This window comes from Octopus sinensis, linkage group LG4, assembly GCF_006345805.1.
Source record: "Octopus sinensis linkage group LG4, ASM634580v1, whole genome shotgun sequence".
NCBI classification, from domain to species: domain Eukaryota; kingdom Metazoa; phylum Mollusca; class Cephalopoda; order Octopoda; family Octopodidae; genus Octopus; species Octopus sinensis.
The window spans coordinates 10861617-11005795 of record NC_043000.1 but is presented as its reverse complement, the minus strand read 5'-3'; the positions used below and the strand labels follow the sequence as shown (position 1 = coordinate 11005795).

The window sequence follows — 144179 nt, the reverse complement described above, 5'->3', positions numbered from 1 at the left end:
ATGTCTTCTTTCTTTTTATTTTAAGGATGCTTATTTTCTTTTTTCTTTTTTTTTTTTTTTTTTTTTTTGCAGGCCAATTGATCACATACAGTTTCTGCTGATATTTAGTGACCAACTGACAATAGTGCACCTACTGAAACTATGGTAGTCTGTATAAGGGATGGGGGGGGGGCAGAATAGAAGTTAATGTATGGTACAGTTGTTTCTTTTATCTATGTATGATAGGTTATGTTGATGACTACAGCAGGGACAGGATAAGATGGATTGACTCAAGGGGTTCACTGAAGAGGCATAACAACTAATACAGTTTTGGTGTGTGTGTGTGTGTGTGTGTGTGTGCGCGTGTGCGTGCGTGCATGCCCTTAATATAAATAAATATATTTAAAGGGAATTATAATTTTTCCCTTATGAGTTTTTTTCACGCTGACTACTTGATAAATTCTTATAAGGATTTTATCCTATTTTAAATTTTATATATATATATATATATATATATATATACATATATATATATATATACATATATATATATATACATATATATATACATATATATAGGCGCATGGCTGAAGGCGAAGGTGAAGGTGAAGGTGAAGGCGCATGGCTCAGTGGTTAGAGTGTCGAGCTTACGATCGTGAGGTTGTGAGCTCGAATCCCGGACCGGGCTGCGTGTTGTGTTCTTGAGCAAGACACTTTATTTCACGTTGCTCCAGTTCACTCAGCTGTAGAAATGAGTTGCGACGTCACAGGTGCCAAGCTGTATCGGCCCTTGCCTTTCCCTTGGATGACATCGGCAGCGTGGAGAGAGGAGGCCGGTATGCATGGGCGACTACTGGTCTTCCATAAAACAACCTTGCCCAGACTTGTGCCTCAGAGGGTAACTCTCTAGGTGCAAACCCATGGTCACTCATGACCGAAGGGGGTCTTTACCCTTACATATATATATGTGTGGGGAGTTCAAAATTCACAACAGCTGTTTCAGCAGCATTTAGATTATGTATTCTTAGATTACATCATTGCAAAAATTTGCCATCATCAGGTAAATTTTTAAACAAATGAAAAAATAAGGTAGAAAAAGAAGTTGACTTACCAATTACATAGTGGAAAGAGTGAAGTTTTTATAAGATTTTTAGATCTTTAGATTGAAAAATACTAACAGAATTAGATACACTTATATATATTATGTACATACTACACACCCACAGCCACCACCACCACCATCACAAGCTCCTTAGTTACCTGAGTGAGTTTATGCAGCAAGGCCAAACTCAGACTACCAGAACCACAACCAATTTCCAAAAATCTGCCTTTCGTTTCTTTTTTTTCTGCATCCAAGAAGCTCAAAATATGGCCAACAAGTTGCTGAAAGATGAAAGATGAGAAATAACTCAATTGTATGAATTAACCATTTTGATATAAATATAAAACTTAGATAAGTTTCGACGAAAGATTGGTCCAGGCCATGTCTAACTTAATACTCATTTTACTTGTTTCAGTCATTTGACTGCGGCCATGCTGGAGCACCGTCTTTAGTCGAGAAAATCGACCCCAGCACTTATTCTTTCTAAGCCTAGTATTTATTCTATCGGATCTCTTTTGCCGAACCGCTAAGTGACGGTGACATAAACACACCAGCATCGGTCGTCAAGCGATGTTGGGGGGACAAACACAGATACGTACACACACACATACTTATATATATATATACATATATATGACAGGCTTCTTTCAGTTTCTGTCTACCAAATCCACTCACAAGGCTTTGGTCGGCCCGAGGCTATAGTAGAAGACACTTGCCCAAGGTGCCACGCAGTGGGACTGAACCCGGAACCATGTGGTTCGTAAGCAAGCTACTTAGTACACAGCCACTCCTATGCCTACAGCACCACCTGATAGGATTATCTAAATCCTTTTTATGTCAAGTTTTGTGTTATTATGGTCCATTCAAGTTGTGAGTTCTTGTTGAGTGAGTTGTATCCGGGTATGGGTGGCTTACCTGGTATTCCTAGAAGAAATTTGTCCAGACTCTATTTAAAGGTGATGGGATCCTTTTCCTCTTTGATCAGTTTTGGGACAATGTTAAACAGGGCAGGGCCTGTTGAGGAAAAGAAATTGTATCACAGTGTACCTATATGTTGTGATCCTGAATTGGGCAGGGGACGTATGGCCCGTGGTCCCAGCCTTAGATGAGCCTTGAAGCTAATGTTCAGGTCGTTTGGGCAATGCTGGCAGTATATTCTGCACAACATGCAAATTAAAACCTTCCATAAACCTTTCATATTAATTTATGTTCCAAATAACAGCTTAATATTGACAAAGCTATTTTACTAATTTCTTCATTATTTTCAAAAATTATTGAAACAAAGCCAGAGTATCTTAACAAAAATATGGTAACGAGTTAACCTGCAGCATAAATGATAGGTGACACTGAGACCAACAACCAAACTGTTGGTAATATTGATTTCAAATTTTGGCACAAGGCCTGCAATTTCAGTGGGGGGGGGGTGCAGTAAGCTGATTATACCAACTCCAGTGCTCAACTGATACTTATTTTATCAACCCCAAAAGACTGAAAGGCAAAATCAACTTTAGCAGAATTTGAACTCAGAACACAAAGGTAGACAGAATGCCGCTAAGCATTTTGCCCAAGGTGCTAATGATTCTTCCAGCTCACTGCCTTAACTGTTGATAATACTGATTTCAAATTTTGGCACAAGGCCAGCAATGTTAGGGTAGGGGATAAGTTGATTACATCGACTCCAGTGCTCAAGTGGTACTCATTTTATCAACTCTAAAAGGATGAAAGGCAAAGTTGACCTCAACAGAATTTGAACTCATCATATAAATATATGAAATGTTGCTAAGCATTTTGCCTGGTGTGCTCACAATTCTTTTCTACTCTAGGCACAGGGCCTGAAATTTTGGGGGGAGGGGGCTAGTCGATTAGATTGACCCCAATATGCAACTGGTACTTAATTTATCAACCCCGAAAGGATGACAAGCAAAGTCAACCTCAGCGAAATTTGAACTCAGACAAAATACCTATTTCTATTTCTTTACGACCCACAAGGGGCAACACAGAGAAGACAAACAAGGACAAACGGATTAAGTCGATTATATCAACCCCAGTGCGTAACTGGTACTTATATAATCGACTCCGAAAGGATGAAAGGCAAAGTCAACCTCAGCGGAATTTGAACCCAGAACGTAGCGACAGACAAAATACCTATTTCTTTATTACCCACAAGGGGCTAAACACAGAGGGGACAAACAAGGACAGACATAGGTATTAAGTCGATTACATCGACTCCAGTGCGTAACTGGTACTTAATTTATCGACCCCGAAAGGATGAAAGGCAAAGTCAACCTCAGTGGAATTTGAACTCACAACGTAGCGACAGACAAAATACCACTAAGCATTTCACCCAGCATACTCACAATTCTGCCAGCTTGCCACCTTGAATTGATTGCTGATATTAAGATCTATAACAAAAGCTGATGGAGATAGTATAATCTATAGTGTAATCACATCATGCACAGCATTATTCTGCTGGTCACATGTTTTCAAGTTTCACATATTTATTTAACAACTATTAGATACAACTATTAGATAACAACTATTAGATAGCAAAAATTAGATACACAATGGAACAAAATCGAAGATATAATCAAAATTCTTAACATGTTGAAACAAGTTCATGTGATATGAATTAAACAAGTTGAACTGCTATTCAATATTTTCAGGACACTAAGATAGCAAGCTGGTAGAGTCATTAGCATGCCAGGCAAAATACTTAAAAGCATTTTATCCATCTTTACGTTCTGAGTTCAAATTCTGCTTAGGTTAACTTTGCTTTTCATCCTTTTGGAGTCAATAAAATGAGTACCAGTTGTGCACGGGGATCAATATAGTCAGCTTACTCTCCTCTCTTGAAATTTCTGGCCTTGTCTCAAAATTTGAAATTAATATTAATGGGGACGCCAAAACATCTAAAATTTTAGCCTTTTCTACATTTGCTTTTTGAGGCCTCTTAATCCTAGACTTTGGTTTCATGTTTGGAAGTTTTCTCTAATTCTTTGTAACATTCAGCTATGAGAACCAAGTCACAAGCATTCAAAAGTTTCTATGGACAGCCAGTCTTAAACTCTTGTTATGGACTGAGAATCAAATGTATAGCATAACTAAAGTGTGTGCCATGCAGGGCAGCCCTTTCATTTGTCTCCCACTCCTTTTATGCTTATACTTCTTTTTTTTTTTTCTTTGTGCCTTTAGCCCTCCAATGCAGAGTATAGGCCACTTATAGTTGAATTCTATGTCATATAATTTTTGGCTTCTGCACTTATACTCTACCATGAACATCCCTCTTTCTCTAGTTCCTTTTGTGTTGATCTCCGCCACAAGTTCTTAGGCCTACCTCTCCATCTATATCCATCCGGTTTCCACTGTAAAGCACTTTTCGCTACATTCAGTGTTTCTTTTCTAATTGTGCTACCAATCCACTTCCACTTTTTCTTAAATATCTGCTCCCTAATCGAAACTTGATTTGTTCTTTGCCATAGCTCCATATTGCTTATGTGTTTGGGCCATCTAATTTTAAGTATACTACGCAAGCATCTGTTGATGAATGATTGTATTTGCTTATTTGACTAAACTGTTGTTCTCCATGTCTCATCCCCATACAATAACACTGCTTTTACGCTATATATATGCTTATACAGCAGACCCAAAATTGCCACCCCCATAAAAACATTATCAGAGGCAGACTGCCTCCATTGCTTCATCCCAGACCCAATTATGCTACTTAATCAAATTTTAGTGACCATCTTTCCCTCACTGAACTCATTTTGCTGATAGTATCTTTGTACATGGCATGCACAAGCTTCCAAATCTACACCTAGTTTTCTCAACCACCACCAAACTATTGAATGGGACAACCTGTGAGAGACCACCTTTAGATCAGCAAATGCTAACTACAGTAGCTTGTTTTAGCTAAGAACTCCCATAGTTAGCTGCATCACTAGAAGAGCACTGGTGATACTCACTCCAGGCAGAAACCCAAACTGCATTTCATCTAAATTAATACTCTTTCTAATCAGTTATTTTCACAACTTAACCCCTACAAGTTCGATGCTTCTTTAGTTGATTCTTTCCACAAATGTTTGTATGTATGTTTCTCATGCCTTACTAACTACTTCAAAATGGTGCATCATTGTGTGTGTGTGGGGAGGTGAACTATTTTCATTTTCAGACTCCCCATATCTCAAAGCATATAATACTACACTTTTCATGGAAAACTGGGGAGGCTGGAACACTCAGAAATTCACCGACCTCAGTGTGGGGGAGGGGGTGCATGGCCTAGTTTCCTAGTCACCTTTCGCCACTGTATGACACCTCCTTATCCTACCTGTCTGACTGTAAGTAATAAGCACTAAGCACATGTCCTACATCAGCAAATATTTTCAGCGTTTGGTGTCTATCTCTGATAGTCCAGCTACTTTGTTTGTCTTCTTCATATCCTTTATCATATTTTCAACCATAGCATTAAACCTAATTCTTACTTCTGGAAACCAAACAGTATTCTCAGTGTGAGCACTGGTTTATGAGGAAACTCACTGGGAGATAGAAAGAGTAGATATTTATAGAGTTCTATAGAAGAAATTTTACAAACTAAGAAAAAAAAAGTGGAAATTGTTAAGCTAGAAAATACAATAGAGTCATACATACATTCACTTCATTAGTTATATAACTAAATAAAGCAGGAGTGGCTGTGTGGTAAGTAGCTTGCTTTCCAACCACATGGTTCCGGGTTCAGTCCCACTGTGTGGTACCTTGGGCAAGCGTCTTCTATTATAGCCTCGGGCTGACCAAAGCCTTGTGAGTGGATTTGATAGACGGAAACTGAAAGAAGCCCGCCGCATATATGTATGTATGTATATATATATTTATGTGTGTGTATATGTTTGTGTGTCTGTGTTTGTTCCCCCAACATCGCTTGACAACCGATGCTGCTGTGTTTACGTCACTGTAACTTAGCGGTTCGGCAAAAGAGACCGATAGAATAAGTACTAGGCTTACAAAGAATAAGTCCTGGGGTTGATTTGCTCGACTAAAAGGTTGTGCTCCAGCATGGCCACAGTCAAATGACTGAAACAAGAAAGAGAGTTAAAAAACAAAAAGAGTACTGTAAACATTGTATAGTAAAAACAAAATGCAAAAGAGCTATAAAGGTCAAGCTTTAAGCAGTAACCTACATTAGAATATTTAAATATTTATAATGGTTAGTTGAATATCGTTTCTATTATAGAGGCTATAAATAAAACTTGTTAAATAGGCTAAAAGGTTAAAGACAAAAAAAAAGGAGTAGAACCTCAGTTTCTGGTCTTGGGATAAAAACTGGGGGCTGCATCTTTAAAGTTAGGTCGCAGAAATCCCATTCTCCAATAATGTATTGCAATGGAATTCTGAAATAGAGAGGAAAAAGGCAAGTTATAGATTTATTTTTACAGTCACAAAACCATTTCTGAGAATGAAAGAACATTAGCAAACATATTCTTTAAAGTAATTAAAATATAGTTAGTCATTAAGGTAATATCTTATTCCACTACATAATCATTTCTAGTTCGAGGTAATCCATACTGGAGAAGTGTTGTTATACCAAGGCTCCTGTAACTCAAACGACTTTTAGGCTTGTATTGAAGTCAGAAAAGGTTGGTAGTGGGGAGTAGCAGAGGTTGTTGAGGTTGTAGACTCACAGCTAAGTCATAGAGTAATTAAGTGCTGGTGTGTGTTGTACCTTGAGGAAGAGCTGGCTTGAGTAGTAACTCTGATGTGAAAGGAAAGGACAGGAGGTTGAGAGCTGGAATATGGTGTAAGTATTGAATGAGGAGGAGTAAGCAAGCAAGTATGTTGAGAAACAACATCAGAGAGCCTGGTTAAGATAGGAGCAAATGGTGGCATGCAAAGTTTCATAGCCTGGTCTATGGAAAGTGCTGTGCCACTGGAAAACAATTCCTCATTCAAGCAGTTTACAATGTCCTACTGAGTCCATCCAGCTTGCTCTGCTAATGAAATGGTGGCACCACTAGCTTTCTTTCCCCAAGTGCTGAGACCCTAAAGTACATCTTCATTAGTTGTCTAAAATCTAAAAACCTTGGATAAGGTTCACTACTAGTGGATACAACACCAGGTCCTGATGTCATAGCAGACACCAACATCAGCAGAATTAGCCATTTAGGCACTTCTGCCCAACAAAAGAAGACTATCACTATTGTCAAAGCAAGTGCGAAGATGATGCCAGCTGCCAAGTCCATTGTGCCAGGTATACAAGCAATAGCACAAGACTGGGAGCTGAAAGCCAGCCTAGGAAAGCAGCTGAAGTTCACAGAAACTATTGCCTTAACATAATTTAGGTAAGATATGGTGCTGATCTTGAAAGCATCCAAGCAAGTAATCATGTTGGATCATTCCAGTCTGTTGGAGGACCAAACTAAGGAAGCAAATAGAGAGAATGAAATGTGCAAAGCTGGTGGGGTTATGTTGAGATAAATGGATGGTAAGCAAGGTGTGATTCCATTGTGGTTGGGTTCAGCAGGTTTAAAGGACAGTCACTTTGCCCAGAATGCTAGGCATCACAGGGGTCACTAGGGAGAAGGCCACAAAATAGTTATGCAGGCAGGAGAGGTTGCTTTAAGGTAACCATAGATCAGGAGGAGTGGGTCCTGGAAAGGGTGGTGCTAACCAGATAGCAGCTAGAGCTTGATCAGCCCTGGCTGGTTCACCTGGGTGAGGGTGTCTGATTACTGAAAGATTCAAAGCAACCAATGACCCCCAGGAAACATTACTGACAATGTGTCCAGATGCATTACAGGATAATGATGATTATCATCAGCATTTAACATCCATTTTCCATGCTGGCATGGGTTGGATGGTTTGACAGGAGCTGGTTAGCTGGAGAGCTGCCCTGGCTCCATGTCTGTTTTGGCATGGTTTCTATGGCTGGATGTCCTTCCTAATACCAACCACCTTACAGAGTGTAGTGGATGCTTTTACACAGCACTGACATGAAAGTTTTCACATGGCACTGACATGGGTACTTTTTACATGGCACCAGTACCCATGGACCTACAAGATGAAATTACTTAGCTAAAGAGGGATGCCTGGGACATGCTTGTATGCAAGGACAACCACAATTTCCCTTAGTTTGACATGTCTTCTCAAGCAGAGAAAACCACCAGAAGTCTGAGTCCCTTGTCTTCTCCTTGAGGCCCAACATCTGAAGATCCTTTCTCACTACTTTATCCCACACATTCCCTCCACAATGAGAGATTGGCACTTTTTAATGCAACTGTCTTCATTCATATGCATTACATGACCATACCAGTGCAGTCTTCTCTCTTGCACACTACATCTGATGCCTCATATTCCAAGTTTTTCTCTCAAGACACATTCTGCTGCATATGCACACTGACATTACCCACCCAACGACACATACTGGCTTCATTTCTTTCAAGCCTTCAGATATCCTCAATGGTCACAGCCCATGTCTCACTGCCATGTAGCATAGTTGTTCACATACATGCATCATACAATCTACCTTTCACTTTGAGAGAGAAGCCTTTCGTTACTAAAAGAGGTAGCAGCTCTCTGCACTTTGCTCAGTCCATTCTTATTCTAGCAGCAATTCTTTCCAAACAACATCCACCACTGCTAACTTGGTCACCTAAATGATGAAAACTGTCTACTACTCCTAAGGATGCCCATTGACATTAGAGTGAGTCTAATTTTTGGACATTCCTGGTGTTTAATGTGCCTGCACATCTGCCACATATAAAGACTGCTTTCTATGGAAAAAAATTATGCTGAATAAGATTGAAAGTTTTTTGTCTTTCAGAATGATTCAGCTCTGGTGTTGAAAACATGTAATGGGCAAAAATTACTTGATTCCTGGGCAGTCACTAATCTTCCACAAAATAGTTCCCTGTTCTTACTTATGCTACGTACTTTTAGAATACTCCACTCTACAGCTGAATAAGTGACCTACATAACAGAAAAAGTTAACTACTAAAGAACCTTCCAAGTCCATCTTTCCTCCAGTTTCATCACCCCCTATTCCCTATACCTAGAAATGTTGTGGAGATAGAGTCCTCATGCACCTCCTCCATGGGGTCCTATCAGAAGCAATCATCATTAACTTTCCTGCAGGATTCCCAAACACGGCCAACTGAAATTATGGATATCATCCAAACATCTTGTTCTTGGCCTACTCCTAGGGCTCCTGTTGGTTGGCTTGGATCGAAGAATCCATCTTGTAATTATTTCCTGAGACATTTTAACCACATATCATTATTAACCACAATCATCATTTTGATGATTATCATTTAAAAATTTTGATGATCATCAATCATCATTAAATTATCATTAATCACAATCATCATTAAAATTACCATTTTAATGATCAGCATTGTTAAAATCATCATTAACTTTTCTGGTGGATTCTCAAACGTGACTAACTGAAATTATGGATATTATCCAAGCATCTTGTTCTTGGTCTACTCCTGGGGCTCCTGTTGGTTGGCTTGGATCAAAAAATCCATCTTGTGATTCTTTCCTGTGACATTTTAACCACATATCCATAGTACTGGAGCTGTGATCTCCCAATACAGATGAAAACTTTACCAACAACAACTCCCATACATTGTTCCATTCAAAGTCCTTCTATCAGCTTTCCTGAAATTGCACTGTATTGTTTCAGTACCTACAGTTCACATTGAATACACTGCATGCAATGCCTACTTACATTTTTTATAGGTATCAAGCATAGCATAGCCATATGGCAGTTAAGACCTTTCTTTCCTACTTGAAAGATAAAACAATATTTTTCTTTGCTATGTTCAGCAAATGAAAACTAAGTCATCAGCATACAGAAGTTTCTATGAACAATCAGTTTTAACTCTTTAGTATTTAAACCAGCCCTATCCGGCCAAAATATTTCATCTGTTTTATATTCAAACTGACCAGATCCAGGCTCCCACACCTACCCTACAATGTTATTCTACATTAGGTAATTACACCATCAAGATCTTGAAGATATGAGATAATGCATGATTAATTCAAATCAATGGGAATCAATAGGCATTATGTTTGATAGAATAATCTGAACACTAAAGGGTTAAACACTTTGACAAGTTTTAAATACTTGGGAGTAATAGAATACTAGAAATAAAATTACATGAGAACACTGCTCATATAACAAGAGTGGAGCAGATGATAACCAAACACGTATACAGTCAATATCTTATCTAATACATGCAAACAAAGGCCAAGTGACTGATTTTTAAGCCTTGATGCACAGACACATTAAAACACAATAATGTACCAAGTTATTTCTTCTCTCTCTCTCTCTCTCTCTCTCTCTCTCTCTGCAATACCCAAACCACAACTCTGATAGGACACAAATACAAAATACTAAAGATGAGAGACAAATACATCACTGAAAATCTTCAGGCAGAACATATGCACTCTGCACACCACATCACTGAAGACAGCTAGACAGTCCACTCTGTCTCTGTAAAACCTTGTTCAAAATATGTTGAAAAGAACTAGTTTACCTGTGCATTCTCTTTTCACAGTTCAATTTAACTTGGGTAACTTGATCTGGGGTAAGGGTAACAGAACTGAGCACATTGTGTAACTGTTGAGAGAATAAAGGAATTAGGATGAAGGCAAACGCAACAAGGCACACTAAGCAACACAGCTGGATATAAACAACAACACAACTGTACATACAAGTATACATAACAGGACATAAAGAAACTAACAAAGCTGGACAATACAACTGGACAAAGAAATGAAGCAGAATGGGCAACGTGATGTAGCTGGACGAAATGATGTAGCTAGATAGAGTAATAAAGCTGGACAAAGTAATGGAACTGGACAGAGTAATGTAGATCATCATCATCATCATCATCGTTTAAAGTCCGTTTTCCATGCTAGCATGGGTTGGACGGTTCAACTGGGGTCTGGGAAGCCAGAAGGCTGCGCCAGGCCCAGTCTGATCTGGCAATGTTTCTACAGCTGGATGCCCTTCCTAACACCAACCACTCCGTGAGTGTAGTGGGTGCTTTTTACGTACCACCTGCACAGGTGCCAGACGAGGCTGGCAAACGGCCACGATCGGATGGTGCTTTTTACGTGCCACCTGCACAGGTGCCAGACGAGGCTGGCAAACGGCCACGATCGGATGGTGCTTTTTACATGCCACCTGCATAGGTGCCAGACGAGGCTGGCAAACGGCCACGATCGGATGGTGCTTTTTACGTGCCACCTGCATAGGTGCCAGACGAGGCTGGCAAACGGCCACGATCGGATGGTGCTTTTTACGTGCCACCAGCACAGGGCCAGATGAGGCTGGCAAACGGCCACGATCGGATGGTGCATTTTATGTGCCACCGGCACGGAGGAATGTAGGTGGAGAGACAAAATAATCTAGCTGGACAAACAAAGCAACATATCTGAACATACAAAGTAGGGCAGTTGAACAGATAAAGCAATAGAATAAAGCAATAGAATAATAGAATAATGTAATAATTAGTGAGAAGAATCAGAAAAAAATTATTAAAACTTGTTGCATTTAAAATACAAATATTGCTTATTATCTTGATAAGAAAAATAATTTTCAAGGTAACCGTGGTACCAGTGATGCTTTTATTTTTGTTGTTGTTTTTGGTGTTTATTGATGTGAAAAACCAGCCTGAGCTCTCAATTTAAGTGTTATCATTTGTTATCAGAATAAATATAAATCAAGACCTATGAAAATTGATATCAATGAAAACTGATATCTCATGAAAATTTTGACCCAAATTCCTGATTAAACAATAAAGGCTCTTGTTACTTTATTTTAGCTTTTGGAATGCAGGTATATAAATCACTTCTTTAACCCTGAAATACACTGCCTTTGTTTCATTTAATTTTGAAGAATTTAGTAAAAAAAAATCTTTGCTGTCAACAGCTGTTGTGCGAAACAGAAATTAACATAAAATTTTGAAGGAAGGTTTTAATGTAAATCCCTTTAAAACAGGAAGTTTGAATCACAGGACCAAGGGTGGTCTCAGATAGGTTGGTATTAAGAGGGTTAAAAGAATGTGATTTACCTGAAATTCATGCTGCATCACATAAAGGCTCTTCATTGGATTGCGTTGGATAGCTTTAATTGGAAAGTGTTCCTGAGTAGGCTTGCAGTAGCATAACTCTGTTTAGTTAGGATCACAAATGGTTATGTGAGATTAACCTTTAGCAAATGACATTTTCTCAAGAATTGCCCTGTTACTACAAGGGAGAAAATTCATAGTGACATGATGCACCTACAGCATGCTAAAGGTTAAATGTTGCTAGGTCACTAAAGTATCAATACTTGACTGTAGAATATTCTGGAGATGCTCATCAATGTAAACTGTGTCACTTGGTATAGGACAGATATGTATACAGTCATATCATGTATTTTTTTTTCTTGAGCCCCAAGATTCATAAGGTCAGTTTACCTAGTTTCCATGATGTATAAGTGACCAAAATCAAAGCATTCCCTTGAGGAATATATGCTTGTCTGTTGCAGGATTCAAGACCAGCAATTTTTGAGGGGAAGGAACAAGTCTATTACATTAACCACGTCTCCCCAGCACTTGACTGCTTTATTTTATCAACTCCAAAGCATGGTCGTCGCTAAGGGAGTGCACTGGACAATGCTGCCCCATCACTATTCAATGGTGCATCTTCAGATTTAAAGTGATACTCTTATTTCAAAACTCTACTTTAGCATTATTACAAATTAGTGCCCACCCAGAATATTCTGAAGCAACCCCAAGCACCAAAGTCTGGTGACAGGCCTGTCCTGAGGGGATGAAAGGCAAAGTTGACCCCAGCAGGATTTGAACCGAAAGCATAAAGAGCCTGAAGAAAAGCTACTACAGTAATCCCTCGACTATCACGGGTGTTATGTTTCAAATTCCCCACAATAGGTGAAAAATCCGCAAAGTAGAAACAGTAGGTGTGGGAGTGGCTGTGTGGTAAGTAGCTTGCTTACCAACCACATGGTTCTAGGTTCAGTCCCACTACTTGGCACCTTGGGCAAGTGTCTTCTACTATAGCCTCAGGCCGACCAAAGCCTTGTGAGTGGATTTGGTAGATGGAAACTGAAAGAAGCCCGTCGTATATATGTATATATATATGTATGTATGTATGTATGTATGTATGTATGTATGTATGTATGTATGTATGTATGTATGTATGTATGTATGTATGTATGTATGTGTGTATGTGTGTGTGTGTGTGGTTGTGTGTGTGTGTGTGTGTGTGTGTTGTGTGTGTGTGTTGTGTGTGTAAGTTTGCATGTCTGTGTTTGTCTCCCCAACATTGCTTGACAACTGATTCTGGTGTGTTTACGTCCCCGTAAATTAGCAATTAGGTGAAACAGACCAATAGCATAAGTACTAGGCTTACAAAGAATAAGTCCTGGGGTCGATTTGCTCGACTAAAGGCAGTGCTCCAGCATGGCCACAGTCAAATGACTGAAACAACTAAAAGAGTAAAGAGAGAGTACTGTACTGTATATTTTTTAATTATTTTTATAATTTCATCATCATCATCATCGTCGTTTAACGTCCGTTCTCCATGCTAGCATGGGTTGGACGGTTCGACCGGGGATCTGGGAAGCCAGAAGGCTGCACCAGGCTCCAGTCTAATTTGGCAATGTTTCTACAGCTGGATGCCCTTCCTAACGCCAACCACTCCGTGAGTGTAATATATATATATAATATACATATATATATATACATATATATATATATATACATATACGTATATATCATCGTCGTTTACGTCCGTTCTCCATGCTAGCATGGGTTGGACGGTTCGACCGGGGATCTGGGAAGCCAGAAGGCTGCACCAGGCTCCAGTCTAATCTGGCAATGTTTCTACAGCTGGATGCCCTTCCTAACGCCAACCACTCCGTGAGTGTAGTGGGTGCTTTTTACGTGCCATGCAAAACATCACCATGGAGGAACTGATGTAAGCCTAAATAATGAACTGTGACAGGTGAACCGCGATATGGTGAGGGATTACTGTAACCATTTTTTTCAACATGTTAATGCTTCTGTCAGTTCATGTCTTTAGTAAGATTATCCTTTAGGTGTGGAGGCACATGGCTTAGTGGTTAGGGTGCTGGACTCATGATCACAAGATTGTGGTTTCAATCCTTGGACCAGGTGATGCATTGTGTTCTTGAGCAAAACATTTAATTTCCCATTGCCACTCAACTGGCAAAAATGAGTAATCCTGCGGCAGACTGGCATCCCATCCAGGTGGGGAATATATACGCTGTGGAAACCAGCCCTCTGTGTCTATATCACTCAAGAAGGAACTTTATTTATTTATTTTTTTAGTTGCATAAAGTTAGGGCCTTGTGGTTAAACCATGATGCATTTGGCAGTTTGGGGTGAAGGATGAACTGACAAGCTTTGTTATAGTTATGACACATCAGGATCTGCTTATTACTCTTTTGCAAGTTGCTAAAAGACAATATATTTTTTTACTACCCACAAGGGGCTAAACACGGAGGGGACAAACAAGAACAGACAAATGGATTAAGTCGTTTACATCGACCCCAGTGCGTAACTGGTACTTAATTTATCGACCCCGAAAGGATGAAAGCAAAGTCGACCTCGGCAGAATTTGAACTCGGAACGTAACGACAGACAAAATACGGCTACGCATTTCGCCCGGCATGCTAACGTTTCTGCCAGCTCACAGCCTTTTGCTAAAAGCAGAAGACCTCCTATTAAGATGTAATGAAGATTATGAATAGCACAATTCATTAGCATAATAGAAGATGGTTGATGGTCTGTCGTCAATTATTAAAGTACAAATAGAACACACACACAGATATCTTAAACTTCAACCAGAGAAAGGTCATTTGATTGATTAGTATAAAATCCCTCCCATTTCTGATCCTCCGTCTCCTCTCCTTATTTTTTCTCCCTCTATTGTATTGGCCTCTGTTCCTCAGAGTGAACTTTTCATTTGCCTCCTCCATTCCTGGTTATTCCTCTCCTCTGCTCTCCATCCTTGTTGTAAGAATGTGTATAGGTGCAGGAGTGGCTGTGTGGTAAGTAGCTTGCTTACCAATCACATGGTTCCGGGTTCAGTCCCAAAGCATGGCACTTTGGGCAAGTGTCTTCTACTATAGCCTCGGGCCAATCAAAGCCCTGTGAGTGGATTTGGTAAACGGAAACTGAAAGAAGCCCGTCGTATATTTGTATATGTGTGTGTGTGTGTGTGTGTGTGTGTGTGTGTGTGTGGTGTGTGTGTGTGTGTGTGTGTGTGTGTCCGCTGTGTTTGTCCCCTCCAACATCGCTTGACAACCAATGCTGGTGTGTTTACATCCCCGTAACTTAGCAGTTCGGCAAAAGAGACTGATAGAATAAGTACTAGGCTTACAAAGAATAAGTCCTGGGGTCGATTTCCTCGACTAAAGGCGGTGCTCCAGCATGGCTGCAGTCAAATGACTGAAACAAGTAAAAGAGTAAAAGAGTGAAGGTTTTTGCTGCATGGTAAGAAGCTTGCTTCCAGGTTCAGTTCCACTGTGTGGCACCTTGGGCAAGTGCCTGCTACTATTATCCAGGTCCAATCAAAGCCTTGCCAGTGGATTTGGTAGATGGAGATTGAAGGAAGCCCATCTTGTGTGTGTGTGTGAACTATTGCCATGACATTGTGTAATGATGGTAATTAAATTAATCATCATTTTTTTTCATTCTTCCACAAAAAATACATCATGCGATAGTTGTGACTGTCGCTGTCATACAAGCAGTGTTACTGCAAATCCTCAAGTATAGTCCACCCTTGAGTATAATATGCAGGGGATATTTAGGGAGCAGTACCTCTGAAAAACCTAAACCTTGTGTATAATATGCACCCCTTCTCTAACTTGAGTCAAGGAGGTCTATATAACGTCCTTGGTTTGTAAAACTGTATACGTTAATGTCCTTTATTATTATTGTATATACAGCATAATACAAACATGTAGCTTTTTTGTGCATTTTTTTTGCAGAAAATAAAGAAATAACAGTAATAACGTTTAATAAATGTTGCTTATTGCAAGTTATGGATGATTCTTTTATGACTTCATTGCTTTCAGGCTTAGCTTAAGGTATTTTCGCGTCCGACATCACAAAATGCATCTGAATAAACATTGCCGGACAGAAAATAGAGACTCGGACATTGCTTAGAAAATAATTTTCATTTTTAACCTCATGTATAGTACGCACTAGGGATTTTGACCTTTAAATTTTGGAGAAAATATGCAGATTATACTCGAGGATTTACGGTATACATTTCCAATATTCTGCAAAAACATGTCTGACCATGAGCATTCAAGGAAACCAGCTGGATCTGCCACAAACATTGTCAGATTTTCCCAGAATGTGATCAACCTGGTGTGCTTTTGATCAGGTATCTGAAGACATGGCAGTCACCAAGCAGAAACCTTAGTCATGCCAAGTTCATTGTGCAGAATATTCTCAACTCTCTCACAGGATATGCCAATAGCTTTGTCTATTTGATTTATAGTCAATCACCTGTCAGCCATCACCATATGATGAACACAATCACTGTTTTTCTTGATGGTGGTAGACCCTGGATCATCTTGAAGACTCTCCCCTCCTCTCCTAAATTCAGTGCCCACTTTTGTATTGTTGATAAATCTGGAGTATCATCCCTTAATGTAGCAACCATGGGGAATAAATCCCTTTTTTTTTTTTTTGTAGGTATTTGATAATACCAAGATGCCAAATTTTTGTCCATTTTCAAGAGAAGTAGCTACAAGTTACTTTTGAAGTCTTCCTTGAACAGTCATATGTCAGTTTACCTGAAAAGAAACAATGCAGATATTAATAAGAAGGGTTAAAATTAATGCATGCAAGATTTCACAGCTCTAGTATCACCTTTTCATAGTCAACTTATGAACTTTTCAGTCAACCCTTCTACTCTAGCCTCAAGCTGACCAAAGCCTTGTGAGTAGATTTGGTAGACAGAAACTGAAAGAAGCCCATTGTGTGTGTGTATGTGAGTGCATGTATTTGTGAGTCTGCATTTGTCCCCACCCCCACCCCACCCCACCATCAGTTGCCAACCAATGTTGGTGTGTTTACATCTCTATAACTCAGCGGTTCAGCAAGAGACCAACAGAATAAGTACTAGGCTTACAAAGAATAAGTCCTCTGGTCGATTTCTTTTGACTAAAGGCAGTGCTCCAGCATGGCCAGTCAAATGACTGAAACAAGTAAAAAAGAATAGAGAGAATATATATATACATATAACCCATGCTAGCATGGAAAATGGACGCTAAACGATGATGATGATATATATATATATATATATATATACACACGCACACACACTCGCATATATGTGTGTATTAATTGAATAAATATTACACTTTGATCTTAGCCAAAAGGCCAAGAAGCAATTTTTAATAGAATAAATACCAGGTGTGTGTGTGTATATATATATATATATATGCACACATACATACACATATTATACTCTTGGTCTTCAGCTTTATTAGTGTTATTTTAATGTCTTTATCGAAGCTGTTTTGTTGCATCCTGTGACCTTTACAGTGACTCTCTATCCCATCTCACCTTCTGTTCAACAAGAGGAGAAACATGGAATAGAGACCTGCTGATAAAATCACAGGATGTGTGATGAAAGTACTTTGACTAAGAAGATAAAATAATAATAATAATAATAATAATAATAATAATAATAATAATGATAATAATAATAATAATGATAATAATAATAATAAAGCTGCAATGAAGTCAATATAGTGTATGTGTTCAATTGGTAAAATATAACCAACCCCAAGTATAGCAATAGTAAAATGGGTAAAGATCCCTTTTGGTCATGAATGACCATGGGATTGCACCTAGAAAGCTTCCCTCCATACATATATACTCTTTTACTTGTTTCAGTCATTTCAAACAAATGGATGAAGTCAATTACATCGACCCCAGTGCGTAACTGGTACTTATTTAATCGACCCCGAAAGAATAAGTCCCCTTCACCGCCTTTAGTTGAGCAAATCGACCCCAGGACTTATTCTTTGTAAGTCTAGTACTTATTCTATCAGTCTCTTTTGCCGAACCACTAAGTTATGGTGACGTAAACACACCAGCATGTTGGGTGGGGGCAGCCTCCCCTGGCACCTGTGCCGGTGGCACGTAAAAAGCACCCACTACACTCACGGAGTGGTTGGCGTTAGGAAGGGCATCCAGCTGTACAAACACTGCCAGATCAGACTGGAGCCGGGTACAGTCACCTGGCTTCCCAGACCCCGGTCGAACTGTCCAACCCGTGCTAGCACAGAAAACGGACGTTAAACAATGATGATGATATATATATATATACAACAGGTTTCTTTCCAGTTTCTGTCTACCAAATCCACTCACAAGGCTTTGGTTGGCCCGAGGCTATAGTAAAAGACACTTGTCCAAGGTGCCACGCAGTGGGACTGAACCTGGAACCATGTGGTTTATATGCAAGCTACTTACTACACACCTATCCCTACACCTTAATATATATATATATATATATATATATATATATATATAATTCTTTCTGTTTTGTGTAACATTTCTGTGTTTTTTTGTATACATTTGCTGCTTTCTTCCAAGGAATCTAATGCTCTTAGTTAGTTTTTCCTTGGAGTTGGCCAGATTGGAGCAATCTTGAGTATAACCAGCCGAAATTGGAAAGATAATCTGAGGATAGAAAACTCTAAATGACCCGTCCTTGTTTTCCTTGTATCGGCTATCTAGATGTTTTGCATTCTTGTCCCATTTTTGTATTACCTAACTGTCTGGAAGTTTTGCATTCTTGCCCCATTTTTGTATACACTGGACTCCTCTGTTGATGAAAAATCGCTCCAATACTCCACGACGTCTGAAGCTTTTGAACCTTTTGAACTTTTCATAACTTTTTTATACTTTCTAAACTTTTTTTGTACTTTCTGCTTTTTTCTATTATCGTTTTTTCCTACACCTTCTTTATTATCTCGCCTTGTTTCTTTCTGTGGAAGAGCGTATGCTCGAAACGTTAAAGACTTTTTCACTTCCCGAGTGAGCTTTATACTAATACATCTGTTTGTTGTCTACACCACCTGTCTTCGTCTTTTGTTTTTTGTGAATTGTCCCCATATATATATATATATATATATATAGCAGTGTCCGTGTCGGTGACATGTAAAGGTACCAACCGATCATGGTCGTTTGCCAGCCTGCTCTGGCCCCTGTAAAAATCACCCACTACACTCACGGAGTGGTTGGCGCTAGGAAGGGCATCCAGCTGTAGAAACCTTGCCAGGTCAGACTGGGGCCTGGTGCAGCCTCCATGGCTTACCAGACCCCGGTCAAACCGTCCAACCCATGCTAGCATGGAAAATGGACGTTAAATGATGATGATGGTATAAAGAACACAAAAGTATGTGTGATGAAGAAGAACAACAGCAAGAGGAAAGATGAAGGTAAAGAAGAAGAGGAAAAAAGTAAATGAAAACAAGAAATTATTAAAAAAACATAAAATAAGAAATATGATTAATAGTAATTGAGAACAGTGGGGGAAAATTTAAGTCAATCAAACATAACTAAATCGAATATTTATGAATGGTTAGTATTGTTATGTTCTTGTCAAAAGATGACCTTTGTGGTGAGGTCACCTCTTTAGTTGTCACAGGTGGTATGGTGTACATATATATATATACATACACACACACACACACAAACATATATGCATATATACACATATACACATGCTAATATACTTATTTGCCTCTAACCTTTATATCTTTGCATGTACACACACATATATGCATACATACATACTTATACATACACACATACATGTTTAGATGTAAAGACACACATAGACTCCCATACACACACACACACACACGCATGCACACACACACAAACATACATACATACACACATACATAGAGTGGCATGTAAAAAGCACCATTTGAGTGTGATCGTTGCCAGTGATGCCTGACTGGCTCAGTGCCAGTGGCACATAAAAAACACCGTTTGAGCTTGGTCAATACCAATACCACTTGACAGGCCCTCATGCCAGTGGCACGTAAAAAGCACCCACTACACTCTAGGAGTGGTTGGAAGGGCATCCAGCAGTAGAAACTTTGATTGGAGCCTGGTGCAGCCTTCTGGCTTGCTAGCCCTCGGTCAAACCACAGGAGAATGAGAGAAAGATTGGGAGACAACAAGATAGAGATGGTAGCAAAGTGCTGAGTGTGCTCACAAGGGACAGGGATCAGAATATAAATGGGATGGTCTAGTAAAGAAAGATAGATATAGATGGTGGCAAGTGCAGGGCATACCCTTGAGCTTCAAAGGTCATAATATATATTTCTTTATTGCCCACAAGGGGCTAAACTTAGAGGGGACAAACAAGGACAGACAAAGAGCTTAAGTCGGTTACATCGAACTCAGTGTGTAACTGGTACTTAATTTATCGACCCTAAAAGGATGAAAGGCAAAGTTGACCTCGGCAGAATTTGAACTCAGAACGTAATGACAGCCAAAATACCGCTAAGTATTTCGCCTGGCATGGTAACGTTTCTGCCAGCTCGTGGCCTTCAAAGGTCATAATATGAGTGGCAGGACATTGCCAAAGAAGCATGATTAGAGAGTGAGGAGGAGATTGCAGTGAGTGGTGAAAACCTGAGTATATAGAGTGTGGAGGGGGGCTACTGAATAGGAATGATACAGAGAAAGAGGGCCATGAGGACAGGATTTAGGTCAGAGTATGAAGGAGGAAATGTGAGGAAGCCGGGGTAGGGTGTGTGAAAAGCTTTCTTGTTAGATGTGGGAGAAACACACAGGTGGGGGGGGGGGCTATTGGATAGCAATGATACAGTGAGACAGGGCTAAGAGGACAGGACTGGGGAGTGGGAGGTGTGGGGAAAGAGACATAGAAATGTAGTTAGGTTTTCTTGCAAACATACGATTCATTGTGCAAACACACACACATATATACTCGTTTACTAGTTTACTTGTTTCAGTCATTTGACTGCGGCAATGCTGGAGCACCGCCTTTAGTCGAACAAATCGACCCCAGGACTTATTCTTTGTAAGCCTAGTACTTATTCTATCAGCCTCTTTTGCCGAACTGCTAAGTTATAGGGACGTAAACACACCAGCATTGGTTGTCAAGCGATGTTGAGGGGACAAACACAAACACACAAACATACACACACACATACACACGCACACACACACTTACACACACACACATATATATATATACATATATACGACAGACTTCTTTCAGTTTCCATCTCCCAAATCCACTCACAAGGCTTTGGTCGGCCCGAGGCTATAGTAGAAGACACTTGGCCAAAGTGCCACGCAGTGGGACTGAACCCGGAACCATGTGGTTTATAAGCAAGCTACTTACCACACAGCCACCTCTGCACCTATACGATATATTATTCAAACACATACACATATAGAGGTAAGTGTATACATGCAAGCGTGTGTGTGTGTCTGTGTGTGTGTGTGCACAATTATAACCCAGCTAAAGACTGATTACCTGTCTGGTGCAAACCTCTCAGCCAAAGCAAAGCAGCTGTGTTAAAACTTGAATTCATTCCCTCTGACAATTCATCAGATATTAGTGTATCACTATATTTTATAAAAACCCTATGTATGCTTACACACACACACACACACACACACACACACACACACACACACACACACCACACACACACACACATGTATGCACACAAAAACAAAAAAACACACACATACATAAGCCTTCATCATGGAATACTCACAGTTGGCAAGTGAAGAACGTTAGCTATGATCAATTCTGCTGACTGTTTTGCTTCAGGAATACCCGACAATGACATCTTTATTGTCCAGTTGTTGCATAATTCTCCTACAGTGACAGCTGGTACATTTGCTGCTGATGATGATGATGATGAAGGTCTGTTGGCAGAATGCTTTAGATACCAGCATGGTGCTACACTTGAATGTCGTACAGGAGACTCTGATAAAAAGACAGAAAAAAGTTATTACAAGAGACAGAACATACCATCAAATTGTTATAGACAATCCATTTTTGATACTGTCAAATTGTTATAGACAATCCATTTTTCATGCTGTCAAATTGTTATAGACAATCCATTTTTCATACTGTCAAATTGTTATAGACAATCCATTTTTCATGCTGTCAAATTGTTATAGACAATCCATTTTTCATGCTGTCAAATTGTTATAGACAATCCATTTTTCATACTGTCAAATTGTTATAGACAATCCATTTTTCATACTGTCAAATTGTTATAGACAATCCATTTTTCATACTGTCAAATTGTTATAGACAATCCATTTTCATACTGTCAAATTGTTATAGACAATCCATTTTTCATACTGTCAAATTGTTATAGACAATCCATTTTTCATACTGTCAAATTGTTATAGACAATCCATTTTTCATACTGTCAAATTGTTATAGACAATCCATTTTTCATACTGTCAAATTGTTATAGACAATCCATTTTTCATACTGTCAAATTGTTATAGACAATCCATTTTTCATACTGTCAAATTGTTATAGACAATCCATTTTTCATACTGTCAAATTGTTATAGACAATCCATTTTTCATACTGTCAAATTGTTATAGACAATCCATTTTTCATACTGTCAAATTGTTATAGACAATCCATTTTTCATACTGTCAAATTGTTATAGACAATCCATTTTTCATACTGTCAAATTGTTATAGACAATCCATTTTCATACTGTCAAATTATTATAGACAATCCATTTTTCATACTGTCAAATTGTTATAGACAATCCATTTTTCATACTGTCAAATTGTTATAGACAATCCATTTTTCATACTGTCAAATTGTTATAGACAATCCATTTTTCATACTGTCAAATTGTTATAGACAATCCATTTTTCATACTGTCAATTATAGACAATCCATTTTTCATACTGTCAAATTATTATAGACAATCCATTTTTCATACTGTCAAATTATTATAGACAATCCATTTTTCATACTGTCAAATTATTATAGAAAATCCATTTTTCATACTGTCAAATTATTATAGACAATCCATTTTTCATACTGTCAAATTATTATAGACAATCCATTTTTCATACTGTCAAATTATTATAGACTATCCATTTTTCATACTGTCAAATTATTATAGACAATCCATTTTTCATACTGTCAAATTGTTATAGACAATCCATTTTTCATACTGTCAAATTATTATAGACAATCCATTTTTCATACTGTCAAATTATTATAGACAATCCATTTTTCATACTGTCAAATTATTATAGGCAATCCATTTTTCATACTGTCAAATTGTTATAGACAATCCATTTTTCATACTGTCAAATTGTTATAGACAATCCATTTTTCATACTGTCAAATTGTTATAGACAATCCATTTTTCATACTGTCAAATTGTTATAGACAATCCATTTTTCATACTGTCAAATTGTTATAGACAATCCATTTTTCATACTGTCAAATTATTATAGACAATCCATTTTTCATACTGTCAAATTATTATAGACAATCCATTTTTCATACTGTCAAATTATTATAGACAATCCATTTTTCATACTGTCAAATTATTATAGACAATCCATTTTTCATACTGTCAAATTATTATAGACAATCCATATTTCATACTGTCAAATTATTATAGACAATCCATTTTTCATACTGTCAAATTATTATAGACAATCCATTTTTCATACTGTCAAATTGTTATAGACAATCCATTTTTCATACTGTCAAATTGTTATAGACAATCCATTTTTCATACTGTCAAATTATTATAGACAATCCATTTTTCATACTGTCAAATTGTTATAGACAATCCATTTTTCATACTGTCAAATTATTATAGACAATCCATTTTTCATACTGTCAAATTATTATAGACAATCCATTTTTCATACTGTCAAATTGTTATAGACAATCCATTTTTCATACTGTCAAATTATTATAGACAATCCATTTTTCATACTGTCAAATTTTTATAGACAATCCATTTTTCAAACTGTCAAATTGTTATAGACAATCCATCTTCCATATTGTCAAATTGTTGTAGACAATCCAATTTTTATACCGACAATCCAATAATCCACCAATATCTGGGATCAAACTGATTGATGTGACTGGAGTACATTTTCAAGTGAGTATAATTGATTACTTTTCGCTTTTTTAAACATAAAAATACCAATAACATTTTATGCATTTCTAATTATTTATATATATATATATATATATATATATGGAAGTTTGCTGTGCGTGAGGAGACCCGGCAGGACAAGTGAGACCATAACCCGTGGCCTTCTACATGGGATGTAGCCAGCCCACTTATGCATACCTTCCCTTCTTGGGACACAAAACTCTACTTGTGAAGACCTGTTGAGGCAAGTGAGAATCAGAATCGAAATTAATCAATGGAAATTGCAGCTGAGTTACCAGTGCCGGTGGCACGTAAAAAGCACCATCTGACCATGGCCGTTTGCCAGACTCGTCTGGCACCACCATCCATTCATGGCCGTTGCCAGCGCCGCCCCAACTGGCCTCGTGCTGGTGGCACATAAAAAGCACCATCCAATCGTGGCCGTTTGCCAGCCTCGCCTGGCCTCCGTGCCGGTGTCACATAAAAAGCACCATCCGACCGTGGCCGTTTGCCAGACTTGTCTGGCACCTGTGCAGGTGGCACGTAAAAAGCACCCACTACACTCATGGAGTGGTTGGCGTTAGGAAGGGCATCCAGCCGTAGAAACATTGCCAGATCAGACTGGGCTTCCCAGACCCCAGTTGCACCGTCCAACCCATGCTAGCATGGAAAGCGGACGCTAAACGATGATGATGATGATGATGATGATGATACACTCAGGCAATGATTATTTTTCTCTAATGTGGTTCGTAAGCAAGCTACTTACCACACAGCCACTCCTACACCTACTTGCAAAACAAGACTCCTCAACTGAATGGGGGTGTAGTATTAAGGGGAGTGGCTTTATGCCAGATATTGATTAAAAATTTTGGCACAAGGTCAACAATTTCAAGCGAGGTGGTAAGTCATTTACCCCAGTGCTCAATTGGTATTTATTTTATCAATCCCAAAAAGATGAAAGATAAGGTCGACCGCAGCGGAATTTGAGCTCAAAATGCAGCGGAATTTGAGCTCAAAAAGACAAAATGCTGCTAAGCATTTTGTTTGGCATGCTGACAATTTTGCCAGTTCACCACCTTGGATTTATGCCAGATATTAAGAGGTAAAAAATAGAGGGACAAGAACAGGTGTTTTGCTGTGGAAGAGCTACATGGCTACACCAGCTGGAAAGTGAGAAAAGAGATAGTGGCTATGAGGTGTCAGGATATATCCACAAGGTACAATAAAGGTGAATATAAGCGAAAATAAGAACAGAGGATCAGAAACATGGGCAGAAAGGTAATCATCATCATTTAATGTTCATCTTTCTCGCTGGCATAAGAAATTGAAAGAAGAAAGAAATTCATAAGAAATTGAAATTGAAATTTCTGGCTGGCCAAATATTGACTCTGTTTTGTCTAAGGAAAGTTTATGCTGGATTATCTTTTTATCATTTTGTTTGGATGTTTTTTTTTAATTCATTGTTCCGATCGTGGCCGATGCCGGACCCCCTTGGCACCTGTGCAGGTGGCACGTAAAAAGCACCCACTACACTCGCAGAGTGGTTGGCGTTAGGAAGGGCATCCAGCTGTAGAAACTCTGCCAGATCAGACTGGAGCCTGGTGCAACCCCTGGCTCCCAGACCCCGGTCGAACCGTCCAACTCGTGCTAGTGCGGAAAACGGACGTTAAACGATGATGATAATGATGATGATGATGATACTCTTCAAATGAAGATTGTTTTCTTCATTTCTGCAACAAATAACAAATGAAAAACCATTGAATGAGGTTAGCCTCATTCAATTGATGTGAGATTGAAACAGCAAGCCTGCTGACACAACTAAGTTCAGGCTGGATGATTTTCAACACTTGATTCAGATATTTGAAGAATACCTGCAATCATCCTGGTTGTATAACTGGGGTTGGTACCAACTAACTTCTTCATTTTCTCACTCTTAATCTCAGTTGGCTGGCCAGAATGAGGACCGAAAATTTTTCCAACAGAAATCTGCAACCAGAAACATAATATTTGCACATTTGGTCCACCTCCCCATGAAATTCTATCATCATAACAGTGCTAAACCTGCCTGTCAGTATATATGCTCTTCTTTTCACATTGTAAAGAAACAGTGTGTGGGGGTTTGTGTATGTGTGTGTGTGTGCATGCACATGCCTGTGTGTGTAGATGCAGACATAGCTGTGTAATTAAGAAACTCACTTCGGAACCATATGATTGGGGTTTCAATCCTACTCGTGAATGTCGTTGGCAAGTGTTTTATACTATAGGCATGGGTTGACCAATACCTGGTGGTAAACAGAAGCTAAAAAATGCCACATAAGTGTGCGTGTGTGTGTGTGTGTGTATGTGTGTGTGTGTGTGTGTGTGTGTGTGTGTGTGTGTGGGTGTGTGGATATGTGTGTGGATATGTGTGGGTGTGTGGATATATGTGTGTGTGTGTGTGGATATGTGTGGGTGTGTGTGTGTGGATATGTGTGGGTGTGTGTGTGTGTGGATATGTGTGGGTGTGTGTGTGTGTGGATATGTGTGGGTGTGTGTGCTGTCTCCTTGTTTTGACATTGTGTGATAGTTGTAAGCAAGTGTCAATGTTGTGCTAGTGATGTCACCATCATGTTTCCAACATTCTGCAATAAGCATATCTGGCCTTAAGGCGGCGAGCTAGCAGAATCGTTAGCACATCAGGCGAAATGCTTAGCGGTATTTCATCTGCCACTACGTTCTGAGTCCAAATTCTGCCGAGGTCGACTTTGCCTTTCATCATTTCGGGGTCGATTAAAATAAGTACCAGTTATGCACTGGGGTCAATATGATCGACTTAATCCCTTTGTCTGTTCTTGTTTGTCCTCTCTGTGTATAGCCCCTTGTGGGCAGTAAAGAAATGAATAAGCATATTTGGCCATGGGGCAAATATGACCTTACTTGGAAACAGGTGAGATTTTGTGGCAGGAAGAGCATTAAGCCATAAAAAAAAAAATCTACCTAAACAAATTGTTCAACCCATGCAAGCATGGAAAAGTGGATATTAAAACAATAATGATAATGAGGTACTTTTTTTTGTCTGTGCTTCATTAGATTTTTCTAATGTTTCACTGTCATTGTCATCATCATCGTCACCATTTTAACATCCACTTTTCCATGCCTGCATGGGTCAGATGAAATTCACGGTAGCAAATTTCCAATGGTTGGCTGCTCTTCTTGTTGCCAGCTGTCACTTGTTTCCATGCAAAGTAATAATCTCTCAGTCTGTTGAACAACAAAAAAACCTGGACATTGTGTGGCAAATTGGAAACATGATCTTGTCTGAATGAGTCTTTTCTTTACCTATGATTGCAAAGCATGGCAAGACATGTCAAAAAGCATCTACTGACAGCAAGACTTGTTTACCGTCAGTGAACATGTGACAATGAGGGAAGTAGGAACTTGCTCACTCACTCACTCACACACACGTTCATGATGATGATGATGATGTGTATATGTATGGGTGTGAATGTGTGTGAGTGAGTGAGCAAGTTCCTACTTCCCTCATTGTCACATGTTCACTGACGGTAAACAAGTCTTGCTGTCAGTAGATGCTTTTTGACATGTCTTGCCATGCTTTGCAATCATAGGTAAAGAAAAGACTCATTCAGACAAGATCATGTTTCCAATTTGCCACACAATGTCCAGGTTTTTTTGTTGTTCAACAGACTGAGAGATTATTACTTTGCATGGAAACAAGTGACAGCTGGTAACAAGAAAATTTGCTACAGTGAATTTCATCCGATCCATGCAGGCATGGAAAAGTGGATGTTAAAATGGTGATGGTGAAAGATTAGAAAATTCAATGAAGCACAGACAAAAAACAGCTCAAATACACAGGTCTGAATACAAAGGAAATTACCATACTCCTTCATCAGCTGTTGACTGAGGATCAATGCAGTTTCAGTGCATCATATGATTTTATAGTCCCAGCAGACAATATGGAAATGGTATTGCCCTGGGGGAAGGTGAGGAAGATGAGCTGGTGCAGCTACTCTGATTCACAGGGTTGCTTGCACTTGCAGACACCCATCTCCACCCCGATAGTGGTGAGCAGAGTCATGGTCGAGGGGGTGCTGAGAATGCCAGAGGTCACCACTGCCACAGGCTTGACCATGAACCTGTCAGAGAGCAAGCAATATTTTGAATTTGCTTTTCTCAGCCTGACGAGCAGCAAAGCCCAGGCTGGTAGTCGGACACAACAAACTGCCACTGGAGGTGTCACAGCATGTGACATCTGAATGAAATAGGAATCAAAGGGAGCCATACATTAGTGTAGATGGTGGAGGGGCAAAGGGGGGCACTTTTAAAGCGGTACCACTTTTGGGTCTGCTGTAGGTAATATGTGTTTTTTGCGGGGTCTGGGGATGGCAAACAGAAGGGCCGCCCGAGGCAGCACACACTCTAGTTACGCTAGTGGGTCCATAGGCAAAAAATCGTTGAGAACCACTGCTTTAGGTTAAAGCATCAGGAGACCACAGAGCATAATATCAATTAATGAATGACAAGAGAACAGGAGTTATATAATCACCTTCATTAATTTACAGCTGTTTCTTCAATAAGATGCTCAGCTCTGGGTGCACAGCTGTAGGCTAATGAAGGTGATTGTGCAGTTCTTGTTCTCTTGTCATTCATTAATTAAAATGTGTGTGTGTGTGTGTGTGTGACAAAGAGAGAGAGAGATACAAAGTGAAAAAGAGAGAGACAAAGTGAGAGAGACAAAGAGAGGGAGAAACAAAGAGAGAGAGAGAAAGACAAAGAGAGAGACAAAGAGAGAGAGAGAGACAAAGAGAGAGAGAGAGAGAGACAAAGGGAGAGAGAGAGAGAGAGACAAAGAGAGAGAGAGAGAGACAAAGAGAGAGAGAGAGAGAAACAAAGAGAGAGAGACAAAGAGAGAGAGAGAGAGAGACAAAGAGAGAGATATACAAAGTGAAAGAGAAAGAGAGACAAAGAGAGGGAGAAACAAAGAGAGAGAGAGAGAGACAAAGAGAGAGACAAAGAGAGAGAGAGAGAGACAAAGATAGAGACAAAGAGAGAGAGACAAAGAGAGAGAGAGACAAAGAGAGAGAGAGAGACAAAGAGAGAGAGAGACAAAGAGAGAGAGAGAGACAAAGAGAGAGAGAGACAAAGAGAGAGAGAGAGACAAAGAGAGGGAGAAACAAAGAGAGAGAGAGACAAAGAGAGGGAGAGACAGAGAGAGAGAGACAAAGAGATAGAGACAAAGAAAGAGAGAAATTCATTAATAAACCTGCACATACAATGTATGGAAAATAGACATTAAACGATGATGATGATGATGTACGATACTATTCATCAGTAATTTGTAACATTCACCCTTTGTGAGTTATCTTTATCATGCATCTTTTTTAAGTATTATTTTCCTACAGTGGAAAAGCCCAAGCCATATCAGAGATAGATCTTATCATGATCAATTACAGCTTACCACAGCTAACCTGATCTATTTCTAGTTGAGAACCTGAATAAAATCATCTGAATTGAAGTCATGGACTTTTGTTTATTTTGTTGAAATTTTTAATATCCATCATCATCATCATTAACCCTTTCGTTACCAACCCAGCTGAAATTGGCCCTCGCTCTGTGTACAAATGTCTTGTTTTCATAAGTTTTGAATTAAAATCTTCCACCAAACCTTAGTCATAATTTATGTTCCTAACACTAGCTGAATGATAACTAAATTATCTGACTAAATTGTTTGTTATATTTAAAGTAACTGAAAGAAACAGAGAGCATTTCAAAATAAATACAGTAATGAAAGGGTTAATGTCTCTTTACTATGCTGGCATGAGCTGCAATGTTTTGAGACAGGATCCAATGAGCTGCAAGACTATGTCAAACTCCAGGGTCAACTTTGGGATGATTTCTATGGCCGTCCTGATGCCAACCACTTTATAACATGTACTGACTGATATTCTTTCATCCAATGGGCACTCATGAGCATGAGGTCACCAAGTGACTTTGAAGAGAAAAGCAGCTACTTCAGTTGTGCATTTGAGATAGCTTTATTGCCAGGTGTTGTGATAAGTATGATAAAAGGACAAGCAGGGCTGTCTTGCTATAGAGAAATACATGGCTCCTCCCCACCATTGTACAAGAATATGAATTTTATTATCTAGATGCAGGTATAGCTATGTAGTTAAAAATTTTACTTTGTAACCACACAGTTTTGGGTTCGATCCTATGGAGTTGCACCTTGCGCAAATTTCTTATTTAGCCTTGTTTCGTCCTCTACTCTGAGTGGAATTTAGTAACTGGAAAGTGTACAGAAGCCCATAGCATGTGTGTGTGTGTGTGTGTGTGTGTGTGTGTGTGTGTGTGTGTGTGTGTGTGTGTGTGTGTGTGTGTGTGTGTGTGTGTGTGTGTGTGTGTGTGTGTGTGTGTGTGTGTGTGTGTGTGTGTGTGTGTGTGTGTGTGTGTGTGTGTTATTTTTTTAATGTTTATGTTTACACAGCTCTAAAAATTGGTGTATATACAGTATGCCTTCATGTCCCATGATTTATTTTATTAATCACTTTTTGTTGAACCACTATGTACCAAAGTGAAATAAGTACTGTTGCTGAAATGAACATCTCTTGAAGGCAGTGCCCCAGTATGGCCACAAAATGTTGACAAAAATATATGTTAACAGTAGAAAATCTTCAGTATCACTTTTCAAGCTGCTTTTTCTTTTACTTTCATTTTTTACTAGCTGAATAACCTGTCGTTGCCAGGCAATTTTTGCAATAGAATGTCTTATATAAATTTTTATTTATTCCATGTCAGAGCATACCTTCTTGGATAGATAGGCCACTTGATCAGGACAGGTTTGGGCGATTTTTTGCCAAAAAACGTCGTTGAGGAGTTTTTTGTTTTTTTTCCCTTTTTAAATTATTTATATGTCAAAAGGAAAGTCTGAGTTTCCCAGCAGCAGAGTTTTGTTTCATGGGGTTTTTTCTCCTGTCTTGGTTATTTTCCATGCTTTCAATGAATGTGACATCAAAATCATGCATAAATGGCTACCTTCCCCAGAAAAGGAAAGATTGACTGTTATTTTACTAAATTCTTTGTTATATTTAAAGTAATTGAGAGAAACACAGAGCATCTCAAAATAAATACAGTAACGAAAGGGTTAAGTAAATAGAATCAAATTAAATTTCTATAAAATTAATTAAAATTATCTTTTATTGATTTAATTAGATTTTTAGGGTTCATTGTTTTGTTGAGTACAAAGAAAAAAAAAGAAACCTTAAACTGAAAATGTGATCTGCAATTAAAACTGCATTTATGTATCTGTATACTAATAGATGTTAAATATAATTATCTACACTTCATAGTGGTTTTATAGGGAAGAGGATTAAATCATATTCCCTTTTATATTTCCACAGATTCAACAAGTAAAAGTTATTAGATGTTGTGTGTTAACTGACAATACACAATGACAACATAATCAATACTAATGTATATTATACAACAATATGTATACATGTGACAGAAAGTCTTGCCCTTCAATAATCCTCTCCAGGTAAGTCAATCAGTAGACTATATTGTAAAAGCGACCATTTCATTGATTTTTACAAAAGAAACTAACCTGTTAGTTTAGCAGCCTACTTTGAACACATGAACGTAAAAAATGTAAGACAGAGTGGTAGGAAAAAGAACTGTTCATTGACAATATTATTCGATAATGACCTCATACAAGGTTGCCCAGTCCACTGAAGAAAAACAAAAATTCTCATAAATTACATCCTGCCATCTTAAATGCCAACTTCACTAAAAGATGATATTGTATAGTTTCTGATATACTTATTTCTTTATTACCCACAAGGGGGCTAAACACAGAGGGGACAAACAAGGACAGACAAACAGATTAAGTCGATTACATCGACCCCAGTGCGTAACTGGTACTTATTTAATCGACCCTGAAAGGATGAAAAGCAAACTCGACCTTGGCGGAATTTGAACTCAGAACATAACGGCAGACGAAATACTGCTAAGCATTTTGCCCGGCGTGTTAACATTTCTGCCAGTTCGCCACCTTAAGCTTCTGATATACTAACTATGAGATTATCATCCTTGCACAGTATAGTAGTCAAATTTCACTAAGCTCACACTCTCCAACTTTAAATTAGGAAAGGATACATGGGAAATTGAAATCTTATGTAAAGTAACACTTTCAATGCTAGTATAGGTTGGATGGTTTAACAGGAAGTAGCAAGGACAGGAGTCACACCAGGAATCCATAGTCTGTTTTGACTTGGTTTCTATGGTTGGATGCCCTTCCTAATGCCAACCACTTTACAGAATATACTAAGTGCTTTTTACACGGCACTCACACCAATGCTTTTTACAAGGAACCTTGGTTTTAGGATCTCGATTATGTTGTGATGAGCAGGTTTTCTCGAGTACAGCAATGCACCACATAACTCATCATCATCGTCGTTGTCGTTTAACATCTTCTTTCCATGTTGGCATGGGTTGGACGGTTTGACTGAGAATGAGCAAGCCAGAAGGTTGCACCAGGCTCCAATCTGATATGGCAAGGTTTCTACAGCTGAATGCCCTTCCTAATGCCAACCACTCCAAGAGTGTGGTAGGTGCTTTTACATACCACCAGCATGAGAGCCAGTCAGGCAGCACTGGCATCAGCCACACTCAAATGGTGCTTTTTACATGCCATCAGCACAGGTGCCAGTCAGGCAGCACTGGCATTGACCACACTCGAATGGTGCTTTTATATGCCACCAGCCAGGCCACACTGGCATCAGCCACAACTATGATTTCATTCAGTTCAACAGGTTTTCACAAGCACAGCATATTGCCCAATGATTGAAGAGTGCTTTTAAACAGGCCGGTGTTATGCAACACTGGCACCAACCACGACCACGATCTCACTTGGTTTGATGGGCCTTCTCAAGCATGGCATATCACCAAACGTCTCAGTCGCCTGTCATTGCCTTTGTGAGGCCCAACTTTTGATGGTCATGCTTCACCACCTCATCCCATGTCTTCCTGGGTCTACCTCTTCTACAGGCTAGAGTGTAATACTTCTTCACACAGCTGTCCTCGTCCATATGCATCACATGACCATACCAACGCAGTTGTCTCTCTTGTACACCACATCTGATGCTTCTTCTGTCCAACTTTTCCCTCAGTGCGCTTACACTCTGTCATGTATGCACACTGACATTACACATCCAGCAGAGCATACTAGCTTCATTTCTTTCAAGCCTAAGAATATCCTCAGCAGTCACAGCCCATGTTTCACTGCCATGTAGTATTCTGAGATCAACCTTCAGTACTTTGTCCCATGTCTTCCTGGGTCTCCTTCTTCCACAACTTCCCTCCACTTTAAGTTATGATATATATCATCATCATCCTCATCATTTTAACATCTATTTTTCAATGTTTTCATGGGTCAGACAAGAATACATACCCCAAGAGTTTTCTGTACACTGATGCCCTTCCTGCTACTAATCACTACCTGTTTCCAAACAAGGTAATATTCTTCTAGTCTATCTATCACACAGCAAACAGCTCAAAAATGCTTACACAGACAACTAGAAAGCAATGACATTGTATGAATGAGTTTTTTGTTTACTAAGATCGCACGTCATGTCGAGAAGCACCAACATACCAACATAATCTCATGATGGAGTGCAATCAAGCAAATGGCATTATTTACATGGAAAGTTAAGTCATTGCTTACACCCAGTGAATATACAAGAAAATTAGAAACTACAAGCTCACACACAACTACACACACATTATTATTATCGTGCATGGCTCAGCTTACAATCGTGAGGTTGTGAGCTCGAATCCCAGACTGGGCTGCGTGTTGTGTTCTTGAGCAAGACACTTTATTTCACGTTGCTCCAGTTCACTCAGTTGTAGAAATGAGTTGCGATGTCACAGGTGCCAAGCTGTATCTGCTGTTGCCTTTCCCTTGGATAACACTGATGGCGTGGAGAGGGAAGACCAGTATGCATGGGCAACTGCTGTTCTTCCATAAACAACCTTGCTCAGACTTGTGCCTGGGAGGGTAACTTTCTAGGTGCAATCCCATGGTCTGTGTCGTGACCGAAGGGGGTTTCAGATTATTTATTAAGGTGGTTAGCTGGCAGAATTGTTAGCATGCTAAGCAAAATGCTTAAAGGTATTTTGTCTGTTGCTACATTCTGAGTTCAAATTTCCACCGAGGTTAACTTTGCCTTTCATCCTTTCAGTGCCAATAACACTGGGGTCAATGTAATCGACTCATCCACCCACCCAAAACTGCTGCCCCTGAGGGAAAAATTTGAAATCATTATTATTAAGGTGATGAGCTGGCAGAATCACTGGCACACCAACAAAATGCTTAGCAGTATTTTATTTGTCACAATGTTCCGAGTTCAAATTCCACTGAGGTCAGCTTTACCTTTCATCCTTTCAGTGTCATTTAAATAAGTACCAGTTACGTACTGGGGTCAACGTAATCAACTTAATCCCATCCCCTAAATTTCAGGCCTTGTGCCTACAGTAGAAAAGATTATTATTATTATTATTATTATTATTATGGCTGCCATACTGTGAAGTCACAGAAATTTGGTGTTCCATAAGTTGAAAAAGTGTTTGTAATCTTTTCGGCCCCGTCTTTTCATTACTATTCTTACCATTACATTTCTGAGATTGTCTGGATTGTGCAGATGGAATTTTTGTGTAGAAATACACCACTGTTTTGCAGGGGGTGCACTTCAATAATTTTTGAATTTTAACTGCTTTCAGCAAAAACAAATACTTTGCAATTTACTGTAATTATCGTCAGGAGAAATTGAGAATGAAGAAAGAATTGAGAATATGAATATCAAATAGCCTAAACTTAATGTCGTCACCAAGGCAAAAAATGTTTCGTCTCTAAGCAACGTCAAAACTTTCAGTGTCAACAAGAACAACAACAGCAACAACAATACAAAAGAAACGAAACATAAAAACGCAAATATCGCTTCTGCATCTTTCATCGTTGGTATTCAGGGTGATCTTGGGTGGTAGAGTTCCTTGATTATCCCTAGAGGTCCTCCTGTATCAGTGGGACCCCATCACTATCACTTTATTTCCCCCTCTTTTTCTAGTGTCATATACTGTGTATACTTCCCTTCTAATGTATACTGTGTATACTTTTCATTTTATCATTTCATCATATATAAATCCCTACACTTTATACCCCCCCCCACCTATCCTTCACCCTGGTATCAAATAAAAGAAATCAATATTATTATTAAGGCGGCGAGCTGGCAGAAACGTTAGCACGCTGGGCGAAATGCGTAGCCGTATTTCGTCTGCCGCTACGTTCTGAGTTCAAATTCCGCTGAGGTCGACTTTGCCTTTCATCCTTCCGGGGTCGATATATTAAGTACCAGTTACGCACTGGGATTGATGTAATCGACTTAATTCGTTTGTCTGTCCTTGTTTGTCTCCTCTGTGTTTAGCCCCTTGTGGGTAATAAAGAAACAAATATTATTTTTTGCATGTGAAAGGCCCCGGGTTCGATTCCCGGCATCTCCATAAGGGAAATTTTTTCTTGGCACCTGTGCAGGTGGCACGTAAAAAGCACCCACTACACTCGCGGAGTGGTTGGCGTTAAGAAGGGCATCCAGCCGTAGAAACACTGCCAGATCAGACTGGAGCCTGGTGCAGCCCCTGGCTTCCCAGACCCCGGTCGAACCGTCCAACCCGTGCTAGCGCGGAAAACGGACGTTAAACGATGATGATTATGAAAACCAAAAGTCTAGTGAAATACTATTACCCAGGGTTTCCTGGTCAAAATATTAAAAGACAAGACAAGAGCATTTTGTTCAGAATACTAGTGATTCTGCCAGTTCATTGCCTTCGTCTAGTTTCTATAATGACATTATACATAAATAAATAAAAAAAATCCCAGTTTTCTAATAGCAAATGCAACAACAAAAAATGCATTAAATTAATCAATTGTTGATGTTTTCCCATTGATTTTTACTATGGCTTGTTTTTCAGGATTTACATGTTCTAATTTAAATCAATTTCCTTTACTTCCTTTTTTTTTTTTTTGCATATGAATGAAACAAAGCAGAAAGCAAAAAAATAAATCATATGACAAATGAACAAAGAGTATATGATGGGAGGCAAGGTTCCCATTATGGCGCTGACTGCTTGTGCCGCCACAAGTATATCAGGACAGGTACAAGGGACGTTTTTGCCGTGAATTTCATCTTATTTCCATACTCTTTTACTCGTTTCAGTCATTTGACTGTGGCCATGCTGGAGCACTGCCTTTAGTCGAATCAAATCGACCCCAGGACTTATTCTTTGTAAGCCTAGTACTTATTCTATCGGTCTCTTTTGCCGAACCGCTAAGTTATGAGGACATAAGTACACCAGCTTCGGTTGTCAAGCGATGTTTGGGGGACAAACACAGACACTCAAACATATACACACATACACATATATATATATATATATACATATATATGATGGGCTTCTTTCAGTTTCTGCCTACCAAATCCACTCACAAGGCTTTGGTCGGCCCAAGGCTATAGTAGAAGACACTTTCCCAAGGTGTCATGCAGTGGGACTGAACCCGGAACCATGTGGTTCGTAAGCAAGCAACTTACCACACAGCCACTCATATGCCTATATAAAAAAATTTTAACAAAAATCTTAAACAAATTTGTGTTATGAAGTTCAGCATACTTTGACATATTTCTCTTCTTTCATAATTTTTCCTTCCTCAAATGAGCACATAAGTGTCTTCTACTATAGCCCCAGGCTGACCAATGCCTTGTAAGTGAATTTGGCTGATGGAAACTATGGTTCAGCCCCACTTTATGGCACCTTGGGCAAGTGTCTTCTTCAGCCTTGTGAGTGGATTTGGTAGGTGGAAACTGAAAGAAACCCGTCGTGTGTATGTGTGTGTGTGTGTGTGTGTGGTGTGTGTGTTTGTGTCTCTCACCATTGCTTGACGACCAGTGTTGGTGTGTTTACATCCCCATAACTCAACAGTTTTGGCAAAAGAGACAGATTAAGTATCAGGCTATAAAAAGTACTGGGGTTGATTCGTGCTACTAAAATTCTTCAAGGTGCTGCTCCAGCATAGCCGCAGTCTAATGACTGAAATAAATAAAAGATAATATATATATATATTTGCGATGGCTGAAACGAAAGAACAGCGTGCTTCCGTGAAATTTTGTTTTCTGCTGGGGAAAACGGATGGAGGTAAAAAAAAAAAAAGTACGTACAAAGTCGTTTTCGGCGTAACAAAAACCCTAACCCTAACCATCGGGTGTACGTATTCTTTATTTTCACCGGAAAACAGTGGCCGAAACAGTTGATAGGTTTCAAACAGCTTATAAGGATGCTGTCATGAGCAAAACACAAGTTTACGAGTGGTTTCTACGCTTTAGGAATGGTCACTTGTCGCTTGAACACCTACCTCGTTCAGGGCATTCGTCGACCTCCTAAACGAATGAAAACCTCATGAAATAATCTTGGAGGACCATCACCGAATAAGTTGATATAACTGGTCTGTCCTGGAGCTCGTGCCAACGAATTTTCAGCGAGGAATTGCGAATGAAAAGAGTGCCAGCAAAATTTGTGCCTCGCTTACGGAAGATCAAAAGCAATCACGACTAAATGCGTGTTGTGAACTGAAAGAACAGTCAGAAATTGATCGGGACTCTTGTTTTCGAAGGTCGTCACTGGTGACAAAAGCTTGGTGCTACGGAATTTGCAGATGTGGAAGAGGTGAAGAAAAAACGAAGGAAGACATCACTTTGCAAGCGTTCCAGCGCTTCTTCGAACAGTGGAAAACGTGTCTGGACCGACGCACAGCTTCAAACGGAGAATACTTTGAAGGCGATAGAAGCGCAAACATGTAAAAGCTAAATAAATAAGATAATATTGCAAATTCTGGTTTATTTTAGGTACCCCCTCGTGCGATGAGTCTCTCTCACCTAAAATCAGTCACAAGAATTTGGTTAGCCCAGGGCTACAGCAGCAAAAACATATGGTCGGAAATTCAACTATATCTGTGCAGTTCCAAAAGTGAAAAATAAAACTTAATCATTTTATGCTGCTAAAATATGTCAAAATATATGTTAGTGAATGGCTTGTGGGCGATTTCACCATACAGGTGGGCGATGGGCGATGGGCGAATTTCTAGAAAAAGGTGGGCGATTTGAGATTTTGGTGGGCGATATGAACATTTTATGGGTGACAATGAATTTTTAGAAATGAAGTCTGCATTTACTAATATCTATGCATGCCTAGAATAAGGATGCACTTTCATCGATTTCACAACTCGCATGAGACACCCCTTTCTATTAAAAAAGCAGACTTGTTTATCGATCGAATAATTTTATCGCAGTCATTGAGACGGTTGTCATGTGTGCTAAAAATAGCAGCCAAATAAGCCTAGGCCTCAAACCACTCCACCACAATGTTTTTTTTTTGGGGGGGGGGAATAATTGTATGAAGTCCTGCGTATAGAATTCAAATTCGCAAAAATTTTCTGAAAATTCTGAAAAATGAAAAAAAAGGTATGAGCGATTATATGTCGTGCGTAATTCTGGGGGTTCATATCAAATCACAAGTGCTATTTTCAGGTTGACAAAATGTGCAGGCACGCACAAAATGACAGCTTTGAAATCGTGTTTCATGACTGGGTGAAAATGATCAAACTTTAAACCTCTATAACTTTTTTGAAACATTTTTCTGGAAAAAGTTGAATAACACCAGCTATTTAACTTGGAAAGGTACATTAATGTGCCAAATTTTAAAATTTTCGACAAACTCTAAATTTTTTAATGCTGGTAGCCAAACGAACTAGATCAGTATTTGCTCCAGTAAAGACTTGTCATCTGACTCTGCTCTATTCTTCTTCTCTTTGGGAATACCATACTGTCTTTCTGACGCCGTCTGTAGAAATTCGTCTTCACATTTTCACTTTACTGAGGACTCCAGTCAAGAAAATTTGTTGACAGTACAGTAGTGATTATTTATCGTTCGGATTTATTCCCTCTCCTCAGAACTCTGTTACCAATGTGCCTTCTTTGCCATCAAACATTGACCAACGAAGCAATGAAACCTTCACGCTTGAAGTTTCACTTTGATGCAAAGGATTCTAACAAGAAGGACAAGCCGTTATCATACTTTTTGTAACTGAGCTCCTCTTTCAAAAAACAAATACAAGTATTCTACTCCAGGAAACTAGTAAACGGGAGAATGGCGGGTTGATTGCCTTGCTTGTTGCTAAGTCCTGTAAGTCTCACACAATTCTGGAAACATTACTTCGCCTAGTTATCGAAGAGGTTTTGTCAACCGTTATGCACGAAAAACGCAATAACATTATGAAGAAGATCCCACTTAGTAATAACACAATTTCTCGATGCATCGATGCAATGGCCAACGATGTCAACGATGTTCATTAATATTCTCCATCATTTCTAAATTTTCTATACAAGTGGATCAGTCAACTGTTGTGGACAATTAATGTTTGATAATGGTATATGTTGGGTATTTCAGCGAAGACCTTCAGCTTTGTGAGGAAACGCTAGTCACAGAGAAATTGCCACTTGATTCAAAAGGTGCGACTATTTTCCACACTCTCAAGTCTTTCCGTTTTGAACATAATATCCCACTCAGTAATATTCTTGCCTGTGCTTCTTGGAGCTTCTTCGGTGATAGGAAGATACAGAGGTTTTTCATCTCTCCTAAAGCGTGAAATTTCCCACCAGAGACTAACTGTTCATTGCTTGGCACACCAGCAACATTTAGTGGGAAAAAATATGAACGATAGATTGAATGATGTGCTTCAGTTAGTTATCAAGACTGTGAACAAATTGAAGTCCAGTCCCTTGTCTGATCGAATTTTCCATCAACTCTGTCTGAGAAATGATGAGGACCATACTAAACTCTTATACTCTACCGAAGTGCGGTCAAAAGGCAACTGTGTTTTATACTTTGTTGAACTATCCGCTTCATTAATGGCTGCAAGGTGCGATATATTTTTCTTTGTGATATATTCAGAAAATTAAATGATTTGAATAAGTTATTGCAAGGAAACAGAAAAACTCTCATTGATTGTAAATCATTTATCACCACCTTCATTTCGAAATTGGTGTTCTATAAGACTAACATTTCAAAACGTCAATTCCATCAATTTCCACAACTTGATTCTTTGAAAGATGAATTGATTGATGAGGATTTAACTACATCTCGCAACTATTAACAATCATTGCACGATAACATGGTCGAGCGATTTCAAGATGTTATTGCGCTGAACATTCCAAATTGGTATAGCAATCCGTTTGAGGTCGATGCAGTCGATTGCGAAGATGACGTTCAGAAGGAATTGATAGAATTACAAAATGGCAATGACGCCACAATGCGATATCGCCGTAATGGCAAAGAAGGTTTGTGGTACCATCAGAGACTACTGAATTCCTACCCCTGTCTGTGGAAACATCTGAAATTACTTTTGCTTGCCTTCCCCACCTCATACCTGGTTGAATCTAGTTTTAGCCATGTTGGAACTTTACTTTCCCATAAAAGAATTGGACTGGATGTGATACAACGAGGAGACTTGCGGCTAAAGTCGACAAGTTTGAAACCGAATGTCTCTGCACTAGCTGCATCGCACCAGACACATGGCTCTCATTAAAAAGTTTTATTCTTTTCCTTTATAATGCAATCATTAATTATTTTTGCATTGGTAGTTCTGATCAATGGTTCATTTGGGGAAAATGAAAATCGGTGTAAAAGAAAGCGCAAGTTTCAAAAGTTAATCTGTCTGCATAACATAGAGCTAACGTTAGAATTTTATTCACACTAATGGCAAAACTAAACCCACAATGAGGGATTTGTAAACAACCGCATATTTAGTCTAAACGGTAGTAACGAGTCTATGATATAGTGTGTGTCAAATGATACAGGGTGGGGTCCTAGGAGATTTTGTCTTGGGGAGGTTTTTTTTTACATAGATGGGAGATGGAGCATTTTAGGCCGAAAGGTGGGCGATATTGCAATTTGGTGCGAAAAGTTTGGGAAACACTGATGTATCAAAACTATTTAGTATGAGTTATCAACCCTTCACCCTGCAAGTTTTAATTCATTTAGAATAAAAATGTAATTTAATTAAAACAAAATATATTTATACATTTCAAATGCAAATATTTTTACGTACTAAAAAGTACTGGTTATATTTGTATATGCATGCGTTTAAAAAAAATGAGACATTTCTCTAAGCAACTATTAAGAAAAAAACTCATAGAGTTTTTTTTTCAGCTTCAGAAAATATACATAATATAAACATTATTCATACATATTCCACATTATTCATACATATTCCACATCATATTCCACATCATTAAATGACGGTGCCCCAGCATGGCCACAGCTCATGAGCTGAAACTAGAATCAATCAATCAATCAATCATACACTACATAATGTACACACACACACACACACGTATGTATATACATATATATGTATATGAGTATATAAGTGTATGTATGTATGTGGATAGATAGATAGATAGATTTATGGATGGATGGATATAGATAGATGTAGATAGATAGATATAGATAGATATATAGATAGATAGATATAGATAGATATATAGATAGATAGATATAAATAGATAGATATATAGATAGATAGATATAAATAGATAGATAGATAGATATAAATAGATATAAATAGATAGATAGATAGATATAAATAGATATAAATAGATAGATAGATAGATAGATATAAATAGATATAAATAGATAGATAGATAGATATAAATAGATATAAATAGATAGATAGATAGATAGATAGATTTATGGATGGATGGATATAGATAGATAGATATAGATAGATATATAGATAGATAGATATAGATAGATATATAGATAGATAGATATAGATAGATATATAGATAGATAGATATAAATAGATAGATAGATAGATAGATAGATAGATAGATAGATAGATATAAATAGATATAAATAGATAGATAGATAGATATAAATAGATATAAATAGATAGATAGATAGATAGATATAAATAGATATAAATAGATAGATAGATAGATATAAATAGATATAAATAGATAGATAGATAGATATAAATAGATATAAATAGATAGATAGATAGATAGATATAAATAGATATAAATAGATAGATAGATAGATAGATAGATAGATAGAAAGATAGATGTACACGCGCGCGCATACATGTACATCTTCATTTAACATCCACTCATCCACTACCACTTTACCTGAAATCCAACGTCAAACAATAGGAGGAAGAATCCAGGCAAAGGGCTAACTATAGGAAATGTAGCAGTTGAGCTTCTCTGTGTGTGTGTGTGTGTGTGTGTGTGCCAATCCTTCGGTACAGGTAGCCATTCTCCGACACACCTTTCCCTCATAACAAAGAGACTACGCTGAAAAGAGAGGGTGAATAACGTTGTTTCGTCATACCAACATTCTGGAGACGAATACTGAAGGATCCACACACACACACACACACACACTCTTTTTCTCTTTTTACTTGTTTCCGTCATTTGACTGCGGCCATGCTGGAGCACCGCCTTTAGTCGAGCAAATCGACCCCAGGATTTATTCTATCGGTCTCTTTTGCCGAACCGCTAAGTTACGGGGACGTAAACACACCAACATCGGTTGTCAAGCGACACACAAACATATACACACACATACATACACATCTATATATATATATATATAGGTTATAAAATGAGATAGGGGTTGAAATTCAACCCACCATGGGAAGTATGTTTCTCCATTTTCTAATTTTGTAGATATATATATATATATATATATATATATATATATATATATATATATATATATATATAGAAATTCAGGGTGAGTACTTGATAATGTAAGACCTGTATATACCGTTTGGTGGTGTAGGTGGTGGAGTACTTGATAATTGTAAGCACCGAAATTCAGGGTGAGTACTGATAAGACCATTTCCAACACCCACTTAATTTATATATATATATATATATATATATATATATATATATATATATATATAATCAGCCGAAATTGCGAGAATGATCCGGTTCTTGACTGAAGATTGAAGGCTTCGAATGTCCCGTCCGTGTTTTTTGTATCGTCTTCTAAATGTTTACGTTCTTGTCTCCCAGTTTGTATTTTTCTACATATAATATATATATATATATATATATAATATATATATTTCAGTTTCCGTCTACCAAATCCACTCAGAAGGCTTTGGTCGGCCCGAGGCTATAGCAGAAGACACTTGCCCAAGGTGCCACGCAGTGAGACTGAACCCGGAACCATGTGGTTCGTAAGCAACCAACTTACCACACAGTCACACCTACGCCTATTATAATATATATATATATATATATATATATGTGTATGTGTTGTCAGTAAAAGATAAATCCGAAAGCGAAGCAAACTCTAAGTTATTGAGTAAGACAGTTATGACCGGTCTATGGGGTTACCCAACGCTTCTGAAGAGACACTGTAAAGCTAAGCGCCTTATGGACGTGAAACGCTGGGTAACCCCATAGATCGGCCATAACTTCCTTTAATTATATATACTTTGTATGGCCGTAGCCAGCACCGCATCGACTGGCCTCTATGCTGGTGGCACGTAACAAACACCATCCGATCGTGGCCGTGCCAGCCTCGCCTGGCCTCCGTGCCGGTGGCACGTAAAAAGCACCATCCGAGCGTGGCCGTTCGCCAGCCTCGTCTGGCACCTTTGTCGATGGCACACAAAAAGCACCTACTACACTCACGGAGTGGTTGGCGTTAGGAAGGGCCTCCAGCTGTAGAAACACCGCCAGATCTGACTGGCCTGGTGCAGCCTTCGGGCTTCCCAGACCCCAGTTGAACCGTCCAACCCATGCTAGCATGGAAAGCGGACGCTAAACGATGATGATGATGATATATATATATTTATAAAATGGGACAAGAACGCAAAATATCCATGACCCGTCCATGTTTTTTGAATCGTCTATCTGGATGTTTTGCGTTCTTGTCCCATTTTGTATAAAGGTATATATATGTATATTTCGTTTTTGGATTTGGTTTGCAAGATTCTTTATATGAGTTCATGTGTTGAAGCATATTCTGTTGTGTCTGGGGAGAGTCATTCTCTTTTAGTGCCTTATTATTTGACACACTCACCGGTAAAATTTCCACTTATTTCTTATAAAAAATAAGAAATAAGTGGAAAAGAGAATGACTCTCCCAAGATACAACAGAAAATATATATATATACATATATATAGCGGCGTACGTACACTTTGTTCTCTTGTGTGTGTATGTATGTATATATATATATAGCGGCGTACGTACACTTTGTTCTCTTGTGTGTGTATGTATATATATATATATATATATATATACCGGAGTAAACACATAAATGTGAAACAAGGTGGAAAAAAGAGTACTCAAATACCAGTGGTAGAATAATATGCTTAATTTAAAGCAGCAGAAAATTCAACAAAACCTGTTACTCTGAGTTTCACGTTGCCGTTCGTCGGACAGTTTTTGCTATATATATATATATATATATATATACACACGCATACACACACATACACAGATAGATATATGTGTTTTTGAGTGAGAGTGAATGAAATCATGTCGAGAGAAATTGTATGGGACAAACCTGTCGGGTAGACTAATTTAAAACGTACAACTTTGTTGCAGCGTTCGGTTTGACGCTGATTCTGCGTGACAGTTATTATGTTATGGGGACACAAGTTCTGTGGAATGCTCGGCCGCAGACAAGTTAATTCGGGATCAGGTAATACAGGTGATCCAATGACTGATAACATAGTTGAAAGACAGAGAGCCACCATTACCACCTTCATGTGTGTGTATGTATACACACACACACACACATATATATGAGATAGATATACACACACAGATATATATATACACATTTGTACACACACGCACATATATATATATATATATATATGTTCATACACACAAATACACATACACAGATATACACACACTTCTATAAACACATACACATGTATACACACATATGTATATACACAAACGCACATAGATATATATATACATACATATGTACATACACACACACATATATACACACACGCACATAGATATATATATATATATATACATATACACACACGCATATATATATATACATACACACACATGCATATAGATATATATATACATACACATGTATACACACACATAGATATATATACATATATACATACACACACATGTATACATACACACGCACATATATACATACATACAACACACATATATATGGTACATTTTCGTGTATATGCACGCAGTGTGTGTGTGTGTAGAAACTGGTTGAATATAAGTAAATGTTTTGTGCATCTAGTTTTACTACTCTCAAAGTCGACTTTGCCTTTCATTCTTTCGGGGTCGATTAAATAAGTACCAGTTACGCACTGGAGTCGATGTAATCGACTTAATCCCTTTGTTTGTCCACCTCTATGTTTAGCCCCTTGTGGGTAGTAAAGAAATATATATACGTAGAACAATCGAAAATAGCCTATGAAGCTGAAGCGATTGCTCTGTGCAGCTGGTTTCCTCTGCGTCGGGCTTGAGTAGTCCTGTTGACATACGGTTTCAGCTTTTAGCGGGAGCGATGAGTAAGACAGCAATGCAATTAAAATCCAATTAAATTCAAAATAAAATCTTTATACGTTGATTTTAATAAAATCCAGTTCATTTGTGTGTATGTGTATTTCGGACCGCAAAGTCTGCAACCCAAAACCTCTTTTGCTTTTTTTTTTTAACCATAATTTAAATATTAAATTGCAAGCTTGGCATTCTTCCGCTCTAAATCTATGATGTTCACCCATCAATATTTCTATAATTACCCGAGTCACATAATTTTGGTTGAAAACTAAGAAAATCTCAGCCACCGGATTCTGTTATTGACTGAGATATGAATGTAAACAATCTAAGGTGACATTCATTGTTATAAATGGTACAGAAACAGGTCAGACCCAATATGGTTAAGAATCTCGCCCGATGCATCGAACGAATTGTCTAACGGAATTTAATTAAAAATCAGAATGAGTTCAAATCCTGCCGATATCACTGCGTCAGATTGTAGAAGAGTGATGTAATATTGCGATAAAGTATCCAAAATGTGAATGAAATTACAATATAAAACAAGGAATACCTCCTCTCTGTGTTGTTAAATGATGGTCGAAGTAGAAATAATTTGTTAAAGATGATTTCTAAATGCAATAAATGTTTTGAATAAGTAACAAATTGAAATTATTCATTCTTCAGTATCAAATAATGTTTTTTTATTCTTTTTACCATTTTTTTTTTTTTTACTTTTTTTTTCTGCAGAAATTTGTGAAATCAAAACAAGACTATAAGGGGGGAATGTTAAAGTTGTTTTGTTTTGTTTTTGTTATTTTATTTTCCTATACTACAAGACAAGCAAGTGTCAAAAAGAGATGTGCTTGGGTGATTAAGAAACTATATGTAAGTCAAAAAGATGTGCTGGAAGATTTTAAAAAATATATTTATATATATATATATACGAACCTGACACTGAAGATATGAAACTGAGATTCGTCCTAGAAATTCGGTACAGCGCACGAAACATGTTGTTTTGAAAACAAATGAGCGAGAGATAGTAACAACTTCTCCACTTCCGCTCTGATTATATAAGGCCGGTGGTAGCAGTGGCTGTAATAAATCTTATGATACTGAACTGGTATCGTAGGTGTCGGTGCGAGTTCAATCTCTCTCTAGCGGGTTATCGATTTTTTTTTTTTTTTACCAAGTTTATTTATAAATCTATAGATAGATAGATAGATAGATAGATATACACACGTGCAATTGTTGTGTGTGTTAAGTTACCCTGCTACTGTAATCTAGAGTATGCAGTCAGCGTGAATTTCTCCAATCAGTGTCATTGAACAAAAGGTGATATTTCTAGAATGAGCGACTGCACAACTGTTTTTTTTTATCTCTCGATGAAGCTATTTCACTCCACTTCCATAACTAATACGATTGGAAACGGTTCTTTAAAAGCCATATCTTCGTATTTCTCTTAGTAAAAAAGAAAAGAAAAGAAAATCAAGACGTTCTAGAAGTATTGTTCTCTCTCCAAAGTAGTATCGTATTACGATTATTTTAGGTTCAGCACTGATATAACAATTTATGAAATCGGCAAACGACTCGTTGAAACAACAGACGACGCTCGCGAAACTTTATTTCTTCACAGACAACTTTCAATGGCCATATTATTCTGTTCTGAGTTCAAATTCCGCCAAGGTCGATTTGCCTTTCATCCTTTCGGAGTCGATAAAATAAGTACCAGTTGAACACTGGGATCGATGTAATCGACTCATCCCCCACACCCAAAATTGCTGCCCCTGTGGCAAAGCGTGAGACTATTATTATTATTGTTGTTCTGTTGTTTAAAATTTTGGCACAAGGCCAGCAAGTTTGAAGGAGGAGGTAAGTCGATTACATTAACCCCAGTACTCAACTGGTACTTAGTTCATCGACCCCGAAAGGATGAAAGGCAAAGTCAATCTCGGCGGGATTTGAACTCAGAACGCAGCGGCGGACGAAATACCTATTTCTTTACTACCCACAAGGGGCTAAACACAGAGAGGACAAACAAGGGCAGTCAAACGGATTAAGTCGATTATATCGACCTCAGTACGTAACTGGTCCTTAATTTATCGGACCCCGAAAGGATGAAAGGCAAAGTCGACCCGGGCGGGATTTGAACTCAGAACGCAGCGGCGGACGAAATACCTATTTCTTTACTACCCACAAGGGGCTAAACACAGAGAGGACAAACAAGGACAGACAAACGGATTAAGTCGATTATATCGACCCCAGTGCGTAACTGGTCCTTAATTTATCGGACCCCGAAAGGATGAAAGGCAAAGTCGACCTCGGCGGAATTTGAACTCAGAACGTAACGGCAGACGAAATACCGCTGAGCATTTCGCCCGGCGCGCTAACGTTTCTGCCAGCTTGCCGCCTTTAATAATAATAATGATAGTAATGATGATGATGATGATGATTTCTTTATTAGCCATTAAGGGTTTCCAAACATCATGAACGGTAGTGACTGGGTCGTTTTAGCAATATTATAGGCCCCCAAGCAACTCAATGTACTGGGCCCTCTAGTTTATTTATTGACAGCAAACCACAATATACATAGATCAGAAGGTATATTAAGTTCTGAGACCCCTGAAACCTCCGGGAAACCGCCCAGTGTGACCATGCCTTAAGACGGTACTATATACAGGATGATACAATGCAATGTGATAGAATATATGATGTAAAATGATTTGCGGTTACATGAAGACATGTAAACAGTAGAATAATATAATAAAATAATGATAGTGGCTGTGTGGTATGTAGCTTGCTTATCAACCACATGGTTCCTCCGGGTTCAGTCCCACTGCGTGGCACCTTGGGCAAGTGTCTTCTACTATGGCCTCGGGCCGACCAAAGCCTTGTGAGTGGATTTGGTAGACGGAAACTGAAAAAAGCCCATCGTATATATGTGTGTGTGTGTGTAAGTTTGTGTGTCTGCGTTTGTCCCCCAAACATCGCTTGACAACAGATGCTGGTGTGTTTACGTCCCCGTAACTTAGCAGTTCGGCAAGAGAGGGCGATAGAATAAGTACTAGGCTTACAAAGAATAAGTCCTGGGGTCGATTTGCTCGACTAAAGACGGTGCTCCAGCATGGCCGCAGTCAAATGACTGAAACAAATGAAAGAAAAGAAAAGAAAAGAAAGATACAAAAAATTCAAACGAGAAAATTCCCCACAAAGAGGTGAGGAGAATTCCGAGGGTTGCTCGTGGAAACCCTACAAAACTACTGCCAGCTTCATCACTAGGGTAGGGGCTTTCTCCCTATCCACCATCCTTAATCTATAGGCGCATGCTTAGAGCAGGCCTGTTCACTTGGACTATCCTCTCATCTGCCTTTCAACAAATTCGCTGGAAGGCAGCACTTCCCTTTCCACACTCACTTTCTTTTTCAAGTGTAACTGGAAAAAGTTGTTGGAAAGATGATGAATGATCTTGTAGATTTCTACCAAGTGAGCCGCTAGACTTTGAAACTTTAGTGTGTCGATGCCCAGAGATGGAATGGGACTATTTTAATGAGCCGTGTCTCCGTCTTTATTTCCGCTCCGTGTTATATCTACATATCGCGCTATTCTTTTACAATTTCAGTAGTAAATGTTTCTCTTAATAGCAGATACAACTGGCCCTACACTCAACAACCCTACTCTAATTTGGGTGAAAGGGACGCTGTGAGTGAGCTTCCATGACCTTTTTTACAGTACAACGTATCCGATTTGACAAAAAAAAATTGACTCCGAAAGGATAAAAGGTGAAGTTGACCTTTGTGTTGACCTTTGAACTCTGCTGTGCCTATTTATATCAAGGCAGACCTGGCCATTTAAGAATTCACTCTCCTGGCTACGGATAGAAAACAGTACCTAGAATAGGATATCAACTGCCAATCTCTCGGTAGTTCATATTCTATTCTAGGTACTGTTTTCTATCACCATCCAATATGGTAGTGTAGTGACCGAGAGGATACAGTCGCAGACAACCTGCCGAGAGATCGGCAGTTCATATCCTATTCTAGGTAGAGCTGGCAGAAACGTTAGCACGCCAGGCGAAATGCTTAGCGGTATTTCGTCGGCCTTTACGTTGTGAGTTCAAATTCCGCCGAGGTCGACTTTGCCTTTCATCCTTTCGGGGTCGATAAATTAAGTACCAGTTACGCACTGGGGTCGATGTAATCGACTTAATACCTATGTCTGTCCTTGTTTGTCCCCTCTGTGTTTAGCCCCTTGTGGGTAATAAAGAAATAGGTATTTCGTCTGCCGTTACGTTGTGAGTTCAAATTCCGCCGAGGTCGACTTTGCCTGTCATCCTTTCGGGATTGATAAATTAAGTACCAGTTACGCACTGGGGTCGATGTATTCGACTTGATACCTATGTCTGTCCTTGTTTCTCCCCTCTATGTTTAGCCCCTTGTGGGTAATAAAGAAATAGATATTTCGTCTGCCGTTACGTTGTGAGTTCAAATTCCGCCGAGGTCGACTTTGCCTTTCATCCTTTCGGGATCGATAAATTAAGTACCAGTTACGCACTGGGGTCGATGTAATCGACTTAATACCTATGTCTGTCCTTGTTTGTCCCCTCTGTGTTTAACCCCTTGTGGGTAATAAAGAAATAGGTACTGTTTTCTGTTCGTAGCCAGGTGACTGAATTCCTAAATGGCCAACTCTGCCTTGCTATAAATAGGTACAGCAGAGTAAATGCAGTTCATCACTCCAAATAAAAGCTGCATTACTAATTTGGTGAGAGATTCTTATCTCTTACGTATTAAATAGATAAACAGCAGACCATGTGGACCATCGTAATTTGGTAAAAGATATATTTTATTTCATTTAAAATTGAATGTTAATCACATTAATTTCACATTTCACAAAAAGAGAATCACAGAGGGTTATGAGGTTAAAAATGAAGATTGGATAAAGTATTTAGTTCGCGGTTTTGGAGTCAGTCAGAGCACAATGTTCTCATTAAAGAGGATACTGTATCTTGGATGGTAGAACACACATTCCACTTGGTTTTGTCAGATCACAAAACATGGAACGCACAAAAACAACACTTTTAAGAACTTGCAATAACTCGATTAGAGAATCACAAGTATTCACCATCTGACAAATCTTTACCGGCACTACCGTTCCATTCATAAAACTTCTACTAACCGTCCTCCAGACACTACTGCACAAAAAAATTCTAATTTACCGTAATTCACATAGAAGTAGCACCTAGCAAATCCACTGTCTTCACTATGATACTTTTCTACTCTAGGCACAAGGCCCGAAATTTTGGATAATGGGGTCAGTCGGTTAGATCGACCCCAGTACGCAACTGGTACTTAATTTATCGACCTCGAAAGGATGAAAGGCAAAGTCGACCTTGGCGGAATTTGAACTCAGAACATAAAAACAGACGAAATACCTATTTCTTTACTACCCACTGAGAGGACGAACAAGGACAGACAAACGGATTAAGTCGATTACATCGACCCCAGTGCGTAACTGGTCGTTAATTTATCGACCCCGAAAGAATGAAAGGCAAAGTCGACCTCGGCGGAATTTGAACTCAGAACGTAACGGCAGTACGGCTACGCATTTTGCCTGGCGTGCTAACGTTTCTGCCAGCTCGCCACCTTGTCTACATTATGATACTGAACATAAACATATAACGAATAACTTCCCAGATTTTTAGCCAAAATTCGAAACCTAGTCTGAATTTTTCCACCAATTCTTTTTTATTGCTCTCGGTTTTTGCCCTAAGAAATTTTACGAGAGTCATCTGTTACTATGTAACAGATAAGTTCTATTTTTTAACTGATTAGTTCAAGTGAAGCTTAGGTGAAGGCATATAACAGACGAAAAATACTTTGTTTAGTCTGACCTAATTTTGTTAGCAAAAATGTAAGTGCGGAAACCAAGTTCGGTTCTATCGCTTCCACTTGATTCCTGGCCAAAAGGAGCACTTCACGTATGGTTTTTCTCCGAGCAACTATACAACTTTCGCTCTCTCTACTTGTACTTTTTTTTTTTGGTTTTCTTTTTAAACTTTTTCTCTCTCCTTCAATCCTTTCTTCTAGCAGTCAACAAAAGATAAGCTTAATATATATGTAGTGATCCTATACAACGGCGCGCGCTCGCGCACCGTCCATTTGTATTTCGCGCGTGCGGGGTTGGTGCTTTCACCACCGGAAGAAGAACCCTTTTGCCTACGTAGCAGTTAGCCGAGGCAAGGGGGTCGTAAGACGTTGACCACCAGCGTCCAGCAAGCAGCGACTTGAGACAGCAGCGACTGAAGGCGACGGTCACGTATATTTTTTCTCCGTCCGAACTTGATTCTAGCAGCACCATACCAAAAGGCCTTTAACCAAATTGTTGCAGACCACATCTTCTCCCTGTTCCGGACGCCATCTTTGACCAGTGTCGTTTTGCATTTGAACACTTTCTTATTTTACAGCGATAAGGTTCAGCACTGACACATTTATACCAAAGGGATACCAGATAACCACTTATTGTTACTGTTACCACATTAGAGAATAAAGTAGTATATATATCTTTTACGTCTGCGTCTTGTTGTTTCTGACTGGTAGAATTCTGGATTATTAAAGCAACGGCTAGTGATTGCCTCTTGTACCCCGAAAGTGCAAGAGGAGATATTCACACTAAGTTCGTTTCATATATTTCTTTATTGCCCACAAGGGGCTAAACATAGAGGGGGCAAACAAAGACAGACAAAGGGATTAAGTCGTTTAGATCGACCCCAGTGTGTAACTGGTACTTTATTTATCGACCCCGAAAGGATGAAAGGCAAAATCGACCTCGGCGGAATTTGAACACAGAGCGTAACGGCAGACGAAATACCTATTTATTTCTTTATTACCCACAAGGGGCTAAACACAGAGGGGACAAACAAGGACAGACATAGGTATTAAGTCGATTACATCGACCCCAGTGAGTAACTGGTACTTAATTTATCGACCCCGAAAGGATGAAAGGCAAAGTCGACCTCGGCGGAATTTGAACTCACAACGTAAAGACAGACGAAATACCGCTAGGCATTTCGCCCGGCGTGCTAACGATTCTGCCAGCTTGCCTTAACAAAAGATAAGCTTACTATAACTACAGAATGGATAACAGAACTGCAAATAACACTGTGTAACACGATTTTTGTCTTTGGGTAGCAACTATTATTTCCTATTTGCTTAGCCCTAGAAAATATGAAAAATGGTTAATATTCCCTTCGAATTTAGCTTTTGTTCATTTATTCAACCCCCAAAGAACCCCATTCAACACATGGCTATGATGCTCCCCCACTTCTCCTGCTCATGGTCAGAGATGCACATATTGTCAGCCACTAAGGAACATACTCAAGTGGCTAAAGTTAAGCAAATGACAAGCAAATCTGTGGTATTGAACAGTATATTTGCTATAACGATATTTCTGCTTTAGCTAATCAGTGCTAAATCTATTTGAAATGTAATGGAAAATAAGTCAGTCTCAGAACATTGATGTCCAGATCACAAAAGCAAAGTTTGATGGGAATAGTGTAATTTGTGTGCTCCAACAACTCGAAGTTGTTGTATCTTACATAATAAAGACCCCCTTCGGTCATGAATGACCATGGGATTGCACCTAGAAAGTTACCCTCCTAGACACAAGTCCGGGCAAGGTTGTTTATGGAAGACCAGCAGTCGCCCATGCATACCAGCCTCCCCTCTCCACGCCACCAGTGTTATCCAAGGGAACGGCAAAGGGGCCGATACAGCTTGGCACCAGTGACGTCGCAACTCATTTCTACAGCTGAGTGAACTGGAGCAACGTGAAATAAAGTGCCTTGCTCAAGAACACAACACGCAGCCCGGTCCGGGATTCGAGCTCACAACCTCACGATCGTAAGCTCGACGCTCTAACCACTGAGCCATGCGCCTTCATACATCTTACATAATAACGATATAATAAAAGCTATGTTAAATATTTTCTTCTCCTCATTCATATACTATATACAAGTATAACCACACAGTCACGTATTAGGCAAAATCATTAATTGCTACAAGCCAACAAGACACGTCGCACACATATTTCTTTTAAAAGAGCATAACTATGCTCAAATATAGACTATTTACCGGTAATATATGTTGCCAACAGAAAGAAATAACGATAGTGGACAGATAAAACATTAAATTAATGCTTCTCAGCTTTTTGTCCTTTGTCCCACTTCAAGATTACCGGAGCTTGCTGCCATAACCAAACAAATCGGTAAAATTTCCAGATAGGTAAAAGAGTAGATCACAAGCATGAATTTGTCTGTGGCTTACGATTGGCTAAAAATTACCCAAAATTTTAAAACTTTGATAGCATAGCTAATATCTCTTCATTTATTGAGTTATGGGGGAAATGATTTCCATGGCATTGGTTAGCCTATAAAAGTGTATCATTACACTGAATATGAAATCAATTCGAACAGAAATTGACCTTGGCAGCCAAACGGAAAAGATCTGACAACGGTAGACCTGCTTAGGTCCCAATCTAGTCACAACAGTAAACTATAACAAAGTACAAAGTAAGCAAAACAGCGCAGTATATATAACATTGCAAGTTCTACACAGAGCATCTACCTACACAGCAAAACTAAAATAATAAAGAAAAAATGGAAGGCCACCAAGACATGGGAGGGACTCAGTGTCTTAACGTGGCAAATATCCGTCCTCTCAGTTCATATGTATGTAAACCACCCTTAGAAACAGGACACCATGCCTACTACACTATTACTATAGCGTAGTATAAAACTATTTCTCTTACGAACAGGACGAATACATATATACAGAAATAGTTGAAACACCACCAACAAAATACTGTGCTGAAATACGTGGCAATATTGAATGCGGAGCAAGGAGTAACAGTTGTGCGCTGACAGAGTTCATTTTGCAGTCTTTTGGGGATGTACAGAAATAGATTTGACATTGAAGAGAATGCAACATGTTTAGATTGTCATTCTGTAACCTCAATGATTCAATAGCGTAAGGCAAAGGGTGCATTCTGTGTTCGGCTAGGTAGAAGCATTTGTAGTGATCCTATAACGGTGCGCGCGCGCGTGCACCGTCCATTTTCTATTTCGCGCGTGCGAGTGTTGGTGCCTTCACCAAGGCACAGAAAGGAAGGGCCCTCTCGCGCTTGCGCGAACCACCGGAAGAAGAACCCTTTTGCCTACGTAGCAGTTAGCCAAGGCAAGGGGGTCGTAGAACGTTTGACCGCTAGCAGCAGCAGCCAACGACTTGGGACAGCAGCGACCGAAGGCGACGGACGTATATTTTCTCGCTGTCCAGCTTTGATAGCAGTCGGCCGAAAGCTTTTAACCAAATTGTTGCCGACCACATTCATCTTCCCTGTTCCGGACGCCATCTTTAACCCGTTCTGTTTTAGCGGCTGAACATTGTAAATATTACAATCCATTAACTTTCAGCCTTGCGCGCCCAGAACCAAGGACATCAGATAACCACTTATTGTTACTGTTACCACATTAGAGAATAAAGTAGTATATATATCTTTTACGTCTGCGTCTTGTTGTTTCTGACTGGTAGAATTCTGGATTATTAAAGCAACGGCTAGTGATTGCCTCGTGTACCCCGAAAGTACAAGAGAAGAAGAGAAGATATATTCACATTCACTAAGTTCGTTACACATTGTTTGACTAGAAATACAGATCTGTGAGTTATATCTAGTAATTCGGTCGACCTGCTGCGTAAAATAGCAAAAAAACTTGATCTGCAACTGTCCTGGATCTACACAATAGCAACAGCACCTCGCAAACCAGCGTGAGTTTCTTTGTATTCTCTTGACCTGCTAAAAATAACTAACAAATCACATTGAAATCATTTCGTCTTAGATAATTCTGGGCCTAAGAAAAAAAAAGCAGAAATGTAACAATTGAATGCTTAACCTGAAACTGAACAACACATCCTTAGAGTTTTTAGTTAGCATTCTTTTTGTGGCAAGCATTCAGACAAGGTGCAGACGTGCTTGTGTCGTTAAGAGGCATGCTTTGTACCCACATGGATTCGGGTTCAGTCCCAATGCACGGCATCTTGGTCGGGTGTGTTCTGTAACGTCTGCAATACTTTCACGTGATTAGTTGAAGGGAAAGGCAAAGAGCGAAAGAAAAAGGAGAGAGAGAAAAAGAGGGAGCGTGCTGTGTCTATAAAATTGTGCACAAAGCATATAAAGTATATATATATATATATAACGATGAATAGCTTTGCTTAAATCATTGGTTCGTTTTGTTCTCTTACTTTATTATCATCTTATAATCATCTCATAATAATGACCTTTATGACTCGTATTACTACCTCAGTCAATCTAAATGTATATATTTGTCGTTACCTGTCATAAATAGCCTTTTTCTATTTGCAATGTGCATTTTCGTTGATTTTTCATATTTTACCCTTACATTTCCACGTGTATTTTATATTTTCTTTTCGTAACATATTTCTACTATATATATATATACTAGCAGTATCGCCCGGCGTTGCTCGGGTTTGTAAGGGAAATAACTATATAAGCATTTTTAGAGAGTTATAGCCAAAAAAATAGCAAAAAAATGCATTAAAAATGGAAAAAAAATTATGGTAATTTTTTTTTAAATCGTTGACTCATCGTAGATATTTTTAGAGAGTTACTTCCCTTATATAATAGCGAAAAATGCATTAAAATGGAAAAAAATGATGGTAAATTTTTTTTTTTAATCGTAGACTCATCGTAGACGCGCGCTAATACCCAGAAGGGTTCGATATGAATCACGACTATAAGATACCCGGTTTTGGTTAAACTGCACCGCAAAATGTGGGAGTAGTTAGGAATCTAAATCGTAGGAGACAGACACACAACCTCTCTTTTATATATAAAGTGCACTAAGTGATCATCGTGTTCCAATTTCTTTCACTTTTCAATGATTAACAGATGAGCGACTATCCTTTGATACAGACACAACACAGGCTACACTTTCAGGTTTTGGGGATAAAGTTTTCAGAAATAACCCAAAAAGTTTACCATTAATTCTGTGAAATATTCACGGGTCCCGTTAATTATTATTAATTGCCAAACAAATTCCCGGTCCTTTTCTTTCTCCTCTCTGCACTAAGAGATTAATGAGGATGAGTTGACGTTTTGATCTTTTGCCTCCACTGGAGGGGCCAGAAAGATAATTCTGGAGAAATCTGTTTAGGAAGGAAAGAGTTAACCTACTTTATTTGCCAAATTTATTAATACTCAGTGAAATGTTAAGCCTCTTTCTTTCAGTCAATTCGACCACTGGCCGAGGAGCAAACTTTTGGTCCCTACGCGAGCGAGGACAGAATTTTTATTATCTCTAGCTACCTATATCGCTTCTACTCTCTCTCTCTCTCTCCTCTCTCTCTCTCTCTCTCTCTCTCTCTCTTCTCTCTCTCTCTCTCTCTCTCTTTCTCTTTCTCTTTCTATCTATCTATGTAACAGCACAGGGATGAAGCTAGCTCCTCACAGAATGGACCACGAAACTACAGAAAATATCTTACCCAACAACGCGACGACATCGTTTATTACCTTCGCCTTCAGCGAAGGCGGAGGTATTGTTTTCAGTCGTGTTTGTTTGTTTGTTTGTCCGTAAGCAAGGCATCTCAAGAAACGCTGGATGGATTCGGTTGAAACTTTCAGGGATGTTTGTCCTCGTGACTGGCACCAACTGATTAGATTTTGGGATCGATCCGGTACCAGACAAGGATTCTGGATAATTTTTCCGGCTTTTTTTTACTTTATTTTTGAGAGCGGTCGGATTCATTTTTAGTATTCTCGTTTGTGAGAACAGTCGAGTTTATTTCAGATATTCTCCTTTTAAAAATCGTCTCCGGCTAATCGTTAAGAGGACGTTGGTGTTGCGTTGGCGGAGGTTCGTGCCGGCAGTTTGAGTTGGTTTTTTCTCTTTTGTTTTTGTTTTTTGTTTTTTTTTGTCGTGATGGATATGAGTCATGGTGTTGAGTGTTTGTTTGATTGATTGTTGCTTGCTATAGTTGTTTTGAATTGTTGTGATACCACTTGCATTGTCTGCAGAGGTTATCCAGAGGTTATCTCTCACGTGTATGAGAGAGAATGCTAACTACGCACTGCTGTAAAGATGGTTACTGAAAGCAAACCCCTTGTACGAAGCACCTGTGAACAAACGGTTATTGAATTTACTCTGCCTGAGAACTTCGTTCTTCGTATTTCCAGCTCCTTGAATCAACAGAATAATTATAATGGAAGAAGATACCCCAAAAGTATCATAAAAACCTTCCTTCTATTATAAGTCTGTCTGAGGTCCTTGTGACTTGACAAAAAGTATAAGCTCCCTCCCCCCGCCAGTAGACATAATATCTTCAATCAACAACCTCACGATATTGTATACTGTGTGACGTCTATAATAATAATAATAATGATAATAATAATAATTCTTTTATTAACCATAAGGACTTACATAAAACAACATAAAATGACATAGCACAACATAAAAGACAACACAAGACGATACAAAGGGGTTTTACAGCGCGTAAACATTAGAAAACAATACAAAATTAAACATAAATTTCCCAAAGCCACTTTATGGTTCCTCGTGGAAAACCCTACAAAAGCCACAGGTGTCTGATCAACAGGGCAAGAGTCCTTCTTTAATTTTCACAGGTGCACGCTCAGAATTGGCCCTTTCACACTGGCCATTCTTCCAACATTCACCGATCTTTCAATAAACTTGCTAGAAGGTAACACTTCCTTCTCTACCCTCATCTACCTCTTCAAGTGAAACTTGAAGAAGTTGATGAGGGCTTGGCCAAAGAGGAAAGTGTCTGACTTTAGCTCTTTCAGACGAGTCCACTAAATAATGATGATGATGATGATGATGATGATGATGATAAATGCTCTGGTGCAGTACCAGACAGTGGCTCTCATGGCTTCTGATCTTAACTGATTGGAAGTGTTATCATGTACATTGTTTTGTCTTGGTATAAAAGATGGGCTACAGCAAATATTCTGCTCAATACCACAGATTTGCTTGTCAGTTGTTTGACCTTAACCAGTTGAGCATGTCCCTTAGTGGCTGACGATATGTGCATCTCTGATCACGAGCAGAAATAGTGGGGGAGCATCATAGCCATGTGTTGAATGGGATTCTTAGAGGTTTGGATAATTCACCTTTGGAAACATGGGTGGTTCGTTCAAAATCCTTAAACAGCCCTTATTCAGGGACCTTTTAAGCGGGATGGGCTACTCGAACTGAAGAAAATTCTAACTGGGCCCCCACCTGCAAGGTGATGCGCTGTTGAGCTTGATATGAGATCACCATATCGCGCACTTTTGGTTGTGATGCATGTGCCTAGTGTACCCTTATCAGACAGGTAGTCATGACGGGTATATTGGGCTTCGTATATTTTACCCCAGTGTCACTTTGATGGCATGCACTGCTCTCTCACTCAATAATAATGATAATAATAATAATAATAATAATATAATAATAATAATAATAATAATAATAATAATAATAAAATAATAATAATAAATCTTCGCTGGTCGGCAAAATAATTTATTCCTGACATTTGTAAGTGCTTCGCGGAACACTCACAATCATATTAACAAAAAGTGTGATGCTGGATATGCAATAAAAGATAAATGTGTTGAAGAGAAACGCCCTTCATTATGCTAAGTCTTCTCGATATGTTGGCTTAGTAGTAACAGATATTTGTCATTGTCATATATGTAATTCAGTACAAATAAACAAGTATAAGAAATCAAGCGATAAATTAAAAAATCAATCATTAATGTAGTTGTGTACATATTCGATTTCCATGTCTCTAATGTAATATATCCATGCAATGCTTTTATCCATGTAATCGATCTGCAGGTGATCTCCGTATATCTCCTTTCTTGAACATTATATTATAATTCTGCTTGACACTCTGCGAATTAGCACATGCGTTGCGCTCTGTTGAGCTGTTATCACTAAAATTTGCTATGATGGTTAAGGCGGCGAATTAGCAGAATTATTAGCATACCAGACAAAATGCTTCGAACCATTTCATCTGATTTTACATTCTAAGTTCAAATTCCAGCCGCATCGGCTTTGCTTTTTTTCGTTCTTTCGGGGTCGATGAAATAATTACCTGTTGTTCACTGGCCCACAGATAGATATGTAGGTAGACATCAATAGATAGCTTTTTCGTTTTGGGATTTGGTTTGCAAGATTTTTTATATGAGTCAAGACTATTGAAAAGGTTGCAAGATGCAACGAAAATTTTAGGAAAATAAGAAATAAGTGGAAACTTTACCGGTGAGTATGTTACATTATAAGGCACAAAAAGAAAATGACTCTCCCCAGACACAACAGAATAGATAACTAGTTATTTTAAAGTTAGATTAAGGGAAAATCCTGCCAGCTAACGCAATCAGAACTGGCAGAATAAGTCCGTAGGTTGAATTTGAAGTCCTAAACTTTTACAATGAATTTAACTTTCAGAACACCATACTATTTATTGTGGTACACAGCCCATGTCACCAAAATATCTTTGATGTCACCAAATCCAATTTGCATTTCATCGTGATAAACCATGTGTATATATTCTGACCGTTCCTTCAAGATGTATCTCTTCAGCTTTGCAGTCTTAATGCTTTTTAACGGGTCGAATAAATCGTCACACTTAATCCTAGTTTCCTCGTTCTTCCTCTTTCTATACACGCAGCCTTACACAAACCAGCATTATCTATCAACTCAACCTTCAGTCATTAAAAATATAAAAACTGGAAGAATGTTTCCAAACGCAAATATGAACTGTAAATCAGTTACTTTCACAATTAGGACAGTTTGTTAAATCTGTAGCGTAGCTAGGTGATATCCTCACTGTTTGAGAGATATATTAGAAATGATCTCGTGTTAGATAGCAACCATCTTCGGCTATTTGGACCCTGTTGTGTCCACTGCTCTGATTGGTTGGCATTGGCGCAGTTTGTCTCTTGACTTATTTCGCGCCAATGTGTAAACCAACCAATCAGAACCTTCCAGTAAGAATATGTGAGACAGCTTGTTCACAATCCAATTTGATCCACTTAAACCTTTTAAAAAGGCGAGATCAACAGACTATTATTCGTCTTAGGTTCTAGTCTTTCTTAGGACTAACCTCTGACCACAGAGCGACTCGGCCACTTCCAGTTCCAGCGACAGACGACCAGACCAGTCAGCCATCCATGTCCCTGCTCCATCCAACGACGACGCTAATATACACCAGAAACGCAGGACGTCTCCACTATCGTCGCCTTCATCTTGACGACGCCTTTCTCTACCGTCGCCATCACCATCGTCGTCCTTCAACTTCACGTCGTCTCCATCTCCGTCGCCTTCATCGCCACCAACAGTAATACGTACACAGCAACTCGCTCAGGTTTAAACTCCACGCTGTTGTGAATATTCACCAAGGTGAACAGCTCCAGTCAGCCTGCGAGATTCCTGTATCAAGTAACCCGGCACGGTACGGCACAATAACCACAACGTCTGCACGTGTGGTAACCGGCACTGCCTCGTGACCTCAACAACTTTTACAGGACTACAACTATTGTCTAACCTTACTACGAACTGGTAAATTAACTCCATCTTGTCTGAAATACTCTGAGAGACTCTTTTCTATGCTCTGTATTTTGTCTTACCCGCATACACCTTGTTTGTACTTATGCTCACTCTTGTAACGCACACACGAACATACAGACACAAACACAGATGTTGCACGCACCGCTGTTACACTTACAACGGACACACAGACACACTTGTCGCACTCATAGACATACACTCTGCTAGCACCCATACTTTATCCTATTGTACACTTCTGTAAATAAAGTCTTCTTTCTCTCAAACAGTAGAACGGTTGTCGTCCTCATTATTCCTTTTGGCACTTATTCTTTTATACCATGTATTTTGATTTATTTTGTTAGGGCGACCGTGCGGCGTTAAAAAGGAGACATTTCTGTCACCAACTCCTTACGTACGGTCGTTTTCCCTACAAATCTATAAGAGTTAAATTCGACTCGACGAAAATCACGAGTTGATTATGTGTGCATACCCCAGCCCAGTTAGCACTTTTTGTTCACGTGATAGTCTAGTGGCGTAACTAGGACTGTCGGTAAACAAAGCCTACAAATACAGCTCATTTCAACGCGTAAAAGCCAGAGTGAATCGGCTTCCGAATGAATTCGATTCTTGGTGGAGTACGCTCTCACAACTAGCTGTTCTCACAACTACACTTAGAGCGGTACCATCCACTTTGGCCATCTTCACAACTTTCACATCTTTCAATAAATTCACTTGAGAACAACACCGCCTTCTCCACCCTCACTTTCCTTTTCAAACGAAACTTTAAAAACTCAATGAGGGCTCTACCATAGAGAAATGTCTCTGTCCTCATGCCTTTCAACCTCGTCCACCAGACAACCTCTTTCGCCACAGCCACCAGACAAAGGAAAACTGATTTACCTGCCCGATTAAAGGAAGGCAGTAGGGCAATCGTTATTATGGACTCGGCCGACACAATGGATTCGTCTAACATATGACAGTAGTTGTTCGATGTAACTGCACAAGTCAGCAATTCTCAGACACTAAACGAGTGCGTGCAGAACGGTTTCGTCGCCTTGCGCGCACCTCGGACAAGTCTGTCTGACAGAACAACTGTGCTTGTAGAGTTTATCTCGAACCATTAATACCCCTCGGCAGCACTGTCGAGGGCATCTATAAATTATCAATAGAAGTCCCCAACTGGAAAATCCTCCGGAACAGACAAGCCAATTCGTTTTCATCGATGCCCAGAGTTTCCCGATGACATCGTCGCACCTCCCATCCACTAATCCTGTATAAATAAAGCTGAAGTTGTCTGTGTATGGCAGGTTTGGTAGCCTTCAACTAATACTATTTCCCCCGAGACCCTCGGGCGCAAGTTGACCAAAATTGAGCGTATGATAGAAGAAGGCTTGCTCTTCCTTCCGTAGAAGATAAAATTCAAATCGGACTATGTTAACACCAAAAATTTTTTACATGAAAAAGGTGCTTTTTTTCTATGAAAATCCCTATTTTTTACGACTTTTTGACTGCTGTGTCTCCATTTTTCGGTGTATTTCAACCAGAAAAATGCTCACTTAAAGAGAATAACAAGCTACATAATGCAAAATTTTTACTTTTCAAAAATTCCAATTCTAAAGGGGCGAAACAAACCCGAGCAACGCCGGGTGATACTGCTAGTATATTGTTAAAGTGGAACATCTACCGATCTCATTGCCCAAATGGTAAAAGACTGTAAGCGTCTGATAGTATTCTGGGTGTCAGGCGCCCAGTTTTGATCATTCGTTCACCCAGAACTGCAGCTCCGTCAAGAAGACAAGCTACGGAAAGAGGTGCCCATAGACGCTCACTGCCAAGAAATCCTTGCGAGTGGTGTAACCTAAGTTCCTGTCTGCACATCACTCCAACCTGATCAGCAGTAACCGGTGCAGGCACAATGGCCAGGCGATAAAGGATGTTGGCATTCGTCACACCTGCTCGACCTTTTAGGACAGCTTCCTCTCTGCCCATTTCTGCTTAAGACTGACTACCCTGTTCATTATCTCGCCCCAGTTTTTATCCATCTGGAGATCGAGACCGAACCAGACCCCAAGCAATTTAACTGGTTTGTCAGTCCGACCTCTAACGCCGTCCAATGGCATCGACCTTTCTCTCCTGGTGCCCAGCTGCAAGCCCACCAACTTGTTGGCGTTGATTATGGCCCTGCAACCAACTCCTATTCCTTTAGAATGGTACCGACCATTTCCACTTTGGAGGCATCTGACACCATGATGGTGTCGTCGTCGAGGTACACCGGCACAACCCTCCCGTGGCGACAGCGGACGGCTCTGACCGACCGAATGTACGATGCGAAATGGTACCGACAGGTCAACTTTTACTTTGACCACCGATGCATTGCAGAGATCCAGCCTCTTAAAATAGGCCTGGAACCAGCCGCCTTCATGATGACTTCCAAGTAGTGATGGTCAACCCTTTCGAATGCTTTGGATTGATCCAAATTGATCAGAGCCCCACCAAAGCTAGCTTTAGCTCCAGCTCTCTCTCTCTCTCTCTATATATATATATATATATATCTTTCTCTCTCTCTCTTCTCTCTCTCTCTCTCCTCTCTCTCTCTCTCCTCTCTCTCTCTCTCTCTCTCTCTCTCTGGCGTATCGCATAAGGTAGAGGTTGTTGTGGATAGACCTGTTCGGGATTGTGTACGTTAGTGCTTCCTCGACCAGACTACCGACGATGAACACCAACCTTTTCGCTATCACCTTGGCCTAAATCTTAAACTCTGTATTTAACAGATTTATGGGCCACAACTTCCCTAGCATGTCAATACTGTCAACGTCCTTCTTCTGCAATATTACCACAACCCGGCTAACAGCACTAGGAATTCTCCCATTCTGCTGCTAGTTACAGAATACGTCTGCCAAGAGGCCTCAAACAAATCTGGCATAAACTCATAGAATTCATAGAGCAGCCCATGCAAACCGGGCGATTTGCGACTTGTGTGATCGCACATCGCCTTTTGTATTTCAGCGGCCGTTGTCAGCCTTTCGCAGAATCACGGTAGGAGTAATTTTCCCGACAGAGGATATGGACAGGAAGCACACCACATAAACACTGAAGAGTGACAAACTGGGCTTCAGACTAATCTACCTTGGCCGTAGGATAGTGAGAATAAAAATTATTGATGTACCCCCAGAAGCAAACATCTGCTGGTTGATAGTAGAGGTCCTCTTCGAAGTAAATAGCAAAACTAACATTCAGCTGGTCCAGGGGCTGCAGAAATAAAATTCTTCAGGGAAAGGGATATAGTTATTGATCCAAACTGATCAAGAGAGTATGGAATCTATTCCGACCTGACCAATCTGCCGGATGGTACAAAATTATATGTTACTGCTGAGGGCAAAATGTTATGGTGCCACTTGTGTGATGACAAACCATTTCAAGGTTTTCTGTCCACAACAAAGCAGAGGAAAAGAAAGAAACCCTATTTCTATAACCACAAAAGCAACAGCAGCAGCACGAACAGCGGCGTGCGAACACAGTAGCATTAGTAGCAGCCACCCTAAAACCGACAGCTGCGAATGCAGTAATAGTAGTACCAATAACAACAGCAACAGGAAGGCCTCAAATAACAACAAAACAAGAAGTCAGTGACCCCCAGAGCATGTTTCCCCCTTTCAAATCCCCCTCTCTGGAATGTTGAAGATTTCTAAATCCCTGGCTTGGCAATGCTCCCAGGAACATTACCGGTTCAAGATAAATTCTAAGGCAAGAAAATACCGTCAATCGGGCTTGCCTGAGATACGCGTAGGGCGACGAATTTTCTGCACGCCCTGAAAAATTACGTCACAAAGTTCTTCATACAAGCGCCTATGCTTATGGTTCTTACGATTAGAAAATTGTACTTGTTTAAGCCAAATCTACATACATACATACATACATACATACATACATACATACATACATACATACATACATACATACATACATACATACATACATATGTGTGTGTGTGTGTGCGTGTGTGTGTGTGTAATGGTTTCATGCAGGCATGGTGTGAATTCGATCCTCAATCGCCAACTTTCATTTAACAGTTCAACAGTACTTTTCTCGCGGTAAAACATGAGTTTTTCAATGAATGACAGCAGTTACATTTACCAGATGGCTTCGCTGAGCAGAATAATGTCTTTCCCACTTGACCCTTCTAACCTCTTCTAGGCCACCAAAAGTTAGAATTGAAATAACAGGTACCACCAACGATGTGTCTCTCTTTCTGACTGGTTTTGCATGGTTATAAATACTAATAAGGCAAAAATCAGTTAAAGCAACTGTTAGTGAACCGAGACGACATGGCCACAAGCAGGCAGCCACTAAAGACAAAAGGCCAGAGGGAAAAAGAAGGTTACAATAGCCAACTATTAGACACAACTTCACTCGACTCTATAACTTTCACTAGCTCAATTTCTTTTCTCTTACAACATCATTCTATCACTATCTATGGTTTACTACTACAATGAGAACGTGTACACACAGAGGCCAAAATGAATTTTCTTAACCTTGCATGCTCTTTCAATTATATCGCACCTGCTTGTCGGGTCATGGCATTATACAAAGTAACGGTATTCTTGTATTTGTTTCAAACATTTGACTGTGGCCATGCTGGAGCACTGTCTTTAGTCGAGCAAATTGACCCCAGGACCTATTCTTTATAAGCCAAGTACTTATTCTATTAGTCTCTTTTTCTGAACCACTAAGTTACGGAGACGTAAGCACACCAACATCGGTTATCAAGTGATGTTGGGGAGACAAACACAGACACACAAACATATACATATATATATATAATCAAAATAAGTAACAAGGATATCCAGAAGCAAGGCAGTACAATCATTTCATGCAACTCCATTTAATTGAACAATGCAACCATTACATCAATTTAAATGCAGAGCAATCCTCAGCTGCGCAAAGACATAGAATTTAATTAAATTAAAACAGATGGACACATTAGTATAATTTTACTTAAAATCTCCAAGAAGTTAAGAAGATAGACAAAGAACATGCTGCCTTCACTTCAGCTTAGAAGCTACTTCAGCTTAGAAGCTACTAAGGTATCAGGAAGAAAGACTTGTAACAGATTTTGCTTGTCACTGTTTTATGAGCTCAGTTTTAATTTATAGACTAGTTTTATCAAATCCTTGTATATCTAAGGCCTATATTATACCTCTTAATTTAATATTAGTATATAATTAGCACGTCCTTTTAACAACAATATTCTTTTAACCAATACCGGGTATCAGTCTTGATTGTAATAAGCAAAATAAGTTAAACAATTTTTAGTTCATAATACTTAAATTATTATACAGTTTCTATAAATCTTCTCTATTGAAGTTAATAAGGTATATTATGCTTCATTATGGTCTTAGTGATTAGGCTACCTTTATTCCTTTTTTATGGTGCTCTACACTAACTGATCATTTTATTATTCTATTATAGCCTTTAATAAATCTAATCTTTGTATCCCAATTAATTCATACTTAGCTTATATAAGACAATACAAGTATCTCCACAACTTAAAATAATTCGATTTAATTAAATTAGTATATAGTTAACATGTTCTTTAGCCTCAGTGTTCTTTTATTAAATACCAGTTAAATCTCCATAGATACCATCTAACAAGTTAATATTTAGATAAATAATAAGTATAAATATCAAACTATTTCTTTGTAATTTTCTTTTCCTTCCTCTATTGTGGTAAAATTTTGGTATATACTCAGAATTCAAAGAAGTTTTATCCTTTTATTATAATATTATTCTTAATAATCTTCTTGACTACCTTAAAGTACATACATACATACATACATACATACATACATACATACATACATACATACATACATACATACATATATATATATGTATGTATGTATATATTGTCAGTAGTTCATTTATCCAAGAAAGAGGCAAACTCTAAAACATTAGACCACTAATGGCCAGTCAGAGAGTGACCATCAGTTTTGCACCTATAAAACGCTTATCCAAGTTGCCTGTGTGACTCAGTGCTTTATGAGTGTGAAAATAAATATATATATCATGGGCCAAAAAACTTTTCAACTTCTTGCCTAATGCAAGCCAGGAGCAATCTCTTATCTCTTACACTATTTCAGTATTACATGTCAAAAGTGAAACAATAACATCTCTATTGTAATGTGAGATAATTTCAGTTTGAACACTTTCAATATTAATACAAACTCTTATCTCACTTACCTCACTTACATATATATATGTGTGTGTGTGTATATATATATATATATATATATATTATATATATATATATATGTATCAGTTAGAAACTGATGTTGGTGTGTTTACGTCACCATAACCTAGCGGTTCAGCAGAAGATATTGATAGAATAAGCACCAGGCTTACAAAGAACAAGTCCAGGGGTCGATTTCTTCAACTAAAAGGCGGTACTCCGGCATGGCCATACTTAAATGACTGAAACAAGTAACAGAGTAAAAGAGTAATATATATGTATATATGTATAGCTTTATTAAGCTATACACAAGCAAACTAGTGGAGACAAGAATACATTTACCAAAGGTTCATTACTTTAGGTACAATAGGGCTTAAGTCGTCATTTACTTTTGTATTTATATATACTCTTTACTCTTTTATTTGTTTCAGTCACTTGACTGTGGCCATGCTGGAACACCGCCTTGAGCAAATCGATCCCAGGACTTATTCTATCAGTCTGTTTTGCCAAACCGCTAAGTAACAGGGGATGTAAACACACCAGTATCAGTTGTCAAGCAATGTTGAGGGGACAAACACAGACACACAAACATATACATACATATATATATATGTACACATATATACAATGAGCTTCTTTCAGTTTCCGTCTACCAAATCCACTCACAAGGCTTTGGTTGCCCAAGGTGTCATGCAGTGAGACTGAACCCAGAACCATGTGGTTCATAAGCAAGCTACTTACCCCACAGCCACTCCTACTCCTATATATATATATATATATATATATCATTTAGGTAGCAAATATACTTCACGATGTCGTGCTGCTTCAGTTTACATCTCGCTCAGAAATTTATTATTGCTTGTTTCTCCTTTTGCAAGATTAGCGATGGTTTGTCACTGGGAAAAGCATATAGTATTTTGCGTTTGGAATTTCTTCTCATCCCTAGCCAGTGATTGTCACAAACTAATGATGGGTTACTACCCAGAAACTTAGATACATGTGTATCACACCAGGCTAGAGATGGGAACGATGATTTCCTTTTGCACAGAAAAACTATTGTTTTACCGTGAGAAAAGTACTGCCGAAGTGTTAAGTTAAATTTGGCAATCAAGTGTCGAATCCATGCTATGCCTGCATGAAGCCACTACAAATACATTGTGGAAAAAAAATTTATCTACTGTCATGGAGAAAGTGTAACTATAAAAATGCAGAATTATCAGAGTAATGGGCATTCAAAAAAGTATGTATGCATAGAAATGCATGAATGAAGAGATCGGGGAATCAAATATTGATTGCATCACTAAAAACCGCAGGTGGTATGTGTTATTTCCCTTGGGCTGCTTAAATAAAATATTAGTAATATGTAGTAGATAGGAGGATCCATTGGATGGGCCTTTTCATTGATATTTTCAACAATCTATGTCATGAGGCTTCCAGTGTCAAATAAAGTAAAAAACAAAGTGATATTGCCTGCAAAAATTAGAAATTGGACACACAAAAACTCAATATTCAAGGTAATCAAACATAAACATTGAAATGGGTTATTTCTCTTGGGTGTTTAAAAAAAATAGTTATATGAGGTAGATATAAAGATGCCTTAACTGGGGCTGCATTATCAGTTTTTTCAACAATCTAAGTATATCATGAGGTTTCCAGACATGAATTCTACTAACATGTCAAGTTTCATCAAAATCAATAAAACAATGTAGGAGGAGTTAGATAACAACACCACAAACAAACACACACCGATTTTCCACATGTATAGTGTGTGTGTGTGTGTGTGTGTGTATATATATATATATATATATACCTTATTTAAAAACAGCAGAAATTTAACAAAAGCTGTTACTCAGAGTTTCACGTTCCCATCCGTCGGACAGTTTTGTTAACAAAACTGTTAACAGCTTTTGTTAAATTTCTGCTGCTTTTAAATAAAGCATATTACTCTACCTCTGGTATTTGAGTACTCTTTTTTCCACCTTGCTTCACATTTATGTGTTTACTCCGGTATATGTATATATATATATTTATATATGTACATATGTATATATGTGTATATATGTATATATGTGTATATATATATATGTATATATATATATGTATATATATATATGCATACATATATATATGTATGTATATATATATATATATCATCATCATCATCATCATCATCATCATTTAGCGTCCGTTTTCCATGCTAGCATGGGTTGGACGGTTCAACTGGGGTCTGGGGAGCCCGAAGGCTGCACCAGGCCAGTCAGATCTGGCAGTGTTTCTACAGCTGGATGCCCTTCCTAATGCCAACCACTCCGAGAGTGTAGTGGGTGATTTTATGTGCCACCGACACAGGTGCCAGACGAGGCTGGCGAACGGCCACGCTCGGATGGTGTTTTTATGTGCCACCGACACAGGTGCCAGACGAGGCTGGCAGACGGCCACGCTCGGATGGTGTTTTTATGTGCCACCGACACAGGTGCCAGATGAGGCTGGCGGACGGCCACGATCGGATGGTGTTTGTTACGTCCCCAAAGCACGGAGGCCAGTCTATGCGGTACTGGCTACGGCCACGTTCGGATGATTTTCTTGTGTGCCACCGGCACTGGTACCACAAGATACAAATTCCATTGATGTTCATCTATTTTGATTTGTTTTGATTTGATTTTCACTTGCCTCAACAGGTCTTCACAAGTGTCACAAGAAGGAAGGTATGCACAGGTGGACTGACTACGTCCCAGGTAGGGGCCACGGGTTATGGCCTGACTAGTCTTGCCGGGTCTTCGGATGGTGTTTTTATGTGCCACCGACACAGTTGCCAGATGAGGCTGGCGAACGGCCACGATCGGATGGTGTTTGTTACGTGCCCACAGCACGGAGGCCAGTCGATGCGGTACTGGCTACGGCCACGTTCGGATGGTTTTCTTGTGTGCCACCGGCACTGGTACCACAAAGATACAAATTCCATTGATGTTCATCCATTTTGATTTGATTTGATTTGATTTTCACTTGCCTCAACAGGTCTTCACAGGTCTTCACAAGTGTCACAGGAAGGAAGGAAGGAAGGTATGCACAGGGGACTGACTACGTCCCAAGTAGGGGCCACGGGTTATGGCCTGACTAGTCTTGCCGGGTCTTCGGTTGGTGTTTTTATGTGCCACCGACACTATATTGCCAAAAGGTCTCAGTCACTTGTCTTGGTGAGGCCCAATGTTTGAATGGTATTGTTTACATGCCAGTTACACAACACTGACATTGGCAACAAATTTTGGCACAACGCCAGCAATTTTTTTTGGGGGGGGGTTGATTACATCAACCCTAGTGCTGAATTGGTATTTATTTTAATAATCCCGAAAAGAAGAAAAAGTAGATCTCAGAGGAATTTGAACACAGAATATAAAGACGGATGGAGTGCTGTTAAGCATTTTGCCCTGTGTGCTAATTATTCAATTTGTGATATTATCATGTCTGTATGGGTGTGGGCAGTGGCAAAGATTGTAATGCTCTGAGCAGTAATTAACTTTGTTAATGACGCAGTTCAAATTCTGACAGACAGCTTCAACAATGCACTGGTGGTCTGCAGGAAAATATTTACTATATTCAGTTAAATAGACTACAGCTGCCCCAACACATTATGAGTAAGTGAGTGCGTACATGCATGTATATATGTATGCATGTATGTATGTATTAGCATCATCGTCATTGTCGTTTAACGTCTGCTTTCCATGCTGGCATGGGTTGGATAGTTTGACTGAGGGTTGGCAAGCCAGAAGGCTGTGCCAGGCTCCAATCTGATCTGGCAAAGTTTCTACATCTGGATGCACTTCCTAACGCCAACCAATCTGAGTGTAGTGGATGTTTTTACATACCACCGGCATGAGGACTAGTCAGCTGGTACTGGCATCAACCACACTTAAATGGTACTTTTTACGTGCCACCTGCACAGGAGCCAGTCTGGCGGCACTGGCAATGACCATGCTGAAATGGCATTCTTTACGTGCCACTGGCACAGGAGCCGGTCAGGTGACACTGGCAACAATCACACTTTAATGGTGCTTTCTATGTGTGTATATGTATGTATGTGTGTGTGTGTGTATGTGCATATATTTGTGTATGAGTGTGTGTGTGTGCATGTGTGCATGTTTGAACCCCTACCATCACTTGACAACTGATGTTGCTGTGTTTACATCTTCCATAACTTAGCCTTTTTGCAAAACAAACTGATAGAATAAGTACAGGCTTACAAAGAATAAATCCTGGGGTCGATTTCTTCGTCTAAAGGTGGTGCTCCAGCATGGCCGCAATCACATGACCAAAGCAAGTGAAGCAATAAAAAAAACTATGCCATTTTAATCCCAAGCAGTGCCTGGTATCTCTGCTGGTATACACACACACTCATATATATATATAATATTAGGGAAAAATTCAATTTAGTATTAAATCAAATTTCACAATATAAATATATAAATTCAATTTAGTATTAAATCAAATTTCACAATATAAATATATAAATTAGAGATAAAACCACTATTATGCAATTCAAACAATGATAGACATAAACCAAATCATAAATAAAAAATAAAATATATTTTTATAAAACATATAACTAGATCACAAAAAGTACAAAAAGGAATAAAGAATATATAATAAGTATATTATATACTTATTATATATTGTTTATTCATTTTTGTTCTTTTGTGATCTAGTTATATGTTTTATAAAAATATATTTTATTTTTTATTTATGATTTGGTTTATGTCTATCATTGTTTGAATTGCATAATAGAAGGCAATATGGCAACTGCTTTCAATTGTCTCCTAGTGTGTAGCCATTGGTACCTCTTGATATTGCCAGTGCATCATCTCTGTAGAGGCCAAAGCTAGTTGAAGTGAATTTCTTTTTCAGTATATTTCAGATGAAGAGACCGAAGAGGTCACACACATCTGCACTGTCAAAAGCACCCATTGCCATGTTGAAGGAGCCCTCTGGGTCAGTGCGTCTAGTTCAGGCAGACCCCTTACTGAAAAGTAGGGTTCTTCTAGCATACATGATATGCATTATAATGTGTGTGTCCTCCTTGACTTCAGTATGGGCCCTACTCACTCTATTGATAGATATATAAGTGCATCTTACTCTTGACTTATGGTCCCTTAGACGACTCACACACATGTATATATATATATATATATATATATATAATATATATATATATATAATATATATATATATATATATAAATATATATAATATATATATATATATATATATATATATAAATATATATATATATATATATATATATATATATATTTCGTTTGGGGATTTGGTTTGCAAGATTCTTTATATGAGTTCATGTGTTGAAGCATATTCTGTTGTCTGGGGAGAGTCATTTTCTTTTTGTGCCATATAATTTAACACACTCACCGGTAAAATTTCCACTTATTTCTTATTTTTATTTTCCTAAAATTTTCGTTGCGTCTTGCAACCTTTTCAATAGTCTTGACTCTGTCCGTTATCTACACTGCGTTCCTTTTTGTTTGTTTGTGCGCATGTGTGTGGATCAGTGTGTGTGCGTGTGTGCCTATGCATGCATGCATGTACGTACGTATGTATGTATGTATGCATGTGTGTATGTATGTATATATGTGTGAGTATGCATATGTATATATGTATGTATGTGTGTGCATCTGTATGTATGTACTCTGCATATTCATGTGCTTGCATGTCTGTGTATTTTCTATGTGTGTGTGTGTGTGTGTGTGTGTGTGAGCGTGTGCTTGTATATGTATGCGCCTCTGACTCCATGTGTGTGCATGTCTGTCACACACACACACAGACATGCACACACAAGCAGACAGAGGTGCATACATATTCAAACACACACTTACACACACGCATACATAAAAAATACACAAATGCAGATATGCAAGTACATGAATATGCAGAATACATACATACAAATGCACACACATACATATATACGTATGCATACACACACATATATACATACACACACAAACATGCATACATACATACATGCATGCCTAGGCACACACACACACACACACTGACCCACACACATGCACACAAACGAATAAAAAGGAATGCAGTGTAAATAACGGACAGAGTCAAGGCTATTGAAAAGGTTGCAAGACACAACAAAAATGACTCTCCCCAGACACAACAGTAATATATATATATATTGCCTTACTGGCACTCGAGCCCCGTGCTAGTAGGGTGTTAAGAGCACCGTCCGAGCATGATCATTACCAGAGCGGCTATCTGGCCTCCGTGCCGGTGGCACGTAAAAGCACCCACTACGCTCTCGGAGTGGTTGGCATTAGGAAGGGCATCCAGCTGTAGAAACTCTGCCAGATCAAGATTGAAGCTTCATGCAGCCATCTGGTTCGCCAGCCCTCAGTCAAATCTTCCAACCCATGCTAGCATGGAAAGTGGAAAGCAGACATTAAACGATGATCATCATCATCATCATCGTCGTTTAACGTCCGTTCTCCATGCTAGCATGGGTTGGACGGTTCGACCGGGGTTCTGGGAAGCCAGAAGGCTGCACCAGGCTCCAGTCTAAATTGGCAATGTTTCTACAGCTGGATGCCCTTCCTAACGCCAACCACTCCGTGAGTGTAGTGGGTGCTTTTTACGTGCCACCTGCACAGGTGCCAGGCGGGGCTGGCAACGGCCACGGTCAGATGGTGTATTTTATGTGCCACGGCACGGAAGCCAGTCGAGGCGTGCTGGCATCGGCCACGAGTCGGATAGTGCTTTTTACGTACCACCAGACCAGGGATCCTGGCTGGTTCAATTCGATTTCGATTTCGCTTGCCCCAACATGTCTTCACAAGCAAAGGGGGTTGGCAAGGGTGCCTGTCGTACGGTCGCATTGGAGTATTTTACGTGCCACGGCCACGAGTCGGATGATGATATATATATATATTATATATATATATATATATATATATATATATATATGAACACACGCATGCATGCATGCATACATACATACATGTGCTTGATGTTACTGTTGTGACTTTTTTCCTTTTTGAAACACATCCCAGGTATTTAGGCTGATATGCAGCAGTGATAGGAATGGAGTTTTAGAACGAAGATTATGCTAAGATCCTTGAGACTGAGTTTAGAAGATAGGAGATTAGACGGAATAAACACGCCTCTTCTTTTGCCCCATTGTGAATTGAGAAGTTAGAGAATGCTGTCTCCTACCCCACCCCTTGAATACCTCTCTTTACCATTTCCATCATTGCAGTACAGCTGCCTTCTGTTCTTACCAAATCAATAAACCTTATTTACACAAAATACACACACGCACACACACACACTGCATACATACACACTCATCCAGACACGCATGCATACATGCTAAAAAGTTGTTTTAAAAATTCATGCCTTAATGAATACACTCGGATAGCTGAGGTATTAAATGTGCATATCTTTATATATAAAAGTGAAGTTGTGTGTCTGTCTCCTACGATTTAGATTCCTAACTACTCCCACATTTTGCGGTGCAGTTTAACCAAAACCGAGTATCTTATAGTCGTGATTCATATCGAGCCCTTCTGGGTATTAGCGCACGTCTACGATGAGTCTACGATTTAAAAAAAAATTACCATCATTTTTTCCATTTTAATGCATTTTTTTCGCTATTATATAAGGGAAATAACTCTCTAAAAATGTCTACGATGAGTCAACGATTTAAAAAAAATTTACGATAATTTTTTTTCCATTTTTAATGCATTTTTTGGCTATAACTCTCTAAAAGTGCTTATATAGTTATTTCCCTTACAAACCCGAGCAACGCCGGGCGATACTGCTAGTATATAACACACTGTACAGGGATATCCCAAAACCTTACCAGAGAAAGCAGTACCCGGTCTGGACTGTGACATCACTTCCGGGAAATTGAACTCGGGATGTCGTTAGCAGTCGTCTATAACAACAGCAGTTTCACTTTCAGCGATATCGTACCGTCGTTGCGCCTGCTGCCATTCACTCTATTTTTTTTAGTTTCACTATTCTGCGAGACATCTCATGCCGATAGAAACATTCTGTTCCCATTTCTACCAACTGATGCCTCTAAATCAGTAATTTAAGGTACTTTCTTTTTCCATTCATTCATTTAATTCATTCGCATATAGTCTGTTTTCAGATATCGTGTTGTAGTCTTCACAGCACCTGTTGAACATTAACAGCTTCTGTAGAGACCGTCGTGAGAATATAAACTGATTAATATTAAAGGAAGGTGACATCGATTCTTATCTTTACAGAATGGTACATTTTTGTTTTGCTGAAGCTCTTCTTGAACATACCCTTCCATTAATATTGTTTGATTTTCTAGCATCTACTAACACTGCTATCATGATGCCTGTAGGCATCCTCCACTTGTTAATTTTCTAAAGAACTACCTAAAATAAGGCAGTGACAGAAAGTAAATTACGATTGAAGAATGATTTTCCGATGTAAAGAGAAAACATGCTAATAGTCTTACTGTTTATAATTATTAACAATGATAATGTTTTGTGTTTATACGTCGTATTAAAATGATTTCACGTAATATCGAAAACAAATATTCCCTACATTAGCCTTCACAAATAAATCAAAATCAAGTATTTTGTCGTTAAAATCCTTGTTTAACATATTTGTCTTTTTTGCTTGATGGAATCTCCGTGTTTTCACTTCTAGTTTGTGCTTACAATAGATGCTAAAGAGAAATTAACTTCGTCTTTTAAATAAACATGTAATCGAAGAAAATTGCCCGTTTATAAACTAATCAGCTGCTTTGCGTATCAATAATCTAAATATATTTGGCACCAGTTTCTATACATTAGAAAATAGATAATATCAAACATCTACTGCCTTTTTATTTTATTTATTTATTTATTTACTTTTGCATGGTTTTTGTAGTATAAATCTAGTGTGTGCGTAAAATTTTTGAATCTTAATTTTATATTGACATGTTGAGCTATTTTCTCTCTTACTATATATATATATAATATAGCAGGAAAGAAAATAGCTGAAAATGTCAATATGAAATTGAGAAAGATTCAAACACCACACCACACACACTATATATATATATATTGTGTATAGATAGATAGATATTGATAAATCTAACGTTTCTAGTTGTCTTCAGAGGTTAGGTCTGTGCGATGCTGTTTATAAGTAGCCTTGATGTGAAACCTTTCGTCACATCGCGGATTAAAACCGCTATATTTATAACTTTATTCCTAGTAAGCTGATAAATCTGAAGCTTTGTAAAATTTGATATAGCTAGATGGATTTGTTTTATTCATAAATCTGTAAATGTAGGTTTCCTCGTATTTTTTCAATAACCCTCTACAATTTCTTTATCGTTATCCTTTTTGAATATAATTTATTGCTTTCGTTTTCTCGCCAACGACGGACCCTGATCTGAAATATATTTCTTTTCGTAGTTTATTGGTTCTCGCTTTTTATCTTATTACGAAGGAAGCAGGTGTTTTTATGTTTGCATCTTATCTAAACAAATGCAGCTACTTGCTTTATCTACAAAATTGATCTTTTGTCGATTCTCACACGTCTCCTTATTCTCACATGTTTCCTTTTTTCTTAATGACAGATTCCGCGAATTTTCTCCAATGTAATAATCATAAGCATTAATTAATATCAATGAAGTGTTATCTTGATAATATCTGGGGGTTTTTCGTGCGAACAAGTGACCAGAAAATTGTATAATATGCATACTGCGCTCTGTTGTTACTCCACGTGCTTCCTTGTAATCTGCTGCAGAATTGAGTTCTGTTCTTATACTGTTGAGCATAAATGTTTGTTTCCTGCTGTTAACGAAGATCTGGTTCCACCACTTGACACAGTTATATACCGTTTGCCCCAGAATTTCTTTTACTTTCATTATTGAATTCTTTCGTTCTTAATTATAACTTCGCTAGTTCTTAAAAAAGATGTTTTCTTGGCTTACACCGCGGCAATATTATATTTACACTTCATGACTTACCAGTTAATTCTCAGTAAATAAATGTTAATTTTTGGGGGTTTTTTTTTATCTTCAGCATAAAATCAGCATAAATTCAGATTTATCTCTAATATCAACAATCAATGAATAAAAGACCAGCGAAGTTCTAAGAGCGAAATACTTTAATATTGAAAGTAAAATAAATTTTGTAATTCCTTGTTTGCCGTGCTGTTAGTACTCGGCAATTGTGTATTAAAAGTCAAATGTTAGAAACGTATCATAGTTATCACGTAATAAATCTTTACTATCCCGTTTATTTGGTCGTATTATCTAAAGAAACATTGACACAAGTGATAGTCATATGTCATTCATAAGTTCTCGTTATCTTCGATTCTGCCATTTATTTTAGTGATCAGGAGGAACTACGCAATTCAAAAACCGAAATGCTTAACTGTAGTCACATGAAAGGGCCTCTGTAAACGGGGACCATTTTAAATGTAAAAATTACACTTAATTAAATTTAAATTTACTAAGACCTTTATTGTGTTGCAGTCTTTTGAGCTGTCTTAGTTTAACTCTTTCGTTACACCTAACATAACTGTATTTTGTAATCTGTATGGAAATCAAAGTGAAAAGATTGGCATCTGTTTTGATTCGCTTTTTTTCTTTATATATTCAAAACAGATTAAAACTTAAGTCTTGTATGTCGATTGGCAGTTTCCAATATCGATACTGCAGAATCTTGTGTGAAGCTTGCTACTTAGTCAATACTTTTTCATGCGTGTAAAAAATCCAAGAAGCGTGGGAGTTCTATGTCTCCCTTGGGGGTTCCTCTTATTGCGTGAACAAGGTGAGTCAATAACTGCAGTAGAAGTGTTTTATTTACGTTCTTCAAATCAGCTGTAGCTTTCAAATATATTTGTGCTATATTCATCGATCCAGTTGAAATCTGTCACCTATTAATATTTCCGTTTAAAATGGAAAAGGTGTCTCGTGATCATATTTCTATGTTATTCTACGATATCATTATTGGTTTGTGAACATTGAAGGTGTTCTGTGGTAGCAAAAATTAACAGGTTATTTATTTTAAAACATCAGCATTTATTGTTATTATTATTTTTTTTTTTGCAACTTGATTGACAGAATATGTAACCTTTAATTTATTAAACCTTGTAGTTAATTTTATTATCTTGTATTGAGCTACGCCCCTGCACTTTATGAGTTGAAATTCTATCAATGCCAACTTTGCTGTGGAGTAACAAAGGTAATACTGTAGAATAACGTCGGAAATTAGTCGCCAAAACATCAATTTATTTTTTTAAATTTTGTCCACTTTCTGTAACTTTTTTTGCTTTTGTCTCTTTTCGTTCTTTTTTTTCCATCTTCTTATATTTACATTTTTTAAGCACTAGGGATTATGGACACAAACTCTGCCAAATATTTGAACTTGTAAAACCGTAATGTACCTTGTAATCTTTTAAAATATGTAAATTCAAAAACGAAATTTCTTGGAAAAGGCGGAAACGAAAAAGTTGTGGGGAGAAACTTTTTTTTTAACAGAAATTTTAATATTTTTCTTTTTTTATATAACCAGAACCATTATCTCAGATGTTTAAAACATATCATCATCATCATCATCATCATCATCGTTTAACGTCCCTTTTCCATGCTAGCATGGGTTGGATATTTCAAACATAAATTTGGAAATTTTGGAAAAGTAAAAAACGAAGAATTACAGAAAGGGGCTGTTGATAAAAAAAATAAATAGGATTTGGAAAAAAAAAATGTTTAAATCATACAGATCTTAAAAAATTACAGTTTTTGGTTGACTGCATAATATCTGACTAGATTCTATAGGATTACCTTGGTCAAGTAATGGGGTCTGATTTTATATTCTGATATTACATCCTAATCATTTAGCTAGCCAATATATTCTACGTTTTATGTTCAAACCAGCTAGTTCTGGCCTCTTGCACCTACCCTACAATGTCATTCTAAAAATAAGCAATTGCATCATTGAAAGCACCCATTACACTCTCTGAGTGGTTGGAGTTAGGAAGGGCATCCAGCCATGGAAAACCATGCCAAATCAGACTGGATCCTGGCACAGCCTTCCAGCATGCCAGCCCAGTCAAACTGTCTGACCCATGCCAGCATGAACAACGGACATTAAATGATGATGATGTTAAATGAATTTGGAGTTTCTTTTGCAGTAGAAATTAAGAAACTTGTAAAATGCATAAATTCATTTCTTTTGGAGACTCCCAGTCTCTCTCTCTCTCTCTCTCTCTCTCTCTCTCCCATTATTGTTTTTTGTATTTTATATTCGTGTGGCATCGTCCATTTTTCTGTCCCTGTTTCGTATACATTCGATCCTTCTTCCAAGAAATCTAATGCTCGTAGCTTAGTTTTTCCTTGGGGCTGGCCGGATTGGACCGATCTCAAGATTAATCAGCCGAAATTGCTAGGATGATCCGGTTCTTGACTGAAGATTGAAGGCTTCGAATGTCCCGTCCGTGTTTTTTGTATCGTCTTCTAAATGTTTTACGTTCTTGTCCCAGTTTGTATTTTTCTACATATAACATGTGACCTCGTGAGCACCGCCAGCAATTTTTTTTCCTCTGTCTTCCCTTCTCGGGATCTTTCCTTCTCCTTTGTTTCCGACGAAGAGCTCCGTTAAACCCTCCTTCTTTCCTGAGCGTCCAATAATACTTTATTTGTTCCACGTCCTCGCGTTGCTGTGTTTTTTGTGTTTTCTTGTTTGGATTAACTATATATATATATATATATATATATCTCCTTTCAACATGTTTACTGAAATAATGTGATGAAGAACTAAACTTGACTAGAAAACCCTTGAATGTTGGAACAGATTTTTATTTCTGAGTAAAAGTTACTTCTCTGAAAATTTGGATCTCATTTGGCTTTTGATATTTTACTTGTTTCAGCTATTGAACTGCAGCTATGCTAGGGCTCTGCTGTTGAGGGTTTGGTTGAACAAATCAACCCCAGTATTTATTTTAAGTCTGGTATTTATTCTATTGATCTTGTTTGTCAAATCACTAAGTTACAGGAACCTAAACAAACAAACACCAGTTGTCAAGCAATTGGAAGAGACACACACACACACACATATTGAGTTGTTCGGAAAGTTCTTGCCGATTTTTAAAGGAAAGAAAACGGTCAATAAATACTTACCGTTACATTTTTAATCAAGCAAATATGAACCATTTTGTTGCACAATGCATCTCCATCTTTCCTTTAACTTGAAAATACCCTCTTCCCAGAATTGAGGTGGTTTCATGGCAAAGAATTCATCAAGGTATCTTTTTACATCATCCAAGGAGCTGAAATTTTTACCATTAAGACTATTCTGCAGAGACCTGAATAAGTGGAAATCTGAAGGAGCAACGTCTGTGTGAATATGGAAGGTGGAGTAACACATCCCAGCCGAGCTGCAGCAATTTTTGTCTGGTTCTCAAAGCATCAAGTGCCGAAAATGAACTTTCTTACCTTCCATTTTAAAGGGTTACAGAATTAACACAGGTTATAGGAACATAAAACTTCTTCCACAAAAATTTCTTTATTGCCCACAAGGGGCTAAACATTTGAGGGGACAAACAAAGACAGACAAAGGGATTAAGTCGATTACATCGACCCAGTGCGTAACTGGTACTTAATTTATCGACCCCAAATGGATGAAAGGCAAAGTCGACCTCGGCGAAATTTGAACTCAGAACGTAACAGCAGACGAAATACCACTAAGCATTTCGCGCGGCATGCTAACGTCTCTGCCAGCTCAGTTTAAACTGTGCTCTAAATGGAGGTGTAGTAAAATCCTATTTTATGGACTCAACCACGTTCTAAACTAAGTCGAAAGATAAGCTACTATAAATTGACACGAACTTTCTGGACAACCCAATGTATATATATATGCTCGAAATGAGGAGTAGATAGGCAGCTGACAACTGATGAAGGGTCGTTCTTTATGTTACTTGTCCTGTTTTCCATTTGTTTCTCTCATTTGCGTATTCAACTCATTTGTTTTTGTATCTCTCGTGTTGTTTACTGTTTGTGATGTCCTGTATCCACATATGCATATATATATATATATCATCATCATCATCATGATATATATATATGAATAAATGTAAAGAATGGAGTTGAACAAAGATTTTAACAAAATTTCTTTACTTTCGACACATGTTTCGAAAACTGCATACTCTTAATTCCGAAGGAATGAAGGGTGCATTATGCTGTCTTCTCATCAGGAAAGACAAGGAACCTCTATCAGCTTCAAGACGAACAAAAACTTTTTGATGACTGCCTACATGGTGTCCACAGTGATAATGAGTGTTTTTTTAAAAATAATCCGTTATAAGCAATGACGTCAAAATTGGTTGGAAGGAGGAAGTTTTAAAAATAGGAAGGGGACAGTATGTATGCTGTATGTATGGGGATGCACGGGTGTATGCTTTTGTTAATGAGTTTGAGTGTTTATGTGTGTGTATATAACTGCATTTGTGTCTGTGTGTGTATGTAATTGTGTGTGTGTGTGGGGGGGACAATCGTCAAATATATTTAGTAGTGAGGTGACAAATTTGTGTCTGTGTTTGATTGTGCGTATGATAGAGAGAGAGGGGGGAGAGGTAGAGAGAAAGAGATAAACATACGCCAATGGTATTTAGTAGTATTGTTTCGTGCAACGGAGTAGAAAGAAAGAATTTGTCTATGGCAGTGGTGTAGACGTGAAACTAACTATTAAAACCAAAGAGGTTATCTATATTATTTATCATTTATATGAATGGAAGGTGTATTTCTGCCAATGCTTACACTTATAGGATTTTTCTATTAGTTTGTTTACCAAGGGGAACTTGGCAAAAAGGATTTAGAAGAGTTCAGAATTACAAATGCCACAATATTTCCTGCCCTTATCAAAAGGAAAGGATACAGACAATATGGACAGACACAGACACAAATGCAGTTATATACACACACTCATACACAAACATAAACACTCAAACTCATTAACAAAAGCATACACCCGTGCATCCCCATACATACAGCATACATACTGTCCCCTTCCTATTTTTAAAACTTCCTCCTTCCAACCAATTTTGACGTCATTGCTTATAACGGATTATTTTTAAAAAAACACTCATTATCACTGTGGACACCATGTAGGCAGTCATCAAAAAGTTTTTGTTCGTCTTGAGGCTGATAGAGGTTCCTTGTCTTTCCTGATGAGAAGACAGCATAATGCACCCTTCATTCCTTCGGAATTAAGAGTATGCAATCTTCGAAACATGTGTCGAGAGTAAAGAAATTTTGTTAAAATCTTCGTTCGACTCCATTCTTTACATTTATTCATATAAAAAAAACACACAAATTTTCACACAAGAACACGGGGTTCTGCCCTTGGCATGTAGCTTCAACCGTGTTTTCTGATGTGAATTTGCTACCCAGGTATCGATTAACCGAATTATCCATACTAGGATAATTCATTCACCTACTTAAATATATATATATATATATATATATATACATATATATATATATATTATATAGAGGGTACTATTATTCATAGGTACCGCACGCTAGGATGGACTTTTGCAGTCAAAACTACTAAAATAAACAAATTGTACCGAATGCAAAACTTCAAAGCGAGTCATTTAAAAACAGAATTTAGTTACATATCACCTGTGATTTCGCAATCAATGCAGAATATGCATTCCATGCTCTTAAATATATATATATATATACAAACACACATGTATATACACACACACGATAGGCTTCCACAGTGTCTGTTTACTAAATTAACTCACAAGCATAGTAGAAGACACTTGTTGAAGGTGCTGCACAGTGTTACTGAACCTTAAATCCCATGGTTGCAAAGCAAGCTTCTTAACCACACAGCCACTCTATGGAAACATATGAGAAAAAATTTAAAACATATCACCTCAATGCTGCCCTACCATCTCGATTACTCACTACTTAAACTTCATTCTTGGTCTCTTCTAAAGGTATCATATTTAACAGTATATGGCATGCTTTAAAAAAAAAAGGCATTTTGGCTCAGTGGTTAGTGTCAGGCTTGCAATCATGAGGTAGTGAGCTCAGTTCCTGAATTGGGCTGTGTTGTGTTCTTGAACAAGACACTTTGTTTCATGTTGCTCCAATTCACTCAGCTGTAGAAATGTGTTGCAATGTCGTTACTGGTTCCAAGCTGTATCAGCCTTTGCCTTTCCCTTGAATAACATTGGTAGCAATAAGAGAGGACACTGGTATGCATGGGCGACTGCTGGTCTTGCATGGACTTGTGCCTTGGAGGGTAACTTTCTAGTTGCAATCCCATGGTCATTCATGACCAAAGGTGGATCTTTACCCTTTTTAAGACATGCTTTATTTCCCAAAAATGTCTCAAAAAACAAAAATCAACCCAGGTGCTGTAAGTGAAATTTGGCCTCCCATAAGCTTTAACCCTTTAGCATTCAGATTACTTTACTAAATGTAATGCTTATATGTTCACATAGTTTTAAATTAATCATGCATTGACTTATAACTTCAAAATTTTAATGATGTAATAGTCTGTTTGTAGAATGACATTTTAGGAATGGCTCCACTAGCACGGATGCCTGTCATCAAATCGAAATCGAAATCAAACTTGATGACTGGCATCCGTGCTAGTGGAGTGCTAAGAGTACCATACAAGCGTAATCGTTGCCAGAGCAACAAGCTGGCCTCCATACCGATGGCATGTAAAAAGTGCCATTCGAGCGGGATCGTTACCTGTGTCGCTTTACTGGCACTTGTGCTGGTGGCACATGAAAAAGCATTCAAGTGAGTTTGTTGCCAGTGCCGCTGGACTGGCTCCTGTGCAGGTGGCACATAAAAAGCACCATTTGAGTGTGGCCGTTGCCAGTACTGCCTGCCTGGCCCTCATGCCAGTGGCACGTAAAAGCACCCACTACACTCTCGGAGTGGTTGATGATAGGAAGGGCATCCAGCTGTAGAAACTCTGCCAGATTAGAATGGAGCCTGGTACAGCCATCTGGTTCACCAGACCTCAGTCAAATCGTCCAACCCATGCTAGCACGGAAAGCGGATGTTAAACAATGATGATGATGTCTGAGAGGCTGGATCTAGCTGGTTTGAACATAAAACTGGTAGAATATTTTCAGGTCAGATATGGCCGGTTTGAATGCTAAATGGTTAATGCCTGAAAACTTTTCTTTTTTTTTTTTTTTTTTTTTTGAATATGTGCTATAGGCATAAGAGTGGCTGTGTGGTAAGTGCTTGCTTATGAATCACATGGCTCCGGGTTCACTCTCACTGCGTGGCACCTTGGGCAAGTGTCTTCTACTATAGCCTCGAGCCGACCAAAGCCTTGTGAATGGATTTGGTAGACGGAAACTGAAAGAAGCCCGTCATATATATATGTGTGTGTGTTTGTCCCCCCCCCCCAACATCGCTTGACAAAACTGATGCTGGTTTGTTTACATCCCTGTAACTTAGCGGTTCGGCAAGAGAGACTGATAGAATAAGTACTAGGCTTACAAAGAATAAGTGCTGGGGTCGATTTGCTCGACTAAAGGCAGTGCTCCAGCATGGCCACAGTCAAATGACTGAAACAAGTAAAAGAGAAATGAAATTGAAGTCGCATTAAATATGTCAAGGTATGTTTTATGCTATCAAATACAGTAACCTACCAGTTAAATATAGTAATATCTTGAAATGCTGCATCAGATATCCAGGTGCAATAAGAGAGATAACAATTCAAGTGTTGAGGTGTTAATGACCATGTAGCCTTCACCTCTGCCACTCTGTTATAAACCACATGATTCAATGACATTATTACCATGGTAATGTGATTTTGTAACCACTCTTATGAAAACAGCTCTGACATTTTTAGCCAATCAGATCACATTTAAAGTACATTGTTATCAAAATTGATCTTCCCCCTACAATATTTATAACATTTTCCAAATGTCTCTTGATTTAAATGTCAATGATATTGATTTATCGTCTGGAAAACCATGAGCTAGTCAAAGTATTGTGACCACATTTATAGCTTATATTTGTTGGGGAAATACTCACAATTTTCTTATCTGTGTCTAGTACTTTCCTTTGGATCATTTCTGTTCACCTTGACTCTAAAATTTTTTATAATGTCAAATAATAAACTAAAACTTTTCCAATGACATGAGCATAGCTTTATAGTTAAGCAACTGTATTCACATCTGTATTGTTCTTGGTCTGATCTCTCAGCACAGCACCTTGAGCAAGTACCTTCTACCATAACTTCAGGTTAACCAATACTTTTATAAGTAGAATATGATAGACAGAAGCTGGCTGTCATTTATGTGTCAGTATGTATCACTGATATCCAAATCCATCATTGAAAAGTCTCTAAGTCTGGCACTTTACAATCAGTCTTTGAGATATTTATTCATGTTAATCTTGCCATCAGGAATACTGAGAACCTGTGACTGGTCTATAGAAAACCTTTAACCAAGGTTCACGAATAAACAACATCAGGGAGTAATTTAGAGGGAAGCTTTACATTACACTGCAAATACACACACATACATGTAAGTGTTGCACTTGAGAACACTCAACTCCAGTTTCATAGAGTTTAATATAATACAAGAATTACTGCTAATCACTTTTTTATATTGTTATAATCAGTGATATTTGTGAATCTCATTGTTGTAACTTTAATCTCAGTACAACAGTAGTGATATTACAGTTACTGCTCTACTTCTATAATCTTTATATAAACCTCCTCAAGGAATGTGAAGACAGGCTGGAAAGCAGAGAATTTTCCAATTGAAGTTATGAAGGGCATCCAGCCACAGTGTGAGACGACAGTTGATATCGTTAGGCCTAACTCATCGTAAAGTCAATACCACCATGACCAATATCCAAACTACAGTGGAGAAGGCTAGCCACTGGATTTGGTTAAAAAGAAATGATGAGTGATGGCTAGAAGAATATTGAGCTTTATTTGATAACCAGTTGATCTAGTAAGCGGGGCCTCATATCAGTGAGGGGGACCGGTGCACATTGATGCCGTCGCCAAAATGGCGCACATTCTCTCCTGATGACCCCATAAACTTGCTGGCTTCCGGTATGCAGAGTTCTTGATTGGTAGCACTTGCATGTGCAAGTTGTTTGCAAGACATCTTTTACCTCATCTTTGTAAATTCTCAAAGACCCTGGCAAAGAAGATTGATGGGTTCAATAGTAGAGCCATGAGAACCACTGAGAATATTAGATGGTACCATCATGTTTCTAACAAAGAAATGCATGTGTGCACACATCAGGCCACAACCTCCTACCTCATAGCTATCCATTGCAGGCGCTGGTACGAACATGTCCTCTGTCTTTTACTAGATCATCCTACCAGGGCTTTACTCTCATTTAACACAGCAGCTACGGCCTAGAAGAGACCTTGTCCCAAGTCCCATACCAGATGGCTAGATATGATTAAGGAAGTTCTCCCAAGGCTCGACATCACCTTAGAGAATGCAGAGGGTCTAGCACAGGACCACTAGCAATGGTGAGCACTGGTGGATTTGGTCAGCTCTGTGCATGATGACGTCCCTGGGACCACTGACCCCAACCCCATGAAGCAGCAGTAGCAAACAGTGTATGTGTACACTAAATACATATGTACACAACAGGCACAGTTCACATTGATCACATTCGCAAAATATTGGTCAATCTGAGGCTAAGTTAGACACTTTCCCAAAATGCCATGTAGTCAGATTGAACCAAGAACCACATTGTTATGCAGCAAACTTCTTGACCTCACACCCATGTCTGCACCTCTATTTTGGAATAACAAAATGTGTCAGATTCCCCTGGAGCAACAACACACAATGTATGTATGTTTTTGTATTTAAGGCAAATATTGTTGACACAAATTATTATATGTAAGTATACACTCCATTTTATAAGTATATAAGGTACTCACATTTCCTAGAATTTCTTCAAAACTCAGACTAGAATCCTTAGTGCGAAGGCCCCTAAATAAATAATAAAGGCATACACATGTATGTAATGATGTTTAACTTATTACAATTGATACTGTTGGTTTGATAATTTTGATTTGTATGTGTATGTGTATACACACACACATACATACACTCACACACACACACACACATACTTTATTTGTGGGTTAACAACAAGGCTACCATTGGTTTCATGCTGAGAGTAGTCTCGGCAATTATCAAGCCTACATCATGGGATGTTGGTTCTTGTCTCTATCTTTGATATGATATATATATACACATACACACAGCGTCCAGTGAAGGCTTAGCTGGCCAAAACTTCCAAGTCACAGTCACTGCTTCATGTTTAAGAATAATAAATTTGTACTCTACTACATATATACTGAGTAATCAGTTTAATGTAATTATAACAAAAATAAACATTTATATATATATATATATATATATTATATATATATATATATATATATAATATATGTCCAAACCATGCTAGTGTCCAACCCATGCTAGCATGGAGAATGGACGTTAAATGATGATGATATATATATATATATATAATACATATGTATCCTGTAACCCAATGAGGACGCTTCCACCTGATTTTTTTTCAACCTGTTCTAAACAACAATCGAATCTCCATCACTCACTACTGTCTTGGACACAATGGATAATAATGTCCAACATACACAATGCTTACAACAAATAAGAATATAAAATTATGAACATTGTGGTTTTGAGTGTGCTAGATATCCTGTTATGAATCATCTAGGTGTTATTTTAGCCAAGGGCTATTTCTCTTTTGTTATAATTAAAACCCACTTGGTGCTGTATAATTTGGCAGTAATTAGTAAACTAGCTTTGTTATTGTAATTAAATACTATAAAATCTTTCTGTTTTTTAGAACTTTGTTCCTCTCTCTGTCAATTAAACTTTGAGTTCTAAATAGAACATGAGACATTTATTTCACCATGATGAGTAAAATGTTGTTAATTTCACATGTCTTTGTTCTAATTACAATGCTGTTCTGCTTAAATCCAACTACTGCACCTACTTTTCCACATTCCATAATTTTCATTGTATCTTGTTCAAATGCACCACCCCCCCAAATCATGTAGAATACACTGTACCACAGAAATGAGACTGCACCTAAAACATTCCCAACAGACTTCAACATACAGAGTCTCTGTGTCAACAATATTGTCTTGAAAGTGTGCAGGCATGGCTGTGTGGTAAGAAGTTTGCTTCCCAACCACATAATTCCAGGTTCAGTCCTACTGTGTAGTACCTTTGGGAAAGTGTTTTCTACTATAGTCTCAGGCCAACCAAAGTCTTGTGATTGGATTTGGTTGATAGAAAGTAAAGAAAACCTGTTGTGTGTGTGTATATATGCGTATTTATATATATAATATATATATATATATATGAAGGCGCATGGCTCAGTGGTTAGAGCGTCGAGCTTACGATCGTGAGGTTGTGAGCTCGAATCCCGGACCGGGCTGCATGTTGTGTTCTTGAGCAAGGCACTTTATTTCACGTTGCTCCAGTTCACTCAGCTGTAGAAATGAGTTGCGCCGTCACTGGTTCCAAGCTGTATCGACCTTTGTCTTTCCCTTGGATAACACTGATGGTGTGGAGAGGGGAGGCTGGTATGCATGGGCGACTGCTGGTCTTCCATAAACAACCTTGCCCGGATTTGTGTCTAGGAGGGTAACTTTCTAGGTGCAATCCCATGGTCTGTGTCGTGACCGAAGGGGGGTCTCTGATATATATATATATATTATATATATATATATATATATATACATATGTCTGTACATAGATGTACCAGGCTGAGTAAAAAGTAAGCAACGTTTTGAAACATGAAATTCATCACAATATATTTCAACAATGTGAAAATTTTACTCATCAAAGTAAGTACCATTACAATCAACACATTTTTGCCAACGAGTTACAAGTTTGTTTATTCTGGTAACATAAAAATCTGGACTTCTGGAGCTGATGAACTCTTTGAACACACTTTCACCATCTGTTTGATTTTTTAATTCCTTCTCTCACAGGAAATCATCAAGTTGCTTGAAAAAGTGGTAGTCAGTAGGAGAAAAGTCTGGGGAATAAGCTAGGTGGGGAAGGACTTCATAGCCAAGTTCCCTCACTCATTAGTGAAACATGTGATTGAGCATTGTCTTGAAGAATGATTGGCCCTCTTCTGTTGACCAGTCTGGGATGGAGGAGCAGCAGTTTTTCGTTCATTTTGGCAATTTCATAGCAATATGTTTCTGAAGCAATGATTTTTCTGGGTTTTAAGAAGTTATAGTGGATGAGTCAAACAGTCACCATAACCTTCTTTATGAAGAGCTCAGGTTTAGGGAAGATTTCAGTGCTTCGTTTTGGTCCAACGACTGCAAAGAACGTTTTTTATTATTGTACAGAGTCCACTTTTCATCGCAAGTTACAATACAGTCAATAAATGGATCGATCTGGTTACAGAGACGTGATGAGCAAATTTCATATCTGCGCATTTTCTGATTTTCATTCAAATCTTACGGTGTATATATATATATACATACATCTATACATGCATACATACATACATGCATACACACACATACATAAATACATACATGTTTGTTATGTGTTATATTTATTATATATTTATGTTATGTGTGTTATCATTAAGTTTATATAATTTTTCAGATGTGAGGATAACTTCTGAAACTCTCTGAGGTAATTATCCATTGGTGTACACATTGCATTTACTATCAAACCCACTGCAAGGAGGATGGTGTTCAAGGAAGTATACAGCATGTGTTCAACGCAGTTAATTTATACAGCAAACAGAGATTCAGCTTGAGTGCATAAATGTTACATTGAAACTTTTCCTCTCTTAACTTTGATCTCCAACATGTCTCAACTTCACTTCTGACTCCTCCATGACTTTGAATTTCTTTTACATTTAAACAATGTCTCTAAAATTTGGAGCTGCTCAGGCCCCAGCTGAGCAAGCTGGGACTCCCCCTACTAACTATGTGATCAGGGAACCAAGTCCCCCGACCAGCATATTGGCTACATTACATGCAACCTCTACAGTTTCGAGCAGTACCTCCACAATATCTACTGAGTTAGAAGGAAAACATACCTGGGCATATATTTTAGTGCCTCTTGGAGCAATTGTTTTCCTTGGGTTTGTCATCTTTCTGGTAAGTTCTGCATTTATACTGTTAATATGTAATCAGTATGTTATAGAAAGTAATAGCAATGCAAATGGGACATCAAATAGGAAAAATATCATTAAGATATTGAGATATTACCTTACAAATATGTAATTAGTCCTGATATTTCGAGTTAAAGACTCCTTTTCAAAAGCTTTAAAAGACAAGAGTGATATATATATCACATGACCATTTTGTTAATACATGTTATTTTTCATATATTTAATGTTTTATCTACATTGCTGTTACTTACTATAATACACCTATTTTCTACATATTCTGCAATGTTTCATGCAAGCCATAACAATGTTGTTAATGTTTCGTAGCTCAGTCATTTTGCCACTCTGTGATATTATGAACATTAGCTCAAATATTCAGCCGTCCAAACATGAACTAAATCCCAAATTGTTACAACACTGATTGCCAATCAGAAGGAATTAAAACTATCACTTAAACAAACCAATGAGAGAGTCTCTGTGCAATTACTCAACTTATTAGAAAGAGCGACCAAATTTCTTTCAGTCATATTCTACTGTTTTTAAAAAATGACATAGATGACACTGTGTGACACGATTTTTGTCCTTTGGTTGCAGCGGCTAATATTTCATTGAAACTTTGCATTTTTTTACATTCATTCAAACCCCAAAGAATCCCTTTCAACATATTGCTATGATGCTTCCCCCACTTTTTTTGCTTATGGTCAGAGGTGTACATATTGTCAGTCACTAAGGGACATGCCTAAGTGGTTATGGTCAAGCAACTGACAAGCGAAATCTTTGGTATTGAGCAGAATATTTGCTATAATGATATTTCTGCTTCAGCAACTTGGTGCTGAATCTGTCTGAAATGTAATGGAAAATTGGTCAGTTTGAAAACGTTGATGTCCAGGTCACAAAAGCAAAGTTTGAAGAGAATAGTGGTCATTTCCTTTGATCTCTAGACAGAAGCAAGTAGGAAATAACATTTACTGATAAAAGACAAAAAAGAAATTAAAATTTTGTCAGACAATGTAATGGCACAGGTGTTGCTGCATGGTTAAGAAGTTTGCCTCCCAACCACATGGTTTCAGGTTCAGTCCCATTGCATGGAACCATGAACAAGTGTCTTCTACAATAGCTGAACCAGACCAATACCTTGTGAGTGGATTTGGTGGATAGAAACTGAAAGAAGCCTGTCATCATCATTACCATCATCACCATTCAGCATCCATTGTCTATGCTGGCATGGGTTGGATGGTTTAACCAGGGCTGGCAGCTGGAAGGCTGTACCAAACTCCAGTCTGTTTTGGCATGGTTTCTATAGCTGGGTGCCCTTCCTAACATCAACCACTCCAAGGGCATAATAGGTGCTTTTATGTGCCACCAGCACATGTGCCATTTGCGTGATACTGGTATCTACCGTGAGTGCAGTTTTACTTGGCATGATGGGTCTTCTGAAGCATGGCATAATGCCAAATGGTTTCAGTCCTTGCCTCCATGAGGCTAAATTGCACCTTTTACCATAACAGAAAATCATGGTAACTGCAGTGAATTTATTTTAACTAGCCTAAAGTTCGCTTGTTCCTCATCACTGCTTGGTGTTGATGCTATTATATTTATCCTGATCAGGGAGTTGGATAGTACAACTCAGTCACTGGTGTTGACTGCTTTTAATCAAAGCTATGGCTTTAAATGTTTCCAGGGTTATCTCTCTTCGGTATTCCCCATTGATGAAGGCTAAAGAGCTAGAAATGGCCTTCTAGGAATCTGATAGGGGGAAGCACTAGGTAAATATGATGTTTTTAAGTTTTTTTTACAATAAGAGAGAATTTTTACTCCTTGATAACAGCAGTGAATTTGCCTTTAGAAGTTGAAATATGTCACAAGCATATTTTAACTTACCTAAGGTATGTACATACATACATATATGCATGTATGTATATGTGAGTGTTTGTGTCTCCTTGTCTTGACATCACAGGATAGCTGTAAATGAGTGTCACTGTCATACAAGCAGTATCACTCATTTCCAATATTCTGTGAGAATGTATCTGGCCATGGGAAAATATCACCTTATTTGGAAGCATGTGACTGTTATCAACAGCAAGGGCATTTGGCCATAAAGAATCTGCCTCAATAAACTCCATTTTACCCATGCAAGCAGGGAAAAATGAACATTAAAATGATGAGGATGATGATATATACAACTGGCTTAAAGATGGCGAGCTGGCAGAATCGATAGCATGCCAGGCAAAATGCTTAGCGGTATTTCGTCTGCCACTACGTTCTGAGTTCAAATTCCGCCAAGGTCAACTTTGCCTTTCATCCTTTCGGGGTCGATAAATTAAGTACCAGTTACGCACTGGGGTCGATGTAATCGACTTAGTCCGTGTGTCTGTCCTTATTTGTCCCCTCTGTGTTTAGCCCCTTGTGGGTAGTAAAGAAATAGGTATTTTGTCTGCCGCTACGTTCTGAGTTCAAATTCCACCGAGGTCGACTTTGCCTTTCATCCTTTCGAGGTCGATTAAATAAGTACCAGTTATGCACTGGGGTCAATGTAATCGACTTAATCCCTATGTCTGTCCTTGTTTGTCCCCTCTATGTTTAGCTCCTTGTGGGCAATAAAGAATTATATACAACTGGCTTCCACACAGTTTCCATCTGTTAAATTCACTCTCAAGGTATTGGTTTGTCCACGGTGTTGTGCAACAGAACTGAACCCAAAACCACATTTACAAACAAGCATATTCTACAAGAATAACTGACACTTGTGTTGGCAGCTCGTGAAAAGCACTTTGAAGTGTTGGGCCTCATGGAGGCTATGGCAAATGACTGAGACCTTTGGCAATATGCCATTCTTGAGAAGAAAACCCATCAAACCAAGTGAAATCATAGTCATGACAGATACTGGTATCTTGCAAATGGCACCTGTGCTGGTGGAATGTAAATATTCATTTTTGCCGGCTGAGTGGACAGGAGCAACATGAAATAAAGTGTCTTGCTTAAGGATGCAACATATCACCGGGAAATGAACTCACAACCTTACAATCAGGAGCTGAATACCTATTTCTTTATTACCCACAAGGGGCTAAACACAGAGAGGACAAACAAGGACAGACAAACAGATTAAGTTGATTATATCGACCCTAGTGCATAACTGGTACTTATTTAATCGACCCTGAAAAGATGGAAGGCAAAGTCGACCTCGGCGCAATTTGAACTCAGAACATAGTGGCAGACGAAATACCACTAAGCATTTCGCTCGGCATGCTAACGTTTCTGCCAGCTCGCCACCTTTCAGGAGCTGAATACTGTAACCATGAAACCACATACTACAACCTACTATCTTAAAAAGAAAAGAATAAAGTATACAATGGTCAAAACTGGAACATTTCTGATCACAGATCTGCTTGGTTAGAGCTGACCTGGGATAAAACAAAGGCTTTGTCATGGGTTTATTGAACCAGATAACTAAATTTTTGTGTTTTGGCATAAAAGTCAAAAGTTCAGTCCTGTCATTAATTCAGTGGGACACAGTTGTCGCTTTGTTTCAGTTAGTCAAGATAAAAATTCTTCTCATTGGTAAATGAATGGCTTAGAAGAAACCACCAGCTTAAAGGAGATTAAGAATTTCATAGGCCTGCAAACTAGTTCTATCATGGGAAAATTTTGAAATTAATATCAGTAAACCAAATAAGGAGGCAAACCATCAGAATTGTTGGCATGTTGGGCAAAATGCTTAGCAGTATTTCATCCTCCGTTACATTCTGAGTTCAAATTCCATCAAGGTTGACTTTGCCTGTCATCTTTGCAGGGTCAATAAAATAAAAGTACCAGTTGAGTACTGACTTGACTTGACTTGACAGCATTCACCCGGGGTGGGTTGAGCTGGCTTCATTCATCCTCAATGCTGCATCTCTCACAAACGCTGACCAGGCCTGGCGATTTGAGGCTAACGACCGCGTGATCTCCAACCACTCTTTATTCCAGCGGCGAACGCCGTAGACATGGGGACCTAGGTTGGGTTCCAGATCAACCTTGACTGTCATCAGCCAGGTTTTTCATTGTCCACCACATCGCTTTCACCAACCCTGAAGTAGTGAGATCAATGTAATTAACTAAATACCTTCCCCAAAATTGCTGGCATTGTGCCAAATTTTGAAACCAACATCAGTAAACCATAAACCAAATACATTATAATACATTCCTTGCTATGTTACAAATCTTTAAATTGATTGTTGATGGGTTCTAAGTTATGAAACAGTATGGTCATTAAAATCTGTTTTTTTTTTCCAGATTGTTGTAATACTGAAGAAAAATAGGTAAATTGTTTAACTGGTGTTCACTCAATGTTGTCTTGTGTCTAGTCTTCTATACTTTTAGTAAGCTTACTTGTGCTGTTGTGCACCAATAATTTCTCTTCCTATCTTTGTTCCCTCTTTTTTTCTTTTTTATACTCAGTTCTCTCTTTCACACTTTGATAATTATCAGTTGATGTCTTAATTTATTATTTTCACTTATATTCAAAATCAAATAGTCAAAAAGTTGTTGGAGGGGCTTGCCTCCATGAACAAGGCATGTAATCTTAATCTATTCAATCTAATGCCAAAATTCTTTAATAAATGGACTCTGCTAAAGGTTCATAGGCGCCTTTAGCTGGAGTAGATCTCTGGTCTGAAGATAATTTGTCTCATCATTCAAGGAGGTTCTGAAAAGAGTCAGTGCTTCCATAAGCCATTAACCTTTTCACTATGAAATTAAATTTCATGGTCATTCAAGTAATGATATTTAATATCTAGCAAAAATAGAGTGTAGAGGCACAATGGCCCAGTGATTAGGGCAGCGGATTCACGGTCGGAGGATTGCGGTTTCAATTCCCAGACTTGGTGTTGTGTGTGTTTATTGAGCGAAAATACCTAAAGCTACTTGAGGCTCTGGCAGGGGGTGGTGGCTACCCCTGTTGTACTCTTTTGCCCCAACTTTCTCTCACTCTTTCTTCCTGTTTCTTGAGTAACGCTGTGATGGACTGATGTCCCATCCAGCTGGGGGGAACACATACGCCACAGAAACTGGGAAACCAGGCCCATGAGCCTGGCTACACTTGAAACGGGTGAAGAAGAAAGAAAAAAAAAAATAGAGTTGGTATTTTCCATTAGTCATGTTGCTTCAATAAACTTGACATATCTCAACAAAAAAATTGCTTCAAGCATGACATTTCTAAACAAAAGATAGATTTGTTTATAAAACTTATTTCCACAGTTAAGAGTTGTGAAATTTTGAGTGGATATATCTGAGTTTCGCAGTAAAAGAGTTAAACCAAAAAAAAAAAAAAGGCACACAAAATTGATGTAGTCAATCAAAGATGTTTGATGTAATTGATCAAACATCTATAGGAAAAGCGTGATCAAGAAGGAAATCCCAAAAGGATAAAAGAATTGAGTGAAGTGTTTACTGTGGAAAGTAGGCGGGGAAAAGACAGGTGGGTTGTGTAAGAAGGTATGCAGTAAGCTGGTTCAGAGGATCAGAAGCTGTGGCAGTAGCAACAGAATGAATGGAGAAAAGGAACAATGTGTCTGTGGAGATTGAAAATTTTCTAGTTAAAAGGAAGGCCTACTTTTAGAATCTAAGATGTTAGTGCATGCAGCAACAGTACTGTCCCACAAATGCAAGCAGCACTAAAATGTGGGTCTTGATTAAGTTTGATAAATCATAAAGAATTATTCAAAAGCACACAAAACTAGAGTTTTATACACAGTCTATTTGTCTGTTCCTTCTCGAGCCATGCCTGATTAAGTTTGATAAATCTTTCCCAGTTTCCTTGGCGTATAGGTTCCCTACATCGACGAGACGCCGGTCCATCGCAGATGAGCTGCAAGATGCAGGAGGAAAGAGTGAGAGAAATTTGTGGCGAAAGAGTCAGCAGAAGTTCGCCATTACCTTCTGCCAGAGCTGCGTGGAGCTTAGGTGTTTTGCTCATAAACACATACATCGCCCGATCTGAGATTCAAACCCGTGATCCCTCGACCACAGGTCCGCTACTCTAACCAGTAGGCCATGTGCCTCCACATACACAGTCAGTGACAGGATATGATACTTGTAAAGCATCATAGTTTTAATACAGGTCAGGCTAGATTGTGATAAGTGTGAAGTAACCCACTGTGAATATTTGAAGTACTGCTGGTGTATTTTTCTTTCTAATTCTTTAAAATTGGTGATGTGTAACTAATGTTGGAAACATAACTCCAGCTAGATGATGATCCAGGAAACAAAAATGCCTTTGATTACTCATAATTACCTAAATCTCATCTTCCTTCAGTCACAGTCATATTTTCTGTTTTTCAGCTTTACTGACTTTGCTAATTCTTTAATATCATAGTACTACTCTAGAAGCAGTGAAATTAGCAACATTCACATCTATAAATCTTTTGCCCTCACAAAGCTTCCTACTTTAACCCTTACATTACCAACATGGCTGAAACTGCCTCTGGCTCTTTGTACAAATGTCTTGTTTTCATAAGTTTTGAATTAAAATCTTTCACCAAACCTTAGTCACAATTTATGTTCCTAACACTAGCTTAATGATAACGAAGTTATTTTACAAAATTCATTGTTATATTTAAAGTAAATGAAAGAAACACAGAGCATCTCAACAGAAATATGGTAACGAAAGGGTTAATCTTTAAAGTCATTCTTTCACATGTGATGATTGAGATTTCTCTAAACCTAGGAGTATGGTCAATCATTCCTTCCAGTACAAAATATTGGGTTGTCCGGAAAGTTCGTGCCGATTTTTAAAGGAAAGAAAAAGTTCAATAAATACTTGCCATTACATTTTTAATCAACCAAATATGAACCATTTTGTTGCACAATGCATCTCCATCTTCCCTTTAACTTGAAAATACCCTCTTCCCAGAATTGAGGTGGTTTCATAGCAAGGAATTCATCAAGGTATCTTTTTACATCATCCAAGGAATTAAAATTTTTCACCATTAAGACTATTCTGCAGAGAACTGAATAAGTGGAAATCCAAAGGAGCAATATCTGGTGAATATAGAGGGTGGGGTAACACATCCCAGCCAAGCTGCAGCAATTTTTGTCTGGTTCCCAAAGCATCAAGTGCCAAAAATGAACTTTCTTATCTTCCAATTTAAAGGGTTACAGAATTAACACAGGTTATAGGAACATAAACCTTCTTCTATGAAAAGATAGCTTAAACTGTGCTCTAAATGGAGGTGTAGTCAAATCCTATTTTATGGACCCAACCATGTTCTAAAATATGTCAAAAGGTAAGCTGCTATAAATCGGCACAAACTTTCCGGACAACCCAGTACATTGATGGCTTGCTTACTATCATGTCCCATGAGTTATGACAGTTTGATCTCGTCTAACACAGATGCTTCTACATGTAGCCAGGGAATCCCTTTACTTCACATGAACAACAGACTATAAAAGTCAGTTTCATTCCTCACAAATGCTGGGCCTAACAATGTTGGAAATATTTTATGGAGTTGTCAAAACTATTCTGCCGGTGGCATGTGTAAAAAGATTCAAGCGAGGTCATTGCCAGTACCGCCTGACTGGCCCTGTGCCGGTGGCACATAAAAAGCACCCACTACACTCGCAGAGTGGTTGGCGTTGGGAATGGCATCCAGCTGTAGAAACTCTGCCAGATCAAGATTGGAGCCTGGTGCAGCCATCTGGTTCACCAACCCTGTCAAAATCGTCCAACCCGTGCTAGCATGGAAAGTGGACGTTAAACAATGATGATGAGGATGATGATTCTGCAAAGATTAAGATTTTTCTTTAGGATCAACTAATACTTCAGTTTGAACTGCTAACTTTTTACACAAATATTCTGGGCTGAATAAAAGAATTAATTTTCTTATCAGAAAACCCTTTCCTAACATGAATTCATCATCACCTCTCTCTCTCTCTCTTTTTACATATGTTAACTGGCATCTTTTATCATTTACTTATTTGAGTCGTTGGTCTATGGCCATGCTGAGGTACCACTTGAAGGGTTTAGTTGAACAAGTCAACCCCCATTTGTTGTTTTCTTTTTAAGCCTTGTATTTATTCTATCAACCACTTTTGCTGAACCGCTAGGTTATGGAGACAAACAAACCAACACCGGTTGTCAAGCAATGATAGGAGATGAACACAATGACATGCACACACACACACATATACACACATACATACATGTTTCTTCCAGTTTCCATCTGCCAAATCTATTCACAAAGCTTTAGTCAGCATCAGACTTTAATAGAAGACAACTTGACCAAGGCACTGTGCACAGGGAGTGAACCCAGGACCACAAGGTCAGGAAGCCAATTTCTCAACCACTTATTGTATGTAAATGTATTTAATACATTCCTTACCCACATATTAAAAACTAGATGTAATCTCTTCAACCTCCTGGACATATCTTCCTGCCATTGCGTCTGTACATCTACAACAAAACTTGACATAAACCCTGCTAATCTCACTCAAGTTTTTCTGGTCGGATTAACAGGATTAGTGTGATAGCTATGATAAAATTTGCGTATGGCTTTGAAGTGAGGGTGAATTGGTCTGTGATCACCTCAGTTTTTCATGCATGTCTCTTCTAGATGTTGAAGTATTAGTCAGCACTACTTCAAAATTCCAAGTCTGATTATTTGTTTCTGTGTTAACCCTTTTATTACCAACCCGGCTGAAACCGGCTCTGGCTCTTAGTACAAATGTCTTGTTTTCATAAGTTTTGAATTAAAATCTTCCACCAAATCTTAGTCACAATTTATGTTCCTAACACTAGCTTAATGGTAACTAAGTTATTTTACTAAATTCATTGTTATATTCAACCCTTTGGTGTTTAAGCCAGCCATATCCGGCCCAAATATCCTAAATGTTTTATATTCAAACTGGCCATATCTAGCCCCTCACACCTAACCTACATTGACTTTCTAAGAATAAACTATCACACCATTGAAACTTCAAAGCTGTAAGATAATGTATGATTAATTCAAAACAATTCGATTAATCAAAGTATTACATTTAACATGAACACTAAATTGAAAGAAAGACAGAGCATCTCAAAATAAATACAGTAATGAAAGCGTTAAAGTAGACATTTTACTGAAACTAAATTGAATAAAAAATATTATTATTCTATTTAGGTCGACTGGATTTCATTGTATTTTGTATGACATAGCTAGTCGTCTCCACTAGACTTGCTAGTATTTATAGATTGATGAATCAATGCAGATATATATTGTGGAAATAAATCCAGTCAGTAATCTCATGTCTATAATTTCAAAGCTGCCTTCTAATTGTTAAGTGAATCCATTGTTAAATGTTACTTCATCCATGAAGCATTATGTTTATACTGCTGAAATATATTCATCATAAGTTAAACTTTACTGCAGTGGAGGCACGTGGCTTAGTGGTTAGGGTGTTGGACTCCTGATCATAAGATTGTGGTTTCGATTTCTGGACTGGGCGACACATTGTGTTCTTGATCAAAATACTCCATTTCACATTGCTCGTTCACTTAGATGGGAAAAATAAGTAATCCTGTAATGAACCAGCATCCCAACCAAGAAACCAACCCTGTGAGTGTATATGATTCAGAAAAGATCTTTATCCATTACTCTCTACTACATGCTCATAAAATTTGATTTACAAGAGAAAACTCACAATATAATCAGACACCATGAATTGCATTTCAAAAAGTGATGCTGTAATTCTTCAATGTCATAAAACAAAAAATTGTCAGGATAAAACATTAGAGTTAATGACTGTCAAACTTGGTGCATAAGAAAATTGGACATTTCATTCTTAATAACCTGATATATTATCAAACATTACCCGCAGTATGTGTGTGTCTGTGTGTCCTGTGGTCTTTCCTGTTGTACACAACAGATGACGTTTCTGTAGTTTCTTGCTGAACATTCTCCACAGATGATTAATAGTGATCAAATATTTATGCTTACTCTATCCATGAGATCAATATTACCTATACACATGCACAGTGCACCACACATAAGATGCCAAGGTGATTGCAGAGCAGTGTGAAATGAATTGTCTTGCCCAAGAACATAATGTACCACTCGACCCAGGAATTGAAACCATGATCTTGTTATTATGAGTGCAAAGCCTTAGACACTAGACCATGAATAGAAACATATTCATTTGTGTGTGTCTTTATTATATACGAGCAAAACGCCCCCCATCCAGTGGATGGTGCTGTGTTGTCAAGCACTTAAACCAAATTTTCCCAAAACAACTTGTCTGACCATCCCATAGGCCTCCCCTTTGAGAAACACTGATTTAACCTAAATTTGAGACACCAGCAAAAGAAGAAATAAAGATAGACTTTTTTCTATTCCAAGAAAAACGATTTTACAAATGCACGTTCCCACAGCTTTATCGATCAGATTCATCATCATCATCATCGTCGTTTAACATCCGTTTTCTGTGCTAGCATGGGTTGGACGGTTCGACCGGAGTCTGGGAAGCCAGGAGGCTGCACCAGGCTCCAGTCTGATCTGGCAGTGTTTTTACAGCTGGATGCCCTTCCTAACGCCAACCACTCCATGAGTGTAGTGGGTGCTTTTTATGTGCCACCGGCACAGGTGCCAGGGGAGTCTGGCATTGGCCACGATTGGTTGGTGCTTTTTACGTGCTACCGAAACAGAAGCCACTCAAGGCAGCGCTGGCATTGGCCACGTTCGGATGGTGCTTTTTACGTGCTACAGGCACAGAAGCCAGTCAAGGCAGCGCTGGCATTGGCCACATTTGGATGATGCTTTTTATGTGCCACCGGCACAGGTATCATAACTACTATTTCCATTTGATATTTATTTCGATGTTCATGTACTTGACTCAATAGGTCTCAATAGGTCACAGCAGGTTGTTCTGAAATCCAAGGTACTTTGAATGGGCTGGGGCTATGCGGAACTGGTGCAGGAAGCAGCCCAGGTCTTTGCAGTCACAGCATGTCTCCAGAGATCTCGGTCCTTCGTCATTGCCTCTGTGAGGCCCAATGCTCTGAGGTCATGCTTGACTACCTCATCCCATGTCTTCCTGGGTCTACCTCTCCCCCTGATACCTTCAACTGTTTGGGAGTGGCACTTCTTCACACATCTCTCCTCATCCATCCACAGTACATGACCATACCATCGCAAGCGTCGCTCTTGCACACCACATCTGATGCTTCTTATGTCCAGCATTTCTCTCAGGGTGCTTACACTCTGTCGTGAGTGCACACTGACATTACACATCCAGCAGATCATGTTAGCTTCATTTCTTTCAAGTCTACGCATGTCCTCTGCAGTCACAGCCCATGTTTCACTACCGTGAAGCATAGCGGTTCACACACATGCATCATACAATCTACCTTTCACTCTGAATGAGAGACCCTTTGTCGCCAGTAGGGGTAGGAGCTTTCTAAACTTTGCCCAGGCTATTCGTATTCTAGTGGTGACACTCTCTGAGCATCCACCTCCACTACTAACTTGGTCACCTAGGTAGCGGAAACTATCAACTACTTCTAGTTTCTCCCCCTGGAGTGTGATGGAATCTGTTTTCTGAGTATCTGTGGTGTCTATTGTCCCTGTGCATCTGTCGCACATGAAAGCTATCTTATCAGTTAATTTCCCTTTGATGTTGCTGCACCTCTTATGCGTCCATAGCTTACACTGGGTACATCTTATGAAGTTTCTACCTACACCTTTCCTACAGATTGAGCAGGGCCACCTGCCCAAGGGGATGTGTGATGAGTTCACCTTTCTGCTTACTATAACTTTGGTCTTTGCTACATTTACTCTAAGGCCCTTTGATTCTAACCCTTTCTTCCACACCCGAAATTTCTTTTCTAGTTTCGGTAGTGATTCTGCTATGAGAGCCAGGTCATCAGCACAGAGGAGCTCCCAGGGACAACCTGTTTTGAATTCCTCTGTTATTGTCTGGAGGACTATGATGAATAAAAGGGGACTGAGGGCTGAACCTTGGTGGACACCTACTTCTTCCCGGAATTCTTCACTATACTCATTGCCAATCCTAACATTGCTGACAGCCTCTCTGTATAGGGCCTGTACAGCCCTTATTAGCCATTCGTCAATCTCCAGTTTCGGCATCGACCACCAGATAAGGGATCAGGGGACCCTGTCAAAGGCTTCCTCCAAGTCCACAAAAGCTATGTAGAGGGTTTTATCTTTAGCTAGGTATTTCTCCTGCTGTTGTTGAACCAGGAATATGGCATCAGTGGTGCTTCTACCCGGCACAAAACCAAACTGCATCTCATCTAAGCAAATTCTCTCCCTAATGAGATGGGTTATGACCCTCTCTGTGACCTTCATCACCTGATCCAACAGTTTAATACCCCTGTAGTTATTTCTATCTAGAGCATCACCTTTACCCTCGTAGCAGTTGACTATGGTGCTGCTACGCCAGTCATTGGGTATGACTCCATTATGAACTACCTGGTTTACAATGCGGGTGACTAGGCCATAGTCCACACAACCAGCTGTTTTAAGCATCTCAGCAGTGATTCCTGATGGGCCGGGGACTTTTCCTGGTTTCATACCCTTAATTGCCTTAACTACTTGGGAGCTGTCTATTCGGATAGCTGGTCCCTCTACTGGGTCAACATTTGGCAGGCTCTCCGCCTCCCATTCATTCTCCACATTCAGCAGTCTCTCATAATGGCTTCTCCAAGCCTTTTTCTTTTCAGAAACATTGAAAGCACACCTGGAATTGATTTTTGTAATTTTTTCAAGACATACATGCCCTGATACTGTTGGTATCTATATATCAAATTTGAGTTTAATCGGATGGAGGATGCCCGAGATCCTAGAACACAGACAGACAGAACGGATTTCATATAATAGATAAGTTAAAGAGAATTGTATATACTGTTGGATACTTCTTTTGTTGAGCTGTACTCCTCAACTGATTGAATGAAACATTGGTTTGGGTATGAAATCTTGTTTACCTATGAAAATCCTTATTAAAAACTAGCAGGATAGCCCGGTGTTGTTTGTTTTCTTTTCGACCCTTTAGAATTGGTATTTTTGAAAGGTAAAAATTTTGCATCATATAGCTTGTTATTCTCTTTAAGTGAACATTTTTCTGGTTGAAATATACCAAAAAATGGTGACACAGCAGTCAAAAAATTGTAAAAAAACAGGGATTTTCATAGAAAAAAGGCACCTTTTTGATGTAAATAATTTTTGGTCTTAACATGGTCCGATTTGAATTTTTTCTTGTACAGAATGAAGAGCAAGCTTTCTTCTATCATACTCTCAATTTTGTCAACTTGCGCCGCAGGCTCTCGGAGGAGATAGTGTTAGTTGAAAGCTACCAAACCTGCCACACACAGGCAACTTCAGCTTTATATATAAAGATTACAATTTCTAACACTTCTGTTTAGCAATTTTATATTTTTTACACCACAAAATATAATCCAGATGTAGTTAGTGTATAAAATAGTATAATACCTGTTCTGCAAAAGCAATGAATTAAATCTGAACAGAAATTTTAGTTTCATGCTTGAAATGACTATTCAAATGGCTTAAGTTGCATCAATGAAACGCTAATGATTAATTTATTCATATGCTTTTTCATGTATCTTCATGCAGCATGGACACATGTATATTTTTCACATTTCTGCATACACATATCCATTTCTGTTCGCGCATGTGTGTGTGTAAGGCAAATCCATACAAATCCTTTATGTGATATCCCTCACACTTGTAACCTCCCTCTCATCTTTTCTGTTTCCTTTATTCTTCCAATTCACCTGTTACTCATTTTCTTTCCTCACTTACTACTTTACTACCTTTCAACTTTTCCCTCGGGATGATCTGCTCTTTTTCTCTCTTTTTTTCTGCAAGGTACATGTGTATTTTCCTACTAACTAATATAAAGAATATTTAATCAATATCCTTCTTCTATATGATATAGGCGCAGCAGTGGCTGTGTGGTAAGTAGCTTGCTTACCAACCACATGGTTCCGGGTTCAGTCCCACTGCGTGGCACCATGGGCAAGTGTCTTCTACTATAGCCTCGGGCCAACCAAAGCCTTGTGAGTGGATTTGGTAGAAGGAAACTGAAAGAAGCCTGTTGTATATATATATATATATATATATATATATATATACATATATATACACATATATATATATTCTATGACACTCTACTGCAGACTACCTCGTTGACGAATGACAGAGACCTTCTCTTTGTGGCTGGTGACTTCAATGGTTACGTTGGACGACATACTGGGGGCTTCCATGGCGTACATGGAGGCTATGGCTATGGTTCCCGCAACGAGGAGGGAACCAGGCTGCTGGAGTTCTGCAATGCAAATAATCTTATGATTTGCAACACTAACTTCAGGAAACCTACCAGCCACCTAGTCACCTACCGATTGGGCCAACATACCAGCCAAATTGACTACATCCTTGCCAGGCAAAGGGAGAGATGGCTGCTTATAAATACCAAAACCTTCCCAGGCGAAGAATGTACCCCACAACATAGACTGGTAGTTAGTGACTTTAGGATCAGGACTAGGAAGACAACCAGAAGACGACCAACATGGAGAAGAAGGATCTGGAAGCTTAAAGATCCTGCAAATGGACAGAGATTTAGAGACATATTACTTGAAGCCTTTGATGAAGTAGATAGAGCATCACAGCGGGTAGAAGACAACTGGACGTTTCTAAGGGACAACCTGCTGAGAGCCACTGACCAGATCTGTGGCTGGTGCAAAGTCCCCTCTCGACCTAGAATAACGTGGTGGTGGAACAATGTTGTAGACAGGGCTATTAGAGAAAAGAGACAGGCTTGGAAGGACTGGAAAAATGGGGGTAGCAAGGAATTGTATCAGACTGCCAAAAGAGAAGCTAGGAGAGGTTTATTTAGCCAGAGGGGAAGCAGATAAGAAAAAATTTGCCAATGTTCTGCGCCGTGAGGACCAAAGACTGGAGGTGTTTCGCGTTGCAAGACAGTGTGTGAGAGAGAATCGTGATGTGGTAGGAGAGAAGTGTGTTCGGATGGAAGATGGTTCACTTGCGCTAAATGAGGATGCAAAGAGAGAGGTTTGGAGACGCCACTATGAAATGTTGCTGAATAAAGAAAATGAATGGGATAAAGAGAGTCTGCCGAATGTTGACCCAACAGAGGGGTCAGCTATCCGAGTTGATATTTCCTTGGTAGTTAAGGCAATTAGAAGCATGAAGACAGGGAAAGCCCCAGGCCCATCAGGAATCCCTGCAGAGATGCTCAAAATGTCTGGTAGTGTCAGCTATAGCCTAGTCACCCGTATAGTTAATCAGGTGATACACGAAGGAGCCATACCCAATGACTGGTGTAGCAGCATAATAGTCAACTGCTACAAAGGTAAAGGTGACGCCCTAGATACAAATAATTACAGAGGTATCAAGCTGTTGGATCAGGTGATGAAGGTTACGGAGAGGGTCATAGCCCAACTAATTAGAGAGAGAGTTAGTTTAGATGAGATGCAGTTTGGGTTCGTGCCAGGGAAAAGTACCACTGATGCTATATTCCTGGTAAGGCAGCTGCAGGAGAAATACCTAGCCAAAGATAAGCCCCTGTACCTGGCTTTTGTTGACATGGAGAAAGCCTTCGACAGGGTCCCCCGATCCCTTATCTGGTGGTCAATGAGGAAACTAGGGATAGATGAATGGTTAGTGAGAGCTGTGCGAGCCATGTACAGGGACACTGCTAGTAAGGTGAGGGTTGGCAACAAGTACAGTGAAGAATTCCAGGTAGAGGTAGGGGTCCACCAAGGCTCAGTCCTCAGCCCCCTCCTATTTATCATAGTCCTCCAGGCAATAACGGAGGAATTCAAGACAAGATGCCCTTGGGAGCTCCTCTATGCTGATGACCTTGCTCTAATTGCTGAGTCACTATCAGAACTGGAGGAGAAGTTTCAGGTGTGGAAACAAGGATTAGAATCGAAGGGCCTTAGAGTCAATCTAGCTAAAACCAAAGTCGTAATCAGTAGGAAGGTAGACAAATCATAAACGCCTTCAGGTAGATGGCCCTGCTCGATCTGTAGAAAAGGTGTAGGTAGAAACTCTATAAGATGCACCAAGTGTAAGCTATGGACACATAAGATGTGCAGCAATGTCAAAGGAAGGCTAACTAGGAAAATAGTTTTTATCTGTGGCAGATGCTCAGGAACAATAAACACTGAAAATGCTCTGAGACCAACTTCCGTCACTTTCCAGGGAGAAAAACTAGAAGTAGTTGATAGCTTCTGTTACCTAGGTGACCAAGTCAGCAGCGGGGGCAGGTGTGCTGAAAGTGTAACTGCTAGAGTAAGAATAGCTTGGGCAAAGTTCAGAGAGCTCTTACCTCTGCTGGTGACAAAAGGCCTCTCGCACAGAGTAAAAGGCAGACTGTATGATGCATGTGTACGAACAGCCATGCTACATGGCAGTGAAACATGGGCCGTGACTGCTGAGGATATGCGTAAGCTCACAAGAAATGAAGCCAGTATGCTCCAATGGATGTGTAATGTCAGTACTCATACTCGACAGAGTGTAAGTACCTTGAGAGAAAAGCTGGACCTAAGAAGCATCAGTTGTGGTGTGCAAGAGAGACGTTTGCGCTGGTATGGGCATGTGGTGAGAATGGATGAAGATAGTTGTGTGAAAAAGTGCCACACCCTAGCGGTTGAGGGAACCTGTGGAAGAGGCAGACCCAGGAAAACCTAGGACGAGGTGGTGAAGCACAACCTTTGAACTTTAGGTCTCACTGAGGAAATGACTAGAGACCGAGACCTCTGGAAGTATGCTGTGCGCGAGAAGACCCGGCAGGACAAGTGAGACCATAACCCGTTTCCTTCTACATGGGATGGAGCCAGCCTACGTATGCATACCTTCCCTTCTTGGGACACAAAACTCTACTTGTGAAGACCTGTTGAGGCAAGTGAGGATCAGAATTGAAATCAATCAATGGAAATTGCAGCTGAGTTACCAGTGCCGGTGGCACGTAAGAGAACCATCTGTTTGTGACCGTTGCCAGCGCCGCCCCGACTGGCCTCGTGCCGATGGCACGTAAAGAACACTATCCGTTCGTGTCCATTGCCAGCCTCGCCTGGCCCCCATGCCGGTGGCACGTAAAAGCACCATCCGTTTGTGTCCATTGCCAGCCTCGCCTGGCCCCTGTGCCGGTGGCACATAGAAGAAGCATCTGTTCGTGTCCGTTGCCAGCCTCGCCTGGCCCCCGTGCCGGTGGCACATAAAAGCACCATCCGTTCATGGCCGTTTGCCAGCTCTGTCTGGCACCTGTGCAGGTGGCACGTAAAAAGCACCCACTACACTCACGGAGTGGTTGGCGTTAGGAAGGGCATCCAGCCATAGAAACACTGCCAGATCTGACTGGGCCTGATGAAGCCTTCCAGCTTCACAGACCCCAGTTGAACCGTCCAACCCATGCTAGCATGGAAAGCGGACGCTAAATGATGATGATACACATATATATGCATATATATATATATATATATATATATACACACATATATATATATATATACACATATATACACATATATATATATATACACATATATATACATATATATATACATATATATACACACATATATATATACATATATATATACATATATATATATATATACATGTATATATAAATATATATATATATATATAAATACATATATATATGTGTGTGTGTGTGTATGTTTGTGTGTCTGTGTTTGTCCCCCCCCCCCCATTGCTTGATAACTGATGGTGGTGTGTTTACGTCCCTGTAACTTAGCGGTTCAGCAAAAGAGACTGATAGAATAAGTACTAGGCTTACAAAGAATAAGTCCTGGGGTCGATTTACTCGACTAAAGGTGATGCTCTAGCATGGCCACTGTCAAATGACTGAAACAAGTAAAAGAGTAAAGAGTATATGGAATATTAAGTGTGCTTCAAATGAAATTTTGAAGAAATTTAATGAACCAACAAAACTAAAGACAAAATTCAGGGAAAAAGTGAAATTTTTAAACTAACAAATTATACATTTCTTTTTTTTTATCATCATCATCATCATCATCATCATTTAGCGTCCGTTTCCATGCTAGCATGGGTTGGACGGTTCAACTGAGGTCTGTGAAGCTGGAAGGCTTCATCAGGCCCAGTCAGATCTGGCAGTGTTTCTACGGCTGGATGCCCTTCCTAACGCCAACCACTCCGTGAGTGTAGTGGGTGCTTTTTACGTGCCACCTGCACAGGTGCCAGACAGAGCTGGCAAACGGCCACGAACGGATGGTGCTTTTACGTGTCACCGGCACGGGGCCAGGCGAGGCTGGCAACGGACACGAACGGATGGTGCTTTTACGTGCCACCAACATGGGGGCCAGACAGAGCTGGCAAACGGCCACGAAACGGATGGTGCTTTTACGTGTCACCGGCACGGGGGCCAGGCGAGGCTGGCAACGGGCACGAACGGATGATGCTTTTACATGCCACCGACATGGGGGCCAGACAGGGCTGGCAAACAGCCACGAACAGATGGTGCTTTTACGTGTCACCGGCACGGGGGCCAGGCGAGGCTGGCAACGGACACAACGGATGGTGCTTTTACATGTCACCGACATGGGGGCCAGACAGGGCTGGCAAACGGCCACGAACGGATGGTGCTTTTACATGTCACCGGCACGGGGGCCAGACAGAGCTGGCAAACGGCCACCAACGGATGGTGCTTTTACGTGTCACCGGCACGGGGGCCAGACAGAGCTGGCAAACGGCCACAAACGGATGGTACTTTTACGTGTCACCGGCACGGGGGCCAGCCCAGGCTGGCAACGAACACGAACGGATGGTGCTTTTACGTGCCACCTACACGGGGGCCAGACAGGGCTGGCGAACGGCTACGAACGGATGGTACTTTTACGTGTCACCTGCACGGGGTCCCTGATGTTGATCGACCTCAATTTGGTTTGATCTTGATTTTGACTGTTCTCACTGGTCTTGCCGGGTTTTCTCACGCACAGCATACCTCCAAAGGTCTCAGTCACTGGTCATTTCCTTGGTGAGACCTAAAGTTCGAAGGTCGTGCTTCACCGCCTCGACCCAGGTTTTCCTGGGTCTACCTCTTCCACAGGTCCCCTCAACTGCCAGGGTGTGGCACTTTCGCACACAACTATCTTCAGCCATTCTCATCACATGACCATACCAGCGCATACGTCTCTCTTGCACACAACAACTGATACTTCTTAGGTTCAACTTTTCTCTCAAGGTACTTACACTCTGTCGATTATGAACACTGACGTTACACATCCATCGGAGCATACTAGCTTCATTTCTTGCGAGCTTACGCAAATCCTCAGCAGTCACAGCCCAAGTTTCACTACCATGTAGCATGGCTGTGTACGTACACATGCATCATACAGTCTGCCTTTTACTTTGAGCGAGAGGCCTTTTGTCACCAGCAGAGGTAAGAGCTCTCTAAACTTTGCCCAGGCTATTCTTACTCTAGCAGTTATACTCTCAGCGCACCCGCCCCCGCTACTGACTTGGTCACCTAGGTAACGGAAACTATCAACTACTTCTAGCTTTTCTCCCTGGAAAGTGACGGAAGTTGGTCTCAGAGCATCTTCAGTGTTAATTGTTCCTGAGCATCTGCCACATACAAAAACCATCTTCCTAGTTAGCCTTCCTTTTACATTGCTGCACCTCTTATGTGTCCATAGCTTACACTTGGTGCATCTTATAGAGTTTCTACCTACACCTTTTCTACAGATCGAGCAGGGCCATCTACCTGAAGGCGTTTGTGATTGGTCTACCTTCCTACTTATTAGGACTTTGGTTTTGGCTAGGTTGATTCTAAGGCCCTTCGATTCTAAACCTTGTTTCCATACCTGAAACTTCTCCTCTAGTTCTGATAGAGACTCAGCAATTAGAGCAAGGTCATCAGCATAGAGGAGCTCCCAGGGGCATCCTGTCTTGAATTCCTCCGTTATTGCCTGGAGGACTATGATAAATAGGAGGGGACTGAGGACTGAACCTTGGTGGACCCCAACCTCTACCCTGAATTCTTCACTGTACTCGGTGCCAACCCTCACCTTACTAGCAGCGTCTCTGTACATGGCTTGTACAGCTTTCACTAACCATTCATCTATCCCTAGTTTCCTCATTGACCACCAGATGAGGGATCGGGGGACCCTGTCGAAGGCTTTCTCCATATCAACAAAAGCCAGGTATAGGGGCTTGTCTTTGGCTAGGTATTTCTCCTGCAGCTGTCTTACCATGAAAATAGCATCAGTAGTACTTTTCCCTGGCACGAACCCAAACTGCATCTGATCTAAACTAACTTCTCTCTAATTAGTTGGGCTATAACCCTCTCCGTAACCTTCATTACCTGATCCAGCAGCTTGATACCCCTGTAGCTATTTGTATCTAGGGCGTCACCTTTACCTTTGTAGCAGCTAACTATTATGCTGCTACACCAGTCATTGGGAATGACTCCTTCGTGTATCACCTGGTTAACTATACGGGTGACTAGGCTATAGCCGACACTACCAGATATTTTGAGCATCTCTGCAGTGATTCCTGATGGGCCTGGGGCTTTCCCTGTTTTCATGCTTTTAATTGCCTTATCTACTAAGGAACTGTCAACTCAGATTGCTGGTCCCTCTGTTGGGTCAACATTCGGCAGACTCTCTTTATCCCATTCATTTTCCTCATTCAGCAACCTTTCATAGTGGCTTCTCCAAACCTCTCTCTTTGCATCCTCATTTATTTATTTAAAATAGATTGCTTGCCCAAAATGTTATTACAACCTGTAAAATAAAGCACACACACTTACACACAGACTCTAGGTATTGTAGGAAACGGTGCAAGTTTTTGTATTGGTCACTGTTATGAAATATAAGCAAGACTTAGTTTTGTGGATGTGTAGGACACACCCACAAAACTTTAAGTCATATGGAGCTGAGTCAAACTGTATTTAAATTGGGCAAGTGTCTTCTACTATAGCCTTGTGAGTGGATTGGTAGACAGAAACTGAAAGAAGTCTGTCATGTGTGGTTTGTGTGTCTGTGTTTGTCCCCGTACCATTGTTTGACAACTGATGCTGGTGTGTTTATGTCCCCGTAACTTAGCAGTTCGACAAAAGAGACTGATAGCATTAGTACTAAGCTTACAGAGAATAAGTCCTGGGGTCGATTTGTTTGACTAAAGGTGGTGCTCCAGCATGGCCTCAGTCAAAAGACTGAAACAAATAACAGAATAAAAGAATATATATATCTGACTCATACACTGTTCACTTCCCAGACATTTGTACATTATTGCATATGCTTTATATGCACTTTTGACAAGTTGTAGTGCACCTGAGCACTGTATACAATAATTTCATTATTATTATTATATAATCCATTCCAGAGCCTTGTTCATTACATGAGTAATTAAAATGCATATAGACAGGTTTATCCATTCCAAGCCACACTCAAACTCCACATAAAGTTGTAAAATGATGTTTTATTTGTCCATCCATTCATAGCAAAGACATAAGTATAATGTATATGTGTGTGTTTGTTTCTCTTTGTCTTGCTGCTGTCAATCCTTGGTTATGATTTTAGCAAAAAAATATGTGAAGTATTCAGACGCAGATCAGACCTTGAAGAAAGAAAGTCACTAAGTCACTGAAAAGGGTGCAAACAGCGAGAAAAGAACTTTGACTAACAAACAATTGATTAGTTAGTTTATTAGATAGCTAATCAACTGACTAACAATAAAGAAGTGGAATTGAACCTGTGCATGTGTTGTTATTATTGATGCAATGACTCTCCCAAGATGCAACAAAATTTGTTTCAACTCATGAATTCATATGAAGAATTTGGCAAACCAAATACAAAATGAAGAGAGAAATATTGTTTTCTATATAAATATATGAAAAGTTGCAAGCTACATGGAATGTGTGCATGGACATTAACAAACCTCTTGTACTTGCTCTCCCAACCATTTATATGCATGCATTGTCAACCCATGCTTTGTTCAAATTTCTGTTCTCTAAGTGAATAGATTTTCAGTTAATTGCATGTGTGCAGTCTGTTTGCACACATTGATCAAATTTTAGTTTGTTATGCAAGTTGAATTTTCTTCAGAAAAACACCAATCATTATTTGAATTGTTCACTCAGAGAACTGTTTGTTTATAGGTTTGTTCCTTCTTGAGCCATGCCTGGCTCTTAAGGGCCGGTTTCCTTGGCGTATATGTTCCCCACCTAGATGGACGCCGGTCCATCGCAGGTGAGCTACAAGATGCAGGAGGAAAGAGTGAGAGAAAGTTGTAACGAAAGAGTCAGCAGAAGTTCGCCATTACCTTCTGCAAGAGCCGTGTGGAGCTTAGGTATTTCGCTCATAAACACACACATCGCCCGGTCTGAGATTCGAACCCATGATCCCTCGACCGCAAGACCACTGCTCAAACCACTAGGCCATGTGCCTCTACTATTTGTATAAAGGTACCCTACTATAATGTATTGGTAATAATGAAAATATTAGTCTAGTAATGTTTCATTTTCTGAAAATCTGAAATGCTGTTTCGATATAATTTCAAATGCAAACCAAAATATTTATACTTATATATAAGTGTGCTTTCTCATCATTTGAACTGAAAATATTTCTAGAAAGTAAGAATATTCACACTTGTTTCACATCCTTTCCTCCATGCTTTCTCTTTCCTTTCATTTTCCTTTATGGAGTTGCATACTAGAAGCCTTTTTCAGACATTTCCAGGGTGACTCTCACACAGACTTACTGCATGTGTGTGTGTGTGTGTATGCATGTATGTATGTGTATTGTATGTATGTATGCATGCATGCATGTGTGTATGTACACAACTCAAAGTGGTATAAGTTGAGATCTGCCTGTTTTTATTAAATATATGATTGTAACATTGTTTACACGTTTAATATGTTTTATGTAGACTGAGAAATTGTGTTGTTTGGTAACAGGTTAGACAAACTTCGGCACCATCTGATGCCATTGTACAGTTTTGATCCAGCTGCTGTAGATGAAGACCAAGATTGGGAATGTGAATTATTAGATGGAGATAAAGAACAACATGTTGCCCTGAGATCTGAGGTTAGTATTTTTTATTACAATATTCCATTGCTTCATTTTCTTTATTACAAAAATTGCCTGTAGTGTTAGCCTTTATGACTATATATATATATATTATATATATATATCATCATCATCATCGTTTAACGTCCGCTATCCATGCTAGCATGGGTTGGACGGTTCAACTGGGGTCTGGCAAGCCCGAAGGCTGCACCAGGCCAGTCAGATCTGGCAGTGTTTCTACAGCTGGATGCCCTTCCTAACGCCAACCACTCCGAGAGTGTAGTGGGTGATTTTATGTGCCACCGACACAGGTGCCAGACGAGGCTGGCAGACGGCCACGCTCGGATGGTGTTTTTTATGTGTCACCGACACAGGTGCCAGACGGGGCTGGCGGACGGCCACGCTCGGATGGTGTTTGTTACGTGCCCTCAGCACGGAGGCCAGTCATTGCGGTACTGGCTACGATCACGTTCGGATGGTTTTCTTATGTGCCACCGGCACTGGTACCACAAGGATACAAATTCCATTGATGTTCATCTATTTTGATTTGGTTCGATTTGATTTGATTTGATTCGATTCGATTCTCACTTGCCTCAACAGGTCTTCACAAGTGTCACAAGAAGGAAGGTATGCACAGGTGGACTGACTACGTCCCAGGTAGGGGCCACGGATTATGGCTTCACTAGTCTTGCCGGGTCTTCTCACGCACAGCATACTTCCATAGGTCTCGGTCTCTAGTCATTTCCATGGTGAGACCTAACGTCCGAAGGTCGTGCTTCACCACTTCGTCCCAGGTTTTCCTGGGTCTACCTCTTCCACGGGTTCCCTCAACTGCTAGGGATTGGCACTTTCTCACACACCTATCTTCATCCATTCTCGCCACATGACCATACCAGCGCAATCGTCTCTCTTGCACACAACAACTGATGCTTCTTAGGTACAACATTTCTCTCAAGGTACTAACGCTCTGTCGAGTAAGTACACTGACATTACACATCCATCAGAGCATACTGGCTTCGTTCCTCACAAGCTTACGCATGTCCTCAGCAGTCACGGCCCATGTTTCACTGCCATGTAGCATAGCTGTTCGTACACATGCATCATACAGTCTGCCTTTTACTCTGAGCGAGAGGCCTTTAGTCACCAGCAGAGGTAAGAGCTCCCTAAACTTTGCCCAGGCTATTCTTATTCTAGCAGTTACACTTTCAGCGCACCCGCCCCCACTACTGACTTGGTCACCTAGATAGCGGAAGCTATCAGCTACTTCTAGTTTTTCCCCCCGGAAAGTGACGGAAGTTGTTTTCTGCAGATTTTCGGAGGTCAATGCTCCCGAGCATCTGCCACATACAAAAACTATCTTCCCAGTTAGCCTACCTTTGACATTGCTGCACCTCTTATGTGTCCATAGCTTACACTGGGTACATCTTATAGAGTTTCTACCTACACCTTTTCTACAGATCGAGCAGGGCCATCTTCCTGAGGATATTTGTGGATTTTCTAACTTTCTACTTATTAGTACTTTGGTTTTAGCTAGGTTGACTCTAAGGCCCCTCGATTCTAAACCCTCCTTCCACACCTGGAACTTCTCCTCCAGTTCTGATAGTGACTCAGCGATTAGAGCGAGGTCGTCAGCATAGAGGAGCTCCCAGGGGCAACCTGTCTTGAATTCCTCCACAATTGCCTGGAGGACTATGATAAATAGGAGGGGGCTGAGTACTGAACCCTGGTGGACCCCAACCTCTACCTGGAATTCTTCTGTGTACATGCTGCCAACTCTAACCTTACTTACGGCATCTCTGTACATGGCTTGCACAGCCCTCACCAGCCATTCATCTATCCCTAGTTTCCTCATTGACCACCAGATGAGGGAACGGGGGACCCTATCAAAGGCTTTCTCCATGTCAACGAAAGCCAGGTACAGGGGCTTATCTTTGGCTAGGTATTTCTCCTGCAGCTGCCTTACCAGGAATATAGCATCAGTGGTGCTTTTCCCTGGGACAAACCCAAACTGCATCTCATCTAAACTAACTCTCTCTCTAATTAGTTGGGCTATGACTCTCTCCGTAACCTTATATATATATATATATAAAAGAGAACAGCTGAATTCAATTCGTCCCCAGTCGAAAGACGCCTGTTGTTATGTCCTGTTATTATTATTATTATTATTGTTTTTTTTATTGTATTTTTGTATTTATATTCATGTAACGTCGCCTGTTTTTCCGTCCTTGTTTCATACACATTCGATGCTTTTTACCAAGGAATCTAATGCTCTTAGCTTAGTTTTTCCTTGGGGCTGGCCAGATTGGAGCAATCTCAAGATTAATCAGCCGAAATTGTGAGGATGATCCGGTTCTTGACTGAAGATAAAAGGCTTTGAATGACCCATCCGTGTTTTTTTGTATCGTCTATCTGGATGTTTTGTGTTCTTGTACCATTTTGTATTTTATTTTATATATAGGCGTAGGAGTGGCTGTGTGGTAAGTAGCTTGCTTACCAACCACATGGTCCCGGGTTCAGTCCCACTGCGTGGCACCTTGGGCAAGTGTCTTCTACTATAGCCTCGGGCCGACCAAAGCCTTGTGAGTGAATTTGGTAGACGGAAACTGAAAGAAGCCTGTTGTATATATGTATATATATATATGTGTGTGTGTGTGTTTGTGAGTCTGTGTTTGTCCTCCCAACATCGCTTGACAACCGATGCTGGTGTGTGTTTACGTCCCCGTAACTTAGCGGTTCGGCAAAAGAGACCGATAGAATAAGTACTAGGCTTCCAAAGAATAAGTCCTGGGGTCGATTTGCCCGACTAAAAAAAAAAGGCGGTGCTCCAGTATGGCCGCAGTCAAATGACTGAAACAAGTAAAAGAGTAAAAGAGTGTATATATATATATATATATATATATATATATATATATATATATATATATGTGGCTAGGTCTGCACATTTTCCATTTATCTTATCATTGTTTCAGTGGTTCGTGTCTTTGTTCTACCTTGTTTTTGTTGCACTTTCAATCAGAATACATTGGTAAATAATAAACATGGCTGTGTGGTTAAGACACTCAATTGGTAACCACATGGCTTTGGGTTCAGTCTCATGATTCTGGGTGGAACATCCCAACCATTAAGTCACATGCCTTCATACTTCATCTTCAAATAGATAGTAAACCTATACAAAGCTCAAGTGAGACCCACATGGGTCAGAAAAATAAATCTGATAGAGTACTGTGTGTATGATTAAAGAGTACACAAAAGATATAGTTAGTTCTAATGGTTTGATCTGGAGGAAGAGGTTTGTACTCAAGGCCTTTGAAGAGCTTACAAGACTGAGATTGACAAAGTTGATGCTGTTCTTGATTAACTACTGGACGTCAGTTGCAGGTAAAGTATGGGCAAAAAAGGGAATCTCAGAAGGAGCGTGTTGTGGGGAAGAAGGATTGGAAAAGTCAATAGTGTATGGCCTATAAACTTGACATATCTTGACAAAAACAGTTTCCAACATGACATTCCTCAACAAAAGCTAGACTGATATATTAAAACTGCTTTCTGCAGATAAGGATAATGAAATTTTGAGGGAGTATATCTGATTTCCACAGTAAAAGGGTTGATATATGTAATGATGGGTATATTTTGTATTGGAGTTATTTGTGTGATGTTATGTGATGTGGTGTGATTATAGCAATACTGAGAAGTGACTTGAGACAGTTAATCCCAATGTGCATTGTGATGGGTGTATATTTTATGTTGAGAATGGTTCTTTGATATGACATTTGAATTTTAGTATTTAAATATTAATAACAATCTATTAAGCATCATTGGAAGATGTAATGATGGTTACTGTCCTTCATCAAAGAATTGCTGGATTTAAAAGATGGGGCGAATTAGCATATTATTTCATAGGAGTGCAAGAGGCTGGTTGTCTTTGATAAGAAGGAGTATTGAATTATGGAATGTGACAGATATTTTGAAAACTCCAGAATTTCTGTAATGAGAAAGGTTTGTAAGACTCAGATCCTTAACATTCTGGACATATCCAGAGGAAAGAAATTTGGACAAGAGATTTGCATAATATAGTTTATCAAAACATTTGCTTATAATTACATGCTGCAATTAATTGAGGTACATGTAATGAAAAATATGGTTGGAAATAATTGAGTAAAACAGAGACAGGATAGTAACTTGTAAGTTGTGGATATTTTTGTTTTACTTTTTTACTCATCTATCCAAGAGAAATATTACATCATATTTCCAATAATGCTGAAAGTGTGCATTCATTTATCCTTAAATTTACTAATATTGATTTTTATATTCAATATTTGATTTTTGTTCTATACAAAATCCTTCCAATTAGAAGCTCTCTCTGTGAGTAATATTTCTATGACTGTCGTTTATCACTCAACAATAAGCTAACAGTTATAAAAACAAAAGGAGTGAGCAACTTTCTCTTTATTAACTCAGAACTGTTTTTTACAAAATCTAAAAATATTTCTGTACTGTCTCCAGCCAAGCAATATCTCTGACACTATTCTTAGATTGAATGAAAAGGCTGTATCTATGTACTATCTTTTGCTATAATTTAAGTTTCTGTTTGGCTAAAATAGCAAAAGAAGCAGCTTTGGACTTTATTATTGAATAATGTTAAAGAAGGAGTGGCTGTGTGGTAAGTAGCTTGCTTACCAACCATATGGTTCCAGGTTCAGTCCCACTGCGTAGCACCTTGGGCAAGTGTCTTCTACTATAGCCTCAGGCTGAAAGAAGCCCGTCATATATATATATATATACATATATGTGTGTGTGTGTGTATATCTATGTGTGTGTGTTTGTGTGTCAGTGTTTGTCCTCCCCCTAACATTGCTTGACTACCGATGCTGGTGTGTTTATGTCCCCGTAACTTAGCAGTTCAGCAAAAGAGACCGATAGAATAAGTACTAGGCTTACAAAGAATAAGTCCTGGAGTCAACTTTGCTCGATTAAAGGTGGTGCTCCAGCATGGCCGCAATCAAATGACTGAAACAAGTAAAAGAGTAAGGAGGTGTTTCATTACAGTTTCCTTCACCAATAACTATTTGAAGGTTCAATTTCTGAATATAGTGAGCCCTGTATGAAGCTGAGCATCAACTGTATTTATTTACTAATTTATTTTATCTATATCATTTAAAACGACCCCTATTTTATGGTTGGATATGATATTTGTAGAAAGATCTTTTTAATTACATTTTGATTTCTTCTTTGTTTTTAAAATAACTATAAACATATTCCTTGCAATAATTTTAACCAAAATTCAAATCCTCAAACAATAATTATTTTGTGTCTACACAATTCTCATCATGTGAAAATTTTAGTTTTCTGTATTTTCCTATTTTGATGCAGAAATCTATCACAGAGAATGTGTTTAACATTCCAAAATCTAAACTGTAATAAACTATTCTTTATCTCTTCCATTTAGCGCTGTGAGTCTTATAAAAGCCTTCTGCAATGTTCGCATGGTAGCATGCTGACGTGAATACTTTCATATCTGCTGCTGCTGCCGCTAGTACTTCCTTCCTGGTCCCAAGGTAGGTTCACTGGGGTCACTTTCTTCATCCCAATCACATTCCTCCACCTCCTCCTCATTGCAGTAACTGGTAATAATAATGATGATAATAATAATAATAATAATTATAATAATTATGATGATGATGATAATGATAATGATGTTGTTACACATGCTAATAATTAATGTCATTCTATATATAAAATGACATGGGTCATACTTGAACATTAGTATGTCAATGTCCCTGACATTATTTCTTTGTTAATGACTTCATTATCAGTTTAGCTAATTACTACAAGACAATCACAGCTAATTTTTTATTTTAGAATTTGAAGCCCTTTAGCAAACTTCAACAGATTTCTTGGTTAGGATGTATTCATAGAACAAATTAACTCTTAAGATAGAAGTCCCTATAAAAAAAGGACCCCACTATATTTATATATTCATAACCAAGAATCGCATTTAACTATGAGAAAAAATATTTCCAACCAAAGTTACTAATTGATTATTATTTTGTGGTCCTTTTCTCTAGTACCTGTACAAATTGTCTCTACTTGTATGTCCATTGTTCTTTAATGTAACTCTACTAACACCAATGACTTGCAGGTATGAGGTATTGGGTTGTCCAGAAAGTTCATGCCGATTTATAGTAGCTTACCTTTCGACTTATTTTAGAACATGGTTGAGTCTATAAAGTAGGATTTGACTACACCTCCATTTAGAGCACAGTTTAAGCTATCTTTTCGTGGAAGAAGGTTTATGTTCCTATAACTTGTGTTAATTCTGTAACCCTTTAAAATGGAAGATAAGAAAGTTCATTTTTGGCACCTGATGCTTTGGGAACCAGACAAAAATTGCTGCAGCTCGGCTGGGATGTGCTACCCCACCTTCCATATTCACCAGATATTGCTCCTTCAGATTTCCACTTATTCAGGTCTCTGCAGAATAGTCTTAATGGTAAAAATTTCAATTCCGTGGATGAGGTAAAAAGATACCTTGAGGAATTCTTTGCCATGAAACCACCTCAATTCTGGGAAGAGGGTATTTTCAAGTTAAAGGAAAGATGGAGACGCATTGTGCAACAAAATATTTCTATTTGGTTGATTAAAAATGTAATGGCAAGTATTTATTGACCTTTTCCTTTCCTTTAAAAATCAGCACAAACTTTCCGGACAACCCAATATTTTGTTATGCAATGATAATATTCTAGAAAGTATATTAAATGTTTTTATAAGTAAGCACCACATTCTATTGCATTAGCAGTGTTCTTTTACATTACTTGTTAAGATTATTTCTACAGATATTCATAGAAATTATAGCCAGCCCTGATTTTAGTTACAGCATTTCATTTACGAGAGGTCAGATGTAAACAATGAGATCAAAGATGAGAAAAGTATAATGGGTGTATATACCATATTTTGAGGCTTTTTGCCCTTTCATCAGCACCCATTCAACCCTTTAATCATCCTTAAACACAGTGCTTAAATAGCCACTGTATACAGCAGTGTTTGGTTATTGGATGTACCAATTTTACATACTAAATATCCAACTCATGCCAGCATTGAACATTGATGTTAAATGATGAGAGAGAGAGAGAGGGGTGAGAATATTTTACATGTTACCAACACAGGTGCCTTTCACATCATCTTTAATGTCTACTTTTCCGTGCTTCCATAGATCAGATGGAATTTGTTGTGGCAAATTTGCTACAGCTGGGATGCCCTTCTTGTCACCAACTTCCACCTGTTTCCAAGTAAGGTTGTATTTCCCCATAGCTGGATGTGTTTTCAGGGATAACTGGAAACTAGGAACACTGCTTGTATGATGGTGATGCTCATTTATAACCATGTGATGTCTTAACAAAGACATTTGCGCACACACACATATGGTGGATTTATTTCAGTTTCCTTCCACCAAAACCACTCAAAAGGCTTTCTTTGACTCAAGGCTTTAGTAGAAGACACTTGCTCATGGGACCATATTGTAGGACTGAGCCCTAAACCATGTGCTTGAGAAGCAAACTTCTTAACCACACACTATGCCTGCACCTAGCCATCCCTATGTAGATTAAAACCGTTTTCTTTCAGATTTGGAATTTTGATTAAAATTATTGCAAGGAACATTTGTATTAAAATCTTTGTAAAGACCATATTTATAGTTATTTTGAAAGTAAAGGAGAAACTGAAATAAGATAAAACAGTTTTCTTTTTTTTTCTTCTTGAAGTCACATGTCCCATTTGTAATTCTATAAAGTGACCGGAATCTTAAAAGTGTTAATATTCTTCAGCTCATGTTTGCTTCTTTAAACCCTTAGCACTTGGATTACTCAAATGTAATGCTTATTTCTTCACAATGTTTTGAGTTAATAATGCATTATCTCATAGCTTCCAGACTTTTGATGATAGAATTGTTTGTTTTTAGTATGACATTGTAGGGTAAGTGTACAAGGCTGGATCTAGTTGGTTTGAATATAAAACAGGTAGAATATCTGGCCTAGATATGGCCAGTTTAACCCTTTAGCATTCAGATTACTCTGTCAAATATAATGCTTTTTCATTCACATTGTTTTGAATTAATCCTGCATTATCTTGTAGCTCTGAGAATTTGATGATGTGATGGTTTATTTTGAGGATGTCATGGTAGGATATGAGTGAGAGGCCAGATTTAGATGGTTTGAACATAAAAGAAGTAGAAAATTGGGGCCAGATATGGCCGGTTTAAATGCTAAAGAGTTAACCATTTAGCATTCGTTTTACTCTGTCAAATGTAATGCTTATTTCTTCACATTGCTTTGAATTAATCATGGATTATCTCATATCTTTGAGATTTCGATGTCTTTTATCTTTTATTTGTTTCGCTCATCAGACTGTAGCCATGCTGGGGCACCGTGTTGAAGACTTTTAGTTGAACGAATCAATCCCAGTACTTATTTTTCTTCTTTTTAACTTTGCTACTTATTCTTATTTCTTTACTACCCACAAGGGGCTACACACAGAGGGGACAAACAAGGACAGACAAATGGATTAAGTCGATTATATCGACCCCAGTGCATAACTGGTACTTAATTTATCGACCCCGAAAGGATGAAAGGCAAAGTTGACCTTGGTGGAATTTGAACTCAGAACGTAGCGGCAGATGAAATATTGCTAAGCATTTCGCCCAGCGTGCTAACATTTCTGCCAGCTCGCCACCTTAACTTTGGTACTTATTTTACCAGTCTCTTTCGCAAAACCACTAAGTTATGGGGATGTAAACACATCAACACTAATTGTCAAGTGGTGATGAGGGACAAATACAGAAACACACACGCACATAGATTTATACATACACAATGGACTTCTTTCAGGTTCCCTCTACCAAATCGACTCACAAGGTTTTGGTCATCCCAAGACTATAGTAGAAGACACTTACCCAAGGTGTCACACAGTGGGACAGATCCCAGAACCATGTGGTTAGGAAGCAACAAACTTCTTATCACACAGCCACACCAGTGTGATTATTTTGGGGGTGATATTGAAAGATAGATGTGTGAGGCTGGATATGGCCAGTTTAAATAGTAAAGGGTTAAAATGGACTTGAGTGAACCTTCAGTTAAATTTGTTTCTGCTTAAGAATAATTCATACTCAAATTTATAAATGTTTGACAATTTAGGGTGAAGTTTTATCATGAACTGTTGTGTCTGGGGAGAGTCATTTTCTTTTTGTGCCTTATAATGTAACACACTCACCGGTAAAATTTCCAATTATTTCTTATTTTTATTTTCCTAAAATTTTCGTTGCATCTTGCAACCTTTTCATGAAACCCTGCGCCTCTGAATTTTTTTTTTTTTTTTCGATTTGGTCTGGAGAAAAGGGCTATGATTATGTATAACTTGGCAGACTTTTGACAACTGAGGAGTTGAATTGGTTAAAAAGGATATCTATACAGTTCAAGGAAGGTATTAAGGAGCCAAGCCATTTGACATTTTGATAAAGATGGTGTCACTAGGTAATTTCTGTCTGTCATCATATTGTCACGCCACATCTTGTACATTTCATATACATCTCTCCTGTGATAATTGCTAGAGATGATGAATACTGGGAAAGACCTAATAAAACCAATACCTGTTTGAAGGGATTGTCTCCACTTTAACTTGACAAGATTTTATTAACATGTAGGCGCAGGAGTGGCTGTGTGGTAAGTAGCTTGCTTACCTACTACATGGTTCTGGGTTCATTCCCACTGCATGGCACCATGGGCAAGTGTCTTCTACTATAGCCTCGGGCCGACCAAAGCCTTGTGAGTGGATTTGGTAGACGGAAACTGAAAGAAGCCTGTCGTATATATGTGTGTGTATATATATATATATATATATATGTATGTATGTGTGTGTCTGTGTTTGTCCCCTCAACATCGCTTGACAACCGATGGTGATGTGTTTATGTCCCTGTAACTTAGCGGTTTGGCAATCAGTCCTGGGGTCGATTTGCTCGACTAAAGGCGGTGCTCTAGCATGGCCGCAGTCAAATGACTGAAACAAGTAAAAGAGTAAAGAGTATTAATCATTAAGCCTGTATTTCCCTCTCCTTTATTTTTTACATGTGCATTTATTTTTTTACACTCATTCAACTATTACTTTGTGTGGATAGTGTCCCTAATTAATTTGCCTCAGTAATTTTGAGAAAATGACTTCACTGATGTTGTAATTAAAAAGAATGGTCATATCATCTGGTGCACTGGGGACATGTAAAGAACCTTGTATTTGAGTTACTCCAAAGTTCTAAATTCATCTTCAACCTCTCCTTTTTGAGTAAACTGTATTCCAATATTTTGTAAGGTTTTCAATTTCTTCTGTCAGGTTGGAGGTGGGGTCTGAAACGACCACAATTGCACTCTCTCATCCTACCCTGACTAATTAACAATTTTTTAATTCTTACTTTGATAATAATTTTTTTTTTTTTTTTTTCCAGAGCCCAAGTTTCCGACATGCACCCAAGCTGAAATTTTCTACAGATCATTCTGAACTGTAAGGATATTTCCCTCTGGAAGCTTATTGTCTTACAAATCCAGAATCACCAACTTCCTTCCTCTGTTGTGTCAGCTCAAGTATTCTCCAGTATGTCTTCTGCTTTTGGCATCATTCTCCAGCACAATATTGTTGACAAAAGTTCATTCTCTGAAAAGGAAATAGAGAGAAAAAGAGGACATATAAAACATGTTATAACCATTTTTGTTAACAAAAGTTAATGTTTTGTTGTTTTTTTGTTATTATATTCATTTATTATTTTTTAGCTCTGAATTTGTTTATAGAGATATCATCACCAGCACTCATTTTTTTTTTTGTTCTCTCTCTCTCTCAAAATATTTGGATAAATTTCTCCAAAGCAAAAAGCAAGATGTCTATATCTAGATAATTGTTTTTCTAACACCTATTTTAACAAGTTCATTTCTGTTGGATAATTCAGCATAATTTAGAATTTTGAAGGTAGTGAAGCATTTCAAGGTATTTTATTTCTCTTGTTTCATACTTGAGCTTTGATTGACAAATACAAAGATTATTATAAACGCTGTATGAATGGATCTTTGAGGGAAATCAATGTATTGCTATTCTAACTTTATTCTTAACAAAACTGAAGTCTCAAAAATATAATTATTCAATGTATTTTTCTCAAAAAAATTTTTTTTTTAATATCTTTAGATCTATCTCTGGTGTTTAAAACCCATAAAGAGCCACTGAGGTTTTCATGCAGCTGCTTGTTTCTATCTTATTTGTTCTTTGACTAAGCTACTTCAGTAAGCTTCTTTTGAAAAATCCAAAGTTGCATCCTCAAGGTTAATCAAAGAAAAGACTCAAGTTTTGTAATCAAAGACAACCAGCTTGTTATATTTTACCAATATCCAACAAGAACTCTTCTCCAAATCTTCTTGAAACTTTGTCTCTCTGTAGTATTTAGAATGTTTCTTGATAACATCTTTTAGTCCATATGTTTGAATCCCTTGCTTTTATCATGCATATCTCTAGACACTTACCATCAGTTTACTTTTTAAACTTGCCAACAATTTCAGTTAGGGTATACTTCTCTTTGATTCCCTCAATCTTAACTATTTAGTAAGTCTGAACATCAAATACATATATATATATATTTTTTAACTCTATAACACTTCTTTACCAATAATGGTGGAATTGTTTCCAAATGACAAACCTTCCAGTTTTCTCTCTTGCAAAGTTTCAGTGCTGAAGATAACCTTTCAAAACCTAGTCTTTTGTTTTTTGTGTTATTTATCCCAAGTGTATCACAAACACTTAAATTTTTCTTGTTTTAAATCATCATTAAAATGCATATTTTGTTAATTAATTACTATTCTTAAGAAAATGACAGAATATTTACCAAAAATTCTAGTATGTATATTTATCCATTTTCAGTTAGAAAATGTTATTTGTTAATACCAATATTCTAGGCACTTCTGCACATGTGTCAGTGCTGTGTTGCTGTTTCAAGTGCAGTTTCCGTAACTCTTAAATTTGGGTGCTCTCTTTTGCCCACACAAAAACACATGTAAACACATGTATACACTTACACACTTCTACATGGTCAAGCTTATAACTCCAGTCCACCCATGACCATATTTCTAAGTGCCTAATCCAATGTTTTGCTCAATATTTGTTGCTGGTTTTAAAAATTAAAGGCAACCCCAATGTTGCTAAAAATTCTCCTTATTTCCTCTTCTAGCTTTATAATATCTGATCCTTGCTTTAAATCAATTGACCATTTTTACCTTCTCCTCTCCTCCCTTATGACATCATGTGGCTACAGTGACCTTGCTACTTCCCATTCTCAATACTCAGTAATATTGCTGATAATCATACAATTGTTGTAATAGTTTGGGCTTGGTAACAGACCTTTACAGTTCATATAATGTTGTGACTATGATGCTGGCCTCTAATTCCTATGAAATAAGAACCATACTTTGATAAATGTGACCATTCATTCAACGTTTCTTCTTTGTCTAAATATATTTCCATTATGACTCCACCATTGCATGACTTTTTTTGAGTGATCTTTGACTTCAGTCTTTTAAAGAATATGAATTCTGACATTATTTGACCCACTTCATTAACAATATTTACTCTAATTAAGACAGCTGACAGAATTGTCAGCATGTCAGACAAATTTCTACCAGCTTAACATTGTAATTCCACCAAAGTTGATTTTGCCTTTCATCCTTTTGGGGTCAATAAAATAAGAGCCAATTGATATGATCAACTAGCCCCCTCCCCTCAAAATATCAGGCCTTGTGCCTAAAAGTATTTATTCTCATTTCTCTAAACTTCAGACATTTTTATCATCTAAGAACTACTAACGGATGGGGTTAAATCAATATAATTATTTACTTCATTAGTGTTACAAAAGTATGAAGTAATATGTAAAGTTTTGTGCCCCATTTTATTCTTGAAGGGCAACATGAATAGCAAAAAATATTATGTAAATGGAAATTTGTTTAGGAATAGCAACCTAATTATATGTGTACATAAGTGGAATGAGGAGCTTTATAATTATCAGAGTAGGCATCATGGCTGAAAACGTATATCATGGAGGTTAGGTGGATGGAATGGGACACAATGTGAGATATGTGAATGAATATTTTACATTGCAATGTTCAGCTTGGCTGATCATGAATAACGACCATAATAGTGGTAACAGACAATTAGGTAATGACATCAACAGCTACCAATATTAGACGATTTATATATTTTAATGTGGTTGTGTAATATTGGTCGTGTTTAAAAAATGTTACTAAAATTATGAAATTATCATAACAGCAGCTTGTTCTTCTCTTGGCGAAATTGAGATTATGTTTAGTTGAATTGAAAAAAATTCATCAATGCTATGATGGACCGTGAAGTCTGGTGTAGCATAGTAAATTCCATTGTCTCGACCACGGTCGAACAATGATGATGATTAGTTGAATTTGAAAGGAATATTTCATGTGTGTGTGTGTGTGTGATTAAATAGATAAATACATACACATTAAACGTAAAATAGTTATCCAAATTCCTATGGATATCTTCTTCTTCTTCTCTTCTTCTTCTTCTTCTTCAGGTAGTCTTATATAAGAACATAATTCACTAGAACTTGTGAAAATCTTTCTTTGAATGACAGAGAAATCTCCCTTTAATCACATCCTATCAAATGATTAGAGGAAGACTTCTCAAATGACAACATAAAGGCTTTCACATTGGCTCAGTGATATTTAGCATTTTGATATATAAGTCAATATATTCTATATAATTTATTATCAAGATATACATCTTGGTATCTAATATGTTTTAAATGCAATTAGATTTGGAATTTTTAGTTTTGTCCTTTTTTTTTTAGTGAAATATATAGTTTCTGTTTTATTAGATTTGAAGAAGACCTGTTGGTGCAAATATTTTTTAAAGTTTTAGTTGCATTCATGTGTTGTCTTCTTTTTAAATCTGTTTTAGGTTTTGTTTTTTGTTTTTTCAATTAATTCCTAATTGATTAATCTGTGTATGTGCACATCTGGTAGCACACGATAACATTATGCAAATATCATTGGTGAATTTAAAAGCAAAAAGTTCAAGTCATTTCTGATAAGTGTAAAATGTAGAATACACACAACTGTGTGGCGGAGAAGTTTCTTTTGCAAATATCAAAAAAAAAAAAAAAAAAAAACACACACACATCTCAAAGCTTAACCCTTTAGCATTTAATCCAGCCATATCTGGCCCAAATAGTCTACTTGTTTTTTGTTGAAACTGACTAGCTCCATCCTCTAACACCTATCCAACATTTGTCATTCTAAACATAAGATCTGAAAGCTACAAGATAATGAAATGATTAATTCAAAATGATATAAATAAATAGTGCTGAAAGATTAAAGGCTTTCAAGAACATGAGGCATGAGGATCTGGGCCAGACTATTGAAAAACTCTGTGAATACATTTGAAGTTTAATATTACGAGCTGGCAGAAACATTAGCATGCCAGGCGAAATGCTTAGCAGTATTTCGTCTGTTTTTACATTCTGAGTTCAAATTCTGCCGAGGTCGACTTTGCCTTTCATCCTTTCAGAGTCAATAAATTAAGTACCAGTTGTGTACTGGAGTCGATCTAATCAACTGACCCCCTCCCCCAAAATTTCAGGCCTTGTGCCTAGAGTAGAAAAGAATGAATATTATGATTCAATAGAGTTATATGTTGTTTAAGGTACTATGGTACCATTCTTTTGGTACTATGAAACACCATATTTTATGGAGTCATATCTCATTCTTGATATTATCAGATGCTTTTTTTTCTGTTAACTGATAAGAATATTAGAAGGCTACTACAAACCTTAATAACCAGATCAACCACTGGCAGAGTGTGTGTGTGTGTGTCACGCCTTCATTATCATTATCTTTTAATCTCTATCTTCCATGCTGGCAGGAGGTGAACAGTTCAACAGGATCTGATGGTTCAGAGGACTGTGTCCTGCTCTAATGTTTGTTTCAGTATGGTTCCTGTGGCTTGATGCCCTTCCTAATGTCAACCCTTTTTTTTTTTTTTTTAACCTTTTGTGGCACCAACACTAATGAGGTTGTCAGGTTGCTCGCAAGACTAAGATCTCTCTTCAACTCTGTGGTATTATGATAGAGTAGGGAGCAACTTTATGCTAGGTGTTGAGAGGTTAAAGTATGAACGATGGGGCTGGAACAGATTTCTTGTTGTTGAGGAGATACATGGCCAGTCACATTATACAAGAATGGGCGTGAGTAACTGGATTGGAGCTGGAAAGAGAAATAAAGATAATGGTGACACTATCAGCATGAACCCTTAAGTTACAAGGTGAATAGAAGCAAGTAGATACAAAACAACTTGAATGGGGAATGAGTAAGCATTGCAAGAGTGTATGAAAAAAGTGAGGGATAGTTAGGGATGAGGTTTGGCACAAGGGTGAATATAATGAATGATGAGCAAGAGTTGAGGGCTGGTCGGTGTGAAAGGAGGGGGAAAGTAGGTGATAGCTGTAGAGATTGAGTATGTTTAAGGGCTGGATGTAGTGAAAGGTGAACAAGAGTGGAAGGGTGAACAATAATGCATAAGTTGGGAGAGTAGGTGATGACTGCCATATGAATATGAAATTTATTTGATATGAATACAAATGAGTAACCCATACTAGCAATGAAAAACAAATTTAAAATAACGGTAATAGTATCACTGTAGAATTTCCATTATGATTCCCTTATTTAATGACTTCTCAAGTGACCATTGACCACAGTCTGTTAGAGGTGGTACTCAGTCAGTATAACTATGACGATGATGATAGTATCACTTTAGACAAAATGGAACGGTTGCTAAAATTTGGCATGCCTTAGGATTAAATAGTTGGTCTTCTATAAAAGAAAACTTCAGTCTTAGAATTACAGTTTGTTTGAAGCATAAAGTAAAGTCCTCATCCTTCATGAGCTTTGGAAACATAATCTACCCACAAAGCATTTTTTTTAACTATAAAGAAAGACGATATGTACCAGCTATATATTAAAAGCTAATAAAACCAATTGAAAGAGAAGTCGCATGTCTTATATACACAGCAATTACTAGTCTGCTTTATAAATCATTAGCAACTGTTTGCAAATGTTTTACATACACATATATAAAAATATTAATGTGCATATATTCTCAGGTCAAATAATCCAGTCAGTATTACACACTTGAATATATGAATGTTTCACTCTATATGTAAAACATTACTTTCATGTAGATATAACTAGAGAACAAAGTTGTGTTGGGTTCAAATTAAATCATTGTCTCCTGTTTCATTTATCAATGAATGTAAAGTAATTTTAGTTGATTAGTATCTGCTCTTTTCAAATGTTAGTATTGTATACTAGTTACTTGGTGACACCAATTGTTAGCTACAGTTAATTTGCTAAATTTTATCTCGTTTTCTTCCTTATTAATATTCTGTTATATATATAATATATATGTGTATATGTTTAAACATGTATGTATATATATATATATATATATATATGTATGTGTGTGTGTGTATACATATATACATGTATGTATGTGTATGAATGTATATATGCATATATATGTGTGTGTGTATATGTATATACATGTATGTATAGCCACTATACCTTTTTCTCTTTTCTCTCCCTGTTTACTTCTGTGTTCCTTTCTGTCGAAGAGCATAGGCTCAGAATGTAAAAGACTTCATTAGTGTTAAATTAATACATCTGTTTGTTGTTTACACACCCATCTTCATCATTTGTTTTTTTGTAAATTCTCACTATATATATATACACACACAAATATGTGTATATATGCATGTATGAATATATTTGTATGCATATATATATACATGTGTGAGTAATTATTTTTGCTTAAAGCCAAAACAATGCATGTTATAAAAATTGGACATCAAATGATGATGAGGTCAATGGCTTGTAGTTTCACCTGATATTTCAATGTTTCAGAGTTTGGATCACTTCTTCAGGAAATCTTCAGAGACATGATGCTGTGAAGAAATGGTCCTAACTCCAAAATATTCAAACAGCAGGTCAAAGTACAAACCACTAACCTGTCTTTTTGATTTTTTATAACTTACATTGTTTTGACTTTAAACAAAATTATTTAAAAACACCACACACACACACACACACACACACACAAAACATATTTATTCGTTTAATGTCTATTTTATCCATGTTAGCATGGGTTGGATGGAGACAATTTGAGGCAGCATTTTATATGGTCAGATGCCTTTCCTGATGCTAACCCTTACCTATTAGGTAAGGATTTTTATTCAACTGGCCTTCAAAAGCACAAAGCTACAGTCATGTCAACATTTGCCACACACACACACACAAACACAAACACACATATGATGGGCTTCCAAACAGTTTCCCTTTCCTTGTTCCACAAGGGTTAGCCTGGGGTTATAGTAGCAGACACTTGCTAGCTAGCTGTCAACCACTTAAGTAACTCTTAAGTCTTCTTTTTAAGTTGTAGGCTATTGCAAATATAACTTGCATGATTTTAAAATTTTATTTTAAAGTATCTTATGCATTCATTGTTGTAGATTTTAAAATCTATAAGAAAGTATGTTATGCTTTCTCATAGACTGGCTTTTGTATGGCTCGCCTCATTCCACACTTTTGTGAGATTTTTTTGTGTGACCATTGACAACAATGACACCTTGTGTGTTTGTCTCACCACATACTTTCTCTCATAACCTAGAATACAGGCTTACAAAATCAAACACAGCTAAGTTAAAGTGAAGTGAATTTTCCTTTATTATTTCCCTCTTTGTGACAGTTCATCTCATTTTCGCATGCAGTAACATTTGGTCCTCAAATGAAACAACTCAAAATTATTGCTCATCTCTAATTTGTTCTATTCTTCTTCTTACCAACATGTAGCCATGTGTTTGCTACAGCCAATTTGGTGATAGCTTTATCTGTGTGTAATCATATTTTTGCTTTATAATGGGTTAGACATTTGTCTCTATTACCACTATTGATAATATTTTACATTCATTTTTGCTTGACTTTGAATATTTTAGCTTTGTAGGATTGATAAAGCTATAGGATCTTCTACCACCACAACTACTCTAATCATGATTAACAAACACAAAAAAAAACAATAATTTGAAATATTTCAACATAAATTTTTGTTTCATTTTCTTATTTCTCCATTTATATATGGTAGCTGCCATAGTGCAATCTTTGTATCGTCTATTATGATACCTGAACACCAAGTCAGAATTAGTGGTAGGTATCTAAATCTGTCCTAACTAGTCACATTTTAACATAGACAACAGAGGAAACTAAAATTGCACTGAGAACTAAGCTAACATTACTTTGACATTTCTACATGTGAGGATGTTTCTAGTGGACTTACTTATCTTGACACAGGTTTTCACATCTCTTTAACCAACTAAATTAGATTTTATTTACCATAAATCCTCAAGTATAATCCACATTTTCCCCAAAAATTTAAAGGTCAAAATCCCTCATGCGTACTATATACGAGGTTAAAAATGAAAAATATTTTCTAAGCAATGTCCGAGTCTCTATTTGCTGTCCGGCAATCTTTATTCAGACACATTTTGTGATGTCGGCAGCAAAAATACCTTAAGCTAAGCCTGAAAGCAATGAAGTCATAAAAGAATCATCCATAACTTGCAGTAAGCAGCATTTATTAAACGTTATTACTGCTATTTCTGCAAACAAAATGCATAAAAATGCTACACGTTTGCATTGTTATGTATACAATAATAATAAAGGACGTTACCGTATACAGTTTTACAAACCAAGGACGTTATATAGACCTTCTTGACTCAAGTTAGAGTAGGGGTGCATATTATACACAAAGTTTAGGTTTTTTCAGAGGTACAGACCCCTAAAAATACCCTGCGTATTATACTCAAGGGCAGACTATACTCAAAGATTTACGGTAATTTTAGAGGTGTAATAGTCAATTCTTGGTATGAAAGCTTAATATGATCTTCCTACTTTTTCTAGAACAGCTGGTCAGAATAGTTGCTTTTACATTCCAAAACTCAAGCACATACTATCAGTTTGCAAAGTCATTACAGTGTTAGACAACGAGTCTTGTGCTGTGGGTCCTGACTCTAACCATTTCATGTTTAAACTCTTTAGAGTCAACTTCGTTTTATACCTCTCCAAGATTAATAAAATAAAGTACCAGTCAAGTACTGGGATCAATGTAATTGACTACTTCCCTTTCCATAAATGTTGGGCCTCGTGCCTGTGTTAGAAATTATTAGCAAAGTGGATTGGCAGAACATTTAAAGAAAACTATGGTATAAACTATAAGACTCAAAGAGATTATAATAAATGAATATATATATTTCTCTCTCTCATGGGATTGGTAGAATATACCTGCACTTTAATGAAATACATTCAGTATTGATATAAGCATAACTGACTCCGACATATTTTTGTGCTCTAACCATCAGGGCCTAGATTACATTGCTTGCAGATCACAGTCTATTTCTGCAGGTGTTTAGAACAATCTGTTTCATCAACTAATGTCAAGAAACCATAAGAAATTTTCTTTGTTCTCTACAATCATCAGATCTGTGTTGTACTCAGATCCAGTGCAGTTGAATGATGACATCAAAACAGAGCCTTGCCAGCTATTTTCATAAGCTACACCTTGCTTTATTATAGTTGTAAATACTCACCAACCAGGTTTACATCTAGAAGAATAAATCTTTCAATCTTTATATGAAAGACTCTTCTAACTTCTAAAGTTGTATGGAACTCCATAAATATATCTAATTTCTGTAGAAATGGTTATTACGGTAACCCACTTGGGATCTACATAAACCTCGCATCAACAGAAACTGTACTTCCTTTTAGAATATTTTCTATTTGGTTTCAATTCTTGGTTAATATGGCTTTATCTTTTTAGTTTTTGAGGACAGTATGAATGCAATAACCTTTGTTACTCCCTGCGTTAAACCAGAAGTTTTTAAAGTGAGTGGTATCACTCCCAAATGGGTGCTAGGCATGTCAAAGGGGAGTTATGTAACATAATTAACACACTAACTTCTACCTGTAGTAGTTGTTATGTTATGCATGTTAAAACTAGTTATGGTTATTAAAATAAAATGACCCATTAGGCACAGAGAAGTCATTAATTTGATATGTATAAAGTAAATTTACAACTTTTGTCTGAATTAATTTTTTATCATTTCACTATTAAAAGCTTATACAATCCATTTTTAAAGTAAAATTTATAACTTATCGTTCATGTTAAGTAAGTTTAGTCATGATATATCACTGACTTAAGTGGGTGCTAGGCATTACAACTACTTAAAAGGACAAGGTGCACTACAAAAGAAAAACGGTTAAGAACAACTGTGTGAAACCATTGTTAAACTGTTGTTGTTTGTTCTTTCTCAAGCCATGCCTGGCTCACAGGGCCGGTTTCCTTGGCATATAGGTTCCCCACCTGGACGGGACGCCATTCTGTTGCAGGTGAGCTGCAAGATGCAGGAGGAAAGAGTCAGCACCAGTTCGTCATTACCTTCTGGTGGAGCTTAGGTGTTTCGCTCATAAACACACAGATCGCCCAGTCTGAAATTCGAACTCGTGATCCCTCGACCGCGAGTCCACTGCTCTAACCACTAGGCCACGTGCCTCCACCATTGTTAAATTGTGTGATGATAGATCTTTATTGTCTGATGAGGAGCTTTCAGTTGTTCCAGTGACTGAATTACCTGCTCCTGAATTAATGTCTAAGCAACTGAGCATTTTACAGACATATGAACCCTGAACATAATTCTCAGCTAAAATCAGCACAACACAGGGTATGACAAGATTGTAACTTTTGAATTACAGGTATAATCCACCAGCTGGGCTTCTGTACAGTTTCTTTCTACACTAACTTCACACACAAGATATGATTCAACCCAATGCTATAGAAAATGACATATATCCAAGATCCCATACAGCAGGACTGAACCCAAGACCTTGTGGATTCTTTAGCCATTCAGCCATACTACACCTATTTTAAACTGTGTAGTAGGACTGTGAGGCAAAATAAGAAAGTACCAGACTAAGAGACCTTGCAGGGTTTTTTTTTAATGGTTGATAAAGATCCTTAACTTGAACCATTTAGCATTCAATCCAACGCCAGTTGAGGCACAAAGTCACACACATATATATATATGTGTGAGTGTATGACAAATTCCAAATTCACTCACAATGCATTGGTTTGCCCTAGACTATATTTGAAGAGACTTGTTCAATGTACCATGCAGTGTGACTCAACCTAATACCAAATGGTTGCAAAATAATCTTCTTAACCATACAGCTATCAATATGAAAATGTTTGAGCACCATATATTTAAGAATATTACATTCTGTTACTACTGTCCCTCTACTAGGTGACAACAGTGTACTGACAACAAAATTTCACAAATTATAGCCACCATTTTACCATTTTATTTGAAATCTTTCAGGTTCGTTAACGTTTTGTTTTCTCAGTCACATCAACTTATAGCAAAACGAAACATCATATCATATGATATGATAATGATCATCATTGTTTAACCCTTTCATTACCAACCCGGCTGAAATCGGCTCTGGCTCTGAGTACAAATGTCCTGTTTTCAAAAGTTTTGAATTAAAATCTTCCACCAAACCTTAGTCCCAATTTATGTTCCCAACACTAGCTGAAGGATAACTAAGTTATTTTACTAAATTCTTTGTTATATTTAAAGTAATTGAAAGAAACACAGAGCATCTCAAAATAAATACAGTAACGAAAGGGTTAATTAGTCAAATTTGGGGGATCGTTCCTCTTGAAATAATACCATTGTCATCTCCATATTCCTGAAGATCATTGCCACTCTTTGTTAAATACTTTGATTAAATTACCTAAATCATTGAATGCTTACAGAGTAGAATTGGTTTAGTATTATCAATGTCTAAATCTCTGAGATGAAATATCCTGATAATTAACTTCGTTTGTGTTTCCTTTTATGCAATATTTCATTGATTTTTATCTGTTATCATTATCAGGGCCCTTGTTCATGAAGGTCTAGATTCCCTCAGGTTAGATTTTGAACCTTTGTCTCTAAATGTTAATTCACTTCATTTTGAAATAAAGATTCAGTTCAAATCCTGTCTGGGACACTGTATACATTGACTAATTTCACTAATGAGAATCAATAATCAATGAAAACATGAAATATAAATTTGAGAAAACTAATTAGATTTCTGAAATATAAATCCAAATTTTTCTGCAAAGGCTTGAACTGCAAGATCCCAGTGTTGAAGCTTATAATATCTTGATAGAATATGGAAAAAACTTCAAAATTTTAATGTCCTGAATTTAAAGATCAACAGTGTTTTATTTTTTAAAAAATTGTTAATATTGTTAAAATTGTTAATACTTTGTTTTTGTAATTGGTTTGCAAGATTTTTTATGTGTTTTGAAACATATTTTGTTGTGTCTCAGGAGGGTCATTATGCCAATAATAAACACATGCACTGGTTTTATTTCACTTCTTCAATTATTATTAGTAGTAGTTAATTGGTTAACCATGTAACCAGTTAACTAGTTGATTATTTGATTAATCATTCAACCAATCAATCAATCTGCTAGGTTTGTTAAAGTTCTTTCCTTGCCATTCGTGACCTCATCAATAAATCCTAAAAAATTACTTGTATAAATTATGGTTTAAAAATTACTGCTATTTCTAGTGATGACGATACTGATAATTATATGAAATTTGTTAGTATTTAAGAAAAACTAGTCTTGAAATGCCCATTCATTACTTATCAGAATTACTATATACAGTCTCTGACTTGTATCACAATCCATCCTATAATCAGCTTTATCACTGACTATTCAGTTTATCATTCAACAAAGTTGTTCATAGTTTCTTTCCTTTTACTAAATCCAATTTATTCTGAGTACCTTAAGCAAAAATATTCTCCCAGGAATGATCTAGGTACAGAAAACTGTCACTGTTGCTCACCGAACTTCTTCCTTTTCAACCGATACATTCCAACACAATTATAATGTCTGATGTCTTATAGTCAATGTTCTGTGTTCGCTTCATTCAATGACATTTTTTTGATCTGTGATATTTATTTTGAAGATTGCAATAAATCTCCTGGTCTTTTCATTAAACACAGTCAGCTTTTGTCTTTATTTATCTTTCTTTTGTTTGATTTTCTTTTTAATTGTTTCAATTTTTTTTTTTTTTTTTAAATTGAAATTTTACAAATTTTTCTTTTCAGAATCATAATCTCCATATTTTTCTATGTATTTTGCCCCAAATTTTTTTAAAAAAAGTGAAAATTTAAGAAATTTAGGGTTTACAAGAGTAGGATATCAAGTGGACTGGCCCAGTATACTCACCCTGCTCCAGCAGCAGCATCTGTGCTGGCTCAACCATGTACATCGCATGCCAAATGGGAAGCTTCGAAAAGACTTCCTGTATGGAGAATTGGCCACCAGCACACGAACAGCCATTCAAGAATTTGGACCTGGAGATCTCCATTTCCAGCGACTTTGAAGGCCACCTCCCTGTGGTGTCGGGCGTCAACGAAGAGCCCTCGACTACAACAAGACAGCCAAAGTTTTTTTTTTTCCAAGGTCTGGGGTCTCCTGCCCCTAAGCCCTAGACCATCACCTAATCACCCCTACCCGTCTTGTTGCTTAACAACAACAGCACAAGAGCAGGAGGACAACATCACCTTCATTTCAAGGACATCTGCAAGGGAGATATGAAGTCGCTTGATCTGGATGTCCTGAGATGGGAGGAGGTTGCAAATGATTACTCAGGCTAGAGACAAATACTGCGAAAGGAGATGAAGTGAGAGGAAGAAAAACAGGAACTCGCCACCAAAGAAAAGTGCACTCAACTGAAGAGAAAATCAGTAGCGCCTGCAGAGATCTCCTTCAGATGCAGTCGCTGTATGTGTGACTGTCACTCCCATGTAGGCTTCTACAACCACAGCAGAGTGGAGGCGCAATGGCCCAGTGGTTAGGGCAGCGGACTCATGGTCATAAGAGCGCGGTTTCGATTCCCAAACTGGGGATTGTGAGTGTTTATTGAGCAAAAACACCTAAGCTCCACGAGGCTCTGGCGGGGAGGGATGGTGACCCCTGCTGTACTCTTTCACCACAACTTTCTCTCACTCTTTCTTCCTACTTCTGACACAAAGCAGAGGAACCATGGTGTAACGCACTATAGTGAGGTAAGCTTTCAGACCCTAGTCTAGATTGTGAATCCTCTGTACCCCAGGATGGTTCAGCTCTCCACCCATTAAAAGCCACCATTTACGGAATGAGGATAACAATGTAGCTTTTGCGCCCGTTCAACTGCCAGTCTATTGCATGTGGTTGGTGGATCTTCAAGTTGCCACATGCATTCTTAATAGCTTAGAGTAGGTTCAACTTAGAGATTATTCTTTGTGGCTAATGGCGTGAGTCCTGATTGGAAGAAGAAGAAGACCACAGCAGATGCTGTACCACCATCAGTAGCTGACATGATTTTTTTCGAGTGCAGGTCAATGGTCTCTTGAGATCAACTACAAGGGTAAGCTACTTATGAAGGAATGATGCTAGAACTGTGAAATTTTGCATGCATTAACTTAAACTCTTCTTTTTAATAATTGCATTGTTTCTTTCCAGGTAAACTGACATCTGACTGTTCAAAGAAGACTTCAAATATAACTAGTCACAACTTCTCTTGAAAATGGACAAAATTTGACATTGTGATGTTATCATGTACCAGCAGAAAAAGGGTTTAACTCCTTTTTCAAGGCAGCGAGCTGACAAAAGCGGTAGCATGCCAGGCGAAATGCTTAGCGGTATTTCATCTGCCGTTATGTTCTGAGTTCAAATTCTGCTGAGGTCGACTTTGCCTTTCATCCTTTCAGGGTCGATAAATTAAGTACCAGTTACACACTGGAGTCGATGTTATTTGTCTGTCCTTGTTTGTCCCCTCTATGTTTAGCCCCTTGTGGGCAATAAAGAAATAAGTAAAAGGGTTTAACTCCCAGGGACATTCATGCTGACATGATTGCTACATTAAGAGATGATTCTCTAGCTTTATCAACAGGGCAAAAGTGGGCAGCTGAATTTAGGAGAGGAGGGGAGAGTCTTGAAGATGACCCAAGGTCTGAATGTCCTGCAACTGCCACCACTGATGAAAACATTGATTATGTTCACCACATGGTGATGGATGACAAGTGATTGGCTGTAAATCAAATAACCAATGCTATTAGTGTCTCCTTTGAGCAAGTTGAGAATATTTTGCTCAATGAACTTGGCATGATGACGGTTACTACTTGGTGGGTGTGACGTTTTCTGATACACATCACAATAAAATCTGAGACTGTTTGAAGTGGTTTCCTTAGACAATCCATACAGTGGAAACACCCCTATTTACCTACTCAACAGAAAGCCAAGCTTGTTTCATCTACAGGTGATGGGCTCAGTTTTTTGAAATGCAAAAGACTTTGTATTTATTGGCTATCTTCAAAAGGGCCATATCATCGATGGAGAGTTGAATACAAATTTGTTGAAGCAGTTATGAAAGCTATCAAGACCAAACAGCCAGGAAAACTGATAAAGGGGGTCTTGTTTCATCAGGACAATGCTCTAGCACATAAGTCCTTTGTTCAATGGCTTCTGTGCATGACTGTGGCTTTGAACTGGTTGATCACCCTTCCTAATCTTTTGATTTGGCCCCATCTAACTATCATCTGTTCTCCAGCATAAAAGAATACTTGACTGGGAACCAGAATTGCAGGGATGATTATGTCATATCTGCTGTTGATGACAAAAGGAAGAGAAAGATTCGAGGTTTTTGGGATTTTTTTTTTGTGGACTGAGAGGCTGGTTTATTAGAGACCCCTCCACAACGTCCATTCTCTTTTTTTTTTTGTTTTTGGACCAGGAGGAGGTAGTAAGGTTGTAGAGCCTTACTTTGGTTGAGAGCAAATAATATAAATTTTTTTAAATCTCAGAATGAGATTGAAACAGTAATCGCTCGATAATGTAAAGTATAGGAGCCATCTTATCATGGCTAACCCCATTAGAAAAACTTATATCTATTTGCATAGGAGCCTTCACTTTTATCGCTACCTGGTGGTTGCTGCCCGTTGACGAGGGACAAACATCCCGAAACTAGTTCGAGCGTATCACTCAGGCTTGCGAGGAAGGGATGGCCTCCCTTTGCAAATACTCCAAAGACACAGATATTGTGTTTAGAGCCAGCTAGAGACGAAGATCTCTTGGGGCTATAAAGCTACAGTAACAACCCCCTCCCCAATGTGGTTAGCCATGATAAGATGGCTCCTATACTTTACAATATAAATTTTGTCCTATTGTAAAAAAGTAAAGCTTCTTTACAAATGGATTCCAAGCACTGCAACACCGATGGAAGAAGTGTGTGGACCACAAGTGTGATGGGGGAAGCTGTGTTGAAAAATAAAGTTTATTTGGCCAATTTCCATGAAAGTATCTTGGTCAGCCTATGAACTTTTCAGCATACCCTCATAGTCAAACAAACTGATTCCAGTACTTATTTTTTAAGCTTGGTACTTATTCTTTCAGTCTCTTTTGCTGAACTGCTGGGTCACAGGATGTAAACAAATCAACATAGGTTATCAAAAACGGTATAAACACACACATATATACAATGGACTTCTTTCAGTTTTCATCGACCAAGTTCACTCACAAAATTTTGTTTGGCCTAGGCTTATAGTAGAAGACATTTGCCCAGAGTGTCATGCAGCAGAACTGAACCTAAAATCACATGGTTGGGAAGCAAGCATCTTAACCACACAGCCACTATATCTCTTTACTCTTTTACTTGTTTCAGTCATGTGACTGAGGCCATGCTGGAGCACCGCCTTTAGTCGAGCAAATCGACCCCAGGACTTATTCTTTGTAAGCCTAGTACTTATTCTATCGGTCTCTTTGGCCGAACCGCTAAGTTATGGGGATGTAAACACACCAGCATCGGTTGTCAAGCGATGTTGGGGGGACAAACACAGACACACAAACACACACACACATATATATACATATACATATACACGACAGGCTTCTTTCAGTTTCCATCTACCAAATCCACTTACAAGGCTTTGGTCAACCCGAGGCTATAGTAGAAGACACTTGCCCAAGGTGCCACGCAGTGGGACTGAACCCAGAACCATGTCTTCTTTTCATTTTCCTTCATGCAATCAATCCAAAAATGGAAACTGCTAGAAACAACAACAAGATTGTATTACATAATGAATGCACAGGTCTAGGTACACAGGATGGCCATGGTGGATATCACTTACAGCTAAGGTCTGTTGTATCAGGGTTGAAGTGTGGCAAAACAACAAGTTCAATGCCCGATCAGAATTTGATCATAGCTAGATAAAAATTTCTGTTTCTCTAAGAATAGTTTTTCATGTCAAAAACAAGTTTAAAAAATGGGTCAGTTTTATTTTTATTTTTGCTCACCACAGCATGACATTCATTGAAAAAATAAAGCTAAATTTATATCAAATTCTAGATTTTCAGTTAGTTTCACCAAATAACGTTTCAATGACTAATTTCATGACCTCATTAGTGTGTTGAATATAATACCTCGTGAGGCAGCGAGCTGGCAGAAACGTTGGCACGCCAGGCGAAATGCTTTGCAGTATTTCATGCCTTTACATTCTGAGTTCAAATTCCACCCAGTCGACTTTGCATTTCATCTTTTCAGGGTCAGTAAATTAAGTACCAGTTGCATCCTGGTGTTGATCTAATCAACTGGCCCCTCCCCAAAAATCTCAGGCCTTGTGTCTTGAGTAGAAAAGAATATAATACCTCATGAGGTAGCAAGCTGGCAGAAACGTTGGCATGCCGGGCGAAATGCTTTGCGCTATTTCAACTGTCTTTACGTTCTAAGTTCAAATTCCACCGAGGTTGACTTTGCCTTTCATTCTTTCAAGCTTGCTAAATTAAGTACCAGTTGCATCCTGGGATTGATCTAATCAACTGGCCCCTCCCAAAAAATTTTGGGCCTTGTGCCTAGAGTAGAAAAGAATATAATACCTTGTGGTATTTGTGCCAATCCTCTGTGTTTATCCCCATCAGCACAAAACACACAAAAATACACCGCTGATAGTTGTGGTTGACAAACAACGGCAGTAATTTTATTCAGCTGAATACACGTCATTGATTGGTTGAAATTACCGAAATACGAGAACTTTAACACGAAATAACTTCATAAACATAAACTTTTCCCAAAAATGCTATGAGTTAAAGATGTTTTATATGACACATTCTACCAGTATACGAAGTTTGAAGTGTTTAGTAACAAAAAATTATTTTCTAAATCTGCCAGTGAAAAGGTAAATATCCCAGACCACAACTAAACATACTCTAACGTAACCCCCCCCCCCCGGTACATACCAAAAACAAACACACACACAAATACAATGCAAACCTCCAATGCAAACACACATACATATACACACACACAAAAACACAATGCCCCCACTCTAGACCACAAACCCACACACATTCCAAGAAAAAACACATACACATATACACTTGCAATACGATTCTAGCAACCATAACCAACACTCACACACACACATACACACATACATAAACCTATAATAATAATGAAGTTATTGTATACAGTGCTCAGGTGCACCACAACTTGTCAAAAGTGTGTATAAAGCATATGCAGTAATGTACAAATGTCTGGAAAGCGAACAGTGTACGAGCCAGATACATGCTTGCGTGTGTATGGAGGGGAGAAAATCAGGTGTAGTGTTGGCGAATCTCAGGAAGCATGGAAGTTTTGAAGGATGCAGTGCTCCGACAACTAACAACTGATGCTGGCAGTCTGTTCCATGCTTCAGCAACTCTTAGCGTGAAAAAATGTTTCCGAAAATTATGGGAGTTGTGCTGTTTTCTGACTTTGTAAACATGTCCACAGGTGTTAGACAGATGAAGTTTGAAAAGGTGCTCAGAGTTATTGTTTCTATCATTGGACTTGTAGCCATTCTGAGCTGTTTTCTCCAAGAGTTTAGTCAATCATGTCAACCTCAGTCCTAATCTGAAATTTTGATACCATATTTCCTGGCATATAAGACGTCGTAGATATTGTATAAACATGTAGTGTAAACAATCAAATATTATCATTATCTTTCCAAATCCTGTTGCATTTCACATGGAACTTTTGTCTGAAAACTTCGCCTTGTATACCAGAGAATACGGTATTTATTCTACAGGTCCGTTTTTGTCAAACCTCTAAGTAATCTTTATATATAAAGCCGAAGTTGTCTGTGTATGGCAGGTTTAGTAGCCTTCAACTAACACTATCTCCTCCGAGACCCTGCGGCGCAACTTGACCAAAATTGAGAGTATGATAGAAGAAGGCTTGCTCTTCATTCTGTAGAAGAAAAAAATTCAAATCAGACCATGTTAAGACCAAAAATTATTTACATCAAAAAGGTGCTTTTTTTTCTATGAAAATCCCTATTATTTACAATTTTTTGACTGCTGTGTCGCCATTTTTCGGTGTATTTCAACCAGAAAAATGTTCACTTAAAGAGAATAACAAGCTACATGATGCAAAATTTTTATTTTTCGAAAATTCCAATTCTAAAGGGTTGAAAAGAAAACAAACCCGAACAACGCCAGGCTATACTGCTAGTAAGGTTATAAACAAACCAACACCAGTTGTCAAGCAGTGAGACAAACACAGAAATACGTGCGAACACACGCGCACGACGGTCCTCTAAACGATTTTCGTCAACCAAATTCACTCACAAAGCTTAAGTAGATGACTTGCCCAAGGTATAAGCACAGTGGAACTGAACCTGAAACCCCGTGGTTGTGGTGTAAACTTCTTAACCACAAAGCTAAACCTGCATTAATCAGATTCTATTCATTATTATTTGAGAGGTTGTCTCCCCTTAAACAGAGAAAAATTTTTTTTAATCTTTTTTTTAAATTAAATAAAAAGAGAAATATTTATTTAAGAAATTGAATAAAAATTTATTCAAATTTTTCGAAAATTAAATAAAGAAGTAAATAAGAGG

General features: G+C 38.5%; 2 protein-coding genes and 1 long non-coding RNA gene across 7 annotated transcripts in view; 1 reads left to right on the top strand and 2 right to left on the bottom strand.

Moving 5' to 3' along the window:
- The window catches only part of LOC115210233 (MTRF1L release factor glutamine methyltransferase), a 69190-nt gene extending 21789 nt beyond the window's left edge, over nucleotides 1-47401 (bottom strand). For both annotated transcript variants that reach the window (XM_036501758.1, XM_029778707.2), the window contains exons 1-5: nucleotides 46902-47401; nucleotides 21900-22114; nucleotides 10609-10691; nucleotides 6369-6462; nucleotides 1240-1362 (exon numbers count right to left, since the gene is read on the bottom strand). In XM_036501758.1, the coding sequence (XP_036357651.1) occupies nucleotides 1240-1362; nucleotides 6369-6462; nucleotides 10609-10691; nucleotides 21900-22114; nucleotides 46902-46962 (576 nt within the window). In that variant the 5' untranslated portion in view covers nucleotides 46963-47401. The remainder of the gene's footprint in view (nucleotides 1-1239; nucleotides 1363-6368; nucleotides 6463-10608; nucleotides 10692-21899; nucleotides 22115-46901) is intronic.
- On the bottom strand, nucleotides 38138-39471 carry LOC118762872. The gene is made up of 3 exons (XR_004998621.1): nucleotides 39374-39471; nucleotides 39163-39341; nucleotides 38138-38256 (listed from the first exon to the last, which is right to left on the bottom strand). It is a non-coding gene; the product is annotated as an uncharacterized LOC118762872 (long non-coding RNA).
- Nucleotides 47402-75708: 28307 nt separating the features above from the next.
- LOC115211062 (uncharacterized protein C3orf18-like) lies at nucleotides 75709-128250 on the top strand. 4 transcript variants are annotated; one of them, XR_003881462.2, is made up of 6 exons: nucleotides 75709-75913; nucleotides 90485-90987; nucleotides 95271-95296; nucleotides 113952-114081; nucleotides 119507-119615; nucleotides 124544-124801. XR_003881462.2 is itself a non-coding variant. In XM_036501756.1 (6 exons), the coding sequence occupies exons 3-6, from the start codon at nucleotides 90751-90753 to the stop codon at nucleotides 124601-124603; spliced, it is 453 nt and encodes a 150-aa protein (XP_036357649.1). In that variant the 5' UTR covers nucleotides 75710-75913; nucleotides 78969-79032; nucleotides 90485-90750; the 3' UTR covers nucleotides 124604-124801. The 4 variants fall into 4 exon arrangements, 2 of the variants coding, with proteins under 2 accessions (XP_036357649.1, XP_036357650.1); XR_004998618.1 differs by lacking the exon at nucleotides 119507-119615 and adding an exon at nucleotides 127539-128250 and having other exon boundaries at nucleotides 75710-75913; nucleotides 124544-127434; XM_036501756.1 differs by lacking the exon at nucleotides 119507-119615 and adding an exon at nucleotides 78969-79032 and having other exon boundaries at nucleotides 75710-75913.
- The last annotated feature ends 15929 nt before the right edge of the window (nucleotides 128251-144179 follow it).

Bases quoted from the DNA above. Each gene is read 5' to 3' on its own strand.
- LOC115211062 (XM_036501756.1), top strand. From the start codon at position 90,751: ATGTCTCTAAAATTTGGAGCTGCTCAGGCCCCAGCTGAGCAAGCTGGG. The intron at 90,988-95,270 runs GTAAGTTCTGCA...TTTTTTTTCCAG, and splicing joins TTGGGTTTGTCATCTTTCTG to ATTGTTGTAATACTGAAGAA. The intron at 95,297-113,951 runs GTAAATTGTTTA...GTTTGGTAACAG, and splicing joins GTAATACTGAAGAAAAATAG to GTTAGACAAACTTCGGCACC.